Source organism: Falco rusticolus, chromosome 1 (genome assembly GCF_015220075.1).
Source record: "Falco rusticolus isolate bFalRus1 chromosome 1, bFalRus1.pri, whole genome shotgun sequence".
Classification (NCBI taxonomy): domain Eukaryota; kingdom Metazoa; phylum Chordata; class Aves; order Falconiformes; family Falconidae; genus Falco; species Falco rusticolus.
Window position 1 is genome coordinate 9,361,291 of NC_051187.1, and position 128,358 is coordinate 9,489,648.

The 128,358-nt window shown below is 51.4% G+C and overlaps 3 protein-coding genes across 3 annotated transcripts; all 3 read left to right on the forward strand.

Moving 5' to 3' along the window:
- The first annotated feature begins 51,227 nt into the window (after positions 1–51,227).
- On the forward strand, positions 51,228–65,692 carry ELAC2 (elaC ribonuclease Z 2). The gene is made up of 24 exons (XM_037409317.1): positions 51,228–51,541; positions 51,620–51,670; positions 51,745–51,815; positions 52,517–52,581; positions 53,233–53,290; positions 53,801–53,869; positions 54,388–54,546; positions 55,051–55,109; positions 55,796–55,854; positions 55,943–56,015; positions 57,054–57,166; positions 57,818–57,916; positions 58,116–58,254; positions 58,333–58,418; positions 59,482–59,591; positions 60,553–60,649; positions 61,080–61,218; positions 61,904–61,942; positions 62,102–62,211; positions 62,664–62,763; positions 62,845–62,965; positions 63,156–63,234; positions 63,981–64,125; positions 64,830–65,692. Exons 1-24 carry the CDS (start codon positions 51,243–51,245, stop codon positions 65,070–65,072), a joined length of 2,583 nt encoding a protein of 860 aa, XP_037265214.1. The 5' UTR covers positions 51,228–51,242; the 3' UTR covers positions 65,073–65,692.
- A 264-nt stretch (positions 65,693–65,956) lies between these two features.
- Positions 65,957–73,474, forward strand: LOC119153791 (dynein beta chain, ciliary-like; the record flags this gene model as incomplete). Its single annotated transcript, XM_037400668.1, has 5 exons — positions 65,957–66,034; positions 69,706–69,902; positions 72,203–72,361; positions 73,108–73,238; positions 73,452–73,474. Coding segments are annotated over 5 exons (588 nt in total), but the record flags the coding sequence as incomplete, so codon positions are not given.
- Positions 73,475–74,210: 736 nt separating this feature from the next.
- DNAH9 (dynein axonemal heavy chain 9) lies at positions 74,211–118,222 on the forward strand. Its single transcript, XM_037409291.1, has 30 exons — positions 74,211–74,369; positions 74,561–74,794; positions 75,824–75,991; positions 78,069–78,185; positions 79,034–79,184; positions 80,208–80,322; positions 82,181–82,249; positions 83,452–83,578; positions 84,894–85,149; positions 86,364–86,605; positions 89,029–89,164; positions 90,223–90,419; positions 90,515–90,939; positions 92,581–92,803; positions 95,072–95,238; positions 95,618–96,488; positions 98,377–98,507; positions 99,593–99,719; positions 102,556–102,708; positions 103,698–103,823; positions 104,502–104,741; positions 105,803–105,963; positions 107,048–107,204; positions 108,033–108,137; positions 111,218–111,375; positions 111,693–111,831; positions 113,962–114,249; positions 114,720–114,930; positions 117,206–117,333; positions 117,829–118,222. Exons 1-30 carry the CDS (start codon positions 74,313–74,315, stop codon positions 117,991–117,993), a joined length of 5,844 nt encoding a protein of 1,947 aa, XP_037265188.1. The 5' UTR covers positions 74,211–74,312; the 3' UTR covers positions 117,994–118,222.
- The last annotated feature ends 10,136 nt before the right edge of the window (positions 118,223–128,358 follow it).

Consider the following 128,358-nt stretch of genomic DNA (forward strand, 5'->3'; position numbering starts at 1 on the left):
CCTGCAGGAATACGCCCTACAGCCTCACCTCCTGGGCACCTGGGAAGCTTCAGCGGCACCATGGAGCATCCCGGGACCTCAGGAGAAGGGCCCATGTGCATCCCAGATGATGTGGGCACCCAGCACGCTTTTCTCAAAGTTTTCAGAGCACTTCCCTTCCTTTGCAAGCGGGGAAACTGAGGCACAGCCCAGGGTGATTTCTTCCTCTGAATGATGCAAGACTTTGAGTCACAGCCCGTTCCTGACTCATCCCTTGTGCCATGCACCAAAGAGGGGCCAGGGCAGACCTCAGTGCCCTGCCACTGGAAGCTGCCATGGGACACACTGGAGCAGGGCTCAACTGGGTGCTCAGGACTTGCAGCCACAGCTGTGAGGTTCAGGACTGCACTGTCCCCTCCTGGTCCCCTCTGCCCACCCACCTGGCAGCACCCAGCCTTGCCAGTCTTGGCCATCAAACAACAATGGGATGCATGCAGGAACTGAAAAAAAACCAAGGGTGAGGATGACTCTCTGTGGAAAACCCAGGAGAACTTGGTCTGGTGAACCCTGTCCCTGGTGTGTGTGAGTAGTGAGGAGGGTTGGGCCCAAGTCCCAACAGCCTGACCCACCTCCAAACCACTGCTATGCCCAGCGCCTGCGGGTTCGACACCCCCCTTGAGCACCCAAACCAAGCCAGCTTAGTGGGTAAAGGTCTCACACACTGCAGCTGAACATCTTCCTGGCAGAGGCATGGTTGAAGCATTAAGTAACGTTGAGTAAACTTTGTTTAAAGGAGACAGCTGTGCAACTGGAATGAGCTACAAATGAGTGAGATTCCCAGTGACGTGTCTCCAGCTCTGCTGGAGTCTCCCACCGCCCACAGCGCAGTGCTTGGAGGGCTCTGTCCCCGAAGACCAGGCGTGCAGCAGGAATCTGGTTGGAGTTTTGGCAGCAGGTTCTGGCTCGCAATCTCTCTGTTCAGAAAAGACTGCCCAGGGTACAGGTTTGAATGGTACGCACTGGCCAGCCTCTGTTCCTGGGCTCCCTTGGGATGCTACACCCACGCAAAAACCATCCCAGAGGGAAGTGTGCTTCCAGCACATCCTGGTGGGAGAAGGCACATGCCTGAAAAAAAAAAACTACACCCCACTGGGGACAACCAGGCAGCCTGGGGCAGAGACCTGCCATTCCAGTTGAAGCTTTAAATACTGGTAGAAGGTAACTTCCTCCAAAACAGTCCAGAAAAGCAGTCAAGAATTCTCCTTTGGGTGCATCCTCCTACCTTTCAAGTTTCAAAAGCTCCCAGTCTTTCCCAGGGCTCTGAGAACGTGCCTGAAACCTGCTCCCACCTCCACCAGCCAGAAAGAGCTAAAGCACCATCTGCAGCGGTCAGCAGGTGACTTAGGCTTGGGCAGCTGGGTCGGGAGGGAGAGCTGAGCTGGGGACAGAGCCTGGACAAGCCCCTTCCCTGAACCGCTCCTGAATGAGAGTCACTGCTGAAAGACGTGGCTGATAGTTCTGGAGAAACAGAGCAAACCCAGGTATTCCCTGGGAGGATGCCTGGACACAGCTGTTATGCAAGGGGTCCAAGGCCAGGAAAGGGATCTTGTGACAGCAAAATTAATTAAAAAAATTTTGTTAATTTTAAAAAAAAATTGCTAATTTTTCTGAGCCAGGGTAGCAAAGCCAGAGAAGGAAGAATACGGAAAGGGATGGAAATCCGTATTGTATAAGGACGTTGTGTTACTGGTGGGACTGAGGACCCTGGGGAATGACACTGGGGCAAAAGACCTAAAAGATGCAAAAAATCTCACTGATGAAGAGAAGCCACATTAAAGCAAATAACTGCTACGGTGAGAGTGGCTGAGGGGCTGATGAGACGATGTGGCAGAACAGTGCCAAGTATATGGCTGTAAGCAAGGGCAAGAGATTCTTGTGCTCTGTGAGAGCAGTGAACAGTGAAGGAAAGGGGAAAGCCCTGGGGTCCCGGGCTGAGGGAAGCCCCAGGACAGGGCCCTCATCTTACAGGTGAGAAGGGGCACAAGGTCAGCATCCCGTGGTCCTTCACAGCCAGCCAGGCTCACGAGGTTCCTGCAGCCTCATTGAGCTCCCGGGAAAGGAGACAAGGGTTAATGAGTGTGTTGGGGAGAAGAAGAGCTGGGGGGAGCATAGTCTGTCTGTGTGGGTGTGTTTAAATGTGTTCATCTCTAGAGATTCCTTAGATTGTGGTGTTATCTCTCACGGCAAGGGATGGGGACCCAACTCAAACCGGAGGAAGTCCAAGCATCAGGCTCCAGCAAGTGGTGGAGCCTGGGAAGGGGCGAGCTGAGCCGAGGGGGAGGTACTCAGCTGGGGTCCTGTGCCCATTCCAGCCTATAAAAGGCTCTTTGCGTGTCAGAAACAGAATTGACTTCCACTCCTGACAGCTCCTAAGCTCCAATGTCTCCTAATAAACTCCATATCTTTATGCAAAAAGAGTTGATTCATGTATACAAGATACGCAGAACGATGAGGCTCAGAGCCAGCCTGAACTTCCAGGACAAGGAGTGCCTTTGCACGCTGGAGGTCTGCTTCAGGAATCTTCACTCTAATGACAGAAATCCAGGAAAAGGACAGCTTTTTTGTGTGACCGGCAGGGCACAGCAGGGTCAGAGTCCATTGCAGCGGCAGGCAGGGTGGAAGTAGCTGGTTGCCTCCAGTGAAGTTCCAGATGGACATTGCATGAAGACAGCCCCTGCAGAGTTGCAACACTGAGAAGTGACCTAAAAGGACATGCCCTCTGTGATGGATGGCAGTAGAAAACAGCAGTGACCCCACAGTGCCACCAAGTATGTCTGAGCTGGCAAAGAGGCCCGGGCATCCCCCAACAGCTACTGCGATGCTCAGTCCCTCCCGAAGGGCCAAGAGAAACGCTCAGAGAACTGCCCTCCCCCCACAGCATTCCCTCTCCCCATGCCTGTCATGCTTCACATTTGTGCAGCTTTCCTCTCAGTTGTCTCTTCTGGTTTTTTCCCTAGTGAGTCCCCTCTCCTCCATGCCACAGGGATGGCACTTCTCCTGATGGATGGGTACCGGCACAAAAAAATTACTCACCATCTCCCCCTCCTTTAGACTTTCATTCAAGAATGAAAACAGTTATGCTGAAGTATGAAAGAAAAAAGAAGCATGAATCTTGGATACCTGGGTTCACTTCCAGACAGGCCTACTATGACTGTGGCCCCTTTTTGTCCCCATTTTCAGTTACAAGAGGGGGCAGTAACATCTTTCTGCTTTGGATGCTTACGGTCAAGGGCAGAGCTGAGCGGTGGAGAGATGTAAGCTGGTGGCACCTCAGGGGGCAAGCTGGGTTCATGCCAGCCCCTGCCATCTCTATCCTGGACACAGAGGCCTCTGCCCTGGGGTTTATTGAGCCTGCCAGCTCCCCACCCCAGGCACAGCTGGTCACTCCGTCCCCTTCCCCAGACATGGAGACAGGCTCCTCAAACGGCACGCGGCAGCCAGGGCTAGGCTTCACTGCCACGGGCTCTCCGCTTGCTCCCTGGCTGCTCCAGGCCACGTGGGAGCTGCTGCCAGTCTGGCCCTGGGTGCCCCACTGGTGCCCAGCAGCTCCGCTCGGGCTGTGCTGCAGCGCTCCTGGGCAGGGTGGCCGGGGCCAGCAGAAACCCGCCTGGGTTGTGAGATGTGCTTGCTGGCAGCCAGCAGACAAAATGTCCTTAAATCTCAAGTCCCCAGGGGAGAATGAATGTTCTCCATTTGCTGGGACGGCTGGGGTCTGCTGCGCCAACCCACACTGACCTCTGCTCATGGCCTTGTCCCAAGGCTTCTTGACACCAAAAGACAATCAAGAAAACTCAGAGTGGAAGAATAAACACAGTCCGTGATACCCAATTTGGGCTGTTGGACACTGGGGAGGGCAGAGACACTTTGGGTGGATTTCACAAGCCTTTAGATAATTTACACTGGGGCACTGGGGTCGGAGGCTCTGGGCACTGTCCCAGGCGCCAGGGCTAGCCGGTCCCACCGCAGTCCCGCGCACGGAGGTTAGAGAGCTCCTCAGCTTGCCAGCTCAGACGGCAAGTCTGCCTCCAAGGGTGATGCAGTGTGACAGACCAAAAGTAACCTGAAGCTGCAAGAACTCAGGTGTGGGGCAGCAGGAAAGCAAGAAGCAGCAGGTGGACGCTGATACCCAGGGCAGTGGAAGGTCTGAGAGCTCTTCCCTCCATTGCTGTGGCTGGGGCAAGCGGTTCAGCCCAGCCCCAGGTGCCACATGAACACAACACAAGAAACTGACGCTCAACCACTGCTGCACCACAGCTTATCAGGCTCCTGGGTTCACTCCTGGGGAAGAACTCTAGACCGTCGCAGGCCTCCTGTCCCACCGGCACCATGGGCATCCTGGGGTTGGCTCAGCCAAAGGTGGCATGCTGGGTGGAGTCCCGACGACCTCCCCATCCCACCCAGTACCACCTGCAAAAAGCATGCTTTCCGAGCACCCCAAGAGGCTTTCTTTTGCAAACTCTTCCAGATAAACCCAACTTATTTAGCTGATAATATATAAACAGTTTATCAGCTTTGCGCATTTGCAGTGCAGCGGGATGGATGTTGTTCTTGGAATTCTGTTTGGTCATAATATTTAGAAGAGGGCTCTGATAGCAAAGATAAGCAGCTCGCCTGCAGCAAATGGCTCGCGAGACACTCAGCGGAGCCAACATTCTGCAGGGAATGAATAAACTTGTAATGCAAGTTGTTTGTAAGTGGTTTTAGCTAAATGTCACATGTAAGACTGCACAGACATGCTCTGTCCAAGGTGTTTGAATTTATAGGAGCAAGGACTCAAAGTCAGGGGCCAAATTTGCTTTTAAACTTCCTTAAACAAATGTACAGAGGATAAAATACCTCTGGATTTGCTCTTTGAGCAGGAGTGTGAGCAAAACGCGTGCGAAGACATGGCCCATCCTTCCCCAGCAGGTCCTTGCCAACGGGCTGTGTCTGCACCGTGCCCAGCATGGGCTGATGGAGTGAGGCAGGGCACCGTGACCTCTGCTGAGATCCCCCTGGCCCCCATCCGCTTCATGAATGACCTCTGCTGTGGCTGGCTCATTCACCTCCCCACATAAGGGAGATGGGGAAATACTCTCTTCCAAGCAAGTACCCAGTGAACTCTTGTTTTATCCCTTCTGACCACATGGCTGGGCTGTGCAGGGGTCCCGGGGAAGCTCTAGGCAGCTGTGTGCATCAGAGGTGTCCTGGAGCTGAGCTCCTCCAGCAGCCACACAGGTGCCTCCAGCCCTCGCGGGAGAGGTGCTTGGCAAGGGAGATGCCAAGACAGACCGAGGTCGCAGCTCTGCAGAAGGAGCAGGTCACGGCAGGGGCCACCTGGGCTGTCCCGCATTTGCAAGCCTCGTGTCCCTGCTGCGTGCGCCCTGCGTGTGGGCCGAGTGCTGCGGAGCAAGGCCAGGGCTTGGGCTCTGCGTGGAGCCTGGGGACACGCAGTCCCCTCCTCCCACACCACCAGCCTTGTCAGGACAGGCTGTTCTGCCAGCTCTCATCTGGGGGTCTTGGTGGGCTTCTATGCCCATTTCACCTGCTCTGCCCCTCCCTGCACTGCCACTGCAGGAGCCAGCAAAGGGTGTAACACAACCCACTTCTGCTGGCCACTGGGAGTAGTGGTGGCTGTCCAGTGACTGCCCACCCCATCATAGTCCCCCAAAACAGAGTTCTCCATGACAGCAGCCCTGAGTACCCCAGTGTCGAGTGCCTTTCTCCTCAGCACAGCCTTCCCTCCCCTTTGCATGTTTCTGGGACAGTGATGCTGTTGAACCACAAAAAGGCGTAACTGTGGGAGACCACAGCAAGGAAGGTGCCAAACTCCCGCCTCGCAATTGAGAAGACACACCGGGCAGTGCTGCCTGTCCACAGGAGGAGGTTCTGTGAAGCTGTAGGCACAAACCAGGAGGATGCTCTGTGGAGCTGTAGGCACAAGCCACCTGCCAGGATGGAGAGGGGAAAGCCCTGCACCTGCACTGAGACTGTGCTCTCTCCCTGCTACCCAGGTGTAGGATCAGGTACCATGAGCAGTGCAACCAGCGCAGCTGCTGGTGCCCCATGTACTGCAGACTGTCCTTCACCCACGCTGCACCCCTGGAGCCACCAGGCACAGGAAAATCCACACTGCTTTATTTCACCTAGGTCTTCCTGACTGAATCCTCTCCACAGATGCACGCAGCATGCCAGTGCTCTGATAAGCTAAAAGGGCTTTTTATTTTATTACAGTCTGGAAGGAAAAACACACAAATAGTGGTGCTAATGTGTATTTCTTCTAATTTTGTTTTTAAGTCTGCTGCACAGCTCAGTAAAGGCAGGCAGACAGTTGCTCTCTCTCCTGTAGAGTCCATACAGGCTGAGTCTCGTACCAGAGTATCTGGTGGAAAATCAATCCAGCATCAATTGCATGAGCTCAGCTGGCTGGAGGAGCTTCACTGAGCCTCCTCTCACAAGTTACCTCAACCCTCAGAGGTGACTCCAAGCCACCTAAGATTTGGACAAGGATGCAAGAAAGGGAAGAGGCCGAAACCAAGGAATATTTGACTTGCCCGGTGTTGCATGAGTTAACAGACTCAGTGTTTCCAGCCCCCTAATTCATTGAACCTTTCCCCTCCAGGTACTAAAGAGTCATACAGGTCACGTTTCTCCTGTACCTCCTCATGCTAGAGCTGCAGAGAGCTTTGTTTCCAGAGAGTCAGCCTCCTGCCCCAACATAATAGCGCTGGGCTTCTTTAAGTGCATCTCCTAATTTCCTAGATTTATGAGGCCTCTACTGAAATGTTGAAGACAGCGTTTAGAGTCCCTAAGTTCTTGTTCTGCTTAATTCATTCCCTTTTTCCCCGGGTCTTGATTCCAGCTCAGCATGTGAAGCTCTGCCATTGCCAGCAGGCTTTCTCATTTCCAAAATGAGGCAGATCGAAATCTCTGTGATTCTGTTCCTTCCCCTTTCCCCATCTCTCTTCACCTTTTTTACAAGTTGTTTCATTGTCAAATTAACTGAAGGCTGGGCACTCTGTTCAATTGCAAACAGCCTGGCACTGGGGATATAAATTCCTTCGGCCAGAAATAGTGACTTGTTTTCCTAAGGAGGACACAGCGCTTGCAACCTGTATGGGCTCAGTGTTTTGACACATTCAGAAAACTTCATCCCTGAGAGCTCACCAGCAACACCAGTCCTACCACATTTATCTCCCCACTGTCTCCAGGGCTCTCTATGAGGAACAGATGCAGGATGAAGTTTCAAAAGCTTACTGATTCTGGTCACAGACTTGGACTTGGTCTCCACAGCCACAGAAATACCAAAAGCAACAGGTTTTGGGTACCCCAAGATTGGTACTTTCACCCTGAGGCATCCTCATGGAGCAGTTTCCCTTGACCCAGACTAATGGATGCATACACTCAGGGTGTAGGTGATCCATGATGCTTCTCCAGAAAATATTTAGTCATATTAGTAAGAAAGATTTAACTAAAGCAATGTGATCGATTTACCTCTGAACTGACAATCAACACAGGGTAGTCGTGTACCTGATTCCTACTTGTGCTTAATTCTTCTACACTTTCCCAGACCTGCTGCAGTCCAACTGAGCTAGAGCAGACAGATCTGGCCATCCTCCTCTGGTCCTCCAGCACCACTGGAAACCAACACCAAGAAGTACCCTCTCCAGCTGCAGCCACAGGGGTGGCCAGCGGTACCAGCTCTTTAGAAACCAATGAGTGAAGCCCTGTCTCTGCTGCTCAAGGAACAGGAATTGTGACCTGCAAACTTCAGAGCAGTAGAAGAACCAGAAGCTGAACCAGCATCAGAGCAGAGCTCGGCTGCCCCCCCTCCTCTGTCCCAAGAGGGGCCCTCCACAGATGGGGTCCTTCAGAACTGCGCCAGCAGCTGTTGGTCTCCATTGAGATGCAGCCATTGAACAATCCCTCTCTAATTGGCATTGTTTGCTAAAAATAAACTCCTCCTGCTCAATGAAGCACAGCCAGAAAGACACAGCTCCCCCAGGGCTTGGGCTCTATCAGACTGGTTGCCCTCAGGCATGGCTGTGATCCTGCTGCAGGAATGCCCAAGCTGCTGGTGGTGGCACAGGCAAGTACAGCCCTTCGTTAGCTGGGTGAACTCTTCAAGACTGCAACTGCATGTCTTCCAGGTGCCAGCTCTTCCACAACATGTGGGACAGCTGCCTTGGCAGTAGATCGTGAGTACCCAGCAAAGAGTTACTCCCTCTCTACCCAAGAAGGAGTGTCCCATGGGTTTGGGTCCATCCTGGGTGGTCATGTACCCCCCTGCATCCCCAACAGTAAGAGCATGGTCCCAGGCCACCAGCACAGAGACGCTCCTACCCAAACCAAGGGAAGAAGGCAGATAGCAAACTTTATATGCTGAAATGTCTCAAACTAACTATAAATGGTAAAAACTCAAAGTCTTGCTTTCTCTGGAGGTTTTCAAGCAAAATAACCCCAAGAACGGCAGCTTCAACTTTTATTCAGATGAGAAAACATTCTTTTATTTTTACATCATCTTTGTCCGTTTTTATCATAGGGATAAAGTATCTTTTATCTGGACATAATGCATCAAGTTGCAGAGTGAGTCATAAAGCGAATCTATACAATTGAGCCAAGGTGCTGTGCCTTGGTGAGGACTGGCAAAGTCTAAATGTCACACTCAAGGTCCACAGCCATAAACAGTCATCTCTGCTCTCTAAGCAACTAAAGTCTGCTTTGGTTGAAGTGGCAGAAGAAGCCATTGGTGTCACTTCAGAGACACTCACAGGAGGCTGTTGGAGAGCTGAGCATGGACCAGTCTGCATGAGTGAACCTTTCTCACACCTACTTAATTCATCCGAGATGTGAAGTTTATGGATCTGCTGCAGATTTCGTTACACACAGTGCCATATAGCAGGTGTGGGAGCTGCTGTGGGCTGATGGCTGATGCTCTGCCAGAGAGGACGGAGCAGAGTGTCCATCTGAAGCATACTTGGGCTCCCCATATGCGGTGTCAAACACTCAGCGGATTAGCCTGGGGGCTGGAAGACACCAGGACACAGGTCTGCACTGCTTGTATGGGAAGGCAACCCTTTTCCACGCTGCAGAGATGTGCCATAAATGTAAAAAAGCAGGAAATAAAGCCTCATTCCTTTCTGGATTGCTTCAGACTCATGGTCCAGAGCCACCCTTGGTGGGAGGTGTGTCCAATATCCAATAATGTGCTCCCCAAGGGCAGGTAGATATATCAAACCCATGTCAAGGGTAAGACTTCAGACAAGCCCGTGGTTTTCTTTGCAAGGCTGAGGACCAAGAGAGGCAGCACAGCTTCCCAGAGCAGAGAAGGCTTGGTGCTGGAAATCAGCCAGCTCTCCAAAGAGCTCAGCCAGCCATGCCAGGGGACAGCAGTGGGAGCAGTCCTCCCTCCTCACCTGGCCAACTAGACCTGCTAGTGCACCTTGGTGGGGAGCAGGCTATGAGGTGGGCACTGAGCTGCCCTGGAGATGCCAGAGGGGGTTAACTGCTGCCCCGAGGGTGATGCAGAGCTGGCACTAAGTGTCCTCCACTCTCCTACCCATCCTGCAAAGATCCATCCTGCTCTCCTTCCCCTCCGGGACATCATCAGAAAGGGCACTGGCACCTCTGCAAGGGACAGTCATTCTGCCTGGGATGGGGACTTCCAGCTCTGCTCTGCTCAAGCTTCCCTGTCCAGCTTTGCCCAGAAAACAGGCTGTCCTGGGAGGCACAGGTGGGCAAAAGGCGCCTGTCCTGGGGCACCACCTGCCCCAAAAGCTGCCAGTTTGGATCCCATGAGCCCAGGCCAGGAAGGAAAAAGACCTGCTCTTTGTCTCTGCGTGTTGTTATTTCCCTGTAAAACCTTGCCATTAGTCAAACAACAGAGGAGCACACGAGAAAATAAACCGACTTGCTTCTAACTGCAAACTGATGCAGCCACCTATACATGGGTTTGGGGGCTCACAGAGGCAGTAGTTTATTAATGAATAGGTGAGGGCTGAAACGAGCTCCTCTGATCCAAAAGCAGCTTTCGAGGGCTGCCCCACTAGAGATGCCCATGAACTGCCTTTGGCTGCTAAATGAGAGGAAGGTTACAGGGAACACGGGGAGTCAGAGCTGTGGGTCCCCCCCAGAAGACCAAGGTGGGGTTGACAAGCAACATCTGCTCTGATTCTGCAAACCAGGACCTGGGCCACAGCTGGCACTCCCCAGGTGACAGATTTCCTCCAGTCTGGGACCAGCTCCTCCAGGGCAGACGTGACTCAGCTTTTACCTACCCTCTCCTCAGAGGGGTCTTTTACTCTCCAGAGCCCTCACCCACCTCCTCTCTCAACTCCTACAAAGCCGTTGGATTAAAATTCAAAGGTGAAAGCACAGCAGGAAACGCTTTGATACCAGGAGACGGACCAGCTGAGGAATGTTACAGGATTTTTCCATGACTGTTTCTTCTCAAGCATGTACACAAGCAGCGCTGGGTTATGCAATTTGCATCAGTGCCTTTTAGCTGCTCCATGCAGGGGAGAAGCTGGCATTATTTAGAATACCCCTCTCCTTAAATCAAGCTGAGAAACGTGCATGGCAGGACTTGCAAAGCACGCTGATTCCAAGTGTTTCCACCAATTTGTACAACACAGCATCTTTCCAAGAACGAGGGAAACTGTGAAAGCCCATAGCAATCTAATAATGCGCAGGCTGATGGGGAGTCCTGAGGGTAGGTGGCAAAGTCCTTGTGGATGTGGCCTGGCTTCACTGACAGCAGAGCCTCACCGCGTGGCAGGGCCAGAAAAGCCACTCTGATAAATGTACCCTCAGCAGCCTTAAGGTTTGGAATCACCTACCCTGGGGGAGGCAGCTCCCCTTAACCTTCCCACAGATGGTGTCCTTCCACCCCTGTGCTCCAGGAACACCCCACTGCTACCAGCGGCTCCACCATACTGTGCCATCTCAACAGCTGCTGGACACAGTCACAGTGCCACGTGAATGGCAGGAGACCTCAGCCTGAGGCTGAAACAAAAGGACATGAGAAGAAAGACACCCCTCACAGCTTCATCCAACATATGTGATGTTCAGAAACTTCAGGACCAGACAAGAGTGTGTCCTTCAGCTTTGAAGATCTCAGCTTTGCTGCCTGGCCCTATGATCTCCCTGGGGCTGGATTGTGGGAGGGCTACCTAGATCTCTAAGTTCTGGTGTTGGGGATGTGTCGAAGCTGTATGAGAGCTCCATTCTCAGCAGTAATCTCAGCTGGATGCCCCCCTTCCAGTTAGGAGGGGAAGGATGTTATTGAGGGAGCCAAACATCTCCTCTCTGAAGACTCAGAGACTCTGCAGAAAGCGTGGCCCAATGTGGGTGTTTGGTGGAAGGACCGTGCCTGCAGCACTCCTCATGCTGTTCAGTAGCACTCACATCTCTCATCCTGGAAATCATCACTAGCAGCTTGGAGTCATCATACTTGCAAACCTCTAGAGGGAACGTGGGAGCTCTGCTGCCCATGCGCACTGCAGCTCTCGCGTGTTTGGCTTCCCTCCGTCCTGAAGCCCCAGGCAGGAGTGGGACCATGGCTCCCTGTGGCTCCTGATGAGGGAGGATTATTACGAGCAGCTTCTGCAGGTTACATCAGCTTTGCTCCTGCTAGGCTGCTGCTTTCACACTGACCCGGGGAAAGTGCTCTGCCGATGTTCTTGCATGAGCTGTGCCCTAAGAACTGACCACGAGCAGCTGTGCTGAGCATCTGCGCTCTCAGCATCTTAGGATGACAACACCCAAGTGAGGGAGAAGAGCTGGGCAGCACAGCATCCATCTGCTGCTGCTTGGTCAGTCACCCCCAGCCTTTCCCCAGCACCCTGCAGCTAACGGGATGCCTCTGCAGCTGTCTGCGGGTGGCTCGGTGCAAGCACACACAGCACAGCAAAACCCCCAGCATGCTGCCGTTCGGCTCCTTGCTTCCAGATACGGCTGCTCTGGAGGAATCAACTCGGTGCATGTCTGCGGAGCTCAGCGCCAGACTGGGTGGCAGAACCAAGCCCAGTGCTCCCAGCCAGCCCAGCCTCCTGGGGACTGGGGTTTGGCTTTTATTTTTAGTTCCTCCTTATCACTAAGGAGGCGGCTGCCAGCTGCTCCCTTCAGTGCAGCACAGGAGAAATAATCAGCTCTGGCAGCGACTGCGCTGGCAGCAGAGCTGGTGGCTGGTGAGCCAGGAGAGCATGTGTCTCACTGCCCTCAGCTCTGGGGAGCGGAGCAGAGAGGCACCCTGAGCACAGGCAGGTGCACTTCCCTGCGGATCCTCATCCTGGCCACACGCAGCACATTCACCCCCAGAAAACAGTGTTCAGTTTGCAAGTGCTAGGGAGAGAGGCCCGAAAACCATCCGTGTACCTGTGCTCATCACTAGCAAATGAAAAGTTCTCTGTCTGCTGGCTGCTGCTCCAGGATTTAGGATGCTTTGCATACACACCTCGGGGGTTGTGCCCCAGTTTTGCCGTGGGTAGAGCTGCCAGACTTTTGTGCCAGGTATGACTGCTGTGACTGCTGTGACCCAAATTCAGCAATGGCTCTGGACCACCTGCCTCAGCTGAATGCTTGGAGGAAGGAGTCTAATACAAGTGGGGGAGAAAACATGGAGAGGGGTGAACCACCTCTGGGCATGCGACAGGGACCCCTGGGCTGTGATGCACATTCCCTGGAGGGGTTACCCTAAAATTGATGTAGTAACGTCTTTCCTAAGTAAAGGGAAGGTCATCCAGACTACAGCATAGGCTCAGCCATGAGCAAAGTTGCCTCCATAGCACGCTGATAATTAGTAAGAGGAAAGCATATTTCCAGCTAGCTCAGGAAAGCACAGCACCAGGCAGGCAGCGCAGAAAGGTCAGGGATCATGGCTGTATGTGTCAAACGAGGGCAAACGGCACTAACTGCTGAGGTCCACTCGGGCTTTCGGCACAGGGTGGAGATGGGAGAGGCAGAGTGGGAAGTCTGGGAAGCAGCTGGAGCAAACTTTACTTTGCTGCCTCCAGGCAGCTGAATGCTGCAGCCTGTCCAGAGAGTGGAGGCCAAAGGTGCTCTGAAAAAGGTGCTCTGAAAAAATCAGCTACAACCTGGATGGCTGAGGAAGGAGCTGCAGCACGGTGATCTGGATCACAGCTCAGCAAGCAGGTGCTGTGCAAAGTCTCAGAACGCACCACAGACCGGGCCATCTGACTCTGAGACTCTGCCAGATGCCAGGCAGTACTGGCCATGAGCTTTGAGGAAGGTAGGAATGGCAAAAGCATTTCAGAGAGGCTCAGGTATCTTTCTGCACCACCTCCCATGGAAAAGCCGCCATCCCCTCTATCCAACACATCCTGTTCTGGGTCAGCATGAGGGAGGAACAGAGAAAGCTGAAACCCCACTGAAATCGCAGGAGGTCCCTTGTGGTTCCTGGCTCAAGCTGATGCAGATCCATTTCGGCTGAATGCAAGATTATCTTGACAGCTTGAAAGCTATTCTTAAATGTAGCTCGTGCACAGCGTACTACGTAGCTGGGGGAGACACTGTAAATCACTGCTTGGTGGACATGGGATACCAAATAAGTGAAGGGGAGATAAGAGACTATGATATAGGTGTGACTCACTTTGACAAATGTCTTCAAGATGTCAATTCAAGGCCTCGTTATTGCAGCCACATGAATCAGTGGAAAAGGCTGCACTACGACCAAGACCTGGATTAATGGATGGTTCAGTGGACTCAGACTTGCTACCACATCCTGCAGCACCTCACAATTCCCCCTGGAGTTAAGGGCTGCTGAGCTGATGGACAAGAGCCACGACGCCAGAATCAGAGAGGCTTCTGGGGCCAAAGTCGATTCATTCTAGAGCGAGAAGTAACAGCATCATCTCCAAGAAACACGGCAGAAGAGCTCCAGGCAGAGCGCAGATCATTCCCAACACAATTTCTAGGCAGCAAAGGGAATCCCAGGGTAAACAAGACTCCAAACCTTCCTGGTGGTCTGCACTACCCAAAGGTGGCAAACATACAGCGGCTGAGCAGCAGCCAGCAAGTCCCTGACCCTGCTCCCTGTTCCAGCCTGACCCTTTGGAACAGGCAGCTTTCCCATAGCCCTGTCCCTTGGGCAAAAGCAAAATGCTACTGGTGATACAGGAGAAGCTCCACCTCGGCTCTTCAGGACCCAAGAGGCAAGGGAGGAGGAGAAAGCAGACAAATTCCTACATCTCACAGCATGTCTGATCCTGCCTTCCCTCCTGCTCTGTGGCTCGGCCACCACACTCTCCTTCCCTTTCTACCTCTGCAGAGATGGGCATGAGAAGGGACAGGGCAAGAAAAACCCTGGCAAGAAAGCAGAGCAGATGCAGCATACTACTGGAAAACTGCCCAAGATGAGCAATGTGGGGTTGGGGAGCAGCTGCAAACTTGGTATCCTCAGGGAATCACTCTGCAGCGAGACCCTCAGCCCCTCACTCAGGAATCAAGGATACACCTTGTGTAGGGAGCTCAGATGTGTCCAGGCAGCAATTGTCCCCCACCAGAGGGTCTCTAACCACCCAGAAACCCCAGTATGATGCTGTCTTGGCTGCAGAGGCAGAAGACTGAGTCTGCAAGGCTGCTGTTTGGGAGCACCCATGCTATGACCTGCAGGATGTGCTTGTGGGGTGTTGATACTAGATCAGGTTTATATTTTCTCCATATCGTTAAAAGCGGCCCTGTCATCTGCAGTGTCTGGACTGGAGACAGCTCCACGACAGGAGCCAGGAAGCAAGCAGCAGTCATCTTCCAGCCTTGGCGGGGCTGCTCCTTTCTCAGACAGGTCAGCCAGTCCTTTGGACCAGCCCTGCAAGGCAGAACGGGTCTTTAAATGGTGAGTTTTGAAGGTGCCAGCATCTAACTCAACTGCTTCTCTTAATTTTTGCCTTCTTGCCAGTCCTCTTGTTTTACAGACAGGACATATCACTTTTCCTAATTGCTCAAGGACTCTCTGGCCAGGACCCGCGTGCGGGTTTCCGCCATTAATAACAGACACGGAGCCATATCTCAACCACTGTCCATCTCCCTTGCTCACAGCTCCCTCCCTTTCAGGTGTGTCTCTGCCAGAAAAGATTTGGGATCTGTGGCAAACTCCAAAGCTCTCTAAGTGCCGTTGGCCTCCTCCGCTGATCTCCAACCCCAACAGAGTGACTATTTACTTGCTCAGTGCAAGTTTATCCTGGAAGCCCTCATCGATACTCAGCCACATTTGTCACTTGAGTCTCTGCAGACCCTCTGCCAGTTCAGGTGGGGTTTCTTACTTCTCCCTTTCCCCCCAGCTCTTAGCTCTGCTCGGGCCAGCTCAGAGAGATGCCTGGCTCTAAGCCACACATCAAGAGCTGGTATCAGATCTGGATCACTGAGTCTCTTTTTTATGGGGATAAGTTTGGCAGCAATTGGTCCACTCTAGTTGATTGCTAAAACCTCTCCTCTCGGCTGGTTTTCCCAGCCATTCATTGCACCAGGATCCCAAACCACACCAGAGGCATGTCCTAGGGACATTTCGCTCCAGGCAACGGTCTTTGACCCCATGTGAGAAGAACAGCCTTCCAAGTCCTGTACCAGCAGGAGATAGACAACCGCAAATGCCAGGTTCTGCCCATCTCCACCTCCTCAGAATCTTCCTTGCTGGCATTCAAGCAAATGGACTTTCTGCCCCAGCACCTTTTCCACAGGTCTTCTGGGAAAAAAGTTATCTTTAACACTGCTGGTGAGGTGTCCACTTCTCCAGCTCCTCTCCATTCCTGGGGTAGTTTTTGCAAATATCCCCATTATCTATCTCATCTTAGTTGACGAGGAATATAAACTCACAGAGTCTGTGATGCACACACTTAGTGTGTGTGCAAGCCCTGGGGTCCTATGAGTTTGCACTATTAGAAACATCAGCATTTGACTTAGATATTTCTTTTATACAGTCTTGCTTGTTTACCATAAATTTTGTACAAAATCCTGGTTTTCCATATAATGTTGAGCATCAAATCATAGGGGAAACTCACTGTGCTCAGAATCTCCAGACTTCCCTGAGTCACTGCTCTTCCCAAAAAGTCCTGTCTTAGAAACTGGCATTTTCTCCCTGCCCAGCAAATGCTGGAGCACACAGTTGCCTCTTCAAGGCATGATACTTTATTGCTCTTAGTTCATGTCATTAGGAAAAGTCACAGCAAAAATCACCATTAATCCTAGAAGTCTTTAAAAATACTACCTATTGAATAGAAGTTCTATATTAGAAGAACAGAGCAGCAGGAGACGAGACAGACAGTTTTGCACTGCACACGTTCACAAGAACACACCACAGGCTTGGGAGATACATGGCTTCTGGATATGGCAGAGCGGATTGAAATACCACAAGCCTGACCTGGTCAGCTATGTGAGAGCTGCTCTTTTCTGACCCTAAACCAAGGAGATCAAAGACATTTGCACGTTCACTCTTTTTTCCTAAGTGTAAGCTTAGTTCTCATAGCTCCAGAAAATCAGAACAGCTCACAGACATGTCCTTGCTGGAGGAATGTTCACTTCACATTTCTTGTTTAATATTCCAATGAGATTTTTTTTTTTTAAATTAGTAAAAAAAATCATACAACGCACTGCTGCAGTACTGAAAGTACAACCCAATAATTCAGAGTAAACTACCTTACAAGACAGAAGAACTATGTCCCCAGCCAGCCATTTGAGCAAAGAAAATTCCTGGTTAAACTCCTAAGAGAGCTGGCCGGCGCTGAGGATACAGTTAGGGTACTCCAGTGAGCCTCATGCTCTTTAAAACACTTCTGAAAATTCCTGATGGGGGTTAGCATCCAGGAGGAACCTGGGCATCCCAAAAGACCCTCAGGTCAGCCCAGCCTGAGGTGCCCACAGCTGCAGTGGCAGATCCGGAGAGCAGAAGCCTGGTCGCAGGGTGGTAGGGGTCTCTTTATGGTTTGCTTTCCCCTTTGAGTTCGTCTCCCCAGGGTGGGATGCCCTGTCCACATGCCCCCACAGACTTGGACAACAGGCATATTTTGGTGAGCACTGGCGTAGAGCAGGCCAAGGCACAGCCCAGGACTTCTGCTCAGAGCAGGCTGGTGGCCCTCCAGCTGCACGGTGACACCACAGCATCTCCCAGGTGCTGCCAACGGCTGGAGAGTGACCCATGGACCAGAGCCCTGGCTGCCCCGGGGCGATCGACCCCAGCCCCCGGCAGCCCTTGGTGGAGCAGTGGGTCTGAGGGTTTCCAGATGTCCCGAGGAAGCAAGGGTGGCTGTCGGAGCCTCCTGCGAGGGGCCTGCGCCTAATTTGAGCTGTCCCCGGGAAGGCAGAGCGGCCTGGGAAGCACGCTTTCTAGCTCCGCGCGTTGAGCAATGCGTGCTGGCCCCAGTCGGAAGGGCTGGCCCCGCATGTGCATCTTGCTTGTTTTTCGTCTCCCAAGGGGTCAGGCAGTCCCTGCAGCGCTGTTAAATGCAGGCTGTCTTTCAGGCTTGCTCCTTGCCAGCAGTCTCTGTGTGAGGCCAGAGCAGTTTGCTTGCACAAGACAACAGAAAGTGATTTTTACACTTGACAACAATGAAGTATTCTTGCGTTTAACAACAAGTATGTGCTCTCTAGACTCAATGCCTTTTGGAAAAGCCCTTAAATCCATCAGTCCCCTCCTGCCCTCCCAAGGGGAGCAAGTGACAATCTGTCTGTGCTCTGCTTCTGCCTGGGGGGGATGTTCTGGGGCAAGCTGCTTGCGTCCTGTGGGACAGCAGACACCCCAAACCGCAGGGGAGGAAGAAGGGTGGGAATCCAAGCCAGGAGTTGTGGCTTCAGCTTGTTGATGTGAGGAAAGGTGGAGAGGGCTGAGGGAACAAGAGGTGGCTGAAGTGCATGCCAGTGCTGCAGTGGGGGAGCCCTGGGCTCAGCGAAGGCAGACCTCGGGGACCCCCACCCAGGTGCAGTGGAGGTGAAGAGCCTCGGGGCTGTCACAGCAGGGCCACATGCAGTCTGGCACCCTGCTGCTGCTCGCACCCAGAGCTGCATGGGAGCAGGCAGGCAGCCGTGTGTCACGCCAGGGGATCTGGGGAGCCGTGAAACCCTGCGGTGTGCACGTGGACGGGGTCCTCGCACTGACCTGCGGCTCCCTCCTGCAGCCACCCTGGGAATGGTCCTAAAGCAGCAGCGTGGGCTCAGGCACAACCCATTCCTGGGGTGCTGCTGCCCCAAGCCATGCTGTCATGATTAGGGAGGGCAAACCACATCATGCTGACTCTCAAAGGAAGTTTGGAGTGTTTCATTTTTTTTCCCTTCCAGTATGACCACAGAATTAAGATGTTTTGAGTGAGGAGCTAGCCATGTTTGCTGCACTTCAAGCCACTCTGTGGCACCAGAAAACATCATTGGAAAGCTGATTTGGCAGGATTTCATCGTGAACTGCCAGTCTGGAAATTGCAGGTGTGTTTGGCAACATCTTGTACGGCTGCACATTACTCCCACCTCCCAGGAAGCACACCCCGAGGAACACCAGCAAGAGAGTCAGACACCACCAGAAACTCATCCAGAACAAAAGCTCAATCCAGTCTAAGAGCCATTCCAAATATTTGTGTCCCCCCCTCCAAAAAAATGGAAAAAAAGAGAAAAAAATTACACGTAGGGAGCATCGAGTTGAATCAAACTGAATATCATCATTTCTCACCATCCTTTCAAAGGTCCCTCTCTGTTGGTTTTCAACTGAAAAATGCCACTGATAAACCACTTGCATTCAATCAAAGCCACCTGGTTTGGATTCTGAGACTTGCATTCACTAAACCGATTTTTTTTTTCCTTTTTCCTGAGAACAGATCTTTTTCTGTGCAAAACACCCATTTCAGTGAAACCTTCTTGCTCAGCAGAAAAGCTCCTGGCCTTGAGAAGCAGAGGAGGAGGAGGAGGCTGAAGACCAAACCCTGCAGCCCAGGAAGAGAAGATCCATGGCTGGTGCCCCAGCCGCCCCAGGGGTACGCATGGCGCCTGCCCTGTGCCGGAGCTACATCCTCCAGCCCACCGCTTCAGCCCAAGCAGGCTGGGCTGTGCCCACCCCCCCAGCACAGCCACACTGTGACACCCCAGGGCTGTGCAGAGGGTGGACATGGGGCTGCTGTCACACCAGCCCCAGCTCTGCCCCATCCCGCAGTGGTGCCAGGGCTGGTGCCCTGTTAGTGGGGACGGAGCCCATCCCTCCACCCTCACATGCAGGGACCTGCTCTCCCAGGCACTGGCCAAGGATACTAAAGCAAACGCACGCAGCTGGTATTCACAACATGCACTCGGTCAGAACCGAGCGGCTGTGGGGCATGGTGTGTATTTCATCTCGGCTCGGCGTGATGAGGTATGAGCTCATCGTGTCTGCCATGACATCACATGGCATGGTAACCCACAGCCCGGGGTATCGCACAGGGTGTGCACATCGGGTATATATTCCCCTTAGAAACGTCTGGCCTATAAATGCCAGAATCTTCCTGCACAGAACTAAAAACATTTATTCTGGAAGAGCCTAGATGCTCGTGGCTAAAGGCAATAAATACAGATTTAATTTCATAGTTAATACCCTGTCCAGGGTAAAATGCTCATTTTTAATATCGTTGCCTGCGATCTGACATTACCAACAAGATGTTGCAATACAATATCTGAGTCATTGCACAGGAGATAATGGTATTTTCTTGAGTTCAATCTGGAGGAGAGTTGGCCCCATTAATCAGGCTTGAAAAAACGATGCCAGAGAGTCTGCCAGAGAGTCTGTCTGGCCTGTTCTGAGCACGAGTTACGTGACCCAGGGCTGCAGGGAGAGGGGAAGAGCGTGAGCAGACCTGGATGTCATGATGGGGGATCTCCCAGGAGCATTTCTCACGTGCACTGGCCCTTTCTTAGGGTCAGCCAAGAGTCTCCTGAGTTTGGGGTACGAGAGAGTCAAGAGTGACCTGGTCGCTCCAGCTCTGCCTTCCTTTTCCACCGCCCCAGGGGAGCTACCATCCCACAGTGTGACCAGGGTGCCTCGGCACAGCTGGCATTCAGGATCCAGGGTGTCCTGGTGGCATGGAGGAACTGGCCGGAATGGCAGGGTCCCTCAAGTCTGGCCATCACCAGGGCTGACAGACTCATTGCTACCGAGCCCAGGGCCAGTGGTGGGGTACAACAACCCTTGGTAAAGCAGCTGAGCAAGGAACGTCCATTATGGACAGTAAAGTCTCCCAGGTAGGGACATGGGGAAGGGACGCCATGAGCAAGCATCCCATCAAAGAAATACTGTCTTTAGAAGCATGTGTAAGTCTTGCAGGTCTCCTCAGGGTAGGAAGCAGAAAAGAAGGATGGGAGCTGGGAGAGAAACCTGTTTGGGCTGCCTTGGGCTCTGGGAGTGTTAATGGAGCTCGAAAGGTCTGGAGAAAACCAGGAGCTCTCCCAGGAATAACAGGCTTTCTTTTCTGCAGGCAAGCAGGAACGTCTTCAGTCATCCAGCAACACCAGCGTGGGAGGGAGATCTCTCTGGCAGAGTGCTCTTTAATCTGGCAGGCAAAACCCAGGATCTATGCAGAAATATGCAATGTACTTTTAACACTGAGCACTATTGGCCCATTGGACCAACTTGGCTGGGGACGCGGCAGATTTGCTTTCAGCTAGAAGGCTTTAATTCAAGACTAGGTACCTCCTTGTAAAATAAAAGTTTTTTCTTGACCAGACGTTGCAGACAGGATGCAAGAATCAGCAGATGAAAGCCCCTCGCCTGCTATGCAGAGGTCAGAGCATATGATTCCTTCTGTCCTTGAAAGCCAGTAAATGGTTCTGCAGATACTTAATGTGTGAATGAAAAAAGTGACTCATGAGAGTCTGGAGGTACCCTTACCTCCAGAGGCAGTGTGCCATGCTGGGGAGAGCAGAGGCTGTAAGACAGAGCTCAGCCCACTCTGTGGTCTAAGTCAGGGGGTTGAGGGAAAGCAGAGTTTTCATGAAGGCTCCGTTCAAAGCATCCTGATCAGGAGGATGCACAGACGGAGACTGTGCTGAGACCTCCTCACTCAGTCATCTGGAAATTGCCTGTGGGTCAGCAGAGACCCAACCCCATGGCTTGAGTGGCTGGTCCACTCTGCAGCTCCATGGCTTTCTGTGGCTTTCAGGCAGGGAAGTGCCTGCAGTGGTCTGCCCAGCTGTATCCACAGCCACCTGCCTTCTCCTGGTCACACAGCAACCAGCTGTGTTGGGCTTGCAATGGGGTGCAACCGCTTTGGGCTTGCCCTCTTCCCTCTGTGCACCACCTGGCACGCAATGCTGGGTGCAGAAAGAGGTCTGGTACCTCCTCCCCAGCCGCTCTTCACTCACTCACTCCCCACAGGAACACACGAGCTCTCCACCACACAGCGTGGTTTGGCTGCTGGACCAGCACACGCTGCCCAGCTGCATTTCCCTGCATCTTCTGCAGATAAAGGAGTTGGTCACCTGCTGCACCACTGCTCTGGATTGAGGGAGAATGGTGGGACCCCGTTCCACGGCAGAGGAGTCCTGCCAGGAGCTGGGCAACTCATGAGAGATGCCAGCTGTAGGCATCCTCCGTGGAGTAAGTCACAACTGCTTGCCTAAATGTTCTGTCAATGAAATGTGGTATTTTGGACATCAGATTCACAGTTTCAAAAGGAAATATACATTTCCTACCAATAAAAAAAAAAAAAAAAAAAAAAGGAAATTGGGTTTCCAGTGAAATCTGAACAACCCCAAAGTGATTACAGAGTTTCTCATTTTAGCTGCCAAACTCAATTTTGGGGGAAAATTGGAGAGTTAAAAAAAGTTTCAGACTAAATGTCTCAATCTTCAGTTGCCAAAAGAGGGACAATGCCATCTTCACGCTGCTGGATTTTAGACAAGCCTAATTTTATTCAAATTAATATACATTTTGACAGAAAACTTTTCATGATAACAACTTCTCTCAGGGACAATTTCCATTTCCCAGTTCTGTGACCCTAAAATGCACGCCAAATGTCTCTAAGAATCAGTGTTTTATTTTATCTAACAGAAAAGCAAAATGACAATAAAGTGAATACTTAAAGTGAAGCTCTGTTCTGAAAATATATCTATTTAATGCTAAAAAGATTCAGTTTCACAAAGCTGAAAACAATTATGAACCAAATCAATTGGGAGAAGGAATTTAATCAGAAAAATGTGAATGCTAAGTGGGAATTGTTGAAGAACATTTTACGCGTTGCCCCAAAACCACAATCCCACAATTGAGAAAGAAGGCAATGTTGGTTAAAGAAAAAGACGACTCTGGCTTGCGAGGGAAGTGAAGACAACTGTGAAAAATAAGAAAACCATATATAACTTAAGAAAGTGGAAACTGATAATAATGAATGAGAAGTGAAAACTGTAGAAAACTGATAAGGAAAGCCAAGAGCTGAGGACAGTGCATGGGCTGCAAACCTGAAGCTAATGAGAAGCAATTTCTCGCAATATAAAAGGAATAAATATAGCTCTTCTGAAGTTGTTGGTTGGATTAGTCTGTCTCTGGATGGATGCGCTAGAGCAATCAACAGCAACAGAAGAAAGCTCATGTTTGCCAATGTTTACAGGAGTATTTGGCCGGGCCAGATACTGGTAGGGCTGTCAGCCTGGCATCAGGTCTGGGCAGTCACCTCCAAAGGCTACTACGGCATGCAACAAATAGAGACTTAAGTAAAGAAATACGATTAATGCTAATTCACATAGACTTACAGAAAACAGAACATGTCAAACTAAGTTTCATCTTTTTCCTGAAATTACAAGTTTGATTGATAAAAATAATATTGGTGGTGTAATATACTTAGACTTCTGCAAGGCAATTGACTTGGTACTTGTATGACATTTTGATTAAGAAACTAGAACAATACACAATCAACATGGCACATATTAAATAGATTAAAAGCTGGCTGGGTGACGTGTCCCAGATGCAATTGTAAATGGGAACTCCTCACCCAGCAGGGGTGGATTTAGTGGAGTTCCCCAGGGGTCGGTTCTTGGCCCTCGTGCTATTCAATGATTTTATCAATGATCTGAAAAAAATATTAAATCATCTGTGGTAAAGTTTGCTGATGACACTGAGATTATGTGACCAGCAAACAGAGAAGAAGCCAGATCACTGCTGCAGAATGGCCTGCGTTGCTGGTTAAACTGGGCACAAGCAGACAGTTAATACAGCCCAGTATAGCCATACGTCTCGGAGCAGGGCGGCAGACTGCTGGCCACGCGCCCAAGCTGGGGCAACCTGTCCTGGGAAGCGGTGACCGTGGGACCCTGGGCAGCCTGGTAGAGCTTGAGCTGGCTGTGGGGCACCAGGGGCACCAGGGGCAGGAAAGCAATGATACTGCCTCACATTCAGGTGCCTATGTCCACCCAGCACCTGGTTCTGGTTCTCAGCGTGCACCAGGATGCTGAGAGCCTGGGAGAAAAGCTGTGAAGGTAATTATGGAGAACCAGCCTTGAAATGAGAGACCTCCAAAGCTCAGTCTATTCTCCTTGACAAAAAACTGGTGCTGGGGTATCCAGACCACAAATATTTCCCCACAGAAGACTCTTCAACCTCGCAGACAGAGATTTAGTGTGACCCAATGTCTGGAACCTGAAGCTAAGCAAACTGAAACTAATAACATGGCAAAACGTTTACTGGCATACCAGCAAGGGTAATTCACCCCTGGAACGATTTACTAAGGCAGTGTGGGAACCTCCATCATTAGCAATGTTACATCATGCTTGGTTGCTTGCTCTGATTCCAGCAGAAATGAATCTGGGCTCAGATTATACCTGGTAGCCAGACTAGACAGTTACAAAGGTATCTCAAGGCCTCTTAGTCCAAACAATGATGGAAAGGAACTCCAAAAATTAAACCATCACTACTCCTGCTGACTCTGCTTGTACTGGCAGGCAGGGACCGAGTCCCACTGCTCCCTTTCAGTCATGACTCATTGACAGCAAAAGCCCCAACATGGGTGTTTTTCCTGTTGATAAGTTGCTATAAAACCCACTATGTCTGTTTCTTAGACCTGCAGTGATCTTACAGAGCAAAAGAGGTGAATTATCACAGCATCTGGTGGCCCAGACCCAGCTATTAACTTCCCAGCTGACATGCCCTCCACTCCCCTCCCTCCCTCCCTCCAGCACTGCCCCCTGCCCAGAGCTCACACATCTTCGGTTCTCCAGCTGCACCCAGCCTGCGGGGCACCAACCTGGCATCCCTCCAGCCGTGAAGGCTCTTCTGGGACCCCAAGCACGGGGAGAGCTGCTGCCATCCATATTTCATTACATGCCAGGAATTGTTCCCAAAAGTGTTTTCCAGAAACTCTGACCTCTCAAAACTGACAAGGATCTGAGATGTCCTGTCCTGGGGCCAGACTGCTCGGTCACCCTCCACACCTGGGTGAGCAGGCTCAGCCTTGATGGTCAGCGGTGGTTAGGAAGCAATTTGTCTTGCACTAAGCAGGTGTCTAAGTAAGAGCAGGGAATCCACTACCTAAAAATGCTAGCTTCTGTGCAGTGAGACTGGCCAGGGACTCCCGATTCCCTGCACGGCTCTACCCTGAGAAACTCTGAAGCATCTTCAGTGCCTTGGAGTCAGGAGGATGGTGGCTCTGCCCAGGAGCTGGCAACCTCTGCATCCTGCTCACAGGGAAGGCAGCTCCAGGAGGTGTGTAAGGACTGCAGAGCCAGAGCATACACCTTGTGCAGACCAGAGCATGGACATGGTCTCAAAAAAAAGCACAACCATGGCTACAGATAGCCAAGGGCTTCTTGCTCCATTTCATCAGGGATCTGGGACCCTCACGAGCTGCTGGAAGAAGGGGGTTGGCAGAAAAGCCAGCCCACGGAGAGGCCACTATCCACCCTGTTGCAAGAAGGCAGAGGATGAGGGGAGGAGAACCAGCTCCCGGAGCCCTGCACACAGCTGCTTGGCCATCATCTGGCTTGCACGGGTCCCCTCTTCCCACTGCCCACCTGCCTGCAGCCACTGGGAAGAGGCAGGCAGGAGACAGGCAGGGCGCTGCTTGCCCTAGCAGGGCAGAGGCCAGGCTACCCTGCGGTTCCGATTGCCATCATTCCCAAGTGGGAGGAGTGGCTTTGGTTTGCTCCGGCTGCCTGTATGCCAACATCAAACATGTTTTACAACTGACCTGCAAAGAATGTGTGTCACTGCAGAGGATATGTAGCCCTGGAGAACATAAAACACAGCTGCATTGTTTAATAGTATCTCATCCACCAGATCGGAATAACAGGCGAAGATGATCTCAGGGAGATAATTCTACTGAGTGTGCTAGCAGGACCAACTCCGCTACCTTCGCCAGTGGAAGATTCTTATAAATTCACTCTTCCTGCCATCCTTTTGCAAAGGGTCAGAAGATGTACTGACAATAGCAGCATGCAAATATTTCAGAACTTGGCCACACGCTGAGCAAACACTCTGGATAGCTTCACAAGTAGATTAAAATGCCAGATCAGCGAGCAGTGGTGCACTTTAAATATGCTCACTAATTTATTAAGTTTATTCTTAGCAAGCTTGCAGGCTTCAGAAAGTTAAATTTCTCAGTGACAAATGGCTGGGGAGCTGGGCAGCCAGAGCGTGCGTGCTGCAGTCAGATGGCCCCAGAGAAGGCAGTGCAGGGGAGCAGATACCACCAAGTGCACTGTACGGGTGAAAATCCCCAACAGAAGTGCCTGCATGGGCTTATTGTCAAGACTGCTGTACAGCTACAGAGTACAAAACCAGGGCTCTTGGCACATCCAAAGAGCTGCTGACTCCCACTCTGCGCTTAGACATCCCTTATCTCTTCCTCTAGGCCTGGCAAGTGTGCTGTGGGTTAACCACTGTGAGCACCAGTGCTCAGCGCACTCCTTATGTCCCGGCTTTAACAGGTCCCCTGTGCTGTAGTAACAGCAGCGCTCCCCTTGCAGTGGCACGTCGCCTCCTGCACGCAGGGCTGAGCCAAATGCACCTTCCCCCATCAGAAAACCATCTGCTGTGGTCCCAAATGACAGCCCTGCCCCTCTTCTCAGGTGCCCTGATCATGCTGTGTCCAGGACCTCTCCACCCTTCAACCCTGGCTCTCCCTGTGCTCAGCCCACGTGAGCCAGACACTTGGACTCAGGAGCCTGTGGATGCCTCATCCAAGTCAAGATTGGTAGGAGGTGTCTCAGAGGGGGGACAGCAGTCTAGAAAGACACCTCTTGAGGCAGCAGTCGTGGGGCACCACTGCTGCCCAGCCTTCTGCCTCTGCTGTTCCCCATGGCTCTGCAGTCCCGGGGCGGGCTCTGGAGTAGCAGGGTTTCCTCAGGAGGAAACCAGTGCTGGCCCTGCTGCTTGAGATAAATATTTTTGGTATCCTTCTTGTTCAAACTGAGCTAAGGAGGGTGTTTAGGAGCCCTTGTGAAAGGCTGTGTGTCTACCTTTCACTATCGCACACTCCTGAAGGTGAAGCAGGACAGCAGGACAGACCTCTGGGATGATGCAGAGTCCCCTGCAGCAACATTATCCAACCTCTTGGGCCCTGGGAGGACCCTGGTGGCCCCACGGCACTGGGCACCATGTGGACATGAGAGTCCCTGCTAGGAGGGCCCTGAAACTGCTGCATTGATGGAGATAGAGGAGTCACACACCTTCTTCACACCTACTTTGATTACACTGCTAAAGAGAAGAGGAAACTTCTCCTGCAGGAAGGGTCTGCAGTGGGGTGGGGATGCATGCTGGAGCCTGGTGGGACACATGCCTGGAGCCACTTACAGAAAAGCCCCAGAGGAACAAAGAGGGCAGAGAGCAGTGACAGGGGATGTGTAAGCAGTGGCACAAGGAAATTACCAAGCTCAAACACCACCTAAAGGACCATTTCTGGCACTTGAACTCTGCTCAGCAGTGAGGCTGGAGGCAGCAGCAGGCCTGGCCGTGCTGACAGCAGCTCCGCACTCCAAAAGGTATTTGCAACCATCCTGCCCTTTGCTGGGCCACCACAGAAACACCCAACGAGGGGAAGCCCGTGTGGCGCAGGGACAGGCGCGCTGGTGCGGCAGAGAAAGGCGATCTCCGGGGAGGGAGCAGTTTGTCAGCCTTGAGCCCGGGGACTCCGTACGGCATGCCAGGACGGCTCCTCAGGGTGGTGATGACAGCCACTGGTGGGGATGCCTACGTGCTGTTTGTTGAGCAGAAATAAGACCCTGTGAGTTTTCCAGGGACAGAACGCAGCGGGGTCCTTTGAGCTGGGGCTCACAGCTATGTGAGGCTGTTTTGCAGCATTTGCCACATCTCTGGAGAGTTATTATTCATCGTCCCACTTCAGAAATGAGTTGAGTCTCTTCTTCTTACATTGGGAGAGAAAAGACTTTCCCAGGAACATTTCCTGAGCTGAGAGCAAATCCCACATGGCATCGCAACCCTCCGTCAACTGCAAATGCATTTTATTGTTACTTGCACTGCAAAACAAGCTGTTGGACCCAAGGCAATACGTGCTGCTGCTGGTAGTTAAACAAACTCCATATGCCCCGTCCAGCAGCTGGCTGGCCGATGTCAAAGCCCTGCGAAATGACCTGCTCTGACAGGCCTTCTTCTAGTGATCCACTTTGATTTATTGCATTAGCCTGCAGTGCAGATAGGGAACATCACGCACAGACATGTGCTGGATCTGGATCCGCATCCAATTGGGTCCATGTGCTCTCTTCAGTTCTTTCATCCCCGGGTCCCTCTGCATTTCAGCAAGTCCCTGTAGGAATGCCTTAAAACTGGCTCCTACAGCAAGATGCTCAGCCCAATTTCCTGATCATTTGCCCTACCTCAGCAGTAATTTAGCTTCTAGAAATGCAGGGAAGTTGCAAAACTCAGTCAGTTTGGGAGTGATGTAATGCACTGTGGGAACAGCATCATCCCGTTGCTCGCAAACTCATCCTAAGAGCAGAGAAGCCTTTCTGAATGAGAGTATGGCAAACTGTCCTCCCCAGTAGGCCACAGCCACTTTGTTTTCTTTCCCTCTGCTGGCTATAGCAGCATGCGGGGACAAATTGGCCTTGGCAAGGCTGAAAAATAACATAAAGAATAAAAGCAGCTCTGCATTTAACGCGCTTGGAGGACTACAAGAAAGAAGAAAGCCCAGGGGACTGGTCCAGGGAGACACAGAAACTAGGTGTGAGCTGCTGCACTTGGATGACGGCTCTGAGGTGTCAGGGACAGCTTTGCTGCAGGAAAGTCTGTGGGCAGCGTGGCTGGCACTGTTGGCACCCTACTGGGGGAAATGGGAGAACCAAAGCAGAGAAAGCCAGAGTGAAACACCGTGGGTTTCTGCAGGTCCTGTCTTTGCTCAGCCTTTCCCAGGGCAGAGACATGGGAAACCAGCAGTACCCCAGCACCCATGGTATGCAGGGCTGGGACAAGGTTGGGCAGTGGCACAGGGAAGAGAGGGACCCTGAGCCCACACTAATGACAACAGAGAGAGCAGCAATGGCTGTGCACGAGCTCTGACAGGGCGAGAGGGATGTTACAAAGGCAGCATTGCAGGGTGCAAAAGCCTGACTTAAGCAGGTGTATAGTGAGTTCATGCGTGTGCCCTAGATATTTACTGGGAATGGAGAGTTATTTACTGGGAATGGAGAATATCACACAGACCGGACACCAGTCATACTGCTAACACGCAGAAAGACAGGGGCAGTCTTCCCCATTAGAGGTCAGAGCCTGCCTGTGGGCTGGATGATGCTCACTGAGATACACAGTGCCAACATGAGGTCCTCCTTCCTGAGCAGAGCCCACAGGGACAGACCATGAGGAACCTCCCTGGGCACATGCTCAGCACTGGCAACACTGCCAAGTGTCGGAATGGGGTCAGCACAGAGCTGTCACAGGTCCCACATCTGCCCTGTTGCTCCCAAAGAGCAGCTCTTGGCACCCCAAGGTCTCCTGCTGCCTGCACTGTGCAGTGCTGGGACAGACCCAGAAAAGAGCAGGAGCTGGTGGAGGCTGGGGCTAGTCCCTGGTCAGCATGAGGGGTGGGTGGAAAAGCCTTTTCACTTTTGCCTGGATTTCATTTTAGTTCGTTTAACTCCTTCCCAGCTCTGCAAAGGCATCTATTGGTCCTTCATCACACATCTGCAGCCCTCCAGGGATGCCCTGTTGCTTTACACCAGGAGTCACATTGCACAGTGTGCTGGTAGATGGGCAAATATCCTGGCAAAAACGAGCTGCCTGGGAAGTTGGCTGTTCTCCATCAGGCAGAGCTCTGTCTGTAGGGGGGATGCTTTACCCACAGCATGTGCTGTGGAGTCCCACTGCCATCCTTGCAGGAGAGGCAGCAGACCCCACACCTCCATGCTCGGAGGGAGGGCACGGCTCCATTCCTCAAGGTACTCGTGGCTGTCACACCCTCACGATGAGGTCCAGAACCAGGAAGTCCCTGGGGCCAGCTGATAAGCCTTCTGCATCTGTTCCAACAGTGCCTGTGCAAGCAGGGTGTATTTTTGGCTTGAGGTTAGGACATAAATCAACATGAGTCAGAAAAGGTGGACTTATGTCCCCTGCCCTGGTGCACTCTCCAGGACAATGCCCACAGCACCGAGCTGGTGGCTGCTGCATGCCTGGGACATGTTGCACGATGGACATAGGCCAGTCCCAGGTGCAGTGTCCAGAGAATCAGGAAGGTCACTTCACCGGCTGTTCTGGCTTCAGCATCACATGCCAAGGACCAATGTGTGGAAAGGGACAATCCTGAGAGCAGGATGGGCTGTGTGAACACAGGAAGAGGAGTGTGCTGACCAGGAAGCCGCATGTGCCACACAGACAGCCCAACCTGGAAGATTCCAACAGAATGGTCCCACCTGAAGTTCTCAGAAATTACCTCACAGTTTAAACTAAATCATTAGCACCTGATGAGCAGCACCAGCTGGTAAGACAGGAGATAACCACAGCAGGTCATGGTGAGGCCACATGCATAAATGCTTAGTCATGAGATCCCATCTTGGGGCCACACAGATGCAAACACTTTGCTAGAAGATTCCCAAAGGAGTATCCTCTGGTGACAGGAGGGCCATCCTGACTGGATGAGCCAGTCCCATGTATGATGGCCCATGTCCACAGCTGCCCCTGGAAGCCAGAAGCCCCCACGTCCTGGCAGTTGGCCATAGGTGTAGACTGGGCAAGGTCTGCCATACTGCTCCCCCACCCGTGTATCAGTGCGTGGACGTGGCCACAACCTTTCCCCTTGCCTCCCCTGATTGCACTCCTTGCACTGTTGTCTCTGGGACTGAAAACCAGCTAAGGGCTGGCTCAGAAAGAAGGACAAGTATGGAGGGTCCTCCTCCCTGCCTGTCTATGAAACGAGCACTCCTGGTTGCAGAATGGCTGTCCCTGCTTCAAAGCAAGCAGCAGATGAAAAGACTCACCCGGGAAGCAGGGGGCAGATGAGACCCCTATAGTCAAGTGAATGAAAGATGGGCCATCACAGAGATGGCAACAGCCCTACCTGCTGGCTGTCGCCATCTCTATGGCTGGCGGCAGGCACCTGGAGCCACAATGACTTGGGAGGAATGCTTAGGATCACACTCCTGGACTTCAGTGCCCAGCGCCCATACCACCCTTGGAGCTCATGTGTGATTTATTTGGGCAATCTCAAAACAGGTGCCTCTACAGGAGACACAGGTTGAAGGATCAGGCTCTGCAGACTTAGCAGGGGAATCTGCCATCCTTGGGTCATCTTAGCCAGAAAAATTATGAACTTGCCTCCTGTCCTCTACCAGAAAGGTCCTGCTTGTGCCTCACCACAACAATGCTACTGCAAGCCTTCCAAACAGTAAGGAGCTGGACACCATGACCCAGTGTGCTCTCTTCCCTTTCCCAGCTATCAGCTCACTGGCATCCTCTTGGATCTTACAACCCTGTCACAAATGTGTCATATCTGGCACAGCAACATCCCAGCAGGTTCCTGCCCTTCAGCTTGGGGACCTCTGTCCTGTGTTTGCACCCCTGGTCCAAGGTACCCCCCCCTCATGGGCTGCATGCAGACCCTGAACCCAATGGCAGCAGCTGGACATCTTTGCAGGCTAATACCCAGTACTTAAACTTAGCTCCCCTCCAATAGCAGTCAAGAAGGCCAAGAAATAAAGCAGGTACATTCTAGGAATACTGCAGCAGCAAACACTGCATGAATCACATCAGGCAGCATTTTTTTTCCCAAAAGATGCAGCTGTCCACCCGGGGCAGGCAGCCCACCTCTGGAGCTTAGCGTTTCAAGCAGGTGACAGGCCCTCCACAGCAGGGGTGGTGAAGGAGCAAGATAATTGCCAGGCAGAGGGACGATTTGCTCCAGCTGTGACATGTGGAAGAGCCACGCAGTGTTCCCCTGGCCTGTATCCCTCCTCCATCAGTAACCTCAGCTGCTCACCAGCATCAAACCAGCCCTGCAAGTCTTGGCACAGGGGACTGCTTCTGCCATAACCCACCAACCTTCTCTGTTCTGCCAAAATGTCCCTACCTGAATGCCAATGAGGTTTAACGTGGCCACCTGCAAAACAGAGTGACCCTGGACAAAAGCAGCAATGTGACAAGGTTGCAGGAAAGGGCACAGTGACAACTGATTGAGTAGGAGCCCTGGACCTGGCACCGTGGCTTGGAGAGCAAATCTAGCACAGATAGAGACATCCAGAATTAGGGAGACCATGACTGGTTGTTGTGCCTACAACAAGGAGGGGTGCTGGAAAATGGGAACAGGTTCAAAGAAGAGCTACAAGAATGATTTGCAGCCAGAAAACTGCAGTACTAGGGAAGGCAGAAGAAGCTCAGCCTCTTTTCCTGATGATGGGCAAAGCTAAGCCAAGATTTGGTCCCACTCAGCAAGCACCTGGTGGGCAGCTCTCCAGCCCTAAAACAAAGTGAGCTCCAGCTGAGCCTGGGTCCTTATAAATGAGAAAACAAAGTGCCTTTTGCAAACTGTGTGGCTTCTTACTCATCCAAAACAGCTTTGATATGGAAAGAGCTCCTTTCTCAGCTGGGGTCACCCAGATCTGCTGCTGGAGGGCAGGCACTGGGGACCAGGGTGGCAGCAGCAGGGAGGTGGTGATTTTATTTGGAGAAGGGGGTGAGCACAGGAGAACCCATCTCCTTCCTCTCCACGGGGACCGTGCCAGCTCAGTGTGGGCTCTGCTGGTTTCCTCTTGGCTGTCAGGCTGTGAGTGTGTTGCAGCAGCCATGCCAGGCTTTTAACACGAGCGCAGCGCCTGCACAGCGGGATTGGGCCGGCTTGGCCGGCCTCCAGTCCTGGCTGCCATAAAACGGGAAATAAGGGAACTGGAGCGAGACCACAGCGACCACCAACCAGCTGCCACTGGCAGCGACAGGGCAATCTCCCCCTGCCAGGCACGAGCAGGCAGCAGCGCATCACCTTGTGCCCACCAAGCCCAAATGTGCTGGCGGCTTGCGGTATAGCTGGAACTGCAGGGAGGAAGAAGAGGAGGAGGATGGGGAGGAGGCCATGTGCCTCGTCCTCCTCAGATGCTCCCGGGAGCAGGACAGCCAGGAGCCCCGGGATGCTGCGCACAGCAGACAGTGCAGCCCTGCTCACAGAACAGTATGGAGTTTTCTGCTAGTTACATGCTTTATGAAAAGTTGTTGGCAAAAATGTGCATTTTCTTTGGCTGCGTTTTGCACAGATTTGGCAAAAATGTAACGTTAGTGTCTCCCCTTGAGAGAACTTTATTGAGTGGAACAAAGATATTTTTAGCTACCCATTGTTAGCTGAAGAACAAAGCCATAACTAAGATATTTTGTCTCTTACACTGAAACAGGACTATCAGACAAATCCATGTACAGTCATATGTGACTGCCCATTCAGATGGAGCACGAGGGGGAAACTATTTTTAGCCTGTACACTCCACACAACAACCACATTTGCCTTCCCCTGCATGCTGGACCACCAAAACACAGGGGCAGCACCACAGAGAGCAGCATCAGAGAGGTGGACGTGGGGTCACCGACTTCTGCTGTCCCTCAGGTCATCTGAAAAGTGACATTTATAGGAGAGATCAGGTCACGCATTCCAAAAAAACCCCGCAACTTTAATTTTCCTGCCTTCTGGTGGTTTTTTTTTTTCCCCACTCACAGCTGAAATGATGTGTGTTTCACCAATAGGCAAAAAGTAAAAGTCAAATAAGCCGGATCTGGGCAAAGCAGCAGTTGTAATGCACAGCGCTGAAACCTGAACCCTCATCGCTTTTCAAAAAACACATGTACATGCCCCGAGGGCCGCTCGGCTGAGGAGAGAGGTCACCCGTGGGCAGCACTGGGTCACCAGCCTGCCAGGAGGAGAGGGAAGCGGCACAGCCCTGTCCTGGTGGCCGCTGCCACCCTTCCCACTCCCGAACAGTCCGACCTTGCTGGAAATGTAAGGGTTTTGCGGCTGCCAAGGCGGTGCTTTCGGAAGTATTAACCCTGAAACACCAGAAAGCCCTGCACGAAGCTGACAAAACCTCCCCCAAGTGCTTTAGAGCTCAACAAATGACATCAGTAGTTTATGACTGGTGGCATTTTGCAATGCGTTCGTTTAAAAGAAACAAAGCGGTCCATAAATGCCCTGGATTTCTGAGCGTGAGCGATGCCGGGAACTTTTTCTAAACAGTTTTTGTGGGTTGCATTGGTGAGTCACGGAGAAGTTGCATTAAACGGCTGAGCACTTGGTGCAACCAGAATGACCCTCCACAGTTAACGGAGCTGTGAGACAGTCCTCCTGACAAAGCAGGAGCAAGACGAGTAAAAGCAGGCTGCCATCCCACAGCTTGACTGGCTGGGAGGGACACCCTCTGCACTGGCTGTGGTGGAGGGATTAGAGTAACCATCAGAGCAGCCTCCACATGGCTGCAGCAAAGCAAGAGCCTTTGGGAGCCTCACATGGCCCTTCACCATCGTCCTCCCTCCACAAAGGCAGCCGCCGCATCCTCTCCACGTTCCCCTGCCAGCCTCTCCAGGAAGGCCAGCTCCCCATGTGCTAAATGCACCTTGTGCCAGCTCCCGAACAAGCGCCGCGCTCCTGTCGGGCTGCGCATCGTCCCGGTGTGCCAGGGGCCAGCAGCCACCCAGGCCCCACCAATAACCCCGGAGGAGCAGCCGGTACCAGCCATGCCTGGCCGTGCTCCATCTCCCTGGAGATGCTGCAGCACGTAGGTGCCGTGTGTCAACATAACCCAACACGCAGGTGAGAAAGCAGCTGGAAGAACAGAAAGACGTAAAGTAGGAAACTTAAATTACCTGCAAACTTTTCGGCTGAGCTACAGTGTCCTGGAGGAGATGCTGCTTTTTTGACTCCTTGCTTTCTCCGCAGATTAAGGCTGCTTTTATCAGGGAGCAGGGATTGTTTTTTATAAACTTGAAGCACAGTAAGAACTGGTTTAAAATAGAGTGAAAGGAGCTGGTGCGGGTGGAATTAGACAAACTCTGAGAGCTGCTTTTCCAAAAATAAATTAACTTCTTGCAGCCCGCGGAGCAGGAGGGAGGCCGGGCTGGCCGGGTGGGCGTGTGGGGGCTGTGCCGGGGGTCCCTCACCTTGCTGGGCTCCGGCCGCAGGTGCGGGGCGGGGTGGGCATCGCCGCGGGGGGCGAGCGGGGCCGGGCTGCAGGCGGGGGGGGGGGGGGGGGGGGGGGGCGCTGCGGGCGGCCCCGCCTTGTGCCCGAGGGGAAGGGGGGGGCGGCCCCAGCGCGGAGCCCGGGGGCTGCCCGGCGCCAAGCGGCCCCCCCGGCTGCAGCCCAGGGCGGCGGGCTCCGCTCTGGCCCCCGCAAGAGTTAAGGAAGAGGAGGAGCCTGCCCTGCCCTGCCCGGGCTGGGGCGGCGGCGGTGCGGTGCGGTGCGGGTCTGCCCTGCCGCCCCCTCCACCTGCCTTGGCCGCCCGCCCCCGGCCCGCCCTGCGCCAGCGCTGCGGGGCTCCCGGGCCGGGCCCGAGCCCCGGGGCTGCGGGCGGTGGGCAGCGGCTCCGGCCCCCCCGCCCCGCGGCAGCCCGCCCCGCCCCCCCCTCCCCGCCCCCGCCCCCTCCCCGGCCCCGCCGTACGGCGGCCAGGAGCGCAGGGCTGGCGGCTGCACCGGGCGTCTGCCCCCTCCTGCCCCAGGCACAGCCCCCCGCGCTCGGCCCCGCACCTCCGCCGGTGTCCCCGCACCGGAGCGGGGGCGGCTGGAGGGGTCCTGCCCCCGCAGCGGGGAGCCGGGCAGGGACCCCGGCCCGGAGATGCGCGGGTTGGGGCCAGCCCCTGCCCGACAGCCCGCCCGGGGGGGAGGCGGGGGCCGGGTCCCCCCGGGGGGGGGCCGGGGCTGGCGGCGCTGCGCGCCCGTCACAGCGTGCGACACAGCTCCGACCCCCGGGACACGCGTGGCGAGGGGGGTAACGGGCACCGAGGGCTCCCTCGACAGGCAGGTCCGGTGCGCAGGGCACCCCAAGTCCTTCTTCTCTTTCCCCGCCGCTGTGGGACACGCACCCGCACAGCCGCAGCACCCTCAGGCTCACAGAAGCACCGGGTCAGGGGGTACCAGAGGCAGTTTTGGGGAGCAGCACTGCCTGGGGAAGGGGAAAGGGGTGCTCACAGACCCTGTCCTGCATGCCAGGGACACGGCCTCACCTTGGGAACGGAGCTGCTCTGCTTCGTGTTTGCTGTGTCAGAGGGTCCCAAAGGACTTGATTTCTCTAGATTTGGTCCTTGGGAGTGATGTATGAACTGAATGCCTTACGATTTCACCTGTGCATTGAAGCCCTAAAAATATTGCTTTCCCACCTATCAAACCTCCTTTTCGGGGCTCAGGCTAGCCTAGCCCATCCTGCTCAGCTGAGCTGAGCTAAGTTCTGCCAGTGCAGCCTATAATTCTTTACTGTCCCTTAAATCGACTCTTTCCCTTTTGATCCCTGGCTGAAGGCTGGAGGTTTGCAGGCTCTTGCTGCTGTGAAGGGAACCTGGAGGGAGAGAGGGTCTTCCCAGGTGCAGCCCTCATCACTTGGGCTAAATACTGTTTGTCGAGCACAGGAGCAGCCCCAGAGGCAGTGTCTCTGCTCAGGGTGTTCCTCTTTTCCCCATCTACACAGCCCCAAGGTTCCCTGCCTGTGCTCCCTGTGCCTTTTCTGCCTCTGCCCTACAAATCCTCTCCCTGGTGCTTTCTCCTAATGGATCAAGAGCAGAATGACGTCCACCCACGGGTGCCACCACTGTGCTGTGTGCTGGGGACAGTGCTGGTGGCGGTTTCTGCCCACACACCCCCTCCCCAGCTTCCACCCTTCAAAAAAAAAATAATAATACTGCAGGTTTTTTGACACCAACAGGTAGCTCCCTTGAAGAAACCCCTTCATCCAACCGGCACCCAGCCCAAGGGCAGCCTTCCCCAAGCAGGCAGGGTGCCGCCCCTCTGTGCAGGGAAAGTCCTTTTTCTTCTGTTTATTTATATACATCTCACTGTAAACTCACCCGCCAGCGAACCTGCTGTTCATACTAACAAACACGTCTCTCTGGTCTGTGCAGAAGTCGTGGGCCAAGCAGACGTGTGTAGCGGGGGGATCTCCCCCAGCCCTTCCCCAGCTCTTCCATAAATCTTTGGCTCCCACCACGTTTGTTTACGTGGCAGCCTGTAAGCAGAGCCCTCTTGGCAAAGCAGCTTCTGATCTAGGAGAGGCTGAAGCCAGAGACCTAAAAGGGCCTTCATCAATAATCTAATGGGCATGGTGGTCCCTGTGGAAATCCATATCCCACCTAGACGCTCTGCCTGGCTCAGGTCTGCCTGTAGTATGTTTGGACAAAGCACAGCTACAGTCCAAGAAGTGTCCTTTAGGAGCACAGGGGTTTTAGAGCAGAGACACAAAGAGAAACAGCAACACTTCTGAGGTGGAGAGGTGTTTCTGTACTAATGTGCTGCATAGTACCTGTGGTGTTATATAGGCTGTCATCATTAGGGTTCAGAGTTAACAGTCCACAGCAGGCAGTGGAACAACTCACACTTCTCTGAGCTTTCTTTCAAGACATCTACTGTCCATGCTGTCACTGCTGACAGGGGACATTTGAGTTTCCACTGGAAAGTCTTCATGCTGGAAGGTCTTCAACCAGTTTTGCCACAAGAGCTCAGGTGGGGCAGGACGGCCCTGCAGTAACACCAGAGTCCTGGTCCAGTGTGGGCAGCCAGGCCAGGCTGAGGGGAGGAGAGGGAGCTCTGGAGGGTGATGGATCCATTTCACAGCAGCTTTCAGAGGGACACCTGTGTGCTGGCTGTGCAGCAGGGCCACCCGCGTGGCCAGCAGCTGGTTAACACCATGGGCCAGAGGATCAGTTTCCACATGTGGTGAGTTTATTCCATCGGTGTCGTGAGCTGGTAGCATCCCACAGCAGAGGGGCTCACCTCCGTCCTCCAGGCCGTGCAGCCCATGGCAATGAGTGGGTTGATGGCATGGTGTCATCAACAGGTGGCATGGAGGTGGTGTGGCCGTGCTGCCAGCGGACAGCTTGGGTTGCCTCCATTGGCAATCTTGTGGGAGCATGTGAGCAGCCGGCACGGGTGCGTGGTGGCATTTGCTGCCCGCACCACACAGCTGCTCTTCCCGTCTGCCCATGGGTGCTGCAATCCTCCACGGGCTGCAGCAGCGCAGCAGTGGCGTGGCTGCACGCACTTCTGGGTGCTCAGGCTTTGCTCAAGATGGGGTGTCCCGAGGGCTTGCCAGGGGGAAGCGGGATGCCAAGGTTGGATCAGGCAGCATCCTGGATCCAGGCAGGTGGGGACATGACCTGGAGTGTCTGGCACTGCACATGCCTCGCTGGGTTTCCATCCAGCTTCAGCCTCCCAGCACCATGCCGGCTGTGTATCAGACAGTTTATTTTAGCTATTGAGGCGGGGAGATGGAGGGCAGAGGCTGGAGGATCAGGGGCTGAGGCTGTGTGGGCGGGAGGGGGGCCGTCAGCCTGTGCCTCTAGTGTGTGTGACACGCGTTTGGTGTCACCGAGTGGGAGAGCTGTGAGCCGGGTGAAATATGAGCTGCGGGTTCCGGGCCACAGCTGGAGGAGTTTGTCCTGCAGCCTGGCCCTGTTCCCTCTCCAGGGCAGGAGGAGCAGGTCAGCAAGAGCCGGTGTGGATCCCAGTGCCGGCTGCAGTCAGCCACACTCCCGAGCGGGGCCAGCTGGACCTCGGCTGGCGAGATGGCCCCGTGGCCGTGGGACTCAGCCCTGGCCACGCTCTGTGTCAGGGCAGCTGTGTGGGAAACACCACCCTTGCATGGTGTGTGCCCTCAGCCCGGCTCTGGGATGCAGCCAGCAACTGTGCAGGGTGACTTTTGCTCGCAGCCCTTACATCTTAGCTGCTCTTGAGGTGCTGGGAGGGTTGAATGCCCTTTGTCCTGCACCCTGCCTGATTCTGTGTCCCATGCATAGGCAGACGCATGCCGCAGGCACCCCTGTTCATTGATCGTCTTGGCACGTCATCTTATTCACATCCTCAGCCCAGCATCCAGGGAGCTTGCAGTGGTCAAGATCCCACAAAGGGCTGGTGGGCTGTGGTATTGCCCCACCGACAAAGCACAGGGCCTACCAGTGCTGCTGTAGGGGAACTACCCAAAACCAGGACACCAGTGCTAGTGTGAAGTGCTGAGGTAACTGCTGGGATGCCGAGCATGGCACAGCACGGCTCGGCCTTGGAGCAGACAGCCCTGAGTTCCTTGGCCTTTATTTCAGCCATGCATGTGTGCAAGGAGGGAGGTCTCAGGGTGATGCTGTCTGTGTGACACCACACAAGGTGCTGGATCGATTCGCATCAGATTCTGGGCTGTGTGTGCATGGGTGGGGTGTGTGCATGTGTAGGCACTCACATGAGGCCAGGAGCCCAGGACAGTGCGAGCTCTGCAGCAGGATGCTCTGCAACAGCACACCAGGGCACATACCACCCCAAGACCCCAGGCCCTGCTTCAAACTACATGGCCCCCAAGCATCACCCGGCACAGGCGGCTGGATGAGTCGGCCAGCCAGAAGTCTGTGCTGGGGCTGCTTCTCCTGTGCTGCCGTGCCCTCCAGCTGGGCTGCACCAAGCCCCAGCCCACCAAGAAAGCTCCCTCCCTGCCTGCCATGGGAGAGGATGGGGGAGGCCAGGCTGCAGCCTGTCCCCAAGATACTCTAAACAAGAAAAAGAAAAAAAAAAAAAGAAGAAAAGTGTGAAGGAATAAAAATGACCTTTTAGTGTCTGTGGAACCCCAAGCCACCATCCAAAGGAAGACACAGGAGCCCTGGGTCCCTGCTGTGGGCAGCCTCAACAGCTCTGGCCACTACAGTGCAGACTCCAGGAGCTCTGGTGTCGGCTGTATGTATGAAGCAGTGATGGGAACCTCCGTCCTGTGCAGGCAGTGGCAGGGCTGGATGCAGAAGTCATGGCCATATAGTCTGTTATTCACCCCCATACCCTGCCTTTTCTGGGATGTACAAATACTTCTTTAGACACCCAGCCATCCCTGGGGGATGCAGGGACACTCTGCATCAGGACACTCAGCCCAAAGTCCAGCGCTCTCGCTTGGCAATGGGAACTGGGCATGTCCTGTGCTGAGGGCACCTGCCCGTGCATGGACAGCACCTGTCTGAGGGACCCCCTGGAACTTCTCTGCAGCGAGATGGAGCTGTCAGTAGCCAGAGGGACCCTACTCCCGCCTGGTCTTGCTGCAGACCACGCAGGGCTCAGGGGCGTGGGGCACCACAGATGCAGCCGGCAATGCACTCCCCACGCTATTCTTGGGAAGGGTAAAGTTTATACAAGAAATTTAAGCTTTAAGCCCAGGCACCATAAATAGTCTATTTTTCAAGGGCTCCAAGTCAGTTGTAGGCTCAGAGCCAGAGCCAAAATTTGGCAGTTGTCTTTGTTTAATGATTAATTAAAATGAGGTAACAAAACGAGACATATCTATTAACGAGGGTATTTGCAGCGTCAGTAGAGGATTCCAAATGGCTGATTTTCCCCCCTTTTAATCTTCAGACTTCTCTTTAGGAAAACAAGCTCTTCCTCCGTCCGCAGCCGGGCTGGGTGGGAAGGGCTGTGCTGCAGCCCCTCGCCCTGGTAGCGGGAGGGGAGCAGCGGGCAGGCGAGGCTTTATCTTTACGGTCCTCTTCCTTTAAACAAAGCAAACCCTCCGCATAAAGTATTTTTCCAGTTTGGAAATTTTATTAGACCTTTAAGTAAACTTCAATGGAGAGACCCTTGGCTGTGACAGAGGTAGGAGGGGGGAAGGTTTGCACTTCGCTTCGGCTCTGTGCCGGCCTTTCCCTAGCGAGTGCCAAGCAATAAGGACTAAAATGGGAGTGATGGAGGAGAAGGGGCATTTTTCAGGCTCTTTTTCACATGAGCCAGGCCAATGGAGCCAAACCCATGTCCCCACCCTGCCACGGGGCAGCAGCATGCAATTTTCTGGGCATCTTGGCAAGGTGTGACCAGACAAGGTGACAAAGAGGATGGTGCAGATGGAAACTGGGCGTTTGTTCCCATCTGTGGTGCTCTCAGCTCATCCCCTGACACTGGATACATTTTCTAGGTTGGAAAACCAAGCAGAGCGCGAAGCTGCCTCGCATGGGAGGTGCCCATGGTCAGAGGAGGGTTAAAGTGTGCAAAAGGTCCAGGGGCAGCTTTCCTCTGTGTGTGTGTGTGTGTGTGCAAAACAGGTTCACCCTCCCCAAGGCTCCAAAGACTTAGCCACATGGGAAAGCACCCAAGTATGAGGAAAAGGGAAAAACATCCCAAAATAGTTTAGTCTTGTTTTCTGCATTGAGACGCCCAGACAGGGTGGGAGTTCTGGTTGTGTCTGAGCTAAAATTACGGTAATAGAGAAGTGGCTGCAAAGCCCCATGTTCTGGATAAGAACATGTGCAAATGCTGTCCATCAGGGTGAAGAAGTGCCAGCAACGAAGGCCCACAAGTAAATGAGGAGGTGGATGGAGTTAAACGGGCTCTGTGGCAAGGGGTGAACCGTCAGCCTCCTGCTGAAGTGTATCTTGTCCCCAGTGTGTTTCACTGGACAAGGAGTGAGGGAAAGCAGCTTCGCACATAGGCACCGCTGTGAGCAGAGGTGGGATCCTGGCATCCCCCTCTGCATGTGGGTCCAGGACCACCAAGCCCACCTAGGAGCAAAACAGGGCTGGTTCTGCCCCACTGGCCAGGAAGCAGGGCAGTCAGGATGGCCCCGCTCCAGCTGCCCTGCTCTCCCTGCCCTGCTTTCCCTGCCCCACTCCAGCTGCCCTGCTCTGCCTGACCCGCTCTCCCAGCATGTCTCCGTGGGTTGTCCCTGTAGCAGCCAGAGAGATCCTGGGCATTTGCTTTTGTGGGGATCTGCTCCTGCAGCGCATGAGCCACGCGAGCAGGCAGGATGGGGAGCGGCAGGATGGGGAGCGAGGCAGACTCAGAGTGGAGGAACCCCAAGGCAGGAGGATCTTGGGGGATCAGTCCCCTGGGGGAGGGAATGGGGGATGCTCTCCATGGATGCTCTCCATGGCCCACTTTAACTGTTGAGGGATTGCCCAAGCCAAGCACCAGCTTCAGGCCCCGTAGTAGTTCCTGGGATGGGCGACTGGGTGGAAATCCAGCAGCAACTTGGGGTCCTGGACTGCCCAAGCTGTGACTGGAGCGGAGCTGGCCCAGGGGTGAGGATGAGAGGTGGAGCTGGTCCTGGGTGTTGTGCCAGACTCGGCAAGGCAGCATCCCATCTCCCAGACCTCTGGACTGCAGCGTAATGGCTGCACTGGAGGGGACCTGGTCCAGGGAAGGGAATCCCATGGGGCAGAGGTCCTGCCTGTGCAGCTGCCCCCACACCAGGATCTGCGCAAGGGGTGCCAGAGGTGGCACCGGGGCAGCAGTGCGGGCGAGGGCAGGGGGCAGCAGCCAGAGGGTGGGAGCGCTGTGCTGTGTCCGCAGGGAGCGGTGGGGTCTCGGTGTGGGGCTGAACCTGTAGCGGCAGCAAGCGCCAGGCAGGGGCGTGGGGCAGGGCAGCGGGGCAGGGGCAGCAAGGGGGCAGGGCAGGGCAGCTCGGGGGGCAGCAGGGCAGCCAAGGGGGAACAGAGCAGCATGGGGCAGCTCGGGGGGCAGCAGGGCAGCACGGGGGCAGCACGGGGGGCAGTACAGAGGCAGCACGGGGGGAGCGGGGCAGCACGGGGTGGCTGGCGGGGGCGCGGTGCGGCTCGGGCGGCTGCCCGGACCGGCGGGGGCTGTGCCGGCGGGAGCGCGGTGCCACCTAGGGCCGAGCCCGGGCTGCTGCAGGGGCGCTGGGCTGCGGCCCCGGCCGGGCAGGAGCCGGTCCCGGGGCGGCGGGGCCGGGCAGGACCGGGACCGCTCCTCGGCACCGCCGCGCCCGCCGCACCGCTCCTCTGCCGCCGGGCGGAGCGCGGCAGCCCCGCAGCACCGGGCGCCCGCCGCTCCCAGGGGGACGAGCAGCCCGCGGAGCCGCCGAGGGCTCTCCCGGTCGCGGGGCTTCTCCCCCGGATGCGGCGAGGGGCGCCGGGTGCCCTCGGCACGGCCCCACGCCGGGACACGGTGCGTCCCCGCGGCGGCGCCGGTGGCTCCGGGCGGCCCGGCTGGTGTCCCCGAGCCAGGCACAGCCCAGGCAGGGAGGAGAAGCTGGCCGGGGTACGGCTGTAGGAGGAGGTGTGGGCCACCGCTCACAGGGCTGGTCCTTGGCAGGTGATGGGGCAGCGCGTGGGAAGGTCCCCGTGCTGAGTTTGTCCTGGCCCTTGCAACCTGGCCCTTTCAGAAAGCTCTGGGAGCACGGGTGGGGCTTTTGTGGCTCTTGGCATTTAAGCTAAGGGCACATACGTCAGGTCTTCGGTCAGTCTCCCAAAACTGCATGCAGCCTGCTTCCCAGAGGTACACTGGTGATGGTGACAGTGCTGTGGCTGGGCATCGGTCTGGTCTGTGACACCTTGCTGTGCTGTGAAGCCTTCTGGATGTCCTTGGGCAGATCAGGCAGTCTCCCTGCCCAGGCGAGCGAGAGGTTTCTTCACACTACCTCCAGCTCTCCTTTTGCCTCAGAAGCAGACTGAACCTTACCCACTATTGGAATCTTGGCCCGAAGCATCCCTCAGCCTGGCTTCAGTTTGGCGAGGCTTGGTCCTGGGGCTGGAAGTTAGTCACATAGGCACAGTGCTGGCTCTGCGCAGTGTGATCGGACCCAGATCAGTCCTCCGGTGGGACAATACCAACCTCCTGGGTCATGCAGTAATAAGTACAGACATGTCTTGAGAAGAGAAAAGCAGACCACAGCAACAAATCCCCCTAAATCAGAGACATGGGCTGTTTTCTGTATGCTTGCAATTTGCCACATCCTGACACTGTCAAGGGAAAAGCTAACAAAAGGAAGGCTGGACCCAGGAACAGGGAGCCCAAGGGTGATGGACTGGACAGCAAGGGGCTGGAGGGGGAGGAAGGTCTGGTGAGGCTGAAGCTGCCTGCATGTCCTGCCTACGTGTTGTCGTATTTCCAGGTCTTTGGATTTCCTTAGCATCGATTCTACAGCCAATTTCCTGGTCTCAACCCAGTTTCTACTATCTGCCCCTCTAAAGGCTTTCCACTCTGCAGTCTACAGCGTTCACTTCGGTCCCAGTTAAATGAAGTTTTGACCTGAAAAAGCAGAGAGCACAGGGCATTTTCCAGTGCTCTGCCTTGGTTTAACGGACACGACTGTGATAAGCAACACACAGAATTGACAGCGCTGTTTTTCAAATGCTGCATGCTGTCCCCATCCCCCAGGTCTGTGCCACAGAGTCTGCGCTTCATGGCAGGTGGGTGAAGCCTCAGTTAACACGTTTCCAAGGGCTCTGTCTCCTGCTGTAGCAGGGGTAAGCGGTTTGTATTCCTCCTCATCTAACTCACTTAAAGCCAGTGACGAATTCAGCTGGATGATGCCAGCTGGGTTTTCATGTGCCATGGACAGAGGACAGAGAGTAAATTGCAGGGAAGGACCCCATTCCTTCTCAAAACAACAGGAATTGATGAACTTTATACTTTGGCAGCCAGAATTGAAAATAATCAAGAGCCCCTGCAGCTGGGTGCAGAGCACTTGCCTTCCTTTCACTGAAAGAGCAGAAAGTAATATCTCCCCAACAGGGGTGAGTGGGAGGGAGATTAGCCTCTGCAGGGGGCAGACATATCCATACATCTGGTCTTCTGGCACAAACAGGACCAGGGGGTCTGTGAGATTACAGATAAGAAATGTAAACTCTTCTTTAATGAAGCTCCCAGGGTTACACCTTGCCATTCATTCCCTGAAATCAAATTATCGAAGTATTTCTGTGGCCTAAGGAATTTGTTTCTCTTTCCTGCTTAGCTGCTTGTATTTTTCCCTTTTTATTTTCTGTCTTTTTGAAAGTTTCACTGGCTAAGGCAGTGTCTGTGATGTCCTGTGCCACCTTTCGAGAATTTCCTCACTCCTCTGTCATGTATTGTTATTATTTGTTGGTGAGAAACAAGGCTTTTTCAGCAAAATGCCACTAATCTGAGGGATAAACCACCTGAAGGTTCACTCCTGGGGTAATCCTATCAATTACCTCCATTCAAGTACCATGTTTATGGCAAAATCAGCACTGTCAGATTGATTTCTCCTCCTGGATTCCTCAGTTGTCTGTTCTCGATCATTGATTGTCATTGATATCATTTCATTGATAACTGCAGTTACTGTATCACTCAAAACCAACAGGTTTGCTGGTAAAATCCACCACCGTAGTACTGCACCAGGATTTAAGGAAAATACTTTGAGGTTTTGATCCTGCATGTTGTGACGCAAAGCAAGAGGGACCCTCTGTGAGAGCCTGCTTTCCCATGGCCCTGTGCAGCCCATTTTGCAGGCTCACTGCAATGCACCTGGTGATTTGGGGATTTTTACGCTTGTTACTCGGAAGGGAGTCTAAGTCTTACAGGGAACAAGGTTCACTCAGAAACTTTTGCTCACATGTAATTCCCTGTCAAGGTATGTTAGAGGAGAAGATTTAGGGGTAATTGGATAATATCAGCCCCTTCTGGAAGCTATAGAAAACTGTGTGGGCAGGCGCTTGCTCCAAGGATGGTGCTTGTGACACTGCGGCTCTAACGTCATTCCTCTTTTGTTTGCTGTCATATGGAAAGTCTATTCTCTTCATGGTGTGTTGGCTGTTTCTCAGGACATAGGCAGAGGAGAGCATTTCTGTGGGGAAGCTCCAGCCTTGTTGGGGTCTCATGGTACCAGGGTAACCAGGGTGGGCTTCCCCATGGAAAGCAAACACATGGCAGGCTCCTGCTGCCACACAGATTAACTCCATGGTTTGTAAGCTGCAGCAAGAGTATGTGTCTTGGTCTAGGTCTTTTCTCTGTGGGTGTACTTCATTTTTGCAAATACTTCTGTAGTGCTCTGGTTACAGCCCAGGCAAAGTTTGCTGTGGGATAAAGAGCCCTACAGAGCAGCACCACAGCATCAGCAAGCTGGGATCCTGCAGTGCAGTGCTGTTCTCCCCCAGAGAGGGTAGGGAAGAGCTAAACTGAGCTCAGGCTCCGCGTATCCCTGTGTCAGCTCAGTCAGAGAACACAGCTAGTGCCCACAGACCTCCATACAATGCCTTGTTTCCCTGCATACTTCATGCTCCAGGTTTTATTCGTAATCATTAGGACAGAAGCAGCCAGATGCTTCTACTCTCTACTGGGTCACGGCTAATGCTACTCACACCGTGTTAGAAGGCCCATTAGTACTTGGCGTTTTCTCTCTCTGAAGGTGCACATGCAAATAATCAAGTTGCTTCTTGACCTTCACTTTGGTAACACCTGGATGATGCCTGCTGCTCTCTCTGCTCTGTCTCTGTATACGCAAGACGTGTAACAGCTTTGTGATGCAGCACAGACCTGTCCCTCAGAGTGCCCTCTCCTGCTCCCTGGTGCCTCTGGGAGAATCCCTTTGCCTGAGACCCGTATATTGTGGTTATTGCTTTGCCCTCAAGGTCTTCTATTTTCCACTAATTTTGCTTCCTACCTTGGCCAGACTGGTTATCTTTACAAGCAACAAATTTCACAAGGGCCACTGACCCACCTAAACTCTCCATATTGTCCCGTGCTGTCTTTAATCTACATGTAAACCTGCTCTTCTAATAAAACTCCAGACTATAGGGGGTAATGGGTAATCAGTACAATATACAGTCTCTGTCAGCAAACAAATGGAAGCATCAGTATCATCTTGGGAAAGTCTCAAGAGATAAATATTCTCCCTTGTCTGTTCATGGTATCTGTCGGGATATTAATTTTAAATCTATCTTGCGGCATGGCTGATGTTATCGCTTCAGCTGAATTAGTTAACCAAACTCTGCATTACTGTGTGTTATTTAAGTATCAATGGGCCAGATGGGGTGCATTTCCTCACAGCCCCGAGGCAGCGCTGATTTTATAATGACTCTCCAAGCTGGGGCTGATTACCGTATGTGATCTTCACAGGCTGGAAAGATGAGGCATTTGGGAGAAATTAGACTGTAATTTAATGTTTATTATCAAAGGGTTGGGAGACCTGTTCCAGGAGACACACTTGCTCCTGCAGCAGTACTCTGCTTCACCCCCCTCCCCGGCAGGGGTTCAGACTGACCGCAGCTTCCCGGATCACTGGTGGTCACTTGCAGGCTGCCTGTATCAGCGTGGGCACTGTGTGCAGGAGGGGGGAGCGAAGGGTGACACGGGGACAGGCCACACGCCTCATACTGAGCACAGGGGCACGAGGAGCGCTGGAAGAACACACAGGCAGGAGACTGCTGACTCCCTTGGGCTTCCCCCGGTTGGGAGGCAGGCTTTGATCTCCACAGCCTCAGTTAGATGAGGGAGCCCTTGGCCCATTGTTGGGCACCTCTGATGGATGTTGCAAAGGTGTCAGACAGCGGCGTGCTGTTGGGTGTGCTCCTGACACCTGCACTGCACACAGGCGCTGCCCTGCGTGGACCCCAGCCCCCGTTCAGAGCAGGACCTCTGGCATGCCAAGGGCATGAGCCATTTTCAGTCAGTCCCTGTAGTGCTACGTGAGTGGCTTTGAGAAATACAGAGATGTTGTCTGCAGCGCTCATGTCTCTGGGTGATTCCTGGTCCTCATCACAACCCAGGCAAAGCTTGCTGCCTCTGTGCACCCAAACTGTGTGCCAGCAGACCACAATTGTACCACTCCAGGTGGCTTGGAGAAGCAGAGGATGGCTTTAGCATTCAGAAATTCTGAGAGAGCGAGCTATTTCAAACTTTTGCAAAGCCACACTGAAAATTTGAAACCAAGATCTTTCCCAGTTTAATCAAGCACCCTATCTATAAGTTAAAAGATAGTTTTCCAGGGAAATCTGAATGGCAGCAAGAATTAAGTTGGCAACATGCGCACGTCATTCACTTTGTAAGTACTATAGGGACTAAACTCTGGGATGTCACTGCTTTTCTGCCAACAAATCTGTTGGCTAGGGCCACTCTCACCCAAAGCAAGGACCAAAACTGTAAAATAAAAGACATTTCCTCCTGAGCCATGAATGAGTCTTTGAAATTTCTCCCCAGTATGTAAGCTGCCCAGGCAACATTCCAGCTGAAACAGCAAAGGACAGTCGTGCGCTTCCATTAGCATGAACCTCAGATCAGATTCAGAGTTTTTTATTTATTTCCTGTGAAATCTTCGTAAGACTGTTATTATAGGCAGTTTTGTCACTTTACAGCATTTTAGTGAAGTCACAGCTCTAAATGCTGGCCTATGCACACAAAACCAAGCCAACAAGGTTGGACAAAATTGCCAGGAATCATTTGATGAAAAATACCACACACCATCTTAGTTATTTCACCAACTAAAGAAACATTGGCTGGAAATCCCATGCCAGTTGCATTAAGCACACACAGAAAAAGGTATTTTCATACTTCCTGATAATTCATCTAAGCAGAAAATCATTGATACAGGGAGGAAACAGTGCAGCAGGGGAGCAGGAATGCACAGATAGAGTGCTCATCTTTAGGAAATGTCAACTTTTAGTGGAAAGCAATTTAAGATCTAAATTGATGTTTCCCTTCCTATGTGGCTACAGGGAACAGAGCCAAGGGCTGTGAGTGAGCTTTAGGCTGCAGGGCTGTAACATGTAAAATGTACATGAAGAAAGGCTTTGCCATTCAAAGGAACAAATCTTTTATTTCATCCAGAAGTGGGGAAAACCAGGAAAAAATACCATGCTAATTTGAGTTATTGTGTGAAGAGATCGGAGTCAGAAGAAGAAATGGTGAATTATAGATTTGAAGAAAGACTGGCAGAACAGATGTAAACAGCTGTGGCAGGATCTGGAGGTTTGGATAGGTCCCCCAAGTGCTTGCATGGACACTGGTAAAGAAAGGGAAGAGCATTGGCACGAAGAATAAAGGGAGGCAGTGTTTGTAAAGCAAAGCACAGAGAAAGATAAGGTTTGCCTTTGGAAGTAAAGAAGAAAAGGGATATTGATGATCAGGATTGTTTATGTTGAGGTACTCTGGCTACAGTAAAATTTAGTAGTTCTTTTTGAAGCAAACAGAAAGCCCGAGAGACCTCAAAGTGGGTTTAGAGAGCTCAAAAATAAACAGAGCTGTGGCCTGGATCATCTAATATTTGTAAACAGGCCCTGAACGAGGCTCATATGGAAGAGGAGCTTGTGAGCAGGGGGAAATGGTGAGGAGGAGGCTTGAGAATCGCAGGGTCATTTGTTTTGGAGGGACCTTGGGAGGTCCAACCTCCTGTGCAAAGCTGTGTCAGCTCCAATGTCAAATGAGGGTCATTGGGGCTTTATCCAGCCTGGTGCTAACAACCACCAGGGAGAGGGAGTGCGCAGCTCTGCTTTCCATCTGCTTGGCTGGCACCGCCTGCAGCTTCACCGGCTGCTTCTGCTCCTAACAGCTCCAGCTCCTCGCTGGGCTCCTCCTCCTCCTCCCAGGTGCTGTGAAGCCACCTGGCCCCTCACCCACTACCTGCCCACCTGCCCCAGCCCCTGCCTGTGTCCTGGCAGCCAGTGGTGGGGCAGCTCGCTGTGCTGGGGGCTGCAGCTGCTGGATTCCCACACTGCTGGGTAACAGCATTGCTAGGCGCCTGCATTGCTAGGAATGTAATGATACGTACCCACACTGCTAAGTACCCAAGTTGCTAGGTAACAGCCTTGCTAGGAACCATGTTGCTGTGGTACTAAGTTGCTGGGTACTGCATTGCTGGGTACCAAGTTGCTAGGCACCAGCGTTGCTAGAGCCTGTGTTGCTGGGTACCGCGTTGCTGGGTACCACGTTGCTAGGGTACTGCATTGCTAGGCGATGGTGTTGTTACGGCCTACGTTGCTGGGTACCGCGTTGCTGGGTGCCAGTGTTACTTGGGCCAAAGTTTCTGGGTGCTGCGTTGCTGGGTGCCGCATTACTAGGGTTCTGCATTGCCTGGGCCCAAGTTGCTGGGTACTACGTGTTGATAGGGCCCGCATTGCTGGGTACTGCATTACTGGGTGCCTTGTTGCTAGGAAAAGTGTTGTTGGGTACCACGTTGCTATGGTACCGAGTTGCTGGCTACTGCGTTGCTGGGTACAACATTGCTATGGTACCAAGTTGCTGGGTACTGCGTTGCTGGGTACCACATCGCTATGGTACTGAGTTGCTGGGTACTGTGTTGATGGATACCACATTGTTAGGTGCCAGTGTTGCTAGGGCCTACGTTGCTAGGGTACCACGTTTCTGGGTTCCAGTGTTGCTTGGGCCAAAGTTTCTGGGTGCTGCATTGCTAGGGCCCAAGTTGCTGGGTACCACGTGTTGATAGGGCCCGCATTGCTGGGTACTGCATTACTGGGTGCCTTGTTGCTAGGAAAAGTATTGTTGGGTACCACGTTGCTATGGTACCGAGTTGCTGGGTAATGCATTGCTGGGTACAACATTGCTATGGTACGGAGTTGCTGGGTAATGCGTTGCTGGGTACCGCGTTGCTATGGTACTGAGTTACTGGGTAATGCGTTGCTGGGTGCCACATTGCTATGGTACGGAGTTGCTGGGTACCGCGTTACTAGGGTGCTGCGTTGCTAGGCGCCAGTGTTGCTAGAGCATACGTTGCTGGGTACCACATTGCTGGGTGCCAGTGTTACTTGGGCCAAAGTTTCTGGGTGCTGCGTTGCTGGGTACCACGTTGCTATTGTACTGAGTTGCTGGGTACTGCGTTGCTGGGTACTACGTTGCTAGATGCCAGCGTTGCTAGAGCCTGTGTTGCTGGGTACCGCGTTGCTAGGGTACCGCATTGCTGGGCGCCAGTGTTGCTAGGGCCTACGTTGCTGGGTGCCAGTGTTGCTAGGGCCAAATTTTCTGGGTGCTGCATTGCTGGGTACCATGTTATTAGGGTGCTGCGTTGCTAGGGCCCAAGTTGCCTGGTACCACGTGTTGATAGGGCCCGCATTGCTGGGTGCTGCATTGCTGGATGCCTCGTTGCTAGGAAAAGTGTTGCTGGGTACCATGTTGCTATGGTACCCGGTTGCTGGATAGTGCGTGGCTATGGTACCACATTGCTATGGTACTGAGTTGCTGGATACTGCTTTGCTGGGTACCACGTTGCTATGGTACTGCATTGCTGGGTATCTTGTCGCTAGGTGCCAGCGTTGCTAGAGCCTGCATTGCTAGAGCCTGTGTTGCTGGGTACCGCATTGCTGGGTACCGTGTTGCTAGGATACCGCAGTGCTGGGTACCAGTGTAGCTAGGGCCTACATTGCTGTGTACCACGTTCTGGGCGACAGTGCTGCTTGGGCCAAAGTTTCTGGGTGCTGCATTGTTGGGTGCTGTGTTGCTGGTACTGCATTACTAGGGTGCTGCGTTGCTAGGGCCCAAGTTTCTGGGTGCTGCATTGCTGGGTACTGCATGTCTAGGGCTCTCGTTTCTGGCTACCCTGTTACTAGGGTGCTGCGTTGCAAGGTCCCACATTGTTGGGTACCACGTTGCTGGGTGCTGCATTGCTAGGGCCCAAGTTGCTGGGTACCGCGTTGCTAGGCGCCAGCGTTGCTATGGCCCACTTTGCTGGCTGCCACGTTGCCATGGCTGCGTTGCTGGCTACAGCGTTGCTAGTAGCTATGCAGCGCTCCCTGACCGAAGAAGAACTGCGTCAGTTCCGATTGGTTAATCCCTGTCACGTGATAGGGGACGGTGGCCCGGCCCAGCCCGTGAGAGGCTCCTGATTGGCGGGTGGCCGGGGGCAATTTCTGGCTTCTTATTGGTTCTCCTTCATCACGTGGCGAGGACGGCCTCTGAAGCCGCTGCGCTTATTGATGACGTAAGGCGCGTCTCGGGGACGCGCGCGGATGTGGGCTCTGGCGCGTGTGCTCGGCCTGGCGCGGGGGCGGCTGGTGGCGGCCGGTGCCGGGGCCCTGGCCCGGGCCGGGGCCATGGCGGAGCCCGGGGCCGTGGCGGAGCCCGGGGCCTCCTCAGCGGCGCGGCCGGCGCGGCGGCCCAAGGACGTTCCGAGGCACGTGTGGGCCCGCGAGCGGCGGCGCAGTGCGGGCACGGGCCTGGCGGGGCCCAACTCCGTCTACGTGCAGGTGGTGGCGGCCGGGAGCCGCGACGCCGGCGCCGCCGTTTACGTCTTCTCTGACTTCAACCGGTGAGTGCGGGGCCGCGGAGACGCCCCCGTCTGGGCTGGGGGCCCGGCACGGCCTGCCCTGACGCCTCTTCCCCTCAGGTATCTCTTCAACTGCGGCGAGGGCACGCAGCGGGCCATGCAGGAGCACAAGTAAGTTGGGGAGTCGGGGTGGGGGGCGTCCCGGGGCCGCATCGCTCCCTGCTCACCCTCGTCTCGTCTCTCAGGCTGAAGATCTCCCATCTGGACAGCATCTTCCTCAGCCGAGTGGCCTGGGCTAACGTCGGTGGGCTGCCAGGTGAGCGGGGCCCTGCCTGGGGGCCCCCGGCGCAGCCCAGCCCAAGGCAGCAGCTGGCAAGGCCAGGGGTGGTCGCCGTGCCGGCTGCCTGATGGGTGGTGCGGGGGGGGGGCTCTACTGTAGCAGTGGAGAGAGGAGAGGTAGTGTCAGAGCGCTCCTGATTGTGTGTGGGTTTCTGCGGTGCTTCCCGCTGTGGTGTGGTCTCCGCTATGGTGTGCGTGAATATGGGGTGGCAGAGACGCCGCCTCACCAGCATGCGTGGCTTTTTATCTTAAATCTACAGCAGAAGGCATTACCAGTGTTGCATTGTCAGCAGGGAGCTGTTCGTGAGTTGGACTAATTTGAATTCAAAGGGACCTACAAAGGTTTCTGGCCCACCCCTGTCCTCAAAGCAGGGTGGGAATAGAACAGGTCACTTAGGATCTTGTCCATTAAAATTCTGGAAACCTCCAAGAAAGGCGGAGATTAACAATTTGTTCAGGTAACTTGCTCCAAATTGTGACTGGTCAAGATCTCTAGATACCTTTTTTATCTGCAGAGATATCTGACTTTTTGAAGCAGCTGGAAAGCTGAGACAAAATTGAATTTGGATCAGAGTTCATTTCTGGCCTTCATGGAGAGGCCCAGCAGTCCTGAGTGCTGAGAGGGGTCTTGTGTGATCCGCGGGCCAGTGGTAGAGCTGTTTCTCTGCTTGCTTTTAGGTATGATTCTCACCTTAAAGGCAGTGGGGCTTCAAAGATGTGTTTTCCTAGGGCCACCAAAGCTGGTAAGTAGAGGAAGCTTGCAGAAGGGAGAGCAAACCTTTCAAATGCTAAATCTTACCTTGGAATTGGGAGAGCTGGTGTCAAAGGAGTGAACACCGTGCAGGTGTAAAATGCTAGTCTGAGTTAGTGCCAGCTTGAAGGTAGTGCCAGCTCGAAGGTTCTGCCAGAAGGGCTGGCTTTAAAAAGCAAATCTCTTCGGTTATATGCAGGACGGCATCGGACTTCAGCTCCTTAAAGCTGTCTTTTAAGCTAATATTCTGGTAAATCATGTTTTGGAAAAAGGGCATCCTTTGTTCTCCTGTCTGCTCCCTTCCCATTTTCTTTTAATAGAAACTTGGTCTCTGATCTCCTGCTTAACGTGATCCCTGCCAGCCTAATGGCATGTGTAGGCTGAAAATTTCCAATCAGCATTGTTTTACTTCCTTGTGGTTTCTGCTGACTAATTATATTTATAGAAGGGATGGGGCGAGTGGTTATGTTCTCTTTCTAAATGAGCAGTGCCCGCTGGAGGCGGGGCACCTGCCCGGTGCTTTCTGGCTGGCTATGTGTATGTGCTGCCCAGTTTTTGCCTGACTGGGCATTGAGCGTTTGACTATAGTGAAAGTAACTGCCCTGCTTGGGCAGGGCCTCCTGATACACTGTTTCTTTTCCAGCAAAACTACTTGAAAGCCATTCGACTCTTTCCTGGGCCCCTAAAAAGGATGGATTTAGGTACGTAGGTCAGTGATGTGTGGCGGAATATGAACTTTTTGTTTCAGCTGCAGCCAAGGTTGCATTGAACAGTAATAACTTCAGAATAAATGCCTCTGGTTTAGGTCTGCTCAAAGAAAGTTTTAAACATTTGTTTGGATGTGATACACTGTTCAAAAACATCACAAGAGCAGTCTTGGAAAACACCAGTGTTTACAGCTCTGTTTCTGGTAGGTTGCTGCCAGTCTGTCTAACCAGCAGACAGCATTTGGTTTTAAAGCACTGTACAGGCGGTTTGCTTGAGAGTCTGCTAGTGAACTCTTACAGTGGTATCATCATCCTTTTTGTGGATAATGGTTTCTTAAGAACTTGAATTATTCATTGATTTTTGCAGTTGGGCAGAGAAAGGGAAGGGTGACATGCAGTAGGGTCTTTTTAAGAAAGAGGAAAAGGTATTTTCCTGATTTAAAGCATTGTAGAGTATGAATCTCCTTATTAATTTGTTAATGCCAGTTTTGGTACTCTTTTCAGCTGTGCAATTGCACACAGAGCCTGAGTATAAGGATGAGACGATGACAGTCTACCAAATACCTCTTACAGGTGAGCATGTGATGTGGCGGTTAGACAGGAGAAGCACTTATTCAGTAACTATGCTTATTGTTAAAGGAGTGGTTTCTGTTTGCAGGCCTGAGTAAGGAGAGGTTTGTTAATTTGCATGTTTTTCTCAGAAGAAGGTTCTCTTTCAAAGAAAGAAGACCTGCTGAGTCAGGGTCTTGGTTTGTTCCTTTAGGTGTGGGTGTATAGAGTGACATGTGAAACTTCACTGGATTCGGCTTGCTTAGCCATCTGAGTTTTCTTGTTGCTGGAAACTGTGATATCTGGAGTACAGGCACAGACTTGACAGAATTTAGCAGTTTTGAGAGAATATGAAGGACTTAGACGATGGATAGCTTCTGAAATGTTTGACTAGCATGTGCAAGTCAGACTTGGGGGAAGAGCTCTGTATTCTGGTGCCATTTAAACATGAGTGTCACTAAAGAGGGAATGCTACTTATGCTTTTCTTAGCTGTCCCTTTTGACTGAGTGATCTTTGTCTAGTTTTATTTGATTTGGGACAGGAAAACCACTAGCTACTGTAAGTACATTGCCTCAGAGTCCTGGAGCATCAACCCAAGGTGGAAATAGCCCTAAAGGGGACACAGGGCCTGGATCTCCAAGAGCTGCACAGGAAGGAAGCTTGGAGGAAGGCAAGGAAAAAGGAAGCCCAAAGAAAACAGGTGAAGAAAACAGAATGACCTTTTCAACTTTAGTGAAATAATGCCAAATTAAGGATGTCCATTTGTCCTGTGAGCAGTTTGCCCTCTGGAAGTGAGATCTGTAGAGAATTCTGCTCAGGTGAAGAATTACATAGAGCAGAATGAGTTCTGGTATTTTGGAAGTTGATGCAGAACTAATAAGGCCTAGAAATTGAATGTGATTCCTACTTGGGGTGTGATTACTCCTTGCAGTAGTTTGGCCCTGACTGGAGTAGGTGCTTCAGCCTTTGAAAAATAATCAACCACAGCATCCACTCGTAATTAAATTACAGTCTTGAACTTTATTTTGTTTCTTGTAGCTGAAACCGTGGGCTCTCGGGGCTTAGGTGCTTGTAACATTTTGCTGCTGGGTTCCAAATGGGCTGGGTGACACTGTTCCTCTTAATGCTTTAGCAAACATTGACACATTTTGGCTTAAAGAAAAATGATAGTGATGATTCTGAGTTGTTTTGCTTTCTTTTACAGGTGACAAAGAGAAGCATGCAAGCAGGCATCTTGACCTGGTGATGGCTTTCCTTTGTAAAGTAAGCTCGGACACGAAGATCTCTAAACCAATGTGAAATAGGCTATAGAATAGAGTTGGAAAGGGCCTGTGATGATCATCTAGTCCAACTGCCTGACTGCTTCAAGGCTGAGTAGAAGTTGAAGTGTATTGTTAAGGGGATTGTCCAAATGCCTCTGAAACACTGACAGGCTTCAGGCATAAACCACCTCTCTAAGGACTCCAATCCAGTGTTTGAGTGGCCTCTTGGTAAAGAAGTGCTTCCACATGTTAGGATGTTTTGTCTTGCTAAGTAGATTTAACTGGAGATAGCATTTTCAAGCAGGACTTTGAAGGTATTTTGTGATTCTGTATTTCAAAGGTCAGAGTAACTGCAGCATGAGTAGGAATGTGTAAGAACCGGAAACATCTTTTTTAGAAGTGTTCATGGGACAGCTAGTTAAGAGTATACGGGTTCAGTTTTTGTTTAGTGGTTACAGTAGGGAAGCGTGTCCTGCCTACTTGGCTAAAGAAGGAAGCAAGAAGCAGCAGCATGATCTTGGAAACCAGAAAGTCTAGTAAAAGCTTTTTAGGGGTAAATTAGGCTAGTGGCTGTGGAACTGAAAAGAAATTCCCTTGGCTTGTTGGGGAACATTTAAACTGGAAGTATGTGGTTCTTGTTTCCTGGCCCTCTTTATTTGGCTGATAATTCTGTTTAACTCCTTTCAGATTCACCCAAAGAAGGGAAAATTCCTAGCAGCTAAAGCCCAAGAGATGGGCCTGCCAGTGTGAGTACAAGATCCCAGCCTGGGGAACGGGACAACACCAGGCATGTTGATGTTGGCAAGCTAAATATTTCAATGCCCTTGTTTTCAGCGGAACTCCAGCCATTCTTCCCATAATTACAGCCCTCAAAAACGGGGAGAGAATCACTTTTGAAGGCAGAGAGGTAAGATGTTTTCTGCTTTCCGCTCTGGCTTTGCCATTGTCCCTCCTTCAGCGGGCTCCCAGGGTGACAATCATTTTGTGCAGAATGTTTTGCCTCCCAGTAGGTATTGGGATGTGTTTTGTTAGATTTTTTTTTTTATACCCATTCCTGAGGCAAGGTTGGATGATGGTGGTCTGCCTATTCCCTCTCATCCCTGCTAAGAGGTTGGCATGGGGAGTGCTGTTTTTGAGCTTTGAGTGGCTACTTTTGGTTAGTGACTGGCCCCTGTTCCTGCCCCACGTTGTTGCTGAATGTGGCTCTGGTGCAGGGCATGTCTAGGGCTGTTGCAGGGATATTTAGGGAAGTCTGCTCTGAAATTCTCATTTGTGACTATGGCTGTATGTCTGCTGTTCGTCAGAGCTTTTTCATCTCCCCTTCCCAAAGCTGATACAAGTATAGGAGTGAACTAGTAGAGTTAATCCCTGCACGTTTTAAGTCTGGAATTTGAATGCCTGTGTAGCTATCATTCCCTCCTTACTCTGCCTGCACCTCTTAGACCAAGAGAAGTTCAATGGTTCCTGTGTGCATGATCTTACTTCAGACCAGTGTTTGAGAGATTGAGAGGCAGAGCTGGCTCTGGCCATGTCCCAGGTGATCTGTAAGTGAAGATCATAACCTGGGAGATAGGACTGACATATGATTGTGTTATAAGAATTGCACAAAGGCTTTTTTTCTTAAGCATGCTTTTGCCACCATCTAAGTCTGCTGTGGGAACCTAGGGGCTGCTGAAATTCCCTTCCTTACATTAGGCTGAGGTTTGCTCTGAGGCTGGAGTTGGGATTTGTTGTTACATAGCAAAATGCACTTGTGTAATGGGAGCAGAAGGGGAAGAACAACTGTGCTGGCTGGGTTTGCTGAGCATTGCAAGAGCTGGTTTGGAGCTGCCTGCAGGGAGATGGCTGATGGAGCAGCTGCCAAAAGAGTTGGACACAATGACGCACGAAGGAGCTGCATGTGTATAGCTTGATTGTGGTGTGGTCTTTGCGTATCTGCCCGCAGCTCTTTCCTGAAGAACTGTGCACCCCTACTGATCCTGGCCCAGTGTTCATTGTGCTGGAGTGTCCTCACGAGGGCTTTGTGGATGCAGTCTGTGAAAACGAGACCTTCCGAAGGTAGTGGGGCTGAGTGACCTGGGGTGTTTGGGGGAAGACATTTGTGCTGAGCTTTGCCAAAGAAATTCTTGTTCTGTTCTAGATGTGTTGGTTCTTGTGATTGATGTCTGAGCTGTTTGGCACTGTTAAGGAGCTAGAGATGCAGGAAAGGCTTAGTGGTGCATTTTGAACGTTTTAAGAAGGGCAGGTCTGTGCAGGACATGTGGGATTCTATAACTGTCCCAGGCATGTCTTCCCTCAGGGGCCTCTTGAGAAGGAAGTGTGCACTGGTGTCTTGCTGCAGAGCAGAGCAGTGCAGACATTGCTGCTTCCATGTGTGGTGGAAGCCTGGGCTGCATGTAACGTCTCTGCAGGGCTTACGCAGAAGCCTGTTGGCCTCCTGAAAGGTTCTGCAGATGATGTTGCTCTTGGAGGAGAGGAACTGCCCTGGGGGGAAGAGTGGAGGTGTCAGCAAATAGTGGGCTTGAGTCTTGAACCTTACGCCTACCGTGATGAGGAGCCTATGGGTCCTGGGCTGTGCTCTTAAGATGATCCGTACTTTGCCTGTTTCAAGGGCGGCATCTCTAGTAGCACCAAGATGGGAGAGGGGAGGGGATGCCAAGGTGATGGAGGACTGAAGCACAGGTATTTCTTTATTTGAATGTGCCCCAGGTACCAGGAGGGACTCCCTGAGAACCAGGTGGCCTTGATTATTCACATGACTCCAGAGTCAGTGCTTCGAGACAGCCGCTACCAGCAATGGCTGGAAAGGTATGTGATCTTCTGATTACTTGGTTTCCTATCACTGCTGGGCAGCAGCATGTTTTTATGTTTTTCCCGGAGTAGAAATAGCTGTTAGCTGACAGCAGGACTGCTGGCTCGGATGAGAATTTAGCTAGTGGCTCAGGTGCATGCATATGCCCAACTCTAACATGGCGCTGAAGCTGTTGTGCATTTTATTGTCTTACAGATTTGGGCCTGGAACTCAGCACTTGGTGCTCAATGAAAACTGCTCTGCGGTGCACAACCCACGCAGCTACAAGATCCAAACTCAGCTGAACCTCATCCACCCAGAGATCTTCCCTCTGCTCACCACCTACCAGAGCAAGGTAGGCCAGGCCCTGCTTGCCTGTGTACCTCGTGCCCCTGAGCAAAGAAGGTGTTAAATGTCACTCTTCTCCCTGTAGGAAGAAGAGGCTGTGTGTAGCGTGCCCATTGTGCGAGGAGAGTGCCTCTTGAAATACCACTTGAGACCACAACAGGAGTGGCAGAGGTCAGTGGGAATCTCTGACTTACCAGGGTTTTGGGTGTTGGCTTGAAGCAGCTGTTCAGTTGTGAGTCTGTGCTGAGGCAGGGTGGTGTGTCAGCATCCTTTGCAGATTCTTACTGGCAGCTGTGCTATCAACTGTGTCTTGAGGGGTGTGTCCCTGTACTTTAAAGTCTCAGTCAAGGTGTAGGGCACGGATGAATGAAGCAGTGAAAACACCACCTGGCCAGTGGTTTGGGTTATTGTTTCTGTCCCTTGCTTTTGCAGCCTCATGTGCTCCTCTGTCCTTTGGTTTGACCTCATATGATGCTGTGCACCCAGCCATGGCTGTGGCAGAGCAGGTGGGGTGGCAAGGAGAGACTTTTTGGGGAGCCCAGTGAGAGTCTTATTAGGCTTTCTGGGTCTTCAAACAGTATCGGAGCCAAAAGCCCCAGGTGGTTAAACAGTTGCAGTGTTTACTGTCGCTTGCCATGTGGACAAGCAGATGAAGCTGCTCGGTGAGGATCTTAAGGACAGGGGACCACGTGGTACAAGGGGATACCAGCTGCCATGGCTCAAATTTCTGTCTGTTGGGCTGATTAGGAGGACCCAGATGCCAAGAAGAGCTCAGGTTTCTCTGCTGAAGGTGTCTGAAGGCTTGCAGTACTGCATATGCTGTGATGTAGGACCAGAGCACAGGTCTCTTATGCTTTTGAGTGGTGCCTGGAGCCCTTTTCGGTGGCCGTTACTTTCCAGGAGTCTCTGAGCTGCCTTGCGGTGCCCTCTAGTGTCTGGCAGCTCTTTGGGTCCGGACAGCGCAGGGCAGCATAGTACTAGTGCAGGAGCTTCTTCAGTTCAGTGCAGTCACTGTTTGTGATTGTTTCTGTGGCATGGCCCACCCCAGTCAGGCCTTTTTGGCACACGCCACGCTCATGGATCTATCTTCCCCCACCCCGCAAAACGAATTTGGAAGGAGCATTTGACCCCTTGTGGTTAGGCTGTTTTGGCACAGTAATGTGGCATTTTGCTCTGGAAAATGCTGTCTTTTGAGTTCCTGTCCTGCCTCATCCTGATACATTTCTTGTTTCAGAGATGCTGTGACTGTCTGTGATCACGAAGCATTTGTTAGTGAAGCCTTGGATCTCCCTGACTTCCAGACTCGTGTAAAGGAGTGCAAAGAGAGCCTGTCTGCTGTACCAGGTAAGGATCAACAACTTGTCTTGGATCAGTGTAATGGGAAGCAGGAGGTCTTGGGGACCTGCTGCTTCAGAGCCCAGACAAAGCTGTGAACATGCAGTTTTCCTGCTGCCTAAGAGGTGCTTCTAAGTCATAGAATCATCTAGTTCCACCCCTCCTGCCATGGGCAGGGACACCTTCCCCTAGACCAGGTTGCTCCAAGCCTCATCCAACCTGGCCTTGAACACTGCCAGGAATGGGGCATCCACAGCTTCTCTGGGCAGCCTGTGCCAGTGCCTCGTCACCCTCACAGCAAAGAATTTCTTCCTGACATCTAATCTAAATCTACCCTCATCCAGCTTAAAACAATTACCCCTTGTTCTTTCACTATACGCCCTTGTAAAAAGTTCCTCTCTAGCTTCGTTGTCAGCCCCTTTAGGTACTGGGAAGCTGCTATAAGGTCTCCCTGGAACCTTCTCTTCTCCGGGCTGAACAAGCCCAGCTCCCTCAACCTGTCTTCATAGGAGAGGTGCTGCAGCCCTCTGAGCATCTTCATGGCTGCCCCGGACTCATTCCAACATGTCCATGTCTGTTTGCTGGGGGCCCCAGAGCTGTATGCAGTACTGCAGGTGGGGGTCTCACAAGAGCAGAGTAGAGGGGGAGAATCACCTCTCTCGACCCACTGGCCGTACTTCTTTTGGTGCAGCCCAGGACATGGTTGGCTATCTGGGCTACAAGCGCACATTGCCCAGTTTTATTGAGCTTCTCATCAATCAGCTTCGTGTTCCCCACCAGCCCCTCCTGGTGCTTGTTCTGTCTTCCCTTGTAAACATTGCTGCTGTAGGAAAGCCAGGGGCTGAGGGAGGCAGTAATGAATGTGCTGGACACTTAGACTCTGGAGTTACTAGGCTGTTGAACTAAATGCCATCTGACTGGGCAGTATGTGGGTAACATTCACTTACAAATTCTTGTCTGTTTTCTCCAGGAAATGTGGGTGCTTATCCTGAAATTGTGTTCTTGGGAACAGGATCTGCCATTCCAATGAAAATTCGAAATGTCAGTTCCACGCTAGTGAATACCAGGTAAATCCCAGTGCCATGCATTCTGCTTGGAGAGGCTCAGTGTCTCAGGAGGGTGTTACCCAAGGGCTGTTTTGACCAGTGCATTGATGATGCAGGGAGAGTGCCTCTATTGTGGCACCTGCAGGACTTCAGTTTCAGGCACCTGTCTTATGTAGGTGGAGAAGACTTGAGAGCCATCTGTATAGCCCAACATTTAATGTTCATTCATTTTACCATCTGCTCCAAGGGTGTGTTCAACGCAGGACCAGAATGAGCTATGCAGACAGAACAGCCTTTCTAAACCCTTGGCTGGTAGGACTGGAGTAGCATTTAGAGGTGTAGAGCACTGAGAGCTCTCTGACTTCCAACCCAAAAGATCCCCCTCCCCCAATGGGCCCTGGTCAGAGCTCATACAGTGGCTGCTAAACTTCTTTGTGACTTGTCTTGCCAGCCCTACCCGATCTCTGCTCTTGGACTGTGGAGAAGGAACGTTTGGACAGCTCTGTCGTCATTATGGAGAGCAAGTTGACCAAGTGCTGTGTAACATAGTAGCTGTGTTCGTGTCTCACATGCATACCGATCATCATTCGGTAGGTTGGCTGTGTTAGAAGGAGAAGGGGTTCTGTGAAGGCATGCTCTGCTGCTTGTTTGTATGTATGCAGATGTAGCTGCGGCTGAATGTCGGCTGCGCTGCTGTTGGGGCTGCACTTCCCCTTTGCAATCCCCAGGCACTACTGAATCTGTCTGTGTTTCTAATCCTCTCTCCCTTCTTGCTGGGGTCCCTGCAGACTTGCTGGGATCATCCAGAGTTGTAATTTTTCAGTGTCCAACTCTGTTTCCTTCAGTGCTTTGCAAATAATAGTCACGGAAGGACCAATTGGTCTGTTCTAGACTGGGCTTGACCAGGGCCGGCTGTTTGCTGGTCTGCTGTCTTGTGTCTGAAAACCACACTGGGTCTGAGGTGTTGGGTAGGGACTTTCTGCTCTCCACCCTTCTTTTGGGAGCAGACACAGCAGCACTGGGAAGGGCTGAGGGGCTTGTGTTGTGAGCTGCTGGCCACCAGCTTGGGGTGTGTGACAGTGTAGTGTCAGAGCTACTTTGACAGTGTTACTGCAGCTCAGCCAGCTGCAGTTACTGGGAAAGCAGTAATCATATATTTGTGACTATACAGTTTTTTTGAAAAACAGCAGCTTGCTGATCTGCAGTAGCATTGTTGCCAGCTACGCTCCAGGTATTTCTGACTACTGATCGCTGTTGTGTTTATTCCCTTTGTAGGGGTTAGTGAACATCCTGATGGAGAGGCGGAGAGCTTTTGTAAGTAGTGTTGTTGTTTCACTGCTCCTGAACTTGCATTGGAGTGAGGGGTGGGGAACTTCTGAGTGGTGAAGCACCATCATTTCCCTAGGTGTTTCTTCTCTCTGATGTGGTATACACCCTGTACTAATTTTTTAGCCCCTGCCTTTGCTTTTCCAGGCAGCCCTTGGTCAGGCTTTCAGCCCCCTGTTTCTGGTAGCACCTGAACAGATCATGCCATGGCTACACGAGTATCACAACCACTGTGAAAAGATTCTCGGAGACATCAAGTGAGTGTTCTGTGTGGTGTATTAAGAAATGTCCTTGCTGGATCCTTATTCAAGGCAAACTACTGCCATCCATTCCCCACACCCCTTTGCTGAAGGTGCTCTTGACTCCTTGCACCATGTGTTGAACTAGGATGTGCTGTTTACAAAGGGGGAAGATAGGATTTGTTACTCAGTTGTGCTACTTGAGAGGCTTACATGCAGGCTTTCCTTTTCCTTGGGAAGTGAAAAAAGATTCCTGGAAGAGAGTATTTGACAGTGGGAAGGGAAGGAAGTTGGATGAGTTCCTGGGGCACTGCATAGTGAAAGCAAGGGTTAAAACAGATGAGTGTATGAAAGTAACGTGTTCATAAGGTGCTAAACTGAGGAGAAATGGCAGAAATAGGACAGGTACAAAGTAAAACCTGCTCTTATCTTCAAGCAGCCTTAGTTCTCTCTTCTCCCCTCCCTCACAGGATGATTGCTTCCCGGTCTCTTGTGAAAGGCTGCGAGAACATCAAACCTAAAGCCAAATGGTTTGTTAGCTCTTTGTTAGAGAGCTATGACTTGGCTGAGGTAAGCTGATGATCTGGTAGGGTCAGTTGCTTGTGAGGGGCAAGAGGGGACCTGAGGTCTAACACCCGTATCCTTGTTCAGTTTCAGACTTGTGAAGTCCAGCACTGTAAAAATGCTTTTGCATGTTCAATGATCCACAAATCTGGCTGGAAAGTAGTCTATTCTGGTGACACAATGCCCTGCATGGCCTTAGTACAAATGGGTAGGTAACAAAAACCCTCTGCTTGAAATATCTCTTGGCAAAAGGTCTCAGACTGTTAGCATCTGAAGCAGGCATCCCCAGTCCCTTGGCACTTGGCCTGCAACACGAGGGTTAGGGGAGGAAATGAGAGTTCACGTAGGCAGCTGAACTAGTCTGTATTAAACTGAAGATTGAATATATGATTACACAGGTAAAAACGCTACCCTGCTGATCCATGAAGCAACATTAGAAGACGGCATGGAAAAAGAAGCTATAGAGAAGACACACAGGTGGGGTGTGTTCCGTTGTCTATCACTGTTAGGAAGGCACAGATGCTGAGTTCTGAGTTTTGTCCTTGGAGGTGGTGGTGAAGGGCCCAAGTCCTGTAGATGGTTCTGGTGTGCGTAGAGATTTTCAGCACTAAAAAGGGCATGTTGCTCATTGCACCAGCTCTGTAACTCTCTCGGGTCCTCTGAACATCCCCATAGAGAAATGGGGAAAGCTTTGAAGTAGATGATAGCAATTCTACAAATAGATGAGCCCAAAGGAAGGGCCCTCTGCTTGATTACATTTTAGGACTAAACTCAAGAATTATTTTACCCCTGCAGCTGTGCAATTCAAACTGACCACTATACCCAGTGATAGAGAATGCTTCCCCCAGCAAAAGTGGGGAGACCTGAGAACAGCTTCTCAGAATTACATTGAATTACAGTGTAAGAAAGCTGGGTTTGCTGGTACCCCTAGGACAAGTGTTTGAATAAGCCCCTGTCCCCAGTTCTAAGGAGCTCTTAAATGCAGAGCTCCAAGTAATTACAGCTGCCTTCCTGTGCTCAGAGACTTGCCACCAGTGCAGTCTGCCAAAGGCAGAGGCATCTGGATGCACCTGCAGAGAGCAGGGCCACCCTCTGCTTGGCAGGTGTTGGGTAGTATCTAGTGCTGGCTGTTGGTGTGGTATGATCTTTGGTGCAGAGCAGCCTGCCGTGCTGTGTTGGAGGGGCAGTTCTAGTCAGCCTGGTGTGACCTGTTCCTTTTGCAGTACAACCTCCCAGGCGATCCAGACTGGGATGAAGATGAACGCAGAGTTCATCATGCTCAATCACTTCAGTCAGAGATATGCCAAGATCCCACTGTTCAGTGAAGACTTCAGTGAGAAGGTTGGAATTGCATTTGATCACATGAGGGTGAGTAGAGAGCTTTAAGCCAGACTGTGGGGAAAGGTTCAGTGTTACTTTGGGGTGGCTGCTCATGAATTAAGTTCTGCACTTGTAAGTAACGTATTGATACACCATCTCCTTCTGAAGAGTAAGTCCCCTCTGCAACAGCTCCTCTCACTACTGGCAGCAGGCATCACAGCAGTGTGGGGAAACGGCACAGAGCGACACAGGTGCCGATGGCTCTTTGGAACAGAAGTCCACTCTTAACTTGCTGGGTACTTTCCTCATGTCACCTCTGTTCTGTACCTGCTACTCCCAGTTGAAAACTTAATCTTGCTTCCATTCCCACTCCTTTCTCAGTTAGTGTGCTTCTTTAATGGCTTTCTGCAGAAGACATCCAGGAGCCAAAAGCTGCTGCTATTGGATTGAACGCAGTTGTAGCAGTGAGAATAGCTCATAATCAATCAGAACTTGTACAGAGTCTGCATCATTTCTTGTGAAGAAAATATGTAAATGGCTTGGCTTATGGGATCTGCGGGCTGACTGCTGTAGGGCTCAAAATAATGACCTGCCCGCTAATGTCAATGCATCCGAAAACTGTAAGATTCAGGCTCCTCTGTGCTGTGCAGAGGAAGAGGCAGTGCCCTGCCAGCTGCATGGGCAAAAGAGGGGAAGGAAGGAGAACAAAAAGCAATTCTCACGCGGATGCTCCTGTTCTTGATGTATTTCAGGTACGTTTTGGTGACTTTCCGACCATCCCGAAGCTGATCCCACCTCTGAAGGCTTTGTTTGCAGATGACATAGTGGAAATGGAGGAGCGGAAGGAAAAACGGGAGATGCGGCTGCTAAAGGAGGCTGCTATAGTCCTGGACAAACTGGCTGGTGGTGAGAACAAGGAAGCACTATGCCAGAAACGGAAACAAGCCAAGAACCATCAGGAACTACCGAACAAGAAGCTTAAAACAGTAAACTGAAAGAAACGAGGTTGAGAATGCACCTCTCTGTAGGAGGTGCCTTGCTCTCTGCAGACCTCAGGAGTGCGCAGTGCCAAGGGCGCTGTGGAAAATGGGGCTGGCCTCAGCATCTGGGTTTGCTTGGTCATCGGTGGATCTCCATGGGCTGAAGCTACCAAGAGAGGATGTTAGCAGCACGAGTCCTTGTGGCAGCGGTATCTGCCCATACAGTTCCTGTTCCTGGGTCTCACCAGTCCATGTGTCATTTTTATTTTAGCCAAAATGATGTTCTCTCTGGTATTAATTTCTGGTTTTATGCTATAAACCCTTGATAATGTAACAGCAGCGGTTGTGACCTTTGCCAGGAGATCAGGTCTGAAAAGCCTTTGAGGGGCTGTGGATCCACCAGAATAAGGTGGACAGGATTATGAGGAATGTAACTAGATAGCAGAACCCAGATCATAGGAGGAAATTCCTCTATAAAACGGGACCCGATTAATTTTTAGGCTAAATTAGCATTGTGAATGCTACTGTGTTCCTGTTTTGTTTTTCTTGGCTGGTTTGGTTTTTTTTCCCGCCCCGTAAGATCAGTTTTCCAAAATGTTTATTTAGAATGTGAATAAACCACTCAAGGTAGCCCAGGAGGAGGCAGTGTTTGGTTTAGATGGCTAAAGGGGGGATATAGTGAGGGAAAACAAATACCTGAATTCTCCAGAGAATGAGCTCAGCTGGTTGTTTCTGCATTACAGCATTGGTCTGGAGACCAGGATCTCGCCCTGATGATGGAGCCTTATCCCTGTTCTGGCTGTGTTTCATGCCAGCAAAATCCTATCTGCCTCTGTTACCCTATGGACAGGAGCTCTGCTTGTCAAGGCTGGTTGCAGCTGGGGGTGGCTTTCAAATGACTCCAGAACAGACAACCAGGAGTTTCCTCAACCAAATTCCAGTTCTGGCTGTGGAGGACAGGAAAGCTGGCACAGCAGGTGAATATGTGGAAGGTCTGTGGTTAAGAGGAGTGTTTTTGGTGCTGCAGGAAGGGTAGTTTTGCACTTTTTCAATTAAGGAGTTAATTTTTAGATGGGACCTCAAAGGCACCGGGCCCCCAGGTGCTGCTCAGCAAATGATGCCAGCACATATTAAAGATTTAAGACTTCATTTCAGGGTGATGGAAAATTGAAGACAGAAACTGGCAGGAAAGCATCTTTTGTCAATTAGCTGTGCTTTAATATGCTTGTCTAAAGCAGAAACTGGGTAATTGACACAGCTGGGTACTACAGAAAAGGGCTGCTGGGCTTGTAAGGATAGCAGGGGGCTGGGGAAAGACTGACTACTTGATGTGGTGCAGGTGTAAGTGGGATGGCACAGGTGTCAGTAGGGTACGGGGTGTTGCTGAGGGGTCACGGTTGCTGCAGGGTGAGTTGAGCAGCCTGGGACTGCACAGGATCCCCGTGCTTCTCTCACAGGGGAGGAAGGGTCTTTTATTTAGAAATAACGAACAGTTTCCCACGTAAAGGCGTTAGTACTACGCGAGTATGGCAGTGCTGGGAGCGCGGCGCGGAAGCTGCCGCCCCAGGCGGTCCGTGTGAGTACGGTGGCGGTGGGGAGCGGCACGATGCGGGGTCTGGCAGGGACGTGCCCCGCCGAGCCAGCCGGGGGGGCCTGAGCTGTCCCGGTGGGATGCCGGCGTGAAATCCCCCGTCCGGGGACGCAGCGTCTCCCAGGCGAGCCGGGGGCCGGTGCCGCGGGGCCCCCCCTCCTGCCCGGGCCGCGTCCCCCGGGCAACGGCGGCTCCTCCCCGCAAACACCGGCGGGATGGAGGAGGCGGCGGCGGCGGCGCAGCCCGGTCCCGACGCCGATGCCGGTCCCGATGCCGGTCCCGACGCCGGTCCGGACGCCGATGCCGCCGCGGAGCGGCTGGTGCGGTGCGTGGCGCGGGCGCTGGGGGTGCCCCGGCAGCGCGGGGCGGCGGCGCGGGCGCTGCGGCCTTTCCTGCGCGGTGCGGAGGGGCCGGCGCTGCTGGCCTGGCGCGGCCCGGGCGGGGACCTGGTGCTGGGGCCGCCCCCGCCGCCCGCCGCCCCCCGCCCCAGGGCCCTCTTCTTCCTCCGGGGCCCCGGCGCCGGCCCCGGGGAGCTGCTCTGCGGGGACCTGCCCGCCGATGCCCTGGGGCACTTCGCCGCCCTGGTGGAGGAGGTAAGGGCCGGGCTGGCGCAGGGGAACCGCGGCCTCGGCGGCGCGCTCGTACCCCGGCTCCACGCTTCATGGTGCCTCCTGCCCGTGGGGCTTTTCGGGGTTCGGTAACTGCTCCTACATCCCGGCGCACATCAGCGGTGCTGCCCCTGCGGGACTGACCCGCGTTACAGAATCTATTGGGGGGGGCGGAGGGGATGCCCCCAGGTCGTCTGGTCCAGCCCCCTGCCCAAGCAGGGCCACCCAAAGCTAGCAGCCCACCACCACGGCAAGGTGGCTTCGAGTATCTCTAAGGATGGAGCTGCCACAACCTCCTTGAGGCACCTCGGTCACCCTCACAGTGTGTCCCAATGTTCAGGAGCCTCCTGTAATTCAGTGCCTGGCTGCCTCGGGTGGGCTGGTGCTTTCCAAAGGGACCTTTGAGTGGTTCACTCGTCCCCTCGTTAGCAGCCCAAAGCAGACAGCACTGTCTGCATTTATTCCTGATGCCCCCCAGCCTGGGGCAACCTCAGCACTGAGGGAAGTGGAGGAGCTGCTTGATTTGAGCAGCTCTGGTGATGGTGTTGGTGTATTAAGATGATGGTGAATAGGCTGGGCTCCCCAGAGCAGACTCCTAGACTGGTTATCTTGGGTTTGTGGGATAACGTGTTAGGTACATGGGGAACTTTTGTTCTGGGGTGTTTGCTTGAGCCTCCTGCTCCCAGCGAGCTTGCCGGTCTAGTGGCGTTTGCATCCCAGCTCTGTCTGGAAGTGGCAGCAGCTGTGTATGATGGGCGCTCTGAGCACCACCTGCTTCAGGGAGATTTTGGGGTAGGGACACTGGAGCAGATCTTGTTAGATCTTGTTTTCTGCCTGCCTTCAGCAGTTGGAGTTGTGCATCCTGACTGCGCTTGCAGGCTTTTCTCTCCCCCCACCCTCGCAGAGCTGCAGTACCTCCATAGAGAGCAGGTTGTGCCTGGGCTGGGTCCCACTTTCCTCCCAGGAAGGGTGATGGGGCTGGGCCTGCAGGAAAGTGGAAACGGTCTTGAATTTCTTGAGGCTGGGGCCGTGTGTTGTGCTGCACAAGCGATTCGTGCAGTCTTTAATCGGCAGTTTTTAGGACAATCTTAGAAGAATTTGTCCAGTGAAAGAAACAGTTTGCATCAAACTTTCTGTGGATCATTTAGGACACCAGGAACAGACATGCCACAACTGTGTGTTTTTTTTCAGTGAGGTCACGGCCAGGTGACCTTGTCTGCTTGTGCACTTAACTCCTGTGATGGCTGAAGGGAACACGCCTCAGTGCTGGGGCTTCACCCTAAGTCCAATTATCATTTAACAATCAAAAAGAGAATGAATAGCTGCTATTTGACTGGTTACAGCATTATGAGCATTAACAGTCCATGTCATTTAAGTAATAGAGAAAAATCTGGCTAATAATGTGGTTAAAACTACAGCAGGTGAACTTGACAGTATCTGCCTGTGTCCCCTGGGGCTGTGCTCCCCCTTCCCAGGGTCCCTGGCTCGCAGGGTGCTGGGGTGGGTCTTCCTTGGGTCCACAGTGACCGTTGTGGGGACAAAGAATCGCCAGCACCCCGGGATGGCACCGTGGGTGCTGGGCTGCTTTGTCCCTGTTCCGCCTTCCCTCCCTTTGTAGCTGTGTTGATACTTTTGGCCTCCCCCAGCCTGGTAACGCTGAGGGCTGTTGTTTGTCACCAGGGGCAGCCTGGCTTTGTCAGGCTGTTGCCGCAGGCTGGTCCCAGCGCAGGGCCAGCCTGGGGTGGGTGACAGACACCGTGTTGCTCTCACAGCTCAAATGAGCCCAAGGCAGCTGGGGGCCGGCCAGCCCAGCCCTGGGACAGTACAAACCCTGGGGACTCTCACTAATAAAGACAAAAATCACGTTTAGTGGGCTGCAGCTTTGGGTAACCACCTGTGGAAGTGACTGTGCTCAAGACCTGCAGTGCAGCTGGGGTGGGGACCTGGGTGACCCTCACCAGCAGTAGATCCCAGATGTTCCCTTTCAGCACACCGGGGTTTGCTGTCGGGGCCAGCCTGCGGGCTCAGCTCAGCCCTGCTGGTCCTGGGGGGCTGCCTGGAGCCCCTGCCTGCCTCCCTGCCCTGGCAGTGGAATGGGGAGCAAGCACCAGGACGTCTTGTGAGGGCACAAAACCAGAGTCCACAGAGCTGTGTCCAGCTGAAGGTTTGGGAGGCTGGGAGAGTCCAAGGACAGGGCTGCTAGCTTTGTCTGCTGGCTTCCAACCTTCTCAGCTGCTTGGATTCGGGGGAGAGGGCATGCTAGTGTGCAAAGTGGGCCTGTAGAGAGACCGTTTGTAGTCATCTGCCCTCATTTCACATAGGGAACTTCTTGAGGCAGCAATGGATATGGATCTCCAGGCTTGGCCAAGCAAGGACCTTGGAGCCTGGTGGCCTGCCTGTCTCCTGCAGCACTGTTTTCTCCACTGGTCTTTCATGACCCCTTCTACAGGTGATTGTGCCCATCCTGACGAACAAGAAGAACCATCAGGGCTGGCCACAAGTGGTGTCACAAGACATTTTGCATCATGTCCACAACCTAAAAAGTACTGTTTTCATGGTTGTTGGCCAAGTAAAAGGCAAGACCTTGCTGCCTCTTCCAGCTGGCTCGGAGGGAATCGAGGACATTGATCTGGAAAATGAGAAATTGTGAGTACCACCCCTGGCTCTCCACTAGGTTTTCTCCTGCTGCTGGTGCATATTATGTGTCTTCTGGGGACCTTCCTTCCCCCAGGTGTGAGGCCGACCCCTGCGTGCCTACAGCCCCTGTCAGGCAGCTGTAGAGAGTGATCAGGTCCCCCATGAGCCACTTGCCTCTCCAGGCTGAACCCCCCCAGTTCCCCCAGCCACCCCCCATCAGACTGGTGCCCCAGCCCCTTCCCCAGCCCCCTGCCCATCCCTGGACACGCTCCAGCCCCTCTGCGCGTCCCTCTTGGAGCGAGGGGCCCAGAGCTGAACCCGGGGTTCGAGGTGCAGCTGCACCAGTGCTGAGCACAGGGGGATGGTCGCTGCCCCGGTCCTGCTGGCCACGCTGTCTCAGACACAAGCCAGGATGCTGTTGGCCACCTTGGCCACCTGGGCTCACTGGGGGCTCATGCCCAGCCGGCCGTCAGCCAGCCCCCCCAGGCCCTTTCCCTCCGGGCAGCTTCCCAGCCCCCTGCCCCAGCCTGCAGCGCTGCTGGGGCTGCTGTGACCCACGGGCAGGACCTGGCATGGAGCCGTGTTGAACCACCTACAATTGGCCTTGGCCCATCAGTCCAGGCTGCCCAGACCCCCCTGCAGAGCCTCCTGCCCTCCGGCACATCAACACTCCCCTCCAGCTTGGTCTCATCTGCAAACTGCCTGAGGGTGCTCTTGATCACCTTGTCCAGACCACTGGGCAGCTGTGAGAGGCTGAGCCCGATACGCAGCAGTTCTTTACCCTGCAAGATGTCCAGCAGCTGAGGAATCCCCATCCTTTGCTTGCTAGTAGGTCTCACATTGCAGTGGGGGGAACTTCTTCTACCCTGGTCCTTCCAAGGAGCCAGGTTGGTGCCCAGAGCTGGGAGTGGAAGGGGTTTGATTGTTGCAGTGCTGTGAGCCCAGTCTGAAATAGCCATGTCTGGAAGGCTGATGAAGGCAGATATGTTTGCACCTCGTGTCATCATCATGTGTTTGCTGGAAGCTTGCAGCCATGGTGTCACTGAAATCTCGGAATGAAGAACTTATTGACACCAATGTGATGTAGATAAGCAGACACTTCTTTATTGACAGCCGGGTGTGTGAGTGAGTCTCCTCACGATCAACGCCCACCAAGCTTCAGAATCACACACCATATATAGAACTTATTCATACATATTCATTAAATATTCATGCATGATCATAATATTTCCCAAAAATCATTAACATACCCCCCTCCCATATCCGATTCTGCGCAGTAAAGGTTGGAAAAGTCTAGAAATTTGTCTGGGGTACGATTTGGGTAGGTGGTATATGAGTCGGTGGTCGCGATCTCCTCCTGCCAGAATTGCCTTTTACTAAAGTTCACAGTTTCTTGGCAGGTAACTACAAGTTGTTCCAGTCGACTCTCCCCCCAGTTCCCATTAATTCTATTGAAATGTCAGAATATACGCTTTCTACGTACAGAAGACTAGTCAAACACAAAGAAATCTGTAAACCCCCAAATTTGTTACCTAGGTTTTAAACAATGATTCTAGCCCACTCTTCTGGCCTTGGTACAGGACTGTACAAAGGATTTCGTAGCAGCTTTTACTGTGCAACTACAAGTTTCATTAAAATACATTTCTTATCCCTCTATATGTCTATTAAAAATGATCTTATAAAATCAAATAAAGTCAATTAATTCTAACTTATTAGCAAATCTGTAACAATGGGACCTCGGGGGGTGTGTTAGTGAGTGTGCTGGAATTCATCACTCCTCAGACAGGACATGGTGTGGTTGGCCTTCTGTAAGGAGTTACTGCTTCCAAGGCAGTGGGGTGGCTTGTCCTCAACATGCCAGCCCACTTTGTGTAGTTTGTCTCTGAACTAAGCAAGTTATGGACTGTGGGGAGATGGAGTATATTCAAGAGGAGCAGTATGGAGAGAGATGATCTTGCTGGAGGTGTGGCTGTCCAGGTGAGACACCGAACCTGAATGGATCTGATGTGACAGTGATGGGCTGTGCAGAGAGGTGGCAACTGGCTCTTCATTGACACTGTTTGTTTTATGAACTATCTGTTGTTGCCTGCACTGCTGCAGAGCTTCATCCATTTCCTCCAGAGTGTAATTCTAGTAGTAAACCAATGGCAAAATCTTAAGGATTTTGATTATTTTGTGGTTTTGAAATGTGAACTAGACTGTAACCTGCAAAATCCAACTGTCCACAGGGTCATTTGAAGTAGATCCAACTGAGCAATGCACATCAACAAGCGGAAAGCAAAGTTAACAGTGTGGTCTGTTTTCTGCAGCCTGGAGCTGATAGATAAATCTCTTGTATATGCCACTGAGTCGGCCATCATAGACTGGAGCTACCAGATCCAGGGAGCGCTGATGAAAGAGTCTTCAGAGCCTCTCCTGCAGGGCAGCAACCCTAACCCAAAGGTGGAACTGGAGTTCTGGAAGAACAGGTACAGCCTGGCCGGGGCTTGGTGGTCACTGGTGCTGGTTTTGGGTGGGGGGAGAGTGCTGGTGGCAGACGGAGCTGCTACTCCCAGGAGCTGAGAAGAGCAGACTGCTGCAGGTTCGTGTACAGACTTTTCTAAGGAAAATTGCTCCTGCACATAAAATAATCGTGGTCTGCAAAGTGCCTGGGAGTCACTGGGCAGCCCCAGCACAGGGACTACGCCCAAAGAGGGAATAATCCTTTTGGAAGCGCTCTTTCAGTCACTGTTAACAAGGAACCAGCCACAGGAGTAAGAGCTAATGGCCAGCTGTAGGGCCTCCTGGAGACTGTGCACCTCGGCTGGCTGCTGCTCATCTGTCGATGCCAGAGGGGTTTCAGGTGCTCAAGAGCCAGGGAATGGAATTTCGTCTGACCCTTTGAAAACCTTTGTGCCATGTTGGTTTGGGCTGACCCAGGGCAAAGCCTTGTGGGCTGGAGAGCTGTCACTAATGCCTGCAGAAACACCCGATGGCTTCTTTCAGCAGCATCCCACCAGGAGTGGAGCTGCTGCTGTGCCAAACCCCATCACCATCTGTCTGTCCTGTAGGGTTTGTCCATGCCTCCTGTGGGACCTTCCACCCATTTGCTTTTGCTGTTGACGGTCTGTGTAGCTGGAGGAGATCTTGCATCACTCCCAGAGGAAACGGATGGTGTGAGGGGACAACTGATACTGCCCCAGCATGGGCTTGTAATGTGTCTCGGTTGCTGTAGGTGTGATGACCTGGAATGCATTTACAATCAGCTGAGAACGAGGAAGGTCAGGACCATGATGGAAGTGCTGGAGAGAGTCGAGAGCAGCTACGTTCCAGCCTTCAAAGCTATGCTCATGGATGTTGAGGCAGGTGAGATGCTGGGGCAGCTTCACTAGAATCCTGACTTCTGGCCTTTGTTCATAGTCTGGTGTTACTGGTTTCAAACCTAGTGTGGCTGTAAATGGCACTGATCGCTTGGAGTTCCCTGTGACTGTGGGGACTGTAGCCTTGTTCCTGGCTCCCTCTCTGGTTCATGGAGCGAAACTGGGCTGCTTGTGCTCAATCTGATACTTCCATTTCCAGGTTGGGACAAGCTTGATCACTGATCTGTTGAGCCAGACCCTTCCCAAAGGTCAGGTTGAGTGGATCTGGGAATTTGCTGTAATAAAGTGTTTGCATTAATCCAGCAGGACTCGCCTTAACTTTCTCACCAGCTCCTCTGGTATCAGGCTGCAGGAATGGGAGTTCAGGATAACAGAACAGATCTTGTAGCTAACTGAGGCTACTTTGTTGGACTGCTATTTCCCAGGCTTTGGGCACTGCAGCCTGAACCTGACCCTTGCTAAGGGAACAGCAGTTTGCACTTTAGGATGGGGACCTTTGAGTGTGAGGATTTCAAGGCTCCTGATGAAAGCAGGCAGGTGTTGTCACCTGTGTCACCCGAGAGGAAGGCAGGATTCCTGCAGTGCACAAAACGAGGCAGAGCTCTGCATCCCGTGTTATAGCAGGACGATTTTCCGTTGCAGTTGTGGATGCACAAAGCTCTGTCCCAGCTCCCTGTCCCTTGCCATCATGTAAGTTTACTTCCTTTTCTGATTGCTGCCAGGTGAGCAGTGTTCAAGGGTGAGCAATCCTCTGCACACACGTGGGTGAGTGTGCTTGGTGCTTGTCAGGGTGGTTTGTTTCCCCAGGTACCTTTCCATCTGGTGAGGTGAGGCCAGCTGCCAGCTCGTAACCTAATGCACCACAGCCTGGCGGACCTTACCGCTTTTCCCATCTCTTAACGCAGCTCTGACCGAGGCTCAGGACATCCACCTGCACCTGATGCCCCTCAAGTGCCACTTGGAGGACATAGAGAGGGTTGAGTTCAGCGAGGTGAAGCCTTTCCTGGTCCCGCTGCTCCACGTGGTGTGTTTGATCTGGGTCACCTCCAAGCACTACAACATGCCTGCGCGGATAGTAGTGCTACTCCAGGAAATCTGCAACCTTCTCGTTCAGCAGGTGCGTGGCCATGATGCCTGCATTTGCCAAGGGGAGTTTTTTACGGAACTCCCTTCTTTCTTCCTTACCCCTCTTCTTCCCTGGCTAAGTGGTTCGTAACTTGAGAGATAGGTTCAAACGCATTCAGTGTAAGAAGTCACTGTTTTCTGTGACAGCAGAAGTGACCTCTCAGGTATGACTTTCTCTCCCAGGCCCTGGTGTACTTGTCTCCAGAAGACCTTCTGAAAGGAGAGATGGAAGAGAGCCTGGGCAAGGTGCAAATGGTGCTTGGCATCCTGAATTCTTTCAAAGAGGCTTTTGAGGAGAGAAGGGAAAAACTACACACGTACTATGAACCAGGCCAAGAAGTAAGGGAGTGGGGCTTCCACGCCACGATGGTGTTTGCGAGGCTGGACAGCTTTCTGAAGAGACTGGAGATAGTGGAGGTGAGACTCTAGTCTTGAAAAATATTGCAAGCCTTCAGGAGAGCTCTGTGGCCATGCTTTTGCTTGCTGGCATCTTCCCTTCATGTAGCTTCACCCAATGGCAGGGGATGGAGCTGCTCACTTTACTGTTAGGTCTTCTGTTACAGCAAGGCTAGGACCTTGTTCTACCATGTCCTGCTTGGTGCATGTCTGAGATACACAGATGTGTCCTTCTGCTCAGGTTGGTAGGTGGGTCTGGCACTGGCTAAGTGCCACCTCTTTGGAAGGTCCGTACCGACTTAACTCTGCTTTTTGGCTTGTCCCCTGAGCTCAGGGTGAGCAGGATGGCCACCAGTACATTCCTGTGCTTGAAATCAACATGTTTCTCCTGGTCCCCTGAGACATGGACATTCAACCTGCTCTTGCTTAGCCCCACCAGAAGAGATGGGTGGGCTGGTGGCAGGGCTGCCCAGTGCTGCTGCTGTAGTGGGGTGCATGGGGCGTTTTCCTGAAAGGTGGCACCGCAAGGTCAGGCCCTGCCAGGCTGCAGAGGGTGGGAAGGGAAGGACCCCATCCCCATCTTATCAGAGAAGGCCAGCTGGTCAGGGTCAGTAATGCCCGCTTGGACACATGGAGGCTTGACTGAGCAGGAGCTTTGGTCAGTCCAGGTACCAGTAAACATCAGAGGTCTCTTCTTGGTTAATACCTCTAAAACTGGGATCCTTAGCTATGCTGGCTGACCTGTTAGGGTCCCATATGTTGGTTTGGATCTGTCCTCTAAATGCCCTTAAAAGCAATTTTACAGTTGGCATAGCATTTCCAGGGGCAGCAGCAAGTCCCCCTAGGGAGGGCTGTGTTATGAGCAGCCGTTGATGCCCAGGACAGGTAGGATCTGGCTCCCCCCTTTCCATTTGTTCCACTCAGCTTGAGCACCAGTGGTGTGCTTGGGAAGGCCCTTTGGCATGGCTGCAAACGTGGCTCTGCCTGGTGACAACTGTTATCTTCTTTTGTCAATGTCATAACCTCTGTGTGCCTCCGTTGACTTTGAAGGATCTCCTGGCAACTGCCTTGGAACTGATGAAGCTGGAAAAGATTGAGTTCAGCGGGATTAAAGGGAAGGCCCTGGGCCAGCAGGTGCTGGACATGTATGAGGAATTCCAGGAGGCGTACAAGGTGTTTGCAGAGCGAACCTATGACTGTCTGGACCTGACCAACATGGTAGGTGGGACCAGCTTGCAGGAACACCAGCAACATGGGCGTGTTTCCAAAGCAGCAGCTTCCTCTGCGATGGAGTGAGTCCTGGCTCGTGTGCAGTCCTGGTAGCTTCTTCGCAGCTCGCTCCTCCTTTTGCTGTGATCTGATCTGTCACTGTAGGGAACAGGGAGCTGCTGGCCTTTCCTGCAGCGATTTGGGAGTTCTTGCAGGTCTATCTCTAGCATAGCTTGCTAGTTCAGGACCTTAGACCAGTGCAGCTGCGAAACCTGGATTTCCATGCCTTTTACATGGGCTTTCCCTGTATGTGGTGCTTGCTGGTGTGTATCATCCAACGTCCACGTCTCTGCTTCCCTGCTGGTGTCTAGCTTGCATGATGAGGGCCGGATCAGGTGATCTCTGGGGATGTTTGCTCTTGGCTAGATGAATGTGTGGCATCTGGTGCTCTCAGAGGCTTTTATTCAAAGAATATCTCCAACCCTCTGGGTCATGGCTCAATGGCCATTGGGCTCACAGATGCTCACTGCACCGTGTGTTGTACGAGCAGGGCAAAGCAAACGTGTTGCCTCCTTACAGTCTTCAGAAACTCCTGTTCTTGGCTTTGGCACTGAGCAGCGCAGCCTGGGCGAGCTACGGAGGAGGGGCAGGAGTGGCATTTCTGAAGGGGTCTGTGTCCCATCAGTGCGTCTGATTTTGGAGGGTCTTTGATTTCTTCTGCGGCTCGTCCCGTTTGCCCTGGGGTTGGTTTGCTGTGTCTGCTGAGCGGGACGTGGTGAAGCCTGTCCACACACCTAGGGCATGGAGCGCTAAAACTGGAGTGGCCATAGGGAAGCTCTGTGGTGAGGAGCTCGAGTCTTGTGCTGCTTGTGGGGTAACCATCCATGGCAGACATCCAAGTGGAAGGTAACCCTGCAGCAGAGTCCTCCCTCCGGTGGGCTCCTGCCTTGCTCCCTTCGGAAGGGGCTGTGCTGGGGTGAAGGATGGCTGGGCTGGCAGTGGGACACGGTGCTTTCGGGTGCTGGGACCTGCCTGGTGTGGTGATGGGTGGCTTGTGCTTTGCTTCCTGCGGTTCCCAGTACGTCTCTGTGGAGGATAGCGTGTCCCCAGTGCTGCCTGGGAGGATCTTGTTCTGTGTCACCCCTCCTTCAGGAGGGAGGGCACGGAAAGAGCGGTGTCTCTGCAGGAGCTGGCTGGGCTTCAGTGACCCTGTGGCCTTTGGTGTGACTCTGAGTCATGCTTGTTCTTGCAATGCTTTGGTTTTGCACCCTCTGTTACTATCTACAGCCTCTTTTTAAGCTGAAATATGGCATCTGTTTCTGCTGGAGCTCAGCAGTGGTGACAGCAAAAGCTGTTGCCTTATGCCTTGTTCTGTCAGAAAAGAGACACGTGGCCTAATTTTCAGTGGCTTTGTCCGAGCGAGGACAGAAGGACTGAAGTCTCCCAGTTTGTCAGCTTCAGTCTTTGATTTGGGCTCTTTTACCTGTAGGAAAACAAACGTAGATTTTACGCTTGACCTTCAAAGGATTTATTACAACTGGAGCAAGAAAAGCGGTGCTAGAAGACAATGGAAGTGACACAAACACAGCGCTGCTGAGGTTGGAAAGGACCTCTGGAGGTCACCCAGCACATCTCCCCTGCTCAGAGCAGGCTCAGCTAGAGTGAGGCTGCGGCCGCTCGGGTTAAATACTCCCACAGGCTTGATTTGGCTTGAAAGCAGGTTGGATTTGGAGCTCAGCAGGTGCATCTGTGGGTTTTTTTGGATGATGGTGTAGTCTTCAGGCCAAGTCGTGGGAGGAAGAGAATCAGCCTGTCTTGCCTCCAGGCTGAAGTTAGTGTTCACTGACTGTGGACAGCCCTCGGGTCCAAAGGATCCATCCTGGAGGGCTGTGATCTCAGCCGTGGGACAGTGCAGCAACATCTTCAGGCTCTGTGGGGCTTTGCCATGCTGCAGTGGCTGGAGACTGGCCAGAGGGGTGGTTTAATTCATGGTGAACAAAAGAGGAAAGATCTTTGGGTCAGGAGGTCGCAGGTACCTGTTTGTTGCCACCTCAGGTTCACACCTCACTGCTTTGCCTTCCTGCAGGAGTTTGAGCAAGACGCCTTTGGTTTCCAGCAGAAAGTAGAAGACATCGACCGGCGGCTGGGCACTGTTTTCATCCAGGCTTTTGATGATGCCTCGGACATGGAGCATGCTTTCAAGGTTTGTGCGTCGCATCCCTTCGCAGAAGGGAAATTGGGGTGCCTGTGGCTTGCCCTGGTGGTTGCGCAGAGGCCGGGCAGTGCTGTAGCCACAGGCACACGGGGCTGATGCCACAAGGCCACGTGTAGCTTTGGGGCTGGTCCTGGCTGGCGATGCACAGCCTGTGGGTCCCTCCCAAACTGCCGAGCCCTGGAGCTGGCAGCAGCGTTTTGCTGAAAGCTTTGGGAGTATTTCTGCCCTTCTCATTAAGGCACAAACAGAATGAACCTTTGTTCAGTTTTAGAAAGAACAGTTAAATTTTTCAAATCAAGCTGTTGGGTGCCAGGAATTTTTCCTTCTGTCTCTGTCTGTGAGTCGGAGGAAATTATGCTTTTTCTAGGAGAGAACCCATATTAAAAACCTAGGTGATTATTGTTAATATGTGGATGTGTTTCAATTTTGGAAACAGAGGTTCTCTGGAAACAAGGCTGTATTGTTTACAACTTAATCTGTCTTGCAGAAAAGGTAAATGGGATTCTCTGAAAAATCTGAACATAAGTGTTTGTGGAAAAGATTGTAGAAAATGATAGTATTTATCTTTCTAAGGTTTTTTTTAAAAAGAGCAAATTCTGAAGCATTTGAAGAATGATAGTTGGAATATGGTTCACCCACAGAGAAAGTCTGAGCATCTGTGTGACAAAGGGAGGGACTACGGGGAAAAGCGGGGTAAAGAAGAAAGATTTCACATTTCCAAAGTTCCCGTTGATGTAGACATCTGGGCTAGTGAGGAAGATCTCAGTGGGTTTCTCTGCAGAGTCGGGGTTGTGAATTTTTTTCCCCTTTCTTTCCCTGCTTCTTTGCCTCCACAGTTGCTGGACATGTTTGGGAGCCTTTTGGAGCGACCAGTGATTGCTGTGGATGCTGCTGACAAATACTGTGTCCTCATCAGCATGTTCAACAGTGCCCTGGACCGTGCTAGGCTGATCTACTGCAGGCACATCCAGGCGGAGCTGGAGCTCGGTGGGTGGCATGTGCTGAGTAAAATTGACTTTGCAGGAAGTTGGATTTAGGTTAACTTTGAGGGGACAACAATTTGCTTTTTCTAAGGAAATCAAAGCTTCCCAAATCAGAAACATTTTCATCCTCTCTAGCTCTTGGTGGAAATGGAACTGCCTGGGAAAGCTCTGTCCTTAGTATTAAAGCAAATAATCTTTTTTTTTTGGAAAAATATCCTTTAAACGTGTATATGTGATATGTGACTGGGAGTGAAGACACATGCTGAGTTTTTCCCTCAGCAGGGCTGCGACAAGGGGTTTCCCTCCACCCTCGTGCGCTGCCTCTAACGCCCCATGGGATCTGCAAACCCACTCATGTGCTCCCCGATATGAATTTACTGTGTGTCCCTTGTTATGCTGTGAATGCAAAGTATGCAAGTGGGACTTTTAAACCAAGAGTTTAATCAGCCTTTTCCAGGTTTATTGCCCCCCACAAGCATTGGCACGGGAGGCAATGGTTAGGCTCCTATCAGATCATGAGGATTAGAGTGTGTGTTTTTGAACTGCAACCCATTTATTTGCCTCGGAAAGACCGTACTAGAACCAGTACAGTCCTGGACCTGCCTTGTTCTGAAGAGACAGTGCTGCTGGAACAGGTGCAGGTTAACAAAGGGGATGGAGAGGTTCATGGAGGATGAGTCCATCTACTGTGAATTTAGGGGGTGTTGTTCTGTGGGTGTTAGATAAGATGGGCAGAAATCCCTACATCAGTGTTTGTGGGGAGCAGTGAATGCATCCCAGGCAAAGGATAGTTCTGTATCAGCACTAACATGCTGAGCTTCTCCTTTGACCTCAGGTCCTTACTCAAGCTCCAGAGGCACTAAGAGACTTGCCCTGTTCACAGACTTACCTCAGTGTAGTAGGTGTTGGATTTAAGGAAGGAAGCTGGGAAATCGGAGCAGTTTTGTGCAGATGAGTTGCTGTGGGTGTATCTCTGGGGTTACAGTGCAGTGTTCAGTCAAATGCTGTTTCAATGTGCCCTCCCCAGGATGCCCCCCTGTGCACAAGAACATGCCACCAGTAGCTGGGGCGCTGGGCTGGGCTCGGGAGCTGCGAGCACGAATCCAGGTGCCATTTGATCACTTCAGGCGCATCCCACATCTGTGCGTGTCTGTTCCAGCTAAGTTGCTTTATGACCATCTTGATATCTTTTCTCTAATCAATCTGATTTTTCTTTCTGTGTTGAACATTATCTAATGGTTATAGCTGAAATAATTCTTAGCCAAAGAGGTGTGAAGTGATTGCACTGGTGCTAATCAGCTTCCCTGCGATCATTTTTTTTGAAGAAACTCATTAACTGGATTGGTTTTGAAGTGGTTAAGAGGCACAGTGGGATAGTACATGGGCTGTTCAGCTTTCAGACAGTTCTGGGCTGCAACTGAAAGAGGTATCGGGACCTTTTCCACTGCAATCCCACTCAGCGTGTTCTCCAGGGCTCCCTGGGAGCAGCCCTGGTTGTGGCACCACCAAGCTGTGAATGGCAGGGCAGTGCTGGACTGCACTCATCTAAGGTGGATCGACGGAGTTTCCAGGTTGGTGAACAGATGAGAACTGTGCTGGACACTGACATAAGGCAGTCTTCTCAGCAGCAAACAAAGGAGCAATCTCCCAAGATCAAGGAAAGAAACTAGTGCTGGAATGCTTATCACCCGAATGCTTGTTACTGTGGGTGGTCTTGGAGAAGTGTGGCTCCACGCTCGCATCTACCCCATCTCATGGCACTGTATGAGACAGCACTTAAGAGCCCTGTAAGCAGAGTAGTGTTTGTCTTAGGACAACTGAAGGTGCTGCAGGAACTGCACCTTGTAGCTCACAGGAATAGCTTTACTTGTGCTAGAACAGAGTTCTGAGTAAGTGGATCTACTTTTTTAATGTTCTTGACCAAAATAAGCCATCTCCATCACTGCAATATTCGTAGCCTACCCTCACTGTGTATTGCCATTAAATGTCTTTAAGAGCACAGTTATTCTGCAGCAGTGATGACTTCAGTGCAATGAAACAAGCTTTTGGACCATTCCCAGCACAGAGCCCAATTTATCATGTCTGGTTTGAATCTGAATGGCAAATTTTGTGAACTATGAAGAAGGACCTAGATCTGCATTTTGCATTGATTTTTCTTTCCTCTGTTTGGAGCAGTTAATAGCCTATGCCCTGCAGCAGGGGTGATGTAATGTTGTTTCCTATGTACAACTTGAAAGGGGAAAAGGATTAAAAAGGGAAAAACAAAGATGGTTTTGCTGGGGTTTGTTTAGAGGACTTGTTTTCTTCCAGAAGGTTTGATCGGCACTTGCCCAGTGGTGACTGCTCAGCCAGTCCCTTTGCTAAGTTTTGTTTAAGTTAATTCAGATTTTGCCAAAATATCCTCCGAAATCAACAACCACTTTCAGGAAAGCTTTGATATTGTAGGTGAAACAGTGGGGAGAAGGTGGCCTTATAGGAATTATTCTGGCCAGCTGCCTCCCTGGGTTCAGAGGCAGCTGTACAGCCTGGGCTCCCCACGCTCCAGCCTGCCTTTGCTCTTCCCTGCCCCTACGGCTTGAGGGGCACAAATCTGGCACTGGGAAGAGCTGCATCTCCTGGTGGCCACAGGCCGGTTCCTTCCGAACTGCTTTGATCGTAGGAAGTGCTGGCTGGTAAGCGGCGGTTGCCACGCTGGGTACAAGTGTGGGGCGTGAAACTGGGAGCTTTAGGTGTGTAGGAGACCAGTGTCCCTCCAGCAGCCCTGAGCCCTTCTCCCTGCCAGGAGGATGTTCCCCTCTTGCAGGCACCTGCGGGAGCGCAGCGGGGCTGGGGGAGCCTCTGCACAGCGAAAGGATTTTTGGTGGGGTGGTGGGGATGAAGTCAGAGGTCGCCAGTCAGAGTCTGCCTGCAAACTGGTGGGTAGTCTTGGGAAGGGGGTAAGTACAGATGACAGTCTCGCAGAACTGAGCGTAATGCTGAGTTTGTCTGTTGTGCTACCAGCTGCCTGGACTCTGCTGAAGGACGGAGGGTGATGGAGAAGTATGAAGAAATGATCCGGCTGCTCGACAGGTAAGAGGTGGCTCAGGCAAGGCTGTAACGATACGGAAAACTTTCACCTCTAAGCCACCTTCCAGCACATTTGCCAGCCCAGGGCCTGGGAATGTCGCTTTCTGAGCCAGAGGAAATTTTCTGACAAGAGAGAAGGAGGAGGAGTGCTGTGTATACCACAGGCTTTCTGGGATGTCTCGAAATGAGAAGTTTGCATGGGAGGAACGGGAGCTGTGCAGCCTGGCAGAAGCATTGCAACAAGCTTCTGTTGGGTGTCAAAGCTGATGTGGTAGGAAACCTGGGCTGGCCAGAAGTCTCAATCCACTTGTGCCCACTCACAGAGTGTGTTTACAGTGGCTGTGATGTGCATATTCCAGTTTGGAGTGGGATTCTTTGTCCCTGACTTAGTATCTTAATGTTTGATTTTAAATCCAAGCTGGTTGCTCTGGGCTTTCCCTTGGGAAGAGCCACCCTGCCAGGAAGATGTCTCTGCAGGGTCTGCTGGCTGCAGGGCAGCTGGAGGGAGCTCCGTATCTGGTCACCAACAGAAAAGCTGAATAATTACGGTGCAGCCTTTCAGAAGGGAGTAGACAGACAAGAGGGTCCTGGGTGACTTCAACAGAGGTCGTGTTTTCTGGGTGACATTTCCCAAAGTGCTCAGGTGACAAGGTGATTTTCAGAAGAGTGTGTTGCTTGGGTGGTTGGACTGTCCATGACACGTGAGATACCAGGACCCCTCTTCAGCCCTCTGTATTTCCATCCTCAGTGGTGTCACTGAGTTCTTGAAGAGCTGAATTTCCCTGAAGGTGACGGTCCCTCTGCAATGGCTCTGAGAAGTGCAGGCAACTGCATCCATCCCAGCATTTGTACGGGTTTAGTCACCTGTCCTGCTGGACACTTTGGAAATGCCCAGTAGCTGCTTATCTATTACTGTAGGCTAAATCCTTTTGAAAGTTTGCGTCCTCTGCTAAAGATGGTACTTGAGATATCTTTGCCCTCCTGACGATGCTGTTGCTCATTTTCAGGTGCTTGTCTTTGAAGCTATGTTGTTCATGTAGATGGTGTGGATGGGGTTTTAATATTCCTTCATGTTCTTCAGTTCTCAGAAATGGGCTTGGCTTTCATTTAGTTATATTCCTTGGTCTGCTGGTTTGGTAGCTACATGGTAGGTGGTTTTTTTTTTCATTTTTTTCTTTTTTTTTTTTCTTCTTTTTTTCTGGCAGGTACCAGGAAAAGCTTTATGCAGACTGGTCCCAGACAGTCTCAGAAAAATCACAGTACAACCTTATTCAACCACTTATCTGTCGGGATCCAGAAACCAAACTGATCACAGTCAATTTTGATCCCCAGGTAAAAACTGCCACCCGTTAGCTTGCCTGCCTGCCTGTGGGCATTTCTCCAGTCCCACTGTGTGTGGGAGGGCTGGTGGGGTTGGTGCTGGATCTGTTCTGCTGAGGTCTGTGGAACCTCTTCTGTGTTGGTTAACATGAACTTACCATCCTCTTTGTGTGCTCTATCTCTTCGTAAAATATCAGGACTATGGTTTAAGCAGAGAAAATTCTAGTTAAGGCCAGTGGCAGAAAGACCCTGAGTAGCCAGGGTGAGCAGCTGAGTCAGCATCTCCAGACTGGATTTGATGCTGCTGTGGGAAGTGTTGGAGCATCATCTACAGAGGTGTCAGGAACCCCTGCCTGTCACCCAGGGCAGTGACAGATACAGTCCCTGTGCTTGTGGCTTCACCTGTTTCTGTTCATTCCTGCAGCTTTCCAGTTTTCCTGCTGAAAAGAGAGGCAGGGACTAGAGGGCATGAGTGGGATGGGATCAGAGAGAGATTTCTTCCCTGCGTCTTCACAGGAAGGGTTGATACAATCTGCCAGCCTAAGGGAAAGGTGATTTCTAGGGAGCTGCACCTCAAGCTCGCCCCTGCCTGTATGGTGTGCTGAATTTCTGTCACCCTGCCAACATGTGCGGTTCCAGGAATGTTTTACCTCTCACTAACCACTAAACTGACCAAAGATTTTTAGTCTTAGAAGTCATATATTGTACTGGAAGACCTTGCTGCTCCCTTTGTTACAGGGACACCTTTATACCTGAGTTTATAATTTAATAATCCCCCTCAATCTGGTCTAAATGCAACTCAAGCACGCACTGACTGCTTTTGTTTGGGCTGGGAGAACCCTCCAGCAGAGGTCTTTGGTGAAAGCTGGCCAGGCCACAGGAGGTTTGTGGTGATGTTTCTTTTTCATTTATTTATTTATTTATTTAGTGCCAGTCAGCCCAGCAAACCAACAGAACTGGAGCTATCTTGACTTTCACTTACATAACTGCTAAGCCCTGCTTGCAGGCACGGTATTGCTGAAAGACCATATTGATGAGGTTGGCTTGGGAGGACCAGGGATCCTCGTGGTTTTTGTAGACTGCAGGGAGTTTGCTGGCTGAATGGTTAACAGAGCTGTCTGCCTTTGGTCGGGAAGAAAACCACAGGCAAAGATCAATGGGAGGCAGATGGTGTATGGCCTAGGAGGGTCCGGGCCCCTTTCAGAGCATGCTGCTTTGTGAACAGAACAGCAGGAAACCCCGAAGATTCTCAGAATTGGTTGGGGAGTGTCTGCCAGGTAAATGGGGAGTGTTGTTCCGTGCTCAGTGCTCTGCCTTGTTTCTCCAGCTGGTTTCGGTGCTGAGGGAGGTGAGCTACCTGTCTAGCAGCCAGATAGGAGCCATCCCACCGACGGCAGCAGAAATCTATTCCTCCAAGGAATCATACCGGCAGATGGTGGCCAACTTGGAGCTGATGGCAAACAGGTACAACAAGGTCCTGAGGACAGTCCTGGAGATCGAATACCCTTTAATCCAGGGACAGCTGCACCATATCGACCTGAAGCTGAAAGAGGCAGAAGAAACGCTGAACTGGAAGATGGAGGGTGAGCTGGCTCTGTGCTGGGGGAACGAGCGCACGCGTTTGGGTCTCATCAGATTCCTGCATGTGCCCCACCACAATTCGGTTCCCCACCGCAGCTCCCAGCAGGGCAGGGGACTCTCCGGCAGAGCTAGTGCTGGGGAGGTGAAGGGCAGCCCCCAACTTGCCTGCTCCTTTCCACATTCCCTTGGTCTGCTGGGGCTGTGGACGGGATCCTGCTCCCTTCGGGCTCAGCCTGGGCTGCTGGGGAGGAGCGGCTGCCCTGTGAGCAGCGCTGCAAGGCGATGGCAAGGTTTGGGTTTGCGAGAGCCAGCAGGGCTGGGGTTGGAGCATCTGCTCGCTGATTGTGCTGCCCCCCCTGTGCCAGCCTGGGTGCCCTGTTGCGTGGCTGCGTGCCTGTGTCCCCGAGGCGCTGCTTTCTCACCCAGTTGTGCAGGGAGTGGGAACCCTTGGTCCAGCCATCTGGCACTGGGACAGACTTGTCCCAGTGAGAGCCAGGACCACCTTGTTATCTTCCCCAGAAGGATGAAATACTGCAGCTAGAGGTGGGGTTTGTGCACCGTGACTTTGGGATGATTTAACCAGTCTTCTTGCTTGATCAGTTTTAATGGCACAGCGGAGCAGAGGAAGGCAATTTGTTTCCTCTCTGTGGAAGCAGATTGCTCACAGGTGGAATATATATTTCTGTCATCAGGTTTGTGGTATGAACAGGAGGAAGTGTCCCCCCTTAGGAACATACAAAGCAGAAGTCCTCATGCTGAAAAACCCTTTCTCAATGGCACAATAAAGATGAAGGGATTTTCCTGCAGGTGAACCCTAAGTTCTCTGCTTCTAAATGCAGCCATTGCTGACACCTGGGGCTGGTATGGGCCGTGTGTTAGGGCTTTGGGTCTCTGCTCTAGTCATGGTGGTAGGGATGCTCAGTAGCAGTCAGTGGGAAGTCAAACCTGGGTAGCGGAACCGTCGGACATCCTTGTGGTGATGGTAACCCTGGCAGGAAGCAGAGGCTGTGGCTGTCCGTACCAGGGCTTGCTGGGGTAGGAGGGAGCTAGAAGTGGCTCTCTTGGTGGAGGTGGTAAGTCTTCTGCATTAATGATGGGTGAGAAATACACGCGACCATGGGGAAAAGGTCAGAGGCTGGTCTTAAGGAAGGTGCACAAGAGCTCGGCCCAGCAACTCTGAGAACAAGTAGCCAATCTAATTTTTTTTTTTTACCAGGTGCCTGGGATCACATCTCTGTGGTGATGGATGGTGTCTATGACCTCGAGCAGAGGATACAGAAAGCCAAAACCAATGTTGAGGAGATCCAGACCATTGTGCGATCGTGGGTGTCGCCCATATTCGAGAGGAAAGATTGCAAAAGGGAATCACTGCTGAGCCTGGAGGACTGTCAGGACCGTCTGGAAAGGCGCTGCAGCCTTGTCAGAGAGTCGGGGCAGAGGATCCACTCGCTGCTGAGGGTGAGGGGACTTTCTCTGGGGCTCTGTGTGTGTCTGCACTCTGGTGAAAGCGTCCAGAGCTGTTTCACCTTAAAATTAACCCCCTTAACTCATTTTGAAAACCTTACCCGGTGTTAATTAACAATAGCTTGATGAGCGAGCTGGTGAAGCTGCGTAGTGCGGGGCTGCTTGGCTGGGCACCCAGTTCGGTGCGGGGCTGCTTGGCTGGGCACCCAGTTCGGTGCGGGGCTGCTTGGCTGGGCACTGCTGGGCACCCAGTGCGGGGCAGGAGGAGCAGCAGCTGCAGCCCGGCGATGGAGGCTGAGAACAGTGGCTGTTGTGGAGCCACTAGAGGGGAGTCGTGGATCAGGCTTTGGGATACTGCTGGGAGGAAAAATCCCCCTCTGAAATATGTTCAAACTTGTCCCTCTGTGGGAGCAGGAGGTGATGCTGACAGGTCAGGGAGGGGCTGGGTGACAGGAGAAAAGCTGCTGTCCGAAACCTTGGTGCGTTCCAGCATCTTTGCCAGAGCTGGGAGTCCTATTTGCAGACCAGGCGAAAATCCTAAGCTCTGCTCCTCACCTTCCAGGAGTGAGGTGTTATGCATGTCAGGGACAGCACCTTGGCCTTGAGGGAGATGGATTTTAGCTCTGACCTGAGGGTCACCGTCTGGCTTTGGACTCTGGAGAGAACTGGCTGACCCTCTGTGGGACACTGCGGTCTTGTTGCTCACCTTACCTCGCTGCCTGCAGCCACCCCTGGACCGCTAACCCCCTTTTCTGCACACCGAACCCATGTTGTTCTGCTGCTGCAGCTGGAACGGGCTTGGCTGCCTCCAGCTACCACCCAAAAGATCAGGGCACTTGCTGGATTGGCCAAGGAGAACAGGGGTTTGTGGTCATGGCAGGAGGGCTGGTGCGGTGGCACCACCAATGCTGCTCACGGGAGCAGGACCAGCTGCAAAGCAGCATGAAGGTCCTGGGGAGGGAAAGGCACCATGGCCTGGAATGGGGTGTCCCCATGCCTCTGTCCTGCTGGTCAAACCTGGAGGAGAAGCAGCAGAAGGGCCAAGAGCTGGTCTGTCAGGCTTCCCTCAGGGGTTTCTGGGGGCGGGTGAGCTGAGACCACCTAGGGGAGCACAGCGAGGGTTTGGGTACGTGCACCAAGGGCGAAGGCAGGGCAGCGGGAGGCTGGCTTTTGTTGCCTGTCCTTCACCAGGGTGAGCCCTCTGAAGTAAAGGCTCAGGAAGGCACCAGTAACCAGGGGACATTATCAGCTACAAGGACAGGGAATGATGAAGAGAGGGTGGTGCTCTCAGACTGGCGTTCTGCAGAGTTCATTCCTATGGTGTTCCCCTGTCTCTCACATCAGGAACATGAACTGGGGTGAGTCTGCAAAGGGCCGGAGCCCCGGCTGGCTCTGCTGAGAGTTTAAGCACCCAGCTATGATGTGTCGACTTGGGGAGCAGCAGGTTTGGGTTGGCTCAAGCCCAACTGGCAATGCCACTCTGCCTTGTGTGTGCCAAGCTACCAGGCGGTGGTGGGAACGGCACCTCTCCTGTGCCCCCACATGTGAAATGCTGCCAATGTTGACCACCCAGCAAGTGTGTGTTGATTTCTGCTCACTGCAAGCTGGACCTTCTGGTTTTTGAGACTGTGCCTGTGTTGGGAGCCCCTGGCAGGCTTAGGAGAAGGAACGCTCAGAGGGCGTAACAAGGCGGGGGACAGGAGCACAGTGGAGCCTGGGAGGTGCTGGGAGCAGGTACGCATCATGGCCATGTGAGGATGGAGAGAGGAAACCCAGGAAGGGCGAGTCCCTGCCGTGACCCAGAAAACTCTGAATTTTCTGTCTGGGAGCTTACCTGGAAGAAGGGAACACAATGAGCTAAGAAGTTGTTAGCCAACCCTTTGTCTTCTGATTCCAATCATTATCTGTTTTACATGGTTTATTGAAAAACCATTCTTGATTTTAGAAGTTCTCTGGTCTTGAGATGACCATTTGTAGGGCAGAGGTGTAAGCAATCCACCCCGACAGCCTCATCGACTCAAGGTAATATTATATAGGCCACTAGGGCTGGGTCTTCATGAGTTGGGCTGAGCCTTGGAGACCCCTGGGTGCTCCCTGCCCCAGGTGTGCAAAGCAGCCTCAAGCCCTGTGGCATTAGAGAAGAGGGAGGAGAACATGTTGCAGAGCTGCTAAGCCTCTGTTGCACTCCATTTTTACCTTGAAATTATTTTGAGTTCTTTTAGGTGACAAAGCAGCCCTCAACAGAAGGAGCAAACCGTGGCCATGTCATTAGGAGCAACACCTGCCTGTCTGGTTTCCCATCCTTCCATGAGGCTGGTACCCATGTGCTCACTGGCCCCAGTCCTTAGCTGTGGGCAGTGCTCTTGTAAGGCAGACTCAGCCCTGCTGTATTTGAAGGCATCTTCTTTTTCTTCCAGGAAAACCAGAGTCTCTTACTTGCAGACGCTGGGTCTGATATCTGGAAAGCCTATGTGGATTACGTGGATGAGATAGTCCTGGATGGATTCTTCACTGCCATTGAGTGCTCGCTCAAGTACCTCCTGGAAAACACAGGTGACTTGTGGTTCCTCTCCTCTGGTTGTGATAGCTTCAGTCTCACCAAAGGGAGGGTTCTGGTTTGCGCTTTCCCTTATACCTGGAGTTGCTTTCTTCCTGGCTTTCTGCTCTGCCTCTTACAAAGTTTACAAGTGCTGGGGCAGCCTCCAGGTGGGTGGGTGGGTGACTCCATCCCCCAGTCGCTGGAGCAAAGCATTACTTGGGGGTAAAGATAGATACACCATTTGCGTAGATTAATGGATAGAGAAAATTGAGGTGTCATCCCAAGTCTTTGCTTGGGCATCAGCCATCTCCTGCCTTCCCATGCACAAAGCATCAAGGTCACACAATCTTTCATTTGTGGAGAGTGTCAAGAGCCAGTTCTGCTGATGAAAGGCATGAAAAAAGCCCTCAAGCCCCGAGCATTTGTCCTGTGAAGAGGTGAGGTGGATTCAGGAATCACTAAATCGGACCTCCTGCCTAAGGTCAACCGTGGAGGTTCACTCAGTCTGCTGAGAGCAGCTTGTGTCCAGCTGAAGCACATCTCCAGGAACACTTCCCTTCTGGGTGTGGAGACACGCTCAGATGGAGAATTGCATCCAGTTCTTCAACAGCTTGTTAGAAACATGCACATAACTTCACATTTGCATTTGGTTTCAGTTTCCAGTTGCTGGGATTTTTTCATGCCTTTCTCCACTAAAGAGCCTCTTGGTTCCTGTTGTTTTTCCCCTGGGCAAGTACCTATGTGCTGTAACCGTTCAGGTCTCAGGCTGCCTTTTGATTAGCTAAAGAGCCTGGTCTCTTTAAAGTTTTCGTTTGCACTTTTTCCAGTCCTTAAATCACTTGTGTCTCATCTGCTCTCCAGTATCTCCTGTGAGTACCAGAACATCAGCTAGTTGCCAACATCTCCTCCATGTCACGTGCAGACCTGGACCCAGAGAGGGGGTGTCTGTGATCACACCTGCCTGGTGTCCCTGTGGGGCATGTGTGCATCTTGTGGAAGGATGTTAGTGGTGGCTCAAGATCACTTTTCTCCCCTTGAGAATGATCCTGGCATCTCTTTTCTTCCCTACCAGATCCCAAGGCAGGGCTCGCTCCCCTGTTTGAGGTGCAGCTGGATTTGGTGATCCCAGATTTGATTTTTCATCCCTCCTTGGACCCTGGCACGAACGATGGCTTCTATGACATAGTGGAAAGTCTTATAAATGACATCTACTCTATCTCGTCGCTGGTGCCCAGGCTGGCCGAGCACAGCGGCTTCCTCCACTACCAGGTCTGTGGCTGTGGTGCTCCCTGGTGCTGTGTGGCAGTGAGGAGGTACCGCGCTGCTCCTGCATCACTGCGCTCTCCTCTCCTCTTCTCTGCTAGGCTGACATGGAGGACATGGCTGACTTGGCTGACATGCGCCATGAACTGATGGGACGTGTGCAGGCTGTGATGGCAGCATGCTGCGATTACCGCAGTGCCTTTGACCACTATTCCTACCTCTATGGGGATGACAGAAAGGAGTTCTGTCGCCAGTTTCTCCTCTACGGGCACATCCTCACTGCTGCAGAAATTGAGGCCCATGCAGAGGATGGGGTCCCTGAGACGCCTCCCACGCTGCAGCAGTTCAAAGAGCAGATAGACTCCTACGAGAAGATCTACGAGGAGGTGAATCGCATCGAGCCCATCAGGATCTTCCACAGCTGGATGAAGGTCGATGCTCGGCCTTTCAAGGCATCCTTGCTGAACGTGATTAAACGGTGGAGCTTGGTGTTCAAGCAGCATCTCGTGGACCACGTCACGCACAGGTAAAAGCTGTTCCTGCCTCCTCTCCGCAGGCCCTGTGCTGACCAAAGGGGGTTTTGCTTGTCTTGGGTGGGCTTCATCGTTTCACACTGATAACCACCAGGCTAATACAGGAGCAGGGGAAGGGGACCTGTACTTTCTGATGCCACCTCTGTCACATCCCCTATATCTTCCACCCCCTGGTCTCTGCTGGGAACTGGAACGACTGAGTGTGTGATGTGGAAGCAGTTATATGGACTTGGGACCATTGGCATCCCACGAGCCAGCGCTCCTGGCACTTGCTGCATGGTGGTAGATAGGACGTCTGTTTGTCCATTCATCCTCATCCAACTAATCTAATCTCTGCTAGGGCTCTGTGCTTACTTTGTTGAATTTGATATAAGCCATCAGTAAAGCTGCGTTAATGCCATGAGGTACTTGCTGTATTTCTAAATGCATTGCTCTTTTGAATGCACTCTGTGAAAAAAGTAATTCAGGTTGCCTGCTATGAGCAGTCGTAGGGAGGTAGTTTCAAGGTTATAAAAAAGGAGGAGTTTTGGATGTAAGTTTTGAATTAGCATGTGTTCCCTGCTCTGCGTAGCTGCTCAGTCGCCAGGTCTGTGCAGGACGATGCATCAGGTGATTTATTTGAGTAGTTGCAACTGAAGGATGTCATAGGTCTTGGATGCTTTCAGATATTTGTAGCAGTGAAAGGCTGCTGCTTGTGGTGGTTGATATCATCTCATGTTCTTTTCAACACCATAATTCTGTTAGATAATTTATGTGCAAAGTGGTTTTTGTGTAGCTTGGCATGGGCATTTAGGAGTTCTTATTGAGTCCCTGACTCAGCAGTTTAGTCTTTATTAGGTGAAGTATTTAAGGATGCATTTTGGTCCAGCAGCGTCCACAGAATTTAAGTGGGCACTTAAAAGTAAGCGTTTCAAGAAGAGGAGAATGGCTGTGCTGGAAAGGAGCAGAGACCCAGGAGCTCATTATGCCTCTGCTGACAGTGCCCAGTTGCTGGGGAGATTAAGAACAGGGTAAGCAGGCAGAGAAACTCCTCTTGTCAACAAATACTCCTCTTGTCTCTAACTGTTTATAGCTCAAGGACTTTGAGAGACAGGGTTTGTGCCTTTGTATTTAAATACCTGAATGGATTTCTTTTTTTCTCCCACAAATGTTTGGTTGCTTTTCTGAACTGCTGTGAATTTTTGTCTGCATCCTCCTGCAGCAGGGAGTTACCTGTGAAATGAGGCAGTGTGTGAAGAAGAATCTGTTTGGTGTAGCTTTGCAACCTGCCGGGTCCATTTGGGGATCTTGAATTCTTGCATTGGAAGAGATGAGATGAAAACTGTCATTGCAAACTCACTCTCTCCAGACCACTCCTGAGCTCAGAGGTCTCCATTATACTCCCTCTCACGTATCTTTGCTCCAACCTGAGAAGTCCCAACCTATTTGTCTGTTCCTTGTGGGAATCTGCCACATCAGTGGATCCTTCTGAGCGTGAACCGTGGTTCTGATGGGCTCAGCACATTGCCATGCACTGGACAGAGTTAGCCAGGCTTTTTCCTGGTCCGTGCCATCCAGCTGCCTGGCATAAGGCTGGTAATTATTGCAATAGGAACTGCTCTCATTTTGTGCTTTCCTGCTTTTGCGTTGCACAGCTTGGCTGACCTTGACGAGTTCATCAAAACTGCCGATAAAGGTCTGAGCAAAAAGGTTGAAAAAGGTGATTATGATGGCTTGGTGGAGATCATGGGCCATCTCCTGGCCGTTAAAGAAAGGCTCAGTGCCACTGATGCCATGTTTGAGCCCCTGAAGCAAACCATCGAACTGCTGAAGACGTATGAGCAGCAGCTGCCGGAGGAGGTCTATAAGCAAATGGAGGTGGGTGAAAATTTGTGGTGGACACGCCAGTTTGTTGAGTAGCAGATGTCAAAGAGACTGTGAGCTCAGAGTGTTGCAGGAACATTTAAGACCCTGTTCCCTGTCATTAGAGGGCCTCAGTGGATAGTATTTTGCTATTGCGGGATGTGCCTTAATAGCTCTAAATTTTGGAGTTATATTGAGATTTTTCTTTTAAAGCAGCGATTAAGCCTTTTGTTATGTATGAAAAACATAGAATTGCCTGCTCCAACTCCCAGCGATTACTCTTGAAAAAAATTAATGCATTTTCAAATACATCTGTTAATTAGGTTGAATTATAATTATTTTTAAATAAGCTAGTTCTTGGCAACCGTGGAGATGGGAAGGATAATGTTGGCAGAGGAGTTGCCTTCTCACAGGATTTCAGTCCTCCACTGGGTCTGTAACACTGAGTTTGCTTGACCCAGAGGACATCACTGAGAGTGGTTACGAAAGTACTTTGGCACCTTTCCACATCTGGGTCTGATGAATCAGTTTTCTTTTGGGAATATCTTTCCTTTCTGGAAAGGGGACCATGAGATGGAGGTTAGAAAAGACTGTGAGGTGCCCAGCCGGCCTTGGGAAATGGGAGACAAGCACTGGCAACAGGCAAGATGTTACAGTGGAGAAGCATGTGGCTACGTGCTGATGGTCACCCTATAGCCGTGGGTGCTGCAGGCAGAGGCATCTGTGCAGGACACAATGGTTAAAAGCAGGAGCTTTTGGAAAGATGTTCCTGCCGTGTGCAGCAAAGGCTGCAGTTTTCTGCTGCAGGCTTGGATGGGAGCTGAGTGGGGTTTGGCAGTTGTCTGGTCTTCTGCTTGTGCAGTTGTGATCCTTAGGTTCCTATAGACTCCCTGAAAACAGGAGAGCTGCGTTATGTGGATGCTCTGGACTGAAGCTGTTGCAGCAGCCAACATAACCCATGGTGCTGTGGGGAGCCTGGCTCTGCTGGTTCCTCTGCCTGAGAGCTGCTTCTCTGGTGCCTGTTGCACAAGTATATTTGAACAACTGATTTGTTTTTCCCATAGAAGAAATGAGAGATTTGTGCGAGCCATTCAGATGCAGGAAGTAACAAAACAGTTTCGTTCTTTCTGGCAAGCGACAGCAACACGTAGTTGAATGATTCATTCATTCCTGTATACAGCGGGAAACCCAGAAATCAGCTCCCCTAGGTGCTGCCTCCTCCGTGGCTGTGGGGATGGGTGGGCAGGAGCTGGTAGCTTGTATGAGAAGGACAAGGAAGCAGCTTCAGGTGTGCCCTGCTGTGGTCATGGGTAGTGACTTCTATTGAGACTGGGATATCAAGTGCCAGAAAGAGACCCCTCAGGAGGGACTGACCCCGCTCCGCTGCCTCAGAGCTGCTTCCAGGTTATTTCCCTTCTTTCTGTAGTGTTGGTGGGTCTGTATTAGTCTCTTCAAATATGTGAAGTGGGACAAAAAGAAACCCAAAGACTTTCCTGTGAGCTTGCGCAGTACGTGGGGAAGTGGGCTTCCCAAGGGCAGAGCACTGGGACTCGAGGACAGCAGAGCCCTTGGCTGGTGTCGGTGTGTGGGCTGAAGATATGGCCTGGGAAGCCTAGTGAGGAGAAATAAAATCCCTTTCTGAAGAAAATCCCGGGTACGGGGGGTGCATTGTCAGCAGTGCTGTGCACTTGCAGCTTGGGTGCAGCCCTGGGAAAGAAACTAGTCTTATTTACTACTAATATTACATACACAATCTGGAGGTATTTGCCCCAGAGAGCTGGCTAGAAGTCCTTCTGGTATAACATCTTCTGCTCTAAGAGCTGCCAGGAAATTTCCCAGGCTGTGTTTCTTAAATAGCTCTGGGAAGCTGGGTGATCCAATGAGCTCGCAGCCGCAGCCCATCCTCCTGCCTTCAGCCTCTCCCAGCAGGTGCTGGGTCCCGCTGGGCTTGGTGGTGGGATCCTTGTTCTCTCTTGAGCATGGAACCACCCTGAGAGCCCAGGGTCTAGTCTGGAACCCTTCTTCTGAAGTTACAGGATATGTGGTTACAATCAGAGCTGTCAGTTATAAGGTCTCAGTCTCCATTAGTTTTCAAAATTGTGACTAACTGGTAAATTTTATTCCAAATTGTGTGCTTAGCCTTTGCATCACAAGAAAACTTCCTTACAGTTTTAGACATGGAAGCTGTTGCTTTTCCTGTTCTGTGATTATCCATAAACAGATCGGACACATCTTATATTGAATAGCAAATACTGCCTACCAGCATTTAAATTTTGCTTGCAGGAGCTGCCAGAAAAATGGAACAATATAAAGAAGCTGGCGATAGCTGTGAAGCAGCATGTGGCTCCTCTGCAGGCGAACGAAATGACAGTTGTGCGCAGGAGCTGTGCAGCGTTTGATGTTGAGCAGCACAGATTCAGAGAGCGATTTCGGAAAGAAGCACCATTCAGGTAGGGGCAAATTATAGCATCAGAGAAGCCCTGTGGAAAAAAAAAAAAAAAATAAAAAATTGTGGGATCATCTCTGAGTGTCCTGAGGACGTATGCTTGAGCCCTTGCATATGTTTCCTACCTTCTCACAGTGCTGTGTCTGTTACACCCGGGGTGTTTTGTCCCTGGGAACGCTGTCCAGTGTTAGCAAGAAATTGAATCTAGATGCTGAGCGCACAATGTTGCTTTAAGGTGGCGTCGGTAGTGCCACGTGGCTGTACCATCAATGTGTACTATAGGCATTTCAGCTCTGCTTTGTCTCTTAGAAGCACTGTTCGTTTTATGTTTTCTTTAGAAGTTGTTACAGTATTGCTTATGAAAAATAAATGTTTCTTTCTAGGTTTGACACAGAAAAACCTTATCAACTGCTGGATGCAAAGCACAGTGAGATTAAACAAATGGAGTCAGCCATGACCTCGATTTATGAATCGGCTGGTCTGTTTGAAGTCATGGTGCCAGATTATAAACAACTGAAGCAGTGCAGAAAGGAGCTGTGTCTTCTCAAAGAGCTCTGGGATATGATCTCTCTCGTGAACACTAGCCTTGATGACTGGCAGACCACCAAATGGGTGGATATCAATGTGGAAAACATGGATCTAGAGTGTAAAAACTTTGCAAGGGAGATTCGGAATTTGGATAAGGAAATGAGGTCATGGGATGCTTTCACCGGGCTGGACAGCAAGGTGAAGAACATGCTGACAGCCCTGAAAGCTGTGGCAGAACTTCAAAATCCTGCCATTAGAGAAAGACACTGGAATCAACTGATGCAGATGACGGGTGTGAAGTTTGTGATGGACTCTGACACCACGCTGGCTGACCTTCTGAAGCTCAACCTACATAACTTTGAGGATGAGGTTCGTGGCATTGTGGACAAGGCAGTGCGAGAAATGAGTATGGAGAAAGTCCTGAAGGAGCTAAAAATGACTTGGAGCACCATGGAGTTTCAATACGAGCCTCACCCCCGGACAAACATCCTATTGCTGAAGTCAGATGAGGAACTCATTGAAACTTTAGAAGACAACCAGGTGCAGCTGCAGAATTTAATGACATCCAAGTATATTGCTTTCTTCTTGGAGGAAGTGTCTGCATGGCAGAGGAAGCTGTCTGCTGCGGACTCTGTCATTTCTCTCTGGTTCGAAGTGCAGCATACATGGTCTCACTTGGAGAGCATATTCATAGGCTCAGAAGACATACGGGCACAGCTTCCCGAGGTATGAAACCCCGTGTCCTATTCTTCCTGTTTGGGAAGTGTTGAAGAGCCTTCATTATACGAAACAGGGTTGTCTGTAATGCCATGTTCCCCAAAGCAGGGCTTTCCTCCTACTGCCGTGCTTCTTTGGAGGCTCCCGTAGTGCTATAATAGTTTCCCTAGTGCTGCCCCAGGATGTTTTTGTACTGTAGATTGTGCCTGAGCCATGCCGAGAAGCTGATTTTCTCCCCTCCACCACTGCACAGCAAATACAGAGCTCCGGGAGACTGAGAGCAAGGCTGCTGGCTTCTCTCAGTGCTGCAGGCATGTTCCCTTTGTCCTCAGAGGGGAGAGGACTGGGATAATGACTCGGACATTGCAAATTGTCAAACCAGAGCTGGACCAGGCAGCTTTGGCAGCATCCCCTTCCCTACCTTCTGTGCCAGGGCAGGGAGGGGGCAACTGTTCCCCCACTCCTGCTTTGGCAAATGGCACAGAGTTGTCACTGGTGACCTCCTCGGGGGTGTCTTCGTGTCCAGCTTCCAGTCTTATGCCAGATTCCCTTGACTGTTAGAAAAATCTTCCCTGCTGGACCACTCGCAGCTGTGCTGAGGAACCTCAACTGTAGTTGACTGTGCCACTGCTGTCCCCATCCACGTGCAGCGGCACTGCCGGGGCACTGACACCCAAGGCAGGGGGTGCACAGCCCGTGACACCCACACAGTATGCCACCCTGTCTCCATCCCTTCGTTCTGGTCTGCTTGGACTATTCCTCCCTCTGCTTTGGAGAGTGCTGGGCACACCTTGCTTACTGGGCAGTTCATGCAGGTGCCGATAACCAGTGCCCTGAAGGCTGTACCATGCGCCAGCAAGCTGTTAATGTCCGACAGCTATCTAATGGCGTGCATGAAATTGCATCATGATTTAAATCAGCACCCTACTGGGCAGCTGTCTGCATCTCAATACCTGTCTGGCAGGTGGCACAAATCAGCAGCCTCTTCCCTTCCCTAGAAGAAAGGATTCATCCTGTCTCAAAGGATGAATCAAAGCCTCTGGGAGCTGACCCTGCTCAGGAGGTACCCAGGGCTGGGAGAGGATGTGCTGCAGGGCATGGGGCGTGCGTCTGGCACTGGCTGCTGGCCAGTGTGCAGGGAGGGCTGAACCCTCCAGCCAGAGCCTGGCTACCAGGGCTGAACACAAGTTACTGTGGATGTGTTACCAGGAAAGCATGGAGCACTTTTATTTGGTGCCCTGGCTCACCCAGGAGGCCTGGGAAGAAGGGAGGAGCAGGGGCATCTTGAACGTTACTTTGCTTATTCTATACTATTTAGCTCCAAAAATTCAGGGTTTCCCTGTTAGGTGCAGAGCATAACAGTCAGTGTGGTCCTCTGCTGCTGGTGTGGGGTTTCCACGGCTGTACTCAGGTGAGGAAGGACTTTCCTCTGCACATGTCATCATGCCCATCTCGAGGACAGGCACTGCGATTCCTCTGCTGTAGTCAGAGGGGGAGAATGAGCTCAGTAGCCTTTCCCCCATATTGGAGCATCTCCTGCTGCTGTGGCCAGGGAAACTTGGTATTTCATCTGGACACAGGAGGGGAAGATCGACAAGGAGATATTCAAAGGGGAATTAAATCCCATGAAAATGGTCCTAGGCATTGGCTTCTGCATGGATCACTTTATCCACAACCCCTTTGGGCTACAGTGACAAGAAAGCAAGTGCGTCGTTGGAGACTTGTTTCAGGCACGTGTGTGGAAGAGCCATTCTGGAAGGGTGGGGAGGTCCCTCTGTGCTCTGGGCAGGAGGCTCTCTGCAAAGAGTCTCCCCTCAGGCCAAGGACAGCACCCAGAACCTGGGCTCTTGGCACAAAAATCAGTGGGTGTGGACGTGTCCTTTGTTTTGCTTTTTAGGACTCTAAGCGCTTTGAAGGGATCGATGTGGATTTTAAAGAACTGGCCTACGAAACTCAGAAAACCCCAAATGTAGTTGAGGCCACCAATAAACCGGGTCTCTCCCAACAACTGGAGGACATTCAAAGTAGGTAGGTAGAACTTACTAGACTGGGATCAACTCTCGTATGTTTTGTTTAACCTGTGTTCCAAGGCTTTCTTCCTAGGCTGTGCATTCTTTGCATTCTGATCTTTCTTGAGTCTTTTTACTTGTGATCCGTCACCCTGAAGCCCCCAGAGCGGAGTCTGGCTTTGTGTGTGTGCCAACTCCCATCCTGAATATTCATTTGCACACACACAAAGCCAGGCGTTCAGCTGGTTTTAATAACACGTGGCCTTACTCCCACCCCAAACACAACATCTTACGTATCTGTTTAGCAGTTCAGGCAGGGAGATCTGTAGCAGAGCTGAGCCCATGTTCTTTAATTTACAAAATTATCTCTGTGTGTATACCCTTGCCACATGGTATAACGAGATTCCCTGAGAAAGACCTTGGTGTCCTGAGATGGATCTACTTCTCGCTTAATGTATGAGCTATTCTACCTGGAACACACTTCAGAGTTAATAGGTGTTGTCAGTAATAACTATCCATTTCAAAATTTTATTTTTTATTCACATAAGGCCAGTGGTACTCGTAGAGGACTAGCTGCATGTTATTTATGAACTTTGTAAGCTCAGCAGCAGCTTAGTGTGTAAACACGGAACAACTCATTTTAGATCGGAGCAAACAAGTTTCCTTTCAGGCTTTGCAATCACAAAAAGCTGAGTAGGTTTGAATCAGACTTTAAAATGTGGTTCATTAGAATAAAAGCAGTAATGGAAACTTCCATCCCAGTGTGAAATTACCTGTGGCAGTTAAGAGCTTGTCTAAAAGGGTAGGTCAGACTGTAAACCCTTTCTAGCCTCTTCTTTCACTGGTGTTTCTGCTTTTTTATGAGGCTTCTCTGACTCTTAGGCTGTTTGACCCTTGAGAGCAGAGAGATCTGTGAGTACTATGTGCTTTGTTGATCTGTTTGGAAAATGCTGCAGGGGACCAGCCTACAGGCTCAGCTTGTGCCTGGCATTTCCCCATGGTAGGGAATCAAGAATCTGCTTGATAACCCAAACTGTAGCATGAAATGTGAAAGGGTATTTGCCCATCTGTCCTGGGCTCTGCTTATCTGCTTTTCCTCCCCAGGCTGTCCCTGTGTGAGAAGGCTTTGGCTGAATATTTAGACATGAAGAGGCTGGCCTTTCCCAGATTTTACTTCATTTCTTCTGCAGATTTATTGGATATTCTTTCCAACGGCACCAATCCACATCTGGTAAGCAAGCCCTGCTGTACTGTATCACCTTTGCATTTTCCAGCTGTCAGTAATGTCACAGTGGAAGATGCTGTCTTGGGACTCTTCTATCATATCCTTTCTTGAGTGCTTTTTCTCCCACCCTCTTGGATTAACAATAATTCTTTCACAGCTGGTCTTCATCTGTCATCTTTGAAAGGCAGCATGTGCACTGCACGTTGTCTGATCTAACCCTGGTGATGCTTGCAGGTAGTTCTGAAAGCGTTGCAGAGTAGAGCTATGCTTTTGATGCCATGAAAACAGTGGTTTAGTTTCTGCTGGGCTACAGTGCGGTTGGAGGAAACCATCTTTCTTGATGACCTTGGCCAAAACTTATTGCTGACCTTGGATCCCCAGCCTGGCTTGCCACCAAACTGCATCTGCCATTGAAAGAGCCACAGACTGGTCATTCAAGGGTGGAAGTGCTGGCAACTGATGGCTTGGAGAGGTCCCTCTTTTTAGGCAGAAGAAACATTTGCTAGTCAGCCACTTCTTCCTTTCCCTGTGCAGCGGCCTTTGGGATGGCCTGATTATAGCAGGAGAGAAGGACACAATCTGAAAGGGATGAGACACTGGTGGGCAGGCAGTGGCTATGGTCACAGCAAGTCTTGGGCCACCCACCCACCACGCAGCTTGGGGGCCAGGCTGGCCATCTGACCTCTGCACTGGCCTTCGGTGCCATCTGGCTGAGGAGGCTCCGCTTCTCTGGGCTGGGGTTTCTGGGGATGGTGCCTGAATGCCAAGTGTGGGGAAATCGTTCCAGATGTACCATTCCTCTGGTTGACGTGGGTGGATTGCTGGATTATCCTGTGGAGTACCTTGTAGTAACCTTCCTGTTCTAGGGAATGGCTTTGCTGTGCTCTTCTCCCCGTTCCCCAGAGGAGCACAGACATCTCCCATCCCCCAGCACACAGAGCTCACAGGATTTGGTCCTGCAGCTGTTTTTCCACACAGAGCACAGCACCATTAGGGTTGATGATTAGTGCTACAGGAGTTGTTGGGAAACCCTGCCCACTGTGCCTGGCAACGCTGTGACCTGGCTGGCCTTGATTGGGATGCATCATTTATCTGGGGGTTGGTGTATAAAACCAATCAAAATGTTCACAGCAAACAGAGACTGGATAAGGAATGAACTCCTCCTTTCAGCAGTGAGTAATCTCACCTTCTTCAAGCTTTTCATTATTTTCAGCATTCATGTGCGCACATGAATGGAGCAGGCTTGTGCACCGTTTGGAGATGCTGCTGTTTGCCACTAACCTTTAACGCTGCTTGTACCTGTTTCTGCTGCTGGGTGATTTCAGCCCGCAGAGTATCATTAATACGTAGTTGATTGATATTTAAAATGGAGAGAAAAAAACCCACAGCAAGCAAAGAAAAGATACTGCTTTGAAATGCTGCATGAAGTAAGGCACAATTCCTGGCATTTTCTGTTATTCAAAACTATTTGCAGTAAAATCAAAGTAAATGTCAAGTAGGATCATACATGGATACACTCTCAGCCTTTCCACTGTAGTTTCAAAGTCTGATAATTCCTAAAGGAGGATTAAACGCACAATGATATTATCCTCTTGAACTGGATATTGAACTTGTGCAGATTCAGATGTATCTGGTGCTCTGGTGGCAGGATTGCAGACGTGCTGGAGTACACCCAAAGTCCTGCAGACTGGCTGGACACTGGGGATTTGTGAGCAGAAACTTCTAGATGTAACAAAAAGCTTCTCTGGTTTACATAAGCATCTCATTTCAAATCTTATGTGGCGGGGAGCTGGGTGCCCATTGCTTCTCAGACATACTTAGCACCTTCCAGGATTTGGCCCTGCTTGAACGTGCGTAAGACTACTGAGGTATGTCCACCTGCCAGACAGCTTGTAAGGAGGAGCGCTGTAATCCTTTGGGAGTCAGTGAGTAAGAATTAAATGGACAAGTCCACCCACCTTTCTCTGAAAGCATCAGAGCACCAGGTGTCACGGGCTGTTCTCCTTCCCCTGTCTCTGGCTGTCATTGAGAGAGGCAGCTCCTGTCTGGGACAGCTTTGTGAGCTGACCCTTGCAGCGGGAACATCAGCCCTGGGAGAAGCCCAGGCGTGACACACACGGTGATTTAGTTGTGTGTTATATAGTGATCTAGAAGAAGCGTTGGTGACCTGCTCAGCTCCCAGCAGGCAGGCGCTGATGTTTAAACCCTGCAGCAGTGACACTAGCATCTCCCTGTTAGCTTTTCAAACTCAGCTGGGTGTGAACAGCACAGGACTGAATTATTCTTTTCCTTCTGGAAGAGTGTTTTTGGTCAAGATGGGGATTTTGTAGGTCTGGGTTGTGAGCTGTTTATCATGGGTCTTAGGCAGAAATAAAGGTCTTCCTCCTCCATGGAGGAAAATTCAGGACTTTTCATTGACATAAAATTGAGTTTTAGTAGTGAAAAACCAGAAACGTTCATAGTGAAGGAGGCTCCACAATCTGCTGAGAATAGGATGAGATGGAGCCATGGCTAGAGACCTCTCATAGCTACAAGCAGGGAAATCAGGGCTAGGAGGTCATGCAATGTTTGAGTGCTTTCTGTGCTTTTGCCCTGCATGGGAGATTTCCCAATGGGGAAATATGATTTATTAAGGCATGTCTGTTTTCTAAATCATGTAGAATTATTAGGAGAAAATGCAAGAGGCTTGTGTTGGTGGTGTCCTGGCCCTGTAGGAAGATGTGGTGCTACAGAGATGTCCAAGATTGTGCTCTGTGAACATGATTGTGCCTGTGACATGTATGGTGATCTCTATTCTGCTTCTCCTGTCTCAGTTGCTTTATTTGTACAATTCCTTTTGCAGGTGCAGCGCCATCTTTCCAAACTCTTTGACAACTTGGCCAAGATGAAATTCCAGCTGGACTCTGAGCAAAAGGCAACCAAGGTTGGCCTGGGAATGTACAGTAAAGAGGAGGAATACGTCAGCTTCAGTGAACCCTGTGACTGCAGTGGGCAGGTGAGAGGGAAGAACTGTCCAGTGGAGTCTGCTCCCCTGCCCCTTGCATGGGCATCTTTTGCCAAGACATCGTAGACCTTCGCTACACTTCCTTTATGTATGAGAAAAGCTGGAAGCGGCGGTGTGTAATTTAATTCCTCCTTACACCACAGTTCTTGGCCTCACTCTAGACAGCAGGACTGTCACTAAGGTGGGGCATAGGTGCCACAGTCCACAGGGAGAAAAAGGGCCATGGCCTTTCTCTAACTAGGTTTATTTGAAATTTTCAGAGTTTTTGAAGGTTAGTCTTGCAGCTTGTTACAAATAACCTCAGTAAGAGAGGGGATGCAGATTGAAAATAGACTAAGCTATTCCATAGCGCCTCTGCGTGCATATCTTTTAAAACAGAAGGCTTTTCTTCCTGTTTTCCAAATCTTCTTTCTTTCCTAGGATGAGTTAAAGTACAAAATCTAAGAATCAAACTACCGCTCAGCTTGTCTGTCCCTGTAGTTGCACCTTTCTCCGTGGGCTATTGTAAGAAGCGAAGGTACCCAACAGCAGCTACTGAGCTCCCCAGTGACGGAGCTTGCTGCATTTAAACTATATTCTCGGTGAGGGCTTTGCCCGTGAAATACTAAATTCAGCAGGAATTGTGTTCCCAAGTTCAGCAGCAGCTTTCTCCTGCTGCTGACAGATTGTGCCCAAGTCCCATGAGTGATTCTGTCATGGCCTGGAGGTGGAATGCACCAAACTAAATTACGCATCGGTGGAGTTCATTTTGTTTTCTCCTGTAGCTGGAGTTCAAGAATGATCTGCCTTGTATTCGTGGTGTCTGGAAATAGATGCTCATCCTGCAGTGCCAGAATTGGCTAAATCCACCCAGTACGGAGGAGGCTGAGAGGCTCGTTTAACTTGGGAGCTCAGATGCTTGTCCCATTCCCTATCTTCACTAATTACCAAAGGCACTTAAGAAGAGCAAATGTGTTACTGTGATTTCATCTGCTCTCCAGGTTGAGATCTGGCTGAACCGCGTACTAGACAGCATGAGGGCTACTGTGAGAGACGAGATGACAGAAGCTGTCATGGCTTATGAGGAGAAACCGAGGGAACAGTGGCTCTTTGACTACCCTGCCCAGGTATCTGCTGCTGCTTCCCATCTCCATTCCGGCTGGCAGGTGGAAAGGCAGCGCATGCGTGGCTTCCCCTTCAGTCCTGCCCTTCCCTTCTCTGGTGGCCTCGAGCTCTGGATGAGGATGTTTCTGGCCTCTGCTGTGCTGTCCAGGAGGGAGGAAGGATGAATTGTCTTTTATTTTGGTGATCTCCTGATGGAGTCTTCAGGCTGAGCTCCTTGCTTTGGTTAGGGCTCCAGGGAGGATTTGGTCTTGGCTGGGTTACAGAGCGCGGGGGCTTTGGCAGTGCCTGTTGCACCCTGGGTGTCACGGGACATCTGTACACCCAGAACGAGAGGTATAGTGGGATAGCAGGGGTGAAGCTGAAGGAGGAAAAAAGAGCCCCTCAGAAGCATCTCTGACAGCTTCGTGGTCTCCAGCTCTTCCCCCTCTGCTGTGTCAGGCATGTGAAAGGTGCTGATTTACTAATAAGCAGCTGCTAAGTATGTCTAGCACTGATATGGTGTTTTAAATGAATGTCACGGGGCAGATCCATGTTGTCCTGACTGCTGTGACTGCTGTATGAAAAAATACTTAATTTCATGTCATGGATACTTCATCCTTGATCTCCCTGTGGATCAGACACTCTTGAACGTAAGGAAGCTCTGGTGCTTTCCCTGATACTGAGCCAGCCTCTTTCCCTAGGTGGCTCTTTGCTGCACCCAGATCTGGTGGACAACTGAGGTTGGGATTGCCTTCGCCAGGGTGGAGGAAGGCTACGAGAATGCGATGAAGGAATATCACAAGAAGCAAGTGACCCAGCTGAACACCCTTGTTACCATGCTGATTGGGCAGCTCTCCAAGGGCGACAGGCAGAAAATCATGACCATATGTACCATCGACGTGCACGCTCGGGATGTGGTGGCAAAGATGATAGCACAGAAGGTTTGTGTTTGCAGCTCAGCATGGCCCTGTGTTGGGTGTTGGAGAAGGGGTTACAGGAGTGGTAGACCAACCACAGGCCATGCAGATCACTGCCTGTCTCGGTGGGAGACACGCGGCTGAATTCACTTCTGCACACTTTGCAGTAAGGAGGCAGAAAGCTGCCGTAAGGCTGCGTTGCCATTCTGGATCATGGTCCTGCAACACCGCGGGGCTACTTGTACTTGCTGCGTTCACATCAGAAGTCAGGGGGTGGCCCTGGGTCTTGTTGCCAAGGCATGTGCTGGTGGGTGATGATGTTGTGCTGGGAGGCTGCTGGATGCAGTCTCAGTTACATCTTCAGAAAATAAGAGAATGCATTTGGGCTTTCCTTTTAAAGCCTCCTTGGTCTGGTGTGGGGCCACAGGGACTCCCTTTGGACTCCCTTCTGTACACCTCTTCCACACCAGACCCCTGTCCTTGATGCCCTGTCAAGTGTCCAGCCCTAGGGATGGGTGGGAAGGTGCCCTGAGTGTGCTTGGTTGTGCTTCGCCCTCATCTGTGTCCCCTCGGAGGCAGCCAGGCTGCTCGCAGGGTTTCTGGCTTCAACACCCCGCTGGGTTAGCTGGTGCCTTGCCTGGGTTGTGGTGAAGGCAGTCCACCTGCTGGGCCTGCCACTGGGCATGCAGAGCATGCTGGCCATGGCCATCCTTGTCCCCCTGTCCCCAGCCTGTTTGCCTGCTGCTGTGTGTGACCCCTTCCCTGTCTAGTCAGCCTCTGCTCCTTCTCCTCCGCTGTTTGGATTATAAAAGCCTCTTCACAGCTTCTTAAAGCTCCTCTTCAGGAGTCTTTTTGTGCTGCACTTTGGTCCTCACTTTTTTCTCTCCCACCGTGGTGGTTACTAATTTGGTTCTTGCCCTCTACTGATGGGAGGTGGGGAGGTGACGTTTCTCGCCACATTGCAGGGAGGTTCCCTTCCTACAGCCACCTGCCTTTGGAGTGAGGACCAGTCTGTCCCTGATGCAGACTTCATTGCAGTCACCATCCCTGGCCTTCCCGTGATGGTGCTTGTGGGTGTGTTGCAGGTGGACAGTGCCCAGGCGTTCACTTGGCTGTCACAGCTCCGGCACAGATGGTCGGATGAGGAACGTCACTGCTTTGCCAACATCTGTGATGCTCAGTTCCTGTACTCCTACGAATACCTTGGCAATACCCCTCGGCTTGTGATCACTCCGCTGACCGACAGGTAGGTCCCTGGGAAACACCATCATAGCTGGGCTTTGCCACACAGTTAGAGAAAGAGCTGCCAAGCAAAGATGGATTTAGTTTGGACACCTGTATCCCTCTTGTTCTTGCTCTGTGTCCCAGCAATCTGGTGGCTGAGCTCTATCTGTCACCTGGTTTGTGATTTGATGGTGTTACCCTCTGGGGTACCTGTGCCTCGGATCCCAGGGTGGGATTCAGCTCACAGGTTAAGGTGCTCGCTTGCTGGTGTCTGCCTGCGCACAAGCTGTCTGCACCCTATAGAGCTGGTGAGTCTAGAAAAATCCTGTCTTGAAGTAGACATCTACCACTTGGTTCAGTGGTCTCAATGGAGACACCTGGGGTGACTTGAGATGCTGTGTTGTCCCTGCTGGCTTCCAGCTGCCAATTCAGAAGCATGCAAGTCTCCTGTGGATCTCTTGTCACATCTTTCCATGCTATGTGACATTTCAGTAGCCAGGAGAATCTTGGGTGGCTCTAGTCAGCTGAGCCAAGTCCCTGTTCTTTATCAGGTTTTGTTGGCCATATTGACTACAGCTCTGTGGCTTGTGGGTGGCTATACTCCTTGCATATGTGGGCACCTCCCTGGGCATCATCAACATGACAGAGAAGCTTTGGGGCTTGCTGCAGCGCTGAGTGGCATCAGTCACAGTCCACCTGAGCAGGTTTCAGTTAGTGATAGAGAATGGGATCCTTTGGGCTGAAAAGCAGTGGGAAGCAAGAGGGGGGGTCTTTCAGAAAAGCCAGCCTTTTCTCATACTGTCTGGGACATGCCCAATATCAATGAGTGGTATGAGGATCCAAAGAAAGCACAACCTGGATGTGAGGAGGTTGGGCAGACCTTGGTGGAAGATGGGTGTCTCTTAGAAAAAGCACAGCTGGGCAGAGGTGGTAATTAACACCCAAGAGGACCTTCAGCTTTGGCATGCACCCTGCTCATGTACATCTTTCCAGAAGAAAGGTTCTCCCCAGTGCCTTGCCCTAGTGCCATTTCTCTGCAGCCCAAGTGACCTGTCGGACCAGGTCTCACTTTTTCCTTTTTCTTCCTTCGTCTTGCACTGGGGAAGATGTTACATCACCCTGACCCAATCACTGCACCTGACCATGAGTGGAGCACCAGCGGGCCCCGCAGGCACTGGCAAGACTGAGACTACGAAAGATTTGGGACGAGCCCTGGGCATCATGGTGTATGTGTTTAACTGTTCCGAGCAGATGGACTACAAGGTACTACTCCCCCCTCAGCTGCAGTGCCATCACGTGGGGATGGAAACACTCAGGGCCTGATGAAACCTGAAGGATGAGAGCAATCCAGCTGAGATCCTCTGGTCCATCACCTCTCCTCAAATCCCTGCTAAGTTCCTTCCTGCCAAACACCTTTTTCTCCTCCGCCCTTTTCTTCTCTAAGACTTGTGCAAGGCTCTTCAGGAGGCGGAGACCCAAACTGTGCTCTCTGCCTCCTTACGCCTTTCTCTTCCCTTCTGGAGTTAATTCCGTGTGGAATGCTTCAAAACTTTTGGCCTGTTCAGTTGAGACAGAGGCTGATACTTCGACCCTGGCAGGTTTTGTTTGGCATGCTTGCCGGCTGGCAGGCCCTGGCACGAGAAGAGACCCGTCCTGGTTTTCTCAGGATCCTCTCCCAGAATAAAGCCAGAACAGGCTGAAGTTTCAGCTGTGGCAGAGCACTGAATCGTTAAGCTGAGCCTTGCTCTGCCAGTCTGGCACAGTGCAGTGCTTTTGGTAGCCTGGGATCATATTTTATTCAGCTTATGGGCTCTCCCAGGAAGCGGAGCCATCAGTAATTCAGCACAGGTGACCTTTAAATGAAAGTAGTGCACAGATATATCGAGAAAGTGCAATTAGCAGATCAAGTGGCAAACTGTGCAGAGCTATAAATATTATAATTGAGTTGTGCCTGCTGTTTCCATGCACTTTTCTAAATACCCACAATAGACTGTAAATTCCTATAAATAAACGGGCTGGGAAATAAAATCCATTTTTTGCTGGAGTTGATTCCATTTGTGATTTCACCCTTGTAATTCTTTTTTTTTCCAGTCTTGTGGGAATATTTACAAAGGCCTTTCCCAGACGGGAGCCTGGGGCTGTTTTGATGAATTTAACAGGATCTCAGTTGAGGTCCTTTCTGTGGTCGCCGTACAGGTAAGTGGAGAAACGCTTGTGAATAAATACAAACAAGGCAGAGCCGTGCTGCAGGCTTTGGAGTAAGGGTAAATATGGAAAGTGCATGGTGCTGCTTTCAGTTCCATGTGTAGGCAGGTGAGGGATTATATCCCTAGATTAATCACATGAATACCACAGTGCTGACAAAATGTAGCAGTGATGTGCTGCAAACATTTCTGTCACTTCTTTTCTTCCCCCAGTTACAGCATTTGTATTGAGGCAATTATTTATAGCATCTCTTCCCGGATCAGTAAACACCATGGGTTTGTACCTGTTCCTCCTGGGGATGACACTGATGTCATTAATACACCGTGAGATAATTGCAGGGTATCATTTTAGGGAGGAGCTGCCTTGATGGATGGTGACTCAGCCTGCCATGGAGGGAGTCACCGTCAGGGAGGGGAAGGGGGGTGTTTGGGGCAGGTTCATGGCCCGCTGGACTTTTGGGGGTTACTTACTGCCTCCAGTCAGGCACAGGTTGTGTGTCCTATTCAACAAATAGGAATACATTCAAGATGAATTTTCTTAATGCTTAACCTGTCACCGAGACACTGCAGTGTTCTTTCCTCCTTTCCCTTTTCATACGGCTGTAGATTTAATTCTGGGGTCTGTGATGAGAGCTCTGTGAACTGGCTTTGGTGGGTGTTCCTGGCTGTGTGGCATCATTCCCCGGAGGAATGCATGCAGCCCTGCAGGCGCAGTGCGGTGTTTGGTGTCAGCTGGGTGACACTTTGTAACTGGAACCTGTGGCAGATCTGCAGCCCTTGCTTGTGTGCCTGCCTAGGGTATCCTGGCAGCGTGGGATTAAAGCTAGGAGAGAGCTCTTTGGGCTGTGTCCAGCTCTGTGTAGGTCTTTTCCCTGTAGAAAGATTGCTCGTCTCCTCCGTAGTTTAACCGTTCGGTGCATTTTATTGGCGAGTCCTGTGTGAAGCACAGCCACAGTCCTTGGGGAGGGGCTGGAAGGGACCCTGCCCTCCCCACCGTGCTAGAGAGTCCTTTTCTCTTGTGCTTATACATAATCTGGCACTTTGCTGCCTCCTTCGCTGCTTCTTACTGGCTCATGGGGAAATCTGGCCGGGTTTTACAGAGAAGGAGGGATCGCAGGAGGAGAACGCTCCGCTCTGTACCCTGCCTGGTGGGTGGTGAGGGGCAGCCAGGGCAAGTGCAGCGGGTGTGAATCCCTCCTGGCAGGGGCTGAAATCTGGGGCAGCCCGGGCATAACCACAGGGCAGCAGGATGGAGGCAGTCCCTGCTACTGCTTCTGGCCCTTGCTTTGAAGGAGAGCTGTGTCGGGGTGTTGTCCAGATGCTAAATCTCATCGGTATCCTCTGAAAATGCCAGATACATCCGGCTCCTGGGGGAGTTCGAGCAGAGGGAGGGTGCACAACTGCATTGTCCAGATGGAGACAGCTCTGACATGGGCAGAACTGAAAGTTTTTGAGCCTTGGGGGACTTCAGTGCTGAAAATTGAGGTGCTGAAGTATCTAAGTTCTTCTGGACCCAAGTGTCAGCTGAGTGCAGGTTTTAAGATCCTATAGTCTGACTGAGATGCTGCATTCTTTCTAGAACCCCTTTTGGATTTGGTATTGCAGAAAGAAAGATCTAGAGCCCCTAAGTTTCTACACTTTTGTAAATGTTTCAGGCAAAGATGTTGTTCTGAACCCCTCCATGAACTCCTCACTCTTCTCATCTCTCTTTCACTCATAATTGGTACCTTACGTTATATCCCAAAGAAGCCCCAGGCAGGTACAGGGGTTTATGTATCGTTCCCTCTCAATTTCTCTTCCATCAGGTTCTAGTTTAAAGTTGTCATTGAAAAAAGTTTTTGAGGATCTTAAAATAAAAAGGGAAGCTGAACAAAAGAAGCCCAGAGATGACTCAACTGCTAATGATTCCCTCGCTCCTGGCTGGAGCGCGGCATCTGAAGAAAGCAGCACGGCTGTCATTCCATCATCATGTCTCCTGGCTGCTATTAGGAGTGTAACCATGGTGATGTTTAATTGGCTGTCTTAGTCATGCAGCTAATGTCGATATGGTTCCTTCCAGAGCAAAATTCGATTAATTGCTTAACTTTAAGATGGCAAACAGCAGTAAGGTTAGAGTAGTGAATATAGAGAGATTTCTCCCTCACTCAAGTGCTGTTTGCAAGAAGAGGCTCTAGCTTTAATAAACTTGCTCTCCTTGGAAGGTGTGAAATGAGAACAACAAAGCTGCAATCAGGCAAATATAAAAGACAATGCAATATTAGTGAGTGAAGCTGTCAGGGGAGGTTTTAGACCTTCTGCTGTAAGTTTTTGTGGTTTTGTCATTTTGGTGTTAAACTAAGCATCTGATGTCTCAAAATCTTTAAAAGCAATATCAAGTGATCAGCTTGCAATTGAGCTGAGGGCAAGTTCACTGGGAAATGCTGCTCCTTTTCTGGGCCTGCTCAAGGAACAGGGCTGGGGCTGTCAAGAAGAGCAGCAGTGTGTGGGGAGATATGAGGGTGAGTGGAGGGAGTCAGGGGCCAGTACTGTGTGGGGCTCTTGGGGCTGCATTTGGGTGCTGGTTGTGTTGTGGATGCCTGGGGAACCCTGCATCCTATCCCAGGTGTCTGGTCTCCTGCTAGGCTGGGAAAGAGGTGATTTAGGCTTTGGTGGTGTTCTTGCTGTGAGGTGTGTTGAAAGGTGTCCCACAGGTGATGTCAGAAGCTAAGGTGAGATGCAAACAGCTTTGGAAGTGTTTCTTTCTGAGCTGCTCTTCGTCACCTGTGTCCATCATTGTCTTACGGGGAGATGGAGTGAATTCTTGCCACTCCTCTGCACTTTGCCTGTCCTGTCTTTTCAGCTCTCTTTTCAGCCTTGTCAGAGTTTGCTTGTGATGGGAGACTGATATTTATTGCCACACAGATTTACTCCAAACAGTGTAGAGAGCTTAGTGTGGTCAGTAAAAAAAAAAAACAAAACAAAACAGCAATAAGCCCCAGTCATCATGGGGCCAAGCGCAAGGAGGGCAGCACTGCTGGCTGGTGTGTTTTTCGTAGCTGAACACCAATGCTGTAACACTGTCTTTCTTCCTAGGTGAAAAGTGTGCAGGATGCAATACGAGAAAAGAAGAAATCCTTCAATTTTCTTGGAGAAGACATTAATTTAGTTCCCTCAGTAGGCATTTTCATTACCATGAACCCTGGTTATGCAGGGCGAACCGAGCTACCTGAGAATCTAAAAGCTCTCTTCAGGTGAGTCCAGGTCATGGCTCGTGACCTGTGTCGCAAGTCTGGCAGAAGTTGCCTTTTGGAACATCCAGGCTTGACTTCATTTCCTGGGGGAATTCCCTTGCACTGGGGATTAGCAGATAGTTTCAGTGTTGTGCAACAAGCCTGGGTCTGGGAAGGCACTGGCAGGGCGAAGGAGCAATGTCCCTGGCAATGGGAAAGGCAGCATGTGACCTGGCTCACTGGAGGAGACCTGGAAGACAAAGCTGCAAACCCACTGCCTCTAGGACCTGTAGTCAAGAAATATTTGTTCTGCAATCCTTTCCTGCCTGTCTTTTCAGGCCATGTGCGATGGTTGTGCCAGACTTTGAGCTGATCTGTGAGATCATGTTGGTGGCCGAGGGGTTCATCGAGGCCCGAGCGTTAGCCAGGAAGTTCATTGCTCTGTACCGGCTCTGCAGAGAGCTCCTGTCCCAGCAGGTGAGCCCGCTTCTGTGGCTGCAGGGTGCAGCAACCCAGCGTCAGGCTGGGTGGGAGATGCCTGTTCCTGTGGCTGGAGGGTGCAGTGACCCACTGGGAGATGCCCGCTCCTGTGGCTGGAGGGTGCAGTGACCCACTGGGAGATGCCTGCTTCTGTGGCTGGAGGGTGCAGTGACCCACTGGGAGATGCCTGCTTCTGTGGCTGGAGGGTGCAGTGACCCACTGGGAGATGCCCGCTCCTGTGGCTGGAGGGTGCAGTGACCCACTGGGAGATGCCTGCTTCTGTGGCTGGAGGGTGCAGCGACCCACTGGGAGATGCCTGCTTCTGTGGCTGGAGGGTGCAGCGACCCACTGGGAGATGCCCGCTCCTGTGGCTGGAGGGTGCAGTGACCCACTGGGAGATGCCTGCTTCTGTGGCTGGAGGGTGCAGTGACCCACTGGGAGATGCCCGCTTCTGTGGCTGGAGGGTGCAGTGACCCACTGGGAGATGCCCGCTCCTGTGGCTGGAGGGTGCAGTGACCCACTGGGAGATGCCTGCTTCTGTGGCTGGAGGGTGCAGCGACCCACTGGGAGATGCCTGCTTCTGTGGCTGGAGGGTGCAGTGACCCACTGGGAGATGCCCGCTTCTGTGGCTGGAGGGTGCAGTGACCCACTGGGAGATGCCTGCTTCTGTGGCTGGAGGGTGCAGTGACCCACTGGGAGATGCCTGCTTCTGTGGCTGGAGGGTGCAGCGACCCACTGGGAGATGCCTGCTTCTGTGGCTGGAGGGTGCAGTGACCCACTGGGAGATGCCCGCTTCTGTGGCTGGAGGGTGCAGTGACCCACTGGGAGATGCCTGCTTCTGTGGCTGGAGGCTGCAGTGACCCACTGGGAGATGCCCGCTCCTGTGGCTGGAGGGTGCAAGTGACACCTGTTGATCTCCAACATCAGCAGGAATGTGGCACGCTGCCGCTCACCTCTGTGGCTAAAGCTTCAAAGCTTTTCTTTAATGACTGTGTTTGTGCTAGCTGCTGAGAGAAGACAAGGTTTGTGATCATCAGTGATGAAATTGTCAAACGGCTTTACTGGAGGACCTGCAGGGACAAAAGCACTTGACTGGCTGTGTTAATGGGAGAGGTTTTTCAATGGGCTTAAATGACAGCATGTTTGGGGTAGTATTCAGTGACTCTTTGCTTTCTAGTCTCTTGGTTCCTATTGATTCCCCTGCCTGCAAGGGGTTTAATGTCTGCCCTTCTCTGAGCTCAGCCTAAGAGTTCCCTGCCGTGTCAGGTGTTGGCTAAGTAGGGTCACTTCCAGTGCAAAGCTTTAATTAATCGGTTTTTTCCTTGTCAACATTTACATAGATCAAAGCTGAGTCCAGAGAAGAGTTCAATCAGGACTCCAGGTGAAAACCCTGATGCTGGCTGTGCCAGCGTGAGGCTGGGCAGGATGTGCCTTGTCACAGAAACTCTGTGCTGTGTCTTGGAGGTCTTGGTGGAAGCTGTGGCCTCGCACACAAAGCGGTTAGCTGTTGAGCTGTGCTCTGAGGGGTCTTAACAGAGCAGGAATATAAAGAGTGTCTTGTTGGCTTGAGAGTTCCTCTCATGCCCCTTTGTGATTGTTCATCAGCAGTGTCCTTACTGGCCTCTGCTTGGCGGACTGCCTCTGGGGCCAGACATGCCTGGTAATCTTGTGATGGGCAGGATGAAGAGGCGGCTATGTGGGGCATCGTAACAGACTAACATCCTTCACCTTGGTAACTCCTGCAGACCCAGGGGTCTGGCTGGCCTTGCTTTAGCTGCTTCATGATTTAGGTGAAAAAAAATTGCTCAGGTCTCTGGGGTGCAAGTCCTACGGCTGTCTTACTGCCAACTCTGAGCCCACATGGTGTTATGAACAGCTGAATTGTGTGACTCTTTAGTATTGTCCCTGATGGGCATTTCACCTACTGAAATGGAAATCGGGTAACTCAGCCTGATGGAGGTCTTGGCCACAATGCCAGTAACAGGTTTGGATGTATTTCCATTGCTGACCTTTCTGGCAGTTTGGAGCTGCTAGTTCATACATGGTGACGTACTATCTAAGCATAAATTCATCCCTCCTCTTTTTGTGTTTCTTTTTTTTTTTTTTCTCCTTTCCTTCCCCGTGTAGGATCACTATGACTGGGGCTTGCGTGCAATCAAGTCAGTGCTAGTTGTTGCTGGCTCCCTCAAGCGAGATGACCCAGAGCGACCTGAAGACCAGGTTCTGATGCGCTCGCTTCGTGACTTTAACATCCCCAAGATTGTGACTGATGATGTGCCGGTGTTTATGGGGCTGATTGGAGATCTTTTCCCTGCACTGGATGTGCCTCGGAAGCGTGACCTGAATTTTGAGTCATTTGTGAGGCAGGCTGTGCTAGACCTCCGGCTGCAGGCTGAGGACAACTTTGTGCTCAAAGTAAGATCATGAGATCTGCTGTATCTGCACCACCATCAAATCCTTTGGGTTTTCTCAACCATCCTTGCTTCTACAAAGAGGACTCTGCACAATATTCCCCTCGTAGGCAGACCCTGATGAAGGACAGTCAGCTGTGCTGGGTCTGGTGCAGCTGCACCTGCCCCTAAAGCCAGCACTGCCTCGGTCCCTGAGGTTACAAAGAGGCTAAGTCCTGAAGGCTCATGAAAGTGTGGCCCTTAGAGAACAAAGCCTCATCACTGATGGCTGTCAGAAGTAAATGGTGCTGGAGGTTTGTCTGCAGGCTGAGGATTTCACCCATCATGGTCAGAGTGGCTAGACCTAACTCACAGTCACGTCCATTTGTGTCTCTGGGTTGCATCTTTATAGATGACACCCAATGGGAGTGATTTTGTAGATCTGAACTTCAGTTTGGAATGTTTGTCTAAAATCTGGGTGTGTTTTTTTCTCAGGTAGTGCAGCTGGAGGAGCTGCTGACAGTCCGGCACTCTGTCTTCGTGGTGGGTAACGCAGGCACAGGCAAGTCTCAGGTCATGAGATCCTTGAACAGGACTTACCAGATAATGAAGCGACGTCCTGTCTGGACAGACCTCAACCCCAAGGCAGTCACCAATGATGAGCTTTTTGGCATCATTAACCCAGCAACAAGAGAATGGAAAGATGGTAAATGTCTCTTCATGCTTGAATCTATAGATAAAGAAGGATGTTTTTAATGAATCTCCTGAGTGGCAGCAGGATGGCTGCTTCTTTGTATGCGGGTCTGAAAGCCCAGGCGCTTGTCTGCTGCTCACAGCCATGTGAGAGGCTGGCTTTGAAAGGCTACATAGGATGCTGTAGCTTTTTGATCATCAAATGGGATGTTTAGCATAAACCTGCTTTATCCTATTGCCATAAGAATAATTATCATATTCATTAGTACAAGTACTTACCAGTTCTGAAAGGGGGCAGGCAGTTTTTCTGGGTTGGTTGAACTGGTGATGGAAGACCGTTCCCTCCTGCCCTATGGGGGGTGTGCTGGAGCCCCCATAATGTGGCATCCCCAGGTTTCCATAGCTGGTAGCACACACACAGCAGCCTAGAAGTGGTGTTTTTCCACTTCATGTTGCTGCCCGATCTCTGTAGTACACCAGCATTTGCCAGTCTGTTGATCCTGATTGCTCCTGAGGAAAAATAAGATGAGCATTTAAAACTTGCTGAAAGATTACAGCAATCTGGAGTGAAAAATGTTCAGTTGTGACTAATATGTAAAGCCAGCTTTGATTTACGTGTGTGGTTGGTTTGGGAGGTGTGTGGGAGGTAAGGGAAGACGCTTCCATAAATCATCCTTGGCCAAAAGTTCACCAGGAGATGAGTTGCCACCCACCTCCCCTGGCCCCTGCCATAGGCTTCTCATGACCCTTTGCTTTGCTGCAGTGCCAGGGTTAACTTCTTTTTAATTGTAATTAGGGACCCTAAATCAAAGTGACAGCGGGAAGTGTGGGATACAGCCTGAACTTTGCAGCTGGCTGCAGCAGTGACTGCAGATCGAGCAGTGTGGGTGGCACTGAACAGCAGGAGGGACGTTTTACAGGTGGCTCTCCTGCATTTTCTAGCCTGTGATGTTTCCAGGGGTTTCAAGGCAGATAATTTTTGCATTAAGCATTCCTGAAAACTTTGTTTCTTGTTGTCAAAGTCCAGCCAGGCAATCTTCATCACAACCCAACAAGAGGTGAGGTGTTCCCTTATGGACCAGCCCCTTTGCCTCTTCTGTTCCCATCCTGTTACTCCTTCCATTATCAAGAATTGAAAAGGTTGTACGTGTTTGCTGGTAAAAGGGTGCCACAAGGGGATCCTAAAAGTGTTCTTTGTAAAACCAAAATTTAAATCCCAAGACTGCTCTGGTGTAGATGCACAAGGTTAAGAGAGAGGCACTTTGCTGCTGTCACAGTGTATATGATGCCCTGAGACAGTTGCTATTTCTGATACTAATGGTGTTGGAGCGGTTTCCAAGGCATGTGTCCAACATGTGAGGAACTGAGTCAAGGCAGAGCCAGTGAAGTGTGTAGTGGTTTGTTTTTCTTTTTTTTTTTTTTTTTTTTCTTTTCCTGACCCGGTATCAGGATTGAATCCCTCTTTCAGGTGAGCTGTTCTGCATTTGTTGTGCCTAAGCTTTGTCTTCAGTCATATAATGCCACTAGCTGTTCCTGACCTTGATCACAAAGAAACAGCTTGTCCTGGGGAACAAAAAAAAAAAAGTGCACTTGTCACAATTCACCAGAAGAGAGGCTTTTTTTTTTTAATGTTTGCCTGATGTTTTTTCATGAAGACCAGCGTCTCCCTAGGTATTTTCACATGTAGAGGAGAGCGATGGTTTTGTGGAGTTTTCATTTGCTCTGCAGTACTGCTGCTCTATTCCCAGCCTTCTTGCTCTTCTTAACATTCATTATTTACTCCCCTTGAGACACTGTATCCTCTCTGTCTCCTTGATTTTACTGACATTTTGTTCTGTCATTCAATGTCATTCCGTGCTTGTTCTCCCCTCAATCTCACTAAAGCCGTGACCCAGCGTTTAATGCATCTTGATTTTCCTGATATACTTCGAGCCACAAAAAAAATATTTATGAAAATTTCCAAGGTATATTCAGATGGTTTTCTCTGCATTGTGTAATCTGTGCCTTCTTTCACCTCTGAGTATCTGTTCTTCACTTATCCCTTATGATTCTCGGTAGGAATGAAGCTCGTGTAGGTCTGCGGCCATTTTCAGTGGTAGTACCTGATGATTTTTTTCTTCAAAGCAGACTAGACCCATATCATGATATAGTAATATTTATGTACGGATGCATAGCGTTTTGAATGCTTAAGAGGAAAGCATTAATTAGTTCTTAGTAAGTTGTAGAGAAAACTATTAGAGCAGGTGGCAACTTCTGTGTTCATCAACATGGTCCTGTCATCCTCCCAGGACTGTTTTCGTCAATCATGCGAGAGCTGGCCAACATCACACATGATGGTCCCAAGTGGATGGTACTAGATGGAGATATTGATCCGATGTGGATTGAATCTCTTAATACGGTGATGGATGATAATAAGGTAATGAACATAAGTAAAATAAGCAGGTATTCCTTGACTGTGTGGTGTGATTCAGCCTAGGAGAAATGCAGATGCTGAAATGAATCCTCCTAGAATAATGTCATTGTGTTTCTTCAGATATGCCAAACCGTATTGCCTAAAGAAAATGCTGCATGAGGAAAATAACTCAAAGCATGTTTTCATTGGAAATTCCCTTTCCTGGAGAGTCGAGCTCATGAGTAACCAACCGCAAATGTCCTGATCATAGCTGCAGGCCCTTTAAAAAATAGAGTGGAGTCACAATCCTATACCTTTTCTCCCCACCCTGAGGGAGTGCTGTTGATTCTGGGTCGTGGAAGAGAGAAGGGTTGTTCTGCTACCTGTTGGAAATCAGCTTCTTTGCCTTGAAGAAAACTGGGCTGACAGCAACCGGACTCTTTAGTGTGAAGTGCTGAATGCTTTCTATCTCTATTCCTGGGGAAGGCGTTAGTCAGTCTGTCTGTCTGCCACATGCAGGTGCTGACCTTGGCAAGTAATGAGAGAATCCCTCTGAACCCAACAATGCGGCTGGTTTTTGAGATCAGCCACCTGCGCACCGCCACCCCAGCAACAGTGTCCAGAGCGGGTGAGTCCTGGCCTGAGCTTCACACTGGGATTTTGCGTCGACCAAATAGGATCTAGTGCCATTAACCAGTCTTTTGTTGGCCAGCTTGGTCCCTCTTGAAAGTTCCTAACCGGGGATCACAGATGCCTTTGGTGGACAGGGTATGTTCCTGAAACACGTGGGAAAACTGAGGATCCTGACCCAAAACCCATGTGGGAAGCTGTCATCATCTTGGAGATACACCCAGAGCTGTCTGGCTGTTGATGTGTGGTCGTGGCTTCAGCGCTGCTGAGAGAGCGGTCCTGTTTGAAGCCCTGCATGGACTTGATGGAGAGGGACAGTCTCTATCCCAAAGAGCTCCTCATCTTCTGAAGAAGTGCATGAAATATAGGAGAAAGGAATGAAGGTGTCCCCTAGTTTTACACATGGGGAAACAGGGCCCGGAGCAGTAACATGACTTAGGCAAGACAGTGTTCTGAATTTGGGGCAGGGTCATGAAAAATGTCCTGGTGTCCTGAGTTAAGTCTCTTCACTGTTAATATTTCTACCCTGCAGTGAGGCAGGAGGAGGGGGATGGGTGATGGGGCACCCAGCTGTATTTGACAGGGTTTTAGTTGTGTGAAAGTAGCTGAGAAATTCTGCTGGAGGAAAGGAATAGCCTGTGCTGTGTCCTTACTGTACGTTCTCTCAAACCCTACAGGGATCCTGTACATCAACCCATCGGATCTGGGCTGGAATCCCCCGGTGAGCAGCTGGATTGACAGGCGGGAGATCCAGTCTGAAAGAGCCAACCTGACCATTTTGTTCGATAAGTACCTGCCGATCTGCCTGGACACCCTCAGAACAAGGTACCACCTGAAGAGTGATTGTATCTCTGCTGGGGAGGGCAGGGGGACACCTGCTGCTTTCAGACCAGCGGGGCTGAGCTGGGGCTGTGCCGCACGTGGTGTGGGTGCCTGGTCTCCTCCTTGCCCCGAGAGCCCTGAGCATCATTGGCTTAAGCTCAGAGCAACAGTGGGGTGAGGTAAGGGAGCTGATGCTCCTGCCCATCCTTTGTTGGTCAGATCTGTTTTTCATCGGATTTTGATTTGATTGTTCCGGTACTATTTCTGTCAGTTCTGTGTCTCTTGGAAAGTAAATCCAGGAGATCCTCAAGAGAAAGACTTTTTGGTCTCCTGATGTATCAGGCTAGACCTGAGTTCACTCCGCAAGTTATTTTTCGGTAGAGCAGATTTCAGACCACTGCTGAAGGACTTTTTTCAGTACGCAGTGTGGAAGGTGACTAGAGCAGATCCTCTTTTATCCTCTCCCCACTTCTTTCTCTGCCCCTTGGTGATGAGAAGGAAGCTGGTGTTTGTGGGAGAGGGTGGGATTGCTTTACAGGTAGCTCTGTCTTGAATTTCTTTCCTGATCCATTTGAACAAAACTAGAGTCAATCTATATGGGCATCCAGCCTGGCCGTGTTTCATGGTTGGACACCAATCCAGTGAACATGAAGAACATGGGTATTTGGAAGGGCCCTGGTACTCCTTGGCTTGAGTTAAATCCAAAGCAGCGCTCACAGAGAAGTTGTGTGGTTCTTGCTTATCATCCTGGGTGACAGGTCTCTTACTCATACTGTGGGGAGGACGGGCCACTTGGGTGAGGGAGCTTCTCTCATCCTCTGCTTGCTTCCCATAGTTGCACTTCCATTAAAATAAAAGAAATCAACGTACAATTGAGCACGGGAGTTCTTGAGCACAATGGGGATGTGTCAGAAGGGGCTGCATTAGTGAAGGCAGAGGCCTTTGGAAGTGGGAGTCAGGCATCTTAGTAGGGAGCTGCTCCCTGGGTGACCAAGCAGGTTACAGCTGTTGGCAGCAAAGTCCGTCAGGCATTTCCCACTCTATTTGCTGAACATTGTGTCAGACTGTGAAATCCACAGGATTAGCTGCAGTCAGCCTTGAGCCGTGAATTTTGGTAGCTTACTTAATTCAGAAATTGTAGAACCAACCTTTCAAATAGCCATAATTACTTTATGGAGGACTTCAGTGCTCCTACAATATTAGTTCGGAATTCTGTAAGTGTAGCTTAAATGAATGTAAAATGGCAAGATGAAAGGTTTTATTTTATTACTCCTCTATTTGACCGCTTTTGAACTCGTCGTGCTCGCAGGAAATCATTGCCTGTAGCAAGTCTTCCATTTTACTTCTTTCAAGAGGATCAAAGTTTTCAAATGCTTGAAACTTCTGATTACTGTTATTATGTGTATATGTGCTGGTGCCGGCAGGTCCGAGGGAGAGAATGGGTGTTCTCTTCATTGCTGTACCTGGGAATAAGACATGCACTGCTGACAAGTGGGATGCTAATGCTCCGAAAAAGCATTTCTAGGCTTACCTTCCTGGATCGTGACCTGGACCCAATTGTTTATCCTGTGGTGCTGGACCCAGTTATATTTCCCATGCTTTCAATTTCCATCCCTTAGATTTAAGAAGATTATTCACATTCCTGAGCAGAGTATGGTTCAGATGTTGTGCTACCTCCTCGAATGCCTCCTGACCAAGGAAAACACACCTCCTGACTGTCCCAAGGAGCTTTATGAACTTTACTTTGTCTTTGCTGCTGTCTGGGCCTTTGGTGGATCAATGTTTCAAGACCAGGTAAGAGGTAAGGTGCTGCTTCAGCATCTTTTACACAGGGCTTTTTTTTTTTTTTTTCTTTTTAATTTCCAAAACGTAGTACTATGTCAGTAATGCTGTTTTCCTGGGGCTCTCTTATAGGTGATAATAAACTGCAAGCCTGAACACAACAATTTCTTTGGTGAAAGACCTCATTCTCCAGGGTGTAACAGTTGAGGAGAACAGCTGAGGGGTCAAGTGATGAAGGTGGAAGGGTGTTTGCTTGTGCAGATACATTTCACTGGGGAGAAACATGAGGTTAATTTAGAGAGGCCTGTGGATGTGCCTAATGTGATCAAATTAAGAGTGATTTATCAGATGGATTTATCAGTGGAGCGATCTTTCAGCCATCTGACAGCGCAGGTAGACATTGCACGATGTAACATAAACCCAGCTGTGTCACCACTGGCTTTTATTAAAGTGGCGGCCAAGAATTATCTGTCCTCAGTCTGTGGCAGCAGTACGTGAGGAGGAGGGCTGGTCAGCAGGGCAGGGTGGACCTTGGGGGTTATGTGCCTCCACAGAAGTGGAAGCAGACAGTGGCTCAGCTCTTTGAAACACTCTTTGCTGGGAGCATGCTGGCGAGGTTGAGGTGGATGGTTGTAGGCACTCGGCTTGAGCTCCCTGCTGGGCAGCCAGCTTTTGGGCAGTTTCTGGCATGAGCTGCTGGGCTCAGTCAAGCTGTTGGTGGGTGGATGTCCACAGCCAAGACTGCAGTGCTGGAGTGCACAATCTGGAGACCAAGGTCTTCTTGAGCCAGGAGGATTAATCAGCCTGTGTTTCACTACTAGAGTCTCTGATGTTCAAAGTACGCTCATGTCCGAGAGTCAAAGGAAGACGGGGCGCTACTCTCTGTGCTGCTTCCCACAGTACATCCCTCCTATGGAGTGATTGCATTCAGCCTCTGAATCCGTCAGCTTGCGTTAGGCAAGGTGGCTGTGATCTGTTGCATGGTGATATTATTATAAGACAGTTTTCTCGAGGTCAGCACTTGATACTGCACATTCAGCCCCCTTTCAGGTCCTGCTCCTATGGGGAAACACAGACAGTCCCAGCTGGGCTGGAACACAGCAGCTTTGGTGGGAGCTGTAGCTTGTGAGCAACAGGGATCTTGGGAAGGATCTTTTCCAGACTTGCCTGGGGGAAGTAGGGTTCTACTGCTGCCTCTGACCTCCTCATGCTCTGTCTCTCCCCAGCATCTTGTGCACAGGAGAGAACTGAGCATTTTCTTTCAGCCCCATGCCCCGTTCTGCCCAGTTTTCTGGCCACGTGGTTCAGCTTGGCACAGCGGGGCTGTCTCTTCGTTTCCAAGTAATTGGAAAAGCTGTTGCTCTATTACAACTTCCAGCTGTTAACAGTAGTAACGGACAAGAAGACAGCGGGCTGTGTGTCAGAGCCCTGCTGCCGACATCGGGGCCACCCTTGGCTCCATTCCACAGTTTCAAGCCCGTGCTTGCAGGATGGCTTTCCACCCTCTGCTGGCATTGCAGCTCCCAGACTGATGGAGATTTTTAATGTGACTGGTTCAGAGACAGGCAGGAGAAACCTGAGGCACTTGTCGAGGTGTCTAAGAGCAGGTGGCACCTGAAGACCTAGATTTTAAATACCAGGTTTTCAGCAAGTGGCACAGGGAGCAATGTGAGTAGCTGCAAAGCCTGCAGGTGGAAGAGCATTCGGCACATTCTGCAGCTGCTTGCTCTGGTTATGCCCAGTTCCTGCTAGGAACCTGTTGGGTGGTTGCATCTCCTGGTCAGGGGGATGCCTCATCCCCAAGTCAAAAGCATGTTATCTTGATGTGTGGGTCTGCCCAGTGACAGGACATTGCTGCCAGGGGCTCAGGGATCCATATCTGGTCTCTAGTGGGCTTGGGTCTAGTGAGAGGTCTCTCCATGGACCTGGTACCAGAGATCCTTCCCCAGCTCAGGGAGAAGCACTGCTGTTCTGGGAGGCTTCTCAAGTGCTCGCTGGGGTCTCTTCATGTTTTTTGCATGTGTCTCACTGCCAGACCAACAGCGTTTGCTAGACATTTGCTTTATGCCAAGGAGCAGATGTTTCAGGAAGCAATAAACACCACATGTCAAGCTCAGCTTGGTGCTCACTTGGTGCTATCACTTCTCTTTGCCACTGAATGACGTGTGCAAGACCAGGTTTCTTGGTTCTTGTGGAGGACTTAACCCTCCATTTCCTATGTGCCAGCCGGGAAATAGGCAGCCTCCGTGTTGTCAGTGCAAGGTAATTTAAAAGAAAACCCAACAAAACAAAGCCTGGGAAGCACTGCTGGTCCTTGCTTCAGCAGTACAAGCCACTGTCTGTCTATCCTTGAGCAAGGTGGCTGGAGTGCGGTCGTGTGGCAGATGGACGTCATGTTGCCTGCACCGTAGCAGTCAGCCCCTGGCCCTGCAGGCTCCGCTGCCTGCCCAGCTCCCTGGGGAGCAGGAGCTGTGGCACACACTCGCGCTGGGCTGGTGTGTGGGCTCAGCATCCCTCCGGGAGGTTTGACTTTGAGGCTGGACTGTACATTACTGCTTGTGATGCTCTGTAAATGTCAGAGACGAGCACGAGGATACAGCAGTCCGAGTGAGGGGAAGCCTGATGAAAAACGATCCAATATAAAATCTGTTTATTGCTCTCCATTGAAGGTGCCCTTCGTGCTGACCTTTTGCTGCTGAAATGTCAGGAGAAACGGTCTGGAAGGCTTCCCGCTACTTGATGCTTGTTGGTGGGTAGCTGGGCCCCTGTACAAAAACAGATGATAGATTTGCCATTTCCAGGCTCTGAAATTAGCGGAAATCCATATGGAGTTTTTATTAAAGAAGCAGTTTGAGTTCGACACTGTTCTGGCAATAGAGCTGGGGCTGGAGCAGCTCCACTTAAGTGCTCGGTTTGGGTGGGTGGGCAGCCTGTCACAGTGTGGCTGCAGGCGGTTTGCCTCTGCAGGGCAAGGGCACCCTTGTGAGAAAGCTTTTAGCAGTGATGCGTGTCCTTCTTCTGCAGGCTACTCTGCTGCTGCTGCTGGGAGTTAAAGCAACAGGAGAATGGAGAATTACAGTTATTCTGACTCTCTGAATAGCATGAGACTGCAAAATCGTGGATACTAATAACGTGTTTTTTCAAAGCCTCTGGTCTTTTGATGGATGGTGGCTCAGGAGATTTTTCCAGAGGATGCTCAGTTCAGTTCAGCTGCACACGCCGGTTTCCTGGTGGAGGCTGGGCAGCCTGTGGGCAGTGTGCTGGCGGTCCCACCTCGGCTTCTGGAATGGGAAAGCACTGCCACTATGGGGAGGAGAGACCTGTAGGTGCCCCAGGAAGAATCTGTGCTGTTAAAACTGTCTCAATTATGCACGCAGTATTTCACAGGCATCTTTTTAACAACACTTTCCTCCTCCTTCCCCCACCAACTTCTCTCCAGGGCAGAAGGCTGTAGTCCCTGCTGTCTGCATGGGAAGATGCTCCGGCACAGTGACTGGCCCAATGCCATACAGGAGACCCAGGGCAGGGGAGGAGTTTTGCCAGTTCTGACCCAGCATCTAAAGCAAAACTGTTACCCTGGCTCTTAAAAAGTTCAGATGCTCCATGTTCTCCATGCATGGAGGGATATAATGGGGAAAGAGAAGGAAGTGAGTGCTTCCAGGGTGATATGGCAGCATGGAAACACAGCAGAGCCAAAGGGGCACGGTCCCTCTCTGATGCTTTAGTACACTGTTGTCTGCAGTCCTGCTTCCTCAAAACATTGTGGCTTGAAAAGAGGCCAGATGACAACAACTAAGTATTAATAGAGTGGTGTGATTTATGGGGAAAGGCTTTAGTATGCATGCTTTGACTAACCATGACCACAAATGTAGACGGATGTTGTGTCCTTGTCTGTTGGGAGAAGTAGGCACAAAGAATCAATCAAGTGGTCTGTTTAGTCATAGGCACGTATTTCTCTTTTTCAAATTGATCCATCTATCTAATCTCAGACATACCAAGAGTGATCAACACAGAGGATGAATTATTTGGGTGAATAAATAGGAGTGATGAGAAGGAATGAAGAAAATGAAAAATTAGGCTTAATAATAGGAAAAAGGATAAGATTGTTATGCTGTGGAATATACTTTAAGGACTAATCCCACTCTGGTGGACTGAGATAGATAACGTTCTCCATCACTAATGAATTTTTCCAGATTAGCATATTTTCTCCACTTTTTGTCTTGCAGCTTGTGGACTACAGGGTGGAGTTCAGCAAGTGGTGGGTGACAGAATTCAAGACTATCAAGTTTCCCTCTCAGGGCACAGTCTTTGATGTTTACATTGATCCGGAAACGAAGAAGTTTGAGCCTTGGTCTAAACTTATTCCCCAGTTTGAATTTGATACAGAAATACCATTACAGGTACATGAACCTTGCATGCTTTTTGTCTGGGAGGAGCACTTGCATTTTAGTGGCTGTACACAGGCATTTCAATGAAGACTCATTAAAGGTCGAGCACTTCATAAGAAGGATGGCATCCTTTATGAGGTATAACTACATTACCCATCCTTCTTTACTGTGCTTTGACTGCAAAGACACATCCTCCATCTCCCAAATATGAGTGATGGGCATGAGGGGTGGGCTCAGAGCCACTCCAGGGACCCAGGAGCTGGTGTGGCCAGGGTGCGGGATGTGAGACAATGTAGTGGCAAAGTCCCTGAGACACCATGTTGTCATTCTGCTTGGCTGAAAATAGAGATGTTTTTATGATTTGGACAAAAAAATAAGAGTTTCTGCAGGCAGTGAATTGCGTTTGCCAGCTATTCTTTTCTTTCCGTTTAGAAATGCCACAGCGAGCAGATGACTTGTAACAATTTTTACCGTTTTAGCAAAATGCATGTTGTGGGGAGATCCAGTTGCTGCTCCCAGCATCCAGCTGTCAAGGTTTCATCTGTACAGCAGTTGGATTTCAATGGCTGGCAACAGTGCATCGTTCCCTTCCTAGTGCAATCTAGAAACTGGGGTCACCGCACTTGTTCCTGGCTCTCCCAGTTTTCCTTCTCCCCAGAACGTGGCTGTGGGGTTGTGGCAGGGATGGGGGATGCTTATCTGCTCATTATGCCCCTCTCAGGCTTGCCTGGTGCCTACCACTGAGACGGTCCGTCTGCGTTACTTCATGGACAGGCTCCTGGAGCGCCGGCGCCCGGTGATGCTGGTGGGCAATGCTGGCACGGGTAAGTCTGTGCTGGTGGGGGACCAGCTCTCCTCACTGGACACGGATGCGTATGTGGTGAAGAAGGTCCCGTTTAACTACTACACCACCTCTGCCATGCTGCAAGGTAAGAAAACAGCTGAGTCCCAGGACTTCTGCCCAGCAGGTTACCCCACTCCTGGGGCACCTGGTGGGGTTTGGAGCAGGGTGCGCACTGTGGTGCTCAGGGGAAGAGCCGTGGGAGAGCTGCCCATGTTGTTTGTGCTGTGCTGACACCCACATGCTCTTAAGTCCCACTGTGAGACTCTCAGGTCAGCAGACCCTCCTTTGAGGAAGGTGGCATTTTCCAGTGTGAGGATTTGAATGCTGAGCACCACAACTCTGATTCAGGGCTGTGCCAAAGCACACGCTTAAAATCCACTGCTGTTTGGTACAGCCCATGGCTCCTACTTGACTTGAGGTGTGTCTTTAATATGCTTGAATTTAAGCCCATGTTGAATAGGATGAGTTTCTCGGCTAGCATCCAAACTGTCCTCAGGGTGCAATGATGGGAATTGCATCCCAATTAGCAGCTACGATGGTGCTAATGAATATGTGCAGGGTGTAAGCCAGGGCTGCTGGTACCTGGTGCTGTCCTCTCTGTCCTGCTGCACCCCAGTGTGTTCCCATGGCGCAGGTCCCGCATCCCCACCTCCCCAGGGAGCGCAGGGCTTGCTGACCCTGGGGGTCTCAGAGCCCCAGGGAATTGCTGGCCCTAGGGAAGTCCATAAGAATGTTGCTGATGAGGAATTTGGCACGTTATGGAAGAATGAAGTTTGAGACCAAGAGAAGGCCACTTTTGCTCTGTAGTCTCTTCAGAGACAAAGAGAAAGGAGGGAATTCTTGAGAAGTGGCTTATTTTGGAATGGTGTTTTCACTTTGAGTTAACCTAAAGAGAGAGAAAATAATTTTATACATGTGTTTATTAACAAGGAATGAAGCAGTCTGGTTTGTTTTGAGTTGCATGACAGCTGTGAGTCACCATAAAACAAAACGCTTCCTTTATGTAGCTTGGTTTGATGAAAGTGTCCTGAAATCCCTTTACTCCCCCAGCCCTATAGCAGACCACCATCTGTGAAGCATCAGCGAGACCAAGGGTCTATCCTTCACCCCCTGGGCTGTTCCTGGCCAAGTGGTGCTGGGGGGGGGTGGCCATGCTCACAGCCCTGATGGATGCCAATGGCAGTGAGTGCCTGCGGCTTTGTCCGTGCTCTGCCAGGCTCCCAACACCACAAACATTATAAGAAAGTTGTTGGAGCTTAATGCTGCCCTCGGACTGATCCACTTGCGGAGGGGTGACAGCACAGGCTTAGCTTGAGCTGTGCAGCCTGGGGCCAGTTCAGCTTTCTGGGGCAGGTTGGAAGGGTTTCTTGTCCTGGTGGTGCCCTCCCTCCCTCTCAGGCTCTCCTGCCCGTGCCCATCAGCCCCGCGGGTGGTGCCTATGCCTCTGCCTACGGTGTGGATGCAAATTATTTGGGTTACTTGTCCTTCAAGGAAAGAGATGGGTAAATTCTCTCTCCTTTTGGCCAGTCCTGCCACCCTGGGTGGTGTGATGGCTGTAACCTCCCTTTGCCCCTCCCAGGTGCCCCTTTTCCTTTTCTCCTGGTGTGGGGTATCTGCAAAACACCCTTGAGCCAGTAGACGGGCTAAGCTGTCTGTCCGCCCAGCTGCCTGGGTGGGGGAACATGTGCTTGTTCATCTCCATCTGGACAGGCCAGTGGGTGCAGGTGTTGAGATTTCTACAGGCAGACGTGGCAGCCCGTCCTTATTTACTCTGGCTGTGAGCTATGGACTGAGGCAGCCACTTTCTTCCTCCGCAGAAAGGAGCCAAGCCATCTCGTGTGTGGATGAAGATGTAGCTGTGAGATTTGCATTGGGAAGCATGACTTATATGGCTTGGCCCAGTTCCCTACTGCTCATTTTTTTGGAGTTAATTTGTCCCTTTTTGTGTAGTTTGTCAGTTGCCTGCTGGGGAAAAAAAGCAGCCACCTCTTTAAATTTGTAAAGCATGGGTACTAAGCAGGTTTGGGTTTGGTTTTTTTTTTTTCTTTTTTGTACTTAAAAAAGAGCCTAACCTGAAAGCCAGTAATTTCTTAGGCAGGGTGCCTGTTGGTGCAGAGTGTGCACCCTTTAGGGGAAACAGGTACATGGCTCAAACCATCCTTGCAGTCCCTGTGGCTTACAGAATGGCCATGTGCATAGGGGTTAAAAGGAGCCAGGCATTCTCTCCCCTCAAGCCTGGGGCCAGTTTGGGGGTTTTCTTTGGTGGATTGTGACCAAATACCATTCTCTGTGGCATTTGTCGCTCTGTCAGCCCATTGCCCTGGACCTCCCGTCTGCTGCGCTCTCTGCTTTGTACCCTCCTGGACCTCTGCTCCTCCTTGCTGCTGTCACTCAGCACCTTTCTGCTCCAGATCTGCCTTGAGAAAACGGCAATAAATATTATTTATTTGGTTCCCCCCGCCCCTGCCCCTTGATCAACAGCCAGCAAGCAAGAGGAGTTGCACTTGCAAAGTCTCTTTGGCAGTGACTGTTTCTTTCAGGTGCTAATTTGAGCATGTCAGGATCTGAGAGGCAGGCACGGAC

Excerpts from the sequence above, each read along its gene's own strand:
- ELAC2 (XM_037409317.1), top strand. The coding sequence starts at position 51,243 with ATGTGGGCTCTGGCGCGTGTGCTCGGCCTGGCGCGGGGGCGGCTGGTG. Across the intron at positions 57,917-58,115 it reads TACCAGCAATGGCTGGAAAG|ATTTGGGCCTGGAACTCAGC; the intron begins GTATGTGATCTT and ends ATTGTCTTACAG. Across the intron at positions 62,966-63,155 it reads CATGGCCTTAGTACAAATGG|GTAAAAACGCTACCCTGCTG; the intron begins GTAGGTAACAAA and ends ATGATTACACAG.
- DNAH9 (XM_037409291.1), top strand. The coding sequence starts at position 74,313 with ATGCCTGCGCGGATAGTAGTGCTACTCCAGGAAATCTGCAACCTTCTC. Across the intron at positions 80,323-82,180 it reads TTCAGGCGCATCCCACATCT|CTGCCTGGACTCTGCTGAAG; the intron begins GTGCGTGTCTGT and ends TTGTGCTACCAG. Across the intron at positions 114,250-114,719 it reads AGGACAACTTTGTGCTCAAA|GTAGTGCAGCTGGAGGAGCT; the intron begins GTAAGATCATGA and ends TTTTTTTCTCAG.